This window comes from Echeneis naucrates, chromosome 21 (genome assembly GCF_900963305.1).
Source record: "Echeneis naucrates chromosome 21, fEcheNa1.1, whole genome shotgun sequence".
NCBI lineage: Eukaryota > Metazoa > Chordata > Actinopteri > Carangiformes > Echeneidae > Echeneis > Echeneis naucrates.
The window spans coordinates 12,174,279-12,286,061 of record NC_042531.1 but is presented as its reverse complement, the minus strand read 5'-3'; the positions used below and the strand labels follow the sequence as shown (position 1 = coordinate 12,286,061).

Below are 111,783 nucleotides of genomic sequence, written 5' to 3'. Positions count from 1 at the left end.
AGTCATAGCGCAGGAGTGCGGATATTATTCTGGGATGGGGAAAAAAAAAAGACTCATTCATCAAATTTCATTAAGCACGTTTCCTTAAGTCCAGTCTCTGCTGGTTGTGTGCGGTACCTCGTGTTGCTGTCTCTGCTATTCACCTTGATTAATAGACAGTAAACTGTTATCAAACGTATACTTAGCTAAGAATTCAACCTCTTTTCTCTTTCGCTAAACTGTTCAGACGATTCTGTTGCTCCACTAATATAACTAAACGATTAGCAATGCCCTCATCCTCCATATTCACTTCCTCCTCTGCCTCCTTTTAAGATAGTATTTCTTGTCATAGATGCAGGATGATGGCAGAAATGGAGGCGAGAATTAGAGAGCTGGAGTTGCGACTCTTTCCGTTGGAATGAATTCATAATCTACCGCCAGCCATCATAGAATGAGAATTTTTCAATGAGAGTTGGAGCGCCCTCCAACTGGCAAATGAAATAATCAGTTCAACTTCAGTGAACTACGGCCCAAATGGGTGCTCAATAGTTTAACAGCAAACTTATGTATTATATGCCAAGCGAACCAAACCATGATGTTTCTCAGTGTTTGAAAGTCGTGCTTTTTCAGTCATTACTCAAATGACAGCTACAGCGCCACACTGGTTCCAATGAATGAAATGAACTTCATTAATTTTACTGAACGAGATCAAAAGACTCGAATCAATAAAAAGATCCGAACTTTCCATCACTAGTCAACACCCAAATGTTAGAACTCCTGAACACAAGGATCAAAACACTGAACATCATTTGACACAGATTGACATATCAGTCATAACTTTCTTTATTTTTTTAAACATTACAGTATTGAAACAAAGATAAATATAAATATGGAGGGCAAAAAAATTTAATGTTAATGTTAATCTAATATTTTAAAGGTGAGTGATATACACTTTAATGGATTACTTGTTATATATAAGATAATAACAGCCTGCCCTTGACACAAATAAATACAAAATGAATGTATAAAATTTAAGTGATATGAAGAGAACAACAAATGATAAAAAAGCTAAATACTACTAAAAAGGTAGATCTAGTGATCGTGTCTGGTTTAGCTGCACTTTTAGAAGACAAACTTCTTACATTAATGCTGTAAATTTAATTCCATAGTCTACGTTTCATTGCGTTACTACATATTTGCATAGTAAATAAATATATAAATTAGCAACCAGAATTTTTTTTTTAGAATTGCTTTGAATAAATACTACCAGTAGATGTCTCTGTCTACAAAGTGAAAAGGCTTCCTCTGGCAGAGAGTATGTTATGTAAATGTCATCAAGGATTCAGAGAACAAATATAACAAAATTATTAAACAAATATTGCAATTATACAATGTTGTCTACTGCAAGCACAGATCCTTCCTTAGAGTGTGTTTTAGATCAATGCGGTAGTTTTCTGCAGGATTCCTCTTGTTATGGTCAAAGATGGCCCCATTCACTTCAGTATGAATATCAACAAGTTTAGCTTTCCTGTCGGAACACAAACAAGAGTTAGAATAGCAGTGACAGTTTCACACAAAGGTAGAATTTGCTGTTGAGTATTTCCTGGTACCTCCTCTGGCCTTTGAGTAAGGCATCTGTCAGAACCTTCAGGTAAAGAGAACGATGATGTCCTTGCTCCAGTTGATGTTCATCTGTGGAGCAGTGGCTCCAGAACACGTCTGCATCTGTAGGGATGCAACCAAACTTGGACAGCTCATCACACCCATCCGTCTCCAAATCCTCATCCCGATGATGCATCCTGGCACTGGGTTGGTACTCAGGTACACTGTATCTCTGGATAAAGAACAATTTGGGCTTTCCAGCCATCATTGGGCATGTGTCAGCAGTGAAAAGACTTCTGACGTTGTCCAGATGTAGACGTGTGCTGTGTGAGTCTGTGCCCAGGAGATGGTTTGCAGTACCACGACTAATGATGCAACAAACAAAGGCATCGCCTTTGTGGTTCTCTCCCTGTTTGAATACATTTCTGAGAGTTGAAAGAGTGTCTTCCACACTCAGCCACTTGTAGATGGTCACACTGAAGTGAAGAGCCTTAAATGTTTGTTCCAGCATATCTGATGGAATAAAGAGAGATTAAACCAGGTTTTATATTTCACTTGTTAAACAAGTAATTAAGGTAGTTGCAGTGCAATTTTTCTGCTGAGCAACAAGTACTTAAACTAGTAACGAAAGTTAAAGCATCCACTGAAATAAAAACAAATTTTCAGTGGTAGATGCAACTAAATACATTTACTCAACCATTTATTTGATAGCTATAGTTTCAGTTATGGTATATTGATTACAGTCCAGAATAAGAACTGTCATAAAATGTTTGACAAATGTATTAAATACATTACATGATTTAAGACAACTTGTTCCTTGAGGTAAGTCCTTTTCCACATTTCAGATATGAGCTCTTAGCATTTTATGATATTAACAATGAAGAATGTCACTTTTCAGACAATTTTTACTACAGGCACTTTTGGTAGTGATTCTTTTTTAATTTATTTTATTTCTTTCTCATACTTTTTGAGGTATGTTTGCACAGTGTGCACAAATATCTTTACAATTTGGTATTAACAATTTTACTTTTGTAAGTGATCTGTATTTCTTCTATCACTAGACTGTAGTTACAGTGTACAAAGTGTATCTCACCTCCATCGTTACCCACACAGTCTATGATAACACAAACTCCTCTGGGATTACTGTTAAATTTGTAACGGTCAAGTGCACTCTGAAATGTAAAAGAGCAAGCAAAACTGTTTCATAAATGTACTTCTTTAAATTTAACACAAGCTCCGACCATAAGCACAAGGCTTACCTGACAGCTCTGTTGTATGTGCGGTCTGGTTTCTGTGGCTGTGGACAGAGAGTAATGGGGTTTTACGAATATCAAAGTGAAATTCAGTTATGACCTGGGACTTCCCAAATGGGTTAATAGTACACTCAGGTGAGTTCCAATCAAAAGGTCTATCTTATTGTAGAAGGATACTTTGACTAACTATCTCTGGGGAATATATATGTTTGAATTTGTTGTAATTTGTTAATATGTAGCTCATCTTACCCATATGGATGGACTGTCCCTGTGTTTTTTGCAGAAATAAATGGGAACCAATCCAAGCGGCACTGTATGTACACTGTAGAGAAGGTAGTTTTTTTTTGTTGTCTAGTCTTATCAGAAAGGAAAATTATAGTAAATGTAATTTTTTGTGAACTGTCATACTCACAGGAGCTCTTCGCTTTTGCTGTTGAGACGAATGATGTGCAGTTGTTACAACTGTAAAAGGTATGCATGACAGGAATTCAAGTAAATGCAGGTAATGAAGATGATAACAACAAATTTTCAGCTCTTTTTACATTACACATGTACAGTTACTTGGCCAGTATCTGAACTTGTGGTTTCTTTGCAAAGTGACATTTCAATCCAAATTCCATATCCACCAAATGTATAGACCTTGGTTTCTCAGCATACAGTAAACTTTATCGAGGCTGTTTCTGCCTTTCACTGGTCAAAACTGTTTAAAGCTTAAGAGAATATAAACAGGTACCACAGAGTATTTTTGGGCTGAAGTAAATCAGGCTGTATAAGGGGACAGGTATAAACAATAGCAGACTGTTCAAGACATTCCTGAGGTGGGAAATAAATGGCTCTTGGATATTATATTGGTATAAATGAAGTAAGATTTCGTCAATTACGTGAATTAAATTGAAAAAAGAATGTAAATCCAATTTTTTTATCTTAGCAATGGATATTTTCTTTGGTCGGTAGCATTTCTTTGAGTTTCTCTTCTGTCTGTAGGTTTACTTGGAACTTGAAAGTTAAGCCTTATTACATGTGGTGCTCTTACGTAAGTTTCTAAAGAGGATGTGGGGGAAAAAATTATTAATTCACTTCTCATCTTAACCATTCTATGAAGAATGTGTTAGACCTTCAAACTTTATAGGCACTGTGTACACTTCCGCACACTTGAGAAACTTCCAGTCACATTTTGTTTAAGTGTTTTTTCTTATAAATAGGATCTATACAAATTTGAGTTAGTCAGTATTATAAAGTATAGGTAGAATACCATCTCACCTGGCATTTTGTAAGATGACACTTTTTTGGCAAGGTCATTCCTGCCAATGTTATTAAAACAGTCCTCAATAAAATCCACTCTTTCAGGTGACACTAAGTCCAGCTTCTCAAGTTCAATGATTACATCAAGGAAATTCTGTCAGGAAACAGAAATAGTGAGTTATTGGTTTGACATACCAAAGGAAATTCATAACATTTTCTAACTCTAATTTCAGTACCAAAACTCCCCTCCCACACACGTTGCAGCAATTCAGTGAGTGAAAGCAAAACCAGACATCAGTCACTACCCTTACCTTTGAATTTTCCATTTTTTCACGTGGTATTGTGCTGCTTAACAGGAATTTCAGACTGCTTAGATTTTCATGTGTCATTTCTTCACTTACATTAGCCATCAACACCCTGCAGTAAAAGAAACCAATATCACTTGAAGGACCAGAGCGTGTGAGTTTATATTTTTGGAATATTTATGATCCAAAAACCATATCTAACCTGAATCTTGGCAGAATCTGCTGGCATTGAAGGGTCCTGTCCATCTCATCTCTGCTGATTTTATACACCTTCCTCAGGATATCAAATCGTCTCAGTCGCACTAAAAGCTCTGCCAGGAGCTGGCGCCCTCCTTCCTGGCCCACCACTTTAGATTCCAGCATGTCTTTCACAGAAGCCACACTGTAGTCGGCGTCAATTTTTCCAAACAGATAGAGGATGATCCTTCGTTCAGAGCTGCTCAGATCCTCAGCTACCTGTTGAATGGCCTGGAGCTCCTGTTGATCTACAGGGGCCATGGACTCGGGCAAGCGACGGCGTAGCTGGTGTCCTACAGCAGTAAAGGCGACCACTTAATCGACGGAGGAAACTGTGCCCTCCAGCACTGCATACAGTAGCAAAGTATCGTCAACGTTTAACAAAGAATAGCAACGGTATTAAACTATACGGACAGCTTACCGGGCAGGATATGATGAGACGGAGAGCAAGTCAAAGCGGAATGAAAACCATAACAGGTGACGTGTTAAATAGAACCCGTGGGGAAGCATGGAAAGTTATGAAAAAGATGAACTATCTCCTCCTCTCACAGAATCGCCCACGCATTGAACAAGAGTTTTCGTTTAGACGAAATGACCCCAACCCATTTTCCAATGCGGACGCTTTTAAGGTCATAATAGCAGTCTTTCAAAGCTAAATGAAAGTGAAAGCGCATCCTGCTCTCATGACGAATTTCACGAAGACAAGTTAAGGGCAGCATGTTATTTGTTTTTTGTTTTGTTTTGGTTTTTTTTTTTTCATCTTTTCGGCCAATTATTTAACATTTAAAGCCACAGACTTTGTGATATTTAACTACGTCATGTGTTACAGATGACCAAATGATCAAACGACCAACTGATTAATCAATAATGAAAATCGTTGAATATAGAACTACACACATAATAAGTAGTTTATAAGATGTATTTAACATATAAATACATTATAAATTATTCATATGAACATGTTTGAGTGTATTTACTGTGTGCATAGGAGGGAGCATATAAACGACTAACTGTGCCAATATTCTATCGTCATAAATATTGAGTTTTGTTTTCAGTCTTCCTTATTTTCAAAAACAAAACAACACATAAAAAATACAAAAATAGTCAAAATTTTGCAATAAACAGTGTTGACTTGCATTTGTTTTTCATGTAATCCGCCTTTAGCTCATGCCCAGTTGACGAATCCGCTCCGGAGATGAAGGCAGACGTGAGTTCACACTGGGATGGGGAGTTTTCCGACAGCCTTGAAGGCGTCGCGGCCGCTCGCTGTTTGTCAAACTGCGCTGAGTTCCGCTCAGTCTGGCCAATCGTGATGCGCCGAGCCTCAGCAGCCTCACTGCGGTGAGGGGGACCGGGCGGAGGTGCTGCCTGCTCAGAGAGGGGACGTTCGGAGGAAAGATACTCGACCTGGGTGACCGCCCTGGGGGGGGAAACCGCTACTCTCCTTCCCCCGAAACCGTGTCCGGGTGACATTGCCACCGCCAGCTTCAGTCCGGGTGAGAGCTTCACTACTCGGGCTCCCAAAAACATCCCGGGGTTTTTCAAGGTAGTAGCGGGGGTACGGGGCTGCTGGTGAGCCGGATCACCGTCAGCGCTGCGCCGTTCATGTGGATGGAAACCGGGAGCGGGCTGCTCACGCTTTAGGTGTCTCCGCGGCAGATGCTCGGGTTTCGGTAAAGCCAGGCAGAGCCAAGACGTTTCGGCCTAGTCACGACTGGATGAGGATGTCCAGCAGCAGACAGGCTAACGGCGTGCAGGCTCAGCTAGCCAGCTAACGTTGACGTCGAAGTTCAGCCTTCGTGGCAGTTTCAGTCACGGCCGTTAGCTAACGGCTCACTGCGGACACACCGGCTGGGGTCAGGTTAGCTGCTCTCTCTGTTGGAGATAAAGCTGCACTTTTCGATGTCACTCATTGTTATTCTGTCCCCAGAACCTATGCAATAACTCTGCTGTGACGCTGGATAGTGGCAACTCCACAAAACGCCTGCAGCATGTTTTCCTAAAATAGTTTTATTTTGAAAGTTGAGAAAACGGAAGTTTACATTTTGCACCCTTGCAGGCGTGAGTAACTTTCCAGGGTTGGCTCTAATTCAGTTTAGGTCACATTAGTTTTGGGATGTGTTTGATTAGGTCTCTGGCCAGTCAGTGCTTGTTTATTATTTGATTTTTATTTTCTGATGTCTTCACACCATCATGTCTTTTTTTTTTTTTTTTAATACCCACCACATTGAATGTGCCTATTGCGTATGTTCATACATCAGTGGCCAAGTAATCTTAGGTGACAACAAGTAATTCGTTGTTCATCCAACGTCTGCAGTGGTAAACATTCACCATGGCAGTGATACAACACTATCTGACTAAAGTCGGGTCGGGTTCTTACTTTGAGCTTGGACAGGAGTGAGTTACTTTAAAGTCCTCAAAGACATTCAGATTGCATAAGTTGAAGGGAAATGTGCACAACTGGGAACTGGGAATCAGAAACCAAAAAATCAATTTATTTATTGATTTTCTTTTGGCTGATGAATAAATTGATGGACTAATTGTTGCAGTTCTACTCTTGACAAGTTGTTCAGTGTTCAAAGTGGGCAAGCTGCATCATGCCTTGCAAAGGCAACATCTCTAATTCATTTCTCTCCATTCTGCCAAACCAATTTACCTTTGCCAAGTTGATCTGTCAACGTTGGCATGCTCCTGTGTATAACGCTGACATCAGTAAATGAAATGGATTTTGCTGGTAATGGTGTTGGTCATGATAAGTAAACCACCCCTAAAATAATGGCGTCACAGGCAAAGATGTAGAGCTGAAGATCCAGATAATTCCATGCCATCTGCTGCTCATCCTCAATCGTCATTCCTCTTCTCTCCTCCTCCCTTGCTCTCCCTCTGCCACTGTGTGTTTTGGGACTAAGCTATCATCAGAGCTGTGGTCTATTTTAGACAGAAACTCCATTTACCCACTTAATCTGTGTCTCTGACTCCAGGAGTTGAGTTTCTATTATCAGTGTAACAAATTATATCTTATGCAGCCAATGCTTTTTTATGAACAGGAGGACTAATATCTATCGGATCATATTGTGAGTTGCTGAAATAATTTATCGAGCAGTGTACACTGTATTTAAGGGTCTATGTGTTGTGAAAACACTATAGTTTATCTGATGGTTTCACTAAAAACAGAGGTCAACTCTGGCAAACTGTGTACCAATATTTGAGCTAATCTACAAAACTGTAATTTGTAGCTCAGACATCTACAGCAGCTGTGAGCTTATGAAGATAAACCAAACCAAAACAAACCTAACCATAACTGTATATGGGGCTACAGAGTGTGTAGCCTTCCTCCCACCTATGGTGATGCACACGCCTAGGGGATCAAAGCTGTAATTAGCCTGCCATGGATTAGCAGTGGGAACTATTTTCCACTGTACTTGCCCCCACAGAGTCAGAGGATCATACAGGCAGCCCCCTGCCGTTTCACTTCTTTCAACAGAGAAAAATCTGAATTGCCGTGTTTTTTGTTGGCCCATAGAGTCTGATTGAATGAGAAGCCACACAATTCTACATTTTCACTTTGAACATACAGTATCTCTGAAACTGATTATGGTGTTTGCTTTCGGTCACCATTCAGCAGGCAAACTGATTTCTAAGTGTCCTTAAAGGTTGCCAGTGGAGTCAATGTAGTTATGTTGTGTGCATACAAAACCAGCTTGATATTTGGTTGTCATCTAGAGAGAGCTGTGGTGCTACTAACTCATTGCTTTGCCAGGTATGAGGCCTGCTTGTGTGTTGGCTGTCTCTGTGATGTACGTTAGGGCCCCCACCCCCCCTACACAGTGAGTGCCTCTCTCTGTGAGCCAAACAAGAGTTTACACTGTTCCTGTGGGGGCTCTGGAGGTGGAGCAGCATGATGCTTGTACTCCCCTGGTTTGTAAATGAATCAATGCTTTCAAAACTGATTGCAAAAAGGCCTGGCAATCGCGGATATAGTGCCCAAGTTAAGGATGGAATTACCATAAAGGCAATTCTGCAAACTGCTATTTGAGGCGTGAGAGCAACTGCTGTTTCATAAGGATGGTCTTGTTTTGTTTGGAAACTGATATTTTCATTATTATTTAATCTGCAAAATAAATTTTCTCAAAAAAACTTCATCATCAAAACCTTATTGTACTACTTTCTGGCATTTAATTAAAACACAGTTTTATAGCATGTTGTAAATGTGTCACTGAATGCCTAGGTTTAGCCTTTAAAACACATACATCATTATTCAAATACAACAGATCTGTAAATCAGCAAAAATAATGCAATGCTTGAAGGCAATGTGTCCAGTTATCTACCAGATTTGTATGTCACACTTGCTTTTTGACAGTAGTTGGCAGACAATTACATGTGCTTGCATTGTAAGCTTTTATCATCATATTTGTATTTAGAAAGTGGCTCTTGCTGCAAAACTTCGATGTAATCATCACTGTTGGTTTGCTGCATGTGTGTGAATGTTTTGATTAGGTTAGATTGACTGTATTAACCCGACAGCAAAATGGGCTTATTCCCATGGAAGTGGTGAAAGGCTTTGACTTTGTACAGCTCTGTAGTTTATTTCAGCGTGCCTTAAACTCCTTCAGTTCAGTGTCCACTATTGATATGTGTCCATGCTGTCTTATGAAGTGGTTACCTTTAACCCACTCTTCTGTACTGGATGGAGTGGGTGAAAGAACTAGGTATTTAAGTTGAACTGAACACATCATGATCCACACACTATTTCATATGATCACTACAATCATTAGATGGCTTGAGCAAGTTTTAGCAGAATAATAATCACTGTCAGAAAACTTTGCTTGCTTATTCATCTACTGCTGTTTTTGTTTCTTGACTAGAAATTACCCTCAGGCCAAAACAGACAGAACAAAGTACAATGTGCACACTTTTCAGTATTAATCTGTGGCTTCACCTCTTACAACCAGATAGCACTTTGTCAACAAACTAAAATCAGGAGCTCAGATGATGCAAATGTTGAAAGCAGTCAGACTGTCATGGCACAAGAGAGTTAATGTTGCAATGTTGCATATCAGCAACAGTAACTTGATGAAAAGTAAGTTATAACAATTATATTCTTGTTTGTCCTGCTCAATTTCCAATAAATACTCAAGGTATTTAATTTAAAGCAGAAAATCTCCCCTTAAATAGCTTGCACCTGAAAAGGACATTTTTGTTTAATCGATAACCAACTGCACCACGCTGTAATGGCCAAAACGTTATCATGACAAGTATAGTAGAACATCAAACAGGTTTGACACAGTTGATCTGAACCAAATGGAAGACTATAGGGAAAAGACAGGGTTAAGTACTTTTTGAAACAACAATTTCTAGTAAGAAGTGATTGTCATCTTTCTGCTGGCACCATATAAAGTAGGCTGAAATGCTGAAATAGCCACACTTGAACAGATGGAAATGACACATCCTGCTGTTGACCTCTACATGGTGTGCATGAGACTGAAAGGCACCTGTCCTTTAAGCCTGTTGTGTTGTGGGTGTGAGTCGGTTGTGTTTTTGTGGTTCTGCAGACAATCTCTATGTCATTAAGATGGCAGAATGGTCAATGTGTTAATACAAAATAATTAGTCAGCCTTTTACAGCAACTCTCTGCTTGGCTTCACCTTCCTTCCAGTCTGCTCACTGCTCTCCTGCTCAGCTTGCTGGTCACGACTCAGCGCCTGTCTGAAGTTGAACAGATGCCAAACTCCGGTGGATTCCAGGAGCCTTTGAATTATTGCCAGTTATTTGTTGTTGTGATGTGGTTGAAAAGACGTGGAAGGAAAGTGGAGGCTTTTGCCGAAGCAAGCTGTGAGAGATGTTCACTTTAAAGTGAGGCACCTGTTAACAAATGTGTTCCCTACACTTATTGAGGCCTAGTTGCTGTTGCTGCCAGTTTTCTCACAACTGTCCGGGAACAGGGATTTTTCTTTTTAAGTCTTAAACATAGTTGATCAAATATAGACAGTTAAAAGCTTGTGAAAAACCTGAAAGGAACAGTTTGCATGCATAATAATTTTTTTTTAGATGTCTAAAAATACTTGGCATGACTGCGAATTTCTTTGGCAAAAGAAAGTCTGGCCAAGGAGCTATGTCTAATGCTTATTAACTTGGCTCCCATAGTGATCAGAACTCTGTCACTGTCAAGCTATTGTCATATCTTTGCATCCGTTCCAGTGCAACAGATGGATGTAGCCCCTATTATTGTTATTTTCAGCATTGCTGGAAAATATTTAATGTATTATTCCTTATATGTCTGCAGGGTGGGAGGAAGTTGAGAAGCCAGGGCCTCTGGCTTGATTGTTAAGTGGTTTTGCTGGCCCATCAGTAATTCAGGTGGCTATGTGTTCATGCAACCCCCCTCCTCTGGTTTTGTTGTTTTGTTTAGTTTTTTCGCCCCTTTGCTGATCTCATGGTCTCAGCCTTCGAGCATTTCACAAAAGCCCAAGGTGGCCCATTGCTAGAATACTGCAGATCATCTTATATTGCAGCTCAATATTTTCCTCTTATTCACCAGAGTCAAGTTAAAAACCGAAGCACTGCCCATCACCAACACCACCATATGTACACCATGTAGCTGCAGTAAATGAAGTAGTAGGTTTTCATAAAAACAAGCCATCTATTGGTGTTTGTTTCACAATACACTTTTATAACATTAGCAGCTATGGACACTCAGGGAATCAAGACTTCTCAGAGACTATGTCTACTAGCGCCTTTTCATTTTAAAATGCCATTTAAAAAAATAAATAAATAAATAAATCAATGTCTGTCCAGATGACTGTTATAGCTCTGCATCAGATAGCTGTCACCTGAAAATGCACCTCATGCTGTAAACTGGGGATGCGCTTGCTGCTACTTGTTATAGAAAACACCAGCAAAATGCTGAATTTAACCTTACAACAGCATAGCCTAACCTGGAGAAATTAAAACAGAGACATCAGTATTTCTGATAGTCTCAAAACCCAGAGTAGTATTGATAGCAAGTGTAAACACACTTGTAAGATTTAAGATGTCCAAAGGGATATTTGCACTCCTGTCTGCAAAATTACTGTATTTTTGGTATTTCTTTAATGTGTTGTACACAGAAAATGAAAGGCACCATGTGACTTACTATTTTGGAAATGACACTCACATTTCTATTTGTAAGGAAAGTGCCAATTTGTCAAGATGCTCTGGATCTGTACAAGTGCCAACATAATATAATACTTTTTGGGAAAGTATAGGGCATTGCAGACAAGATTTCAATCTAAGTCACTGAGGATAAGATTGTATGGTAAATGTTTGAAATGCTGTTAGCATTTACAAATTGAGTTGTTCTTTTAAATCCCAATTCTGATGCGGGCCTTTTTGCAGCATGTGTGCTCATCCTGTATATGGATTTGTATACACACAATATTTGCATTAAAAGCATTTGCATGCCTCAGTGTGAGGAGTAGGGAGGCCGGCAGGATACTGTTGGCCCTCACCTGTGTTGCTGTGTGTTGTGGGTCACACTGTGTAATTTGTGAAACTGTGTGTGCGTGTGTGCCTGTGCTTGTTTAGTTGCGAAAAAAGGCCCATCCCAACACGTCTGGTCTTGCAGCTGCAGCAGAGCTAATTTTAGCCCAGGATGTGTGTATGCCTCAGTTCCCTTAGCTTGGCCTGTGAGAGATGAGGAGAGGAAGAGGGAGAGAGTCTAGGAAATTTTTCAATGTCTCATTCTTGTCTGCATTTGGACGAATCTCTGTCTGACGCTCATTTTAATTTTTTTATACCTTTTTTTTTTTTTTTCTCCATACAGCCTTTCCTTTCTGTCCTATGGACTAGATTCACAACATTTTGACTTCATTCATTCCCTGTTTTTGACCTCTACCCATCAAATTCCTTGGTGTCACACACAGTGGCATTTTCCAGTTTTATATCTGCTATTCCTGAATAGACCGACTACTTCCCTGATGAGTGGCTGTTTCTTGTTCTGTCTGAGAGGCCCAGGGATGGAGATTACAGCACACTGGTTCACTGTGGTCAGGTATTAGAGTTAATCCCCCTACATAGGTAAAGTATTTGGATTTAGTGTGGGTGTGTATAATATGATTGTGTGCATGTTCCACAAACAGTGACCATTCAAATTCACTCACTTTTACAGAATTACTTTGGCATCCAGGAAGCAATTTTAGCAGGCACGTGTTTTGTTAAATTATGCTTTTGACCAGCAGGCTGGAAAAAAAAAGAAAAAAAGAACTGGCCTAGATTTTTATTAAACTTGACTGGAAAGGCCTCCAAACTCATCTTTGCTCAATCATACATTCTTCACTTAACTCTTTAAAACAAATTTAGAAGGTAGAACATATTAACATAACATGAATAAAGCACCAATTGTGTTTATTCAGTAAGAAAACTAAAAATATTTTCCCGATCACAATATGACACTGCGCTCTGGCTTTCTTGTTAAAAGAAAGGGAAATTTTCCAACAGGGACCACTAAACTGTCATCTATCAATCTAAGTTAGGTGTTAATTTTTAAACTTGAAACAGGAAGGACAGTGTCGGAAGTGCAGCAAACCAAACAGGGACCAAACTTGCTCAAGATGAATAATTAATGGCTGACTGAGCTAAGATGACCTTAAATCCACAGTGTTGGACAGTTGAAACCTGGTACTGCTCATTTAGGGCAGAGATGGCTGGACACAAACACATGCAACTTTCATTCATTCACCTTCTACCGCTTATCCATTTTTGGGTCGTGGGTGCTGGAGCCAGTCCCAACTCACACTGGGCGAGGGGCAGGGTACACCCTGGACAGGTCACCGGTCCATCACACGGCCAACACACAGAGACAGACAGACAGACAAACAGCGACTCACACTCAAACCTACGGACAGTTTAGAGTCACCAGTTAACCCAAACATGCATGTCTTTGGACGGTGGGAGGAAACTGGTGTACCTGAAGAAAAACCACACAAAACCCACACAAGCATGAGAACATATGAACTCCAGGCCTGGCAACCGAACTCGCAAACTTCTTGTTGTGGGGCAACAAGGGGTTTCCACTTAAGATTTTAAATGGAAGAGTTTAACTATTTAAATCTTCAGTTAGACCATTCCTCCCGTGCTCTGGCTGTGTCCTAGATTGATTATCCAAACTGCTACCCTGGGTGCAGCAGTCTGGTTTAAAGTAGGTCTCTATATGCTCTCGGGCTGTAATGTTGTGTTTGTTCGGATTAATTAGTCACTTAGTAACAGATAGTGAGCATTGCTCTGTGCTTGAGAGAGACCACCACACAGTTCACAGTATAAGAAAGACTTGATTTGACTAGATTTGAGGCTTAAGTTCTTTGGTTTTATGTTGAGTATTGTTGCTAACTTTGTACCATCTGTTGGAAAATTCAGTAGTAAAAGTAGAGGTTAATTTACATTCACAAAGGTCAACGCGCTTACAGTACAGCAGAGTGTGATTTGCACAGAATAGGGATGCACAATGTTGTCAGCACAGTATCGTTTTGCTTTAAAATGCACTTTCTGCCACGTGATGATGTCATGGGTATTTCCCTGCAGCAGCAGAGAGGAAACCAAAATGTCACTATAGATGGCAATCTAGAATATTTTTTGTTAATTTTGAATTTAATCAGCAGTCTGTTAAACATGTTGCCTATTAATTGAGGTGTATTTATTGCCAGAGTACACTGCAGTTTCATTCATGTTGAATTTGGATATAGTTGTACATTTCCCTTTTACGTGTTATTGCCAACAGGTTATGGTTACTCTTTCACTTGTAGTGTTTGTTTAAAGAGTTAAGCAGCATATCAATTAGCGTTCTGCAGCTGCTGTTAGCATTGCATGTCCTGGTGTCTGTTGACAATGGAAAGGAGCCCTGCTGGTCAGACCATTAGTGGGTGTGAAGACGTGGCACAGCCATACACACACACACACACACACACACACACACACACACACACACCAGTCTTTCCCCAACTCTCAACATGTCAAGCTCTTGTTGTTCTGGATTTTACCTCTCACCTGACACCTGCATACAACTTGATCATTTACTTAGATTTTTAACCTGTCCATTCAAGTTCCCAATTATAATTATGACGTATTAAAACACAAGAAAATTGCCCCTGTCAATATTGAGCTTGACGTGAGCATTTTACAAGTCATAATTATGTGTACCATGACAGAGGCGTTGATTGATTAGTTTGTCAGTTTGTCCACTAGTGTTGACATGTTTGGGGGGAAAAAAAGCTCAACTATTGAAGTAAAGCCTGGCTGAGCCAGAAGAGTGTGTGTGCAAATTCAATGACAATACTGCCATGTTTTTTGTACATAAAAATGTTCTTTATATTTGGTCAACCCAGCTGAAACAGTGTTAAGCAGTCCTGCACTTTATTTTACATTCAGAAGTTTATAGTGTGACTAGATCATTCTGATGTAAGAATGAGATGATATTGTGTTAAATTTTTGTACCATTAAGTCCAATATTTTTATTAATTTATTGTTTTCAGGGATGCTTTAACATTGTTTCCTCTGTCTTGAAACTCAATGCAATAAACAAAATACTATTGCTGGCCTTGTTTCAGTTTAGTTCACAGCATGTTTCACAATGTCATTGTAATTTGGGGTCTGAAGTGCGGTAAACAGGATGGGTTGGCACTCTCCTATTCCCTTTGTGAGGCCCAGCACAGGACAAGGAGGAGGTCCTGCACAGAGGAAGAGTAGCCCTTGAAGGAAAGTTTGGTTTCTGTTATTTCCCTGGCCTTACTAGGTGTATGACATATTTAACCAACAGTGACAACTGGCTAGAGAGAGCTGTTATTTAAAGCATGCACAGATATTGGAATGATATAAGCAGAGAATGGGAAGTACTCCCGCTCTCGTTTGTCATTAAAGGGCCAGGTGCATTGCTATAACCGTAGCAGGGTTTTATTTTACAGACTCAATTTTACTCTTGTCAACCAGCCATGGATATAAGTTAGACAGTTAGAGATTACATTATTTTTATGCTTGTACTTTGGGTTGTTTTTGTTTTTTTGTTTTTTTTTTTTGATCTGAATCACAGATCACCTAAATGAGGAAAAATACTTTGTATATATTGTGTATTAGTAGTCCAATATACTTTTGACCATGCTGTTTGGTCAATTGACTGAAAAATTTTTATTCATGACTTAGGCTACTGTGCTTTACAAAATATGCTTTGTTGAAAATCTAACTTGCTTGAGAAAATCACCCCGTAATATTGTTTGTGGTAGTGTCAGCATGTGGCGTTAATCCTCCATCCACATTGCAGTGTAATAGATTTTCTGAGAAGTATTCTTTAATTGAGGAATTGTAATTGTTGAATTGTGGATTATTAGTGATTAAAAAAAAAAAAAAACTATTTGAATGCCACTTTTCAAGAAATTCAACAATACTTCATAACACTGATGCAGAAGTCAAATCAAAATCTAATATGCCACCAGACAGCCAAGTTTATTGGCTTGCACATTTTGCCGAAAGATGGCTTATTATAACGAGAGATATTAAAGAGACAGGTACTTTGGCTTAACAACATGGAACAATATCCCCTTTAATGTTGTCCCACTGAGTGAGATTGATTATATATGATACAAAGATGTGAATTTTTACGTGCTATGATTCTGTCATCTGGTATGCAATCTATGCAGATTTGGTTGTGTTGTATTATTTATTCATAGAACCTCCCTTTGCTGTCTTCACTCAACCTGGAGCCAGTTACCCTATTTTTTTTTTTTTAGTCATACAACCAGAAGGCTTTATTTGGCAAAAGAAAATAAATTGCATCTTTCAAAGCATAGAAAAAGCACACACACACAATCTTGGACAGATGGGGCTTTGCGGGGTAGTTTCCATCACACTTTGTGATGAATTGCTAATGTAAGGGTTGTTCAGGTAAACGCAGGGTTGCGGTGGAAATACTTAACATCACATGCAGTCCTCAGTGATGCGGCACGGTCTGCCTTTCAGGGACACGTAACAGTGCTTGGTGGGCTCTATACAGCATCTTTTTGTATGTCACTGAAGCCCTGATTCATTCTGCCAAATACAGTAAATAATCTGGGTGTGGATCCTCAAGATGCATTTTTAGCAGCCGTGGACAACAAGTTGGCCAGCTGACTGTTGCTATGCAACAAGAGGGAACTTGAAAAAGTACTCCTTGTGCCATGACTGAAAATAACCTTTAAAATAAAGAGTAAAAATGTGGGGTTTTTATGAAACACAAACTGCATGTTATTTGTTCGGATATTGAATGCCTTCTCTACATAATAGCAATGCTTTTAATGGTAAAACTTTGTATCTTTAATTGAGGGTCATGCCAACATAGCAACCATCTGTTGGCTACTGAGCCACCATTGTCTTGACTGATTATCTGTAGCATTGATTTCTCACATACCATAATCATTTTATCTCTTAACGGTGTAAGACTGATTCAAGACCTTAGTTTGACAAGCTTTAAAATGCATCTGTAATTTTTTTCTTTAGAAATGCAACAGTCACTAGATCAATTGGCAAATCAATAGAAAATTACCCTACAACTGCTAATTGAGTGACTGTTTGAAGGAACTATTTGTAGGTTTTGTTGGCAACTTAAGCATTTCCAGCTGTTCCAGCTGACTTATCTCAAGTGGTGGAAAGCAACATCAGTGTTGACTCTCGAATTACATCTTTTCTTTTACTGGATTTAACATGCCAACCAGCCAGCCCAGCCCTGCCTGGTCTAGTTTCTCCATCATAATCAATCACCGCCATTTATAGAAAGAAACTACATTCAAGTGCCAAAATATTTTTGTTGCTTTAAATGCAAAAATATGAGAATTTAGTTTTTCTCTGTCTAGATTTATAGTAAATTATAAGAATAAGAATTTGAATAGTTATATTTGGACAAAGCAAAGCACCTAATAATGTCTTGTTGTGTTGCCACCTAATATGATATAATTTAAGGAAAAGCAAAAAGAAAAATAATTTCTTTTCTGTTCTTGCAGATGATCCACAGTGAGTGGCAGATGTGTGACACTGTGGAGAACCATTTGCCTCTCCTTGTGGAGATCTGAATTCTGGGATACTGAGGTAAGTTCACAGGAATTAATAATGTACTTGTAATGATATCCTAATGTAATGGACAGCTGGCTCAAATTGTGTAGTTTATTGATGCTTGCAGCTGAATTATAAACTATGAATTATTAATTAGTCAATGCATAGAGGTAGCACATTGCATACACATTATTCTTCCTACTGTAGTTTCTTAAATAGTTTACATCAGTTTCAGAGAGCTCCCAGGTAAGGCTGTTTAGAGATGGACCTTTTTTCACATTTCATCTGTTCACCTAGTCAATGTTAAGTTTAGAATCTTCCCCATTTTTATAACTATGATTTTCATCTTTATGAAGTCTTTAGTACATTTTTTTCCTCTGCACTGAGAGCAGTGCATGCTGCCATTGTCCCAAAACAGGAATTCTTTTTTTTTTTCTATTACACATTCAATATAGGCTAACAATCCATCTCATCCATTCATTGTCTTCACCATTTATCTGTGTGTTCTTCTAAAAACCAACAAAGCAAATCACAATGAGCTTTCACCTAAAGGATTTGGCCTTTGGACGTCTAGAGGACACTTGCATCTATTCTGAGAGCAAAATAATTTTAATAGTTTTAACAAAACATGTTGGTGATGATTTGCTGGAAGTCATTTCACAACAGTTTCCATGGCAACCGTTAAGCCTACCCTGCTAATGAAGAATTTTACTTCAGTAAGATTTTGACAGTTTGAAAAGCCAAAGAAAATGAATGAGTCAGCCTTTCGTGAAGAGCTCAACAAGCTTACTAAATGGAGCTTTTCAATTTGTACAGATTGAAACTATGTGCTCACATAAAAAGATTTCACCCATTCAGATCGAAATCTGCTCTGAGCACTGAACATGAGCACTGTGTCCTCTTGCCCAACAACAAATCTGATATATTGCTCCTCTAAGCCTGTTTTATAACATTTTCAGGCTTATCTGTACCATCCAGGGAATTCTGTATCATTTTATTTAGTTATTTATTTGCAGGTTTTTATAGATATAAATAAAGGTGAGGATGGGTGATCAACAAACAGTTAAGTATTAAGTATGTATGTTGTTTCAGGTGTCAATGCACGGAACAACAGTACACCATAGCAGTGCAGACATGACAAGCAGGGTTCTGAATAAAATAAAAAGGAAGATTAGATTAATTACATTTTCTAATGAACCTTTTATTCTTAAAGTATATGGGAAATTTCTGTTGCAGTTTTCAGTATGACCTATTTATATGATATGTAGAATTTGCTACCAGTCATCCTTTTACATTTTGCAGCTGTGTTTTCTGTAAATTGCAGGACGCATTAAAAACCAGATGTGTAAATCCAGGAAGGTCTTTGAGTTTGTGCTAATTTCCTGGCCTGTAATGATTTTGGTGTGCCAAATAAGATTTACAAGGGTGTGTCAACATCACTGCAGGAGAAAGCATTCAGATTGTGCACATACACACAGTTTGGCAATGTTTGGACTTGTAAAATTGAAAAGTGTGAGAATTTATCAGCAGTGGATGCTGAAACTGTCTGTATTTGTGCACATTTCCAATTTAGCATACTTTGGATTTTTAACAGCTTCATAGCACTTCACCTCTTCACTCTTCAGATAGCTGCTGCATTATCTGTTTGGTCTGAGTTCAGTTCTGTTAACTTGCATGTGTCAGAAAGTAAACCAATGACGCTGACCTAGATACATCTGCAATCGGTTTATTTACTACACTGTCACATATCGCAGGGTGGAGAAGCATTTTTTTTTTTTATCCAAGAAGAGGATGGAAAGAAACACAAGGTTTTATCAGACCTAGGATTGTGACATAGATCTGATCGGTGATGTAGCCCTGGGTACCTTTGTGCTATGCTTGCCTAAATTACATTTTCCAAACATTGGTGGTCTATACTACTATATTTTATACAGACATATATAATGGCAGTATAATTGCAGTGTGCTGGTGTCATGTTGCTGCCTCCACTTTACAGTCAGCCAGCAGAGGTTGGAATGTTAAGTGGGCTCTACCCACTTTGAAATTATTGAGTTAGTCCTAATCCATAATCCCATCAAATCAAACCCAAACAAGCTTATAGGGCACATTTTTCTCCCAGCAAAAAAAGCTCAAGTGCTGTTGCATTTAGATATAGGTGACTTGAGTTGTAAGAAACCAGCTTGTGTCTGACAAATCCACTTTCAAAGAGCCTTTTAAGTGACACAATGTCCTTGGAGTGAGAGTCATTAACAATTATGTTAATTGCTGATTCTTGCTCAGTTGTGACCATGACTAAGACTTTGTTGTTGAGGTTTCAGTTTGGGATTTTATTCATCTGAAAGGATTTATTTTATAGGACAGTTGTGTGAATCACGCTGCTGTTCAAGAACTCAGTGGCAGGTTTTATGTTGTAAATTCTGTTTTAGGGTTGGTTTCATTACCATGACAAATATCTTTTCATGTTTACTTTATTGCATTTAATTTATTTATTTATAGTGACGTTTTTATTGAGTCAGAGTGCATCTTTACAGATTTTTCTCAGCGCCATGGCTGGCATAAAACAGCTTTTTGCTTTCATTCCCTGCTTTCTTAAAGATTAGTGACAATAAAGAGTCCAAGTGTCAAATAATGAAAGGATGGTCTGCTATGGTATGCGAAGACAGATCTACCATTACATAAGACTGGTTTGTTTCTACAACCAGGACCTACAGCCTGTATCCCAACTGGAGTCAATATCAGATATTAGATATCAAAAATTTAAATATTTTCTCACTAATTTCCCTATTTCCTAGTCCAACTCTTGTATATTTTTCTTATTGTAGATTCTACCCTGGTATCCAACCGAAGAAACAGTTAACAGCTTCTTAATGGCAGCATCACTTACACCAGCAACATAAGAGTATAATGTTAAATTGGACAGTATCGGGATTTTGGATATCGCTTGAGCATAACCCTTGACTGCCCCTGGTCCATCAAACACAACACACCCACACACTCTTGCTCTCTTATGCTGAGACTCATGTCTCTTTCATAGCAAAGCTTCTCATGGCATTAATTAACAACATACTGTATATAACAATATATTTTCCATTGTATGAGAAGATGTGTTATCTTGGTCAGTTTGCAGAAGTTAATTTTAGCAGCTAGACACAAAGAACAGAAGCAGGGATGGCAATATGCCTGCAACTTGAGATCATATTTTTTTATATGTATGATTTATGTATGTATTTATATAAACACATTTTATATGCATATGTGTACATATATCTATACACATGCATATATGTACACACTGTATTATTCTTATATTATTAGGCTTTTTTCCAGGCTCTGTTAATACGATGAACACATGGTTTACTGCCTTGTGGAGACTTGTGTCTGATCTGTTGATCTATTCAAATGTGACTAGGAACAAAAGTAGACTTTTTTGTCCAGTGAAAGCTCAAGTGACCTTGATGGTTCATTTTTATGTCTTCACATCCATAGTGACAGGTGGGGTAACTTGGGTGACCGTTTGTGCAGTGGTGTGCCCATCATCATAACTTTCACAGTCCACTAAATTCTAACAGTTATGTCCAGTTAATATTCTTGCATATCTTAGTGGATGTTTTTTATTTGTAGTTTTCAGGCAGCATTGATTTTCATATACTTACATACTCAGAACTAAGATTGGCAGTCTGACCCTGTTAAAATTTAATAAATGTTATTTGTTGTCAAATTTATGCCCCATTTCAATTAAATGCTTTTTGAATCATTTCCTGGGGTTTCCTGGTGAGCAGTTCTATAAAAAAAGACTAAGGGTCAGTTTTCATTAGTATATAACAAAATTAGGCCCAAACATGGAAAACCCTGGCATTGCCATTCATCATGTTTTTTCAAGGACATGTTGGTCCAAGGGCTCACTGTTCTCATGGCTCCTATGTCTCCTTCTCTTTCACTACATATCATTCTCCCTCCATCTTCTGTCTTTCTGTGTTCACCAGGTAGCCAAGGGGGGGGGGGGGTCTCTGAGGAAGATGCTGGGTTCAGAGCGAGGTGTTGTTGAAGAATGGCTCTCAGAATTCAAGGTAAAGTTTCCCTTCAGTTCTCTGTTATGGCTAATGTCCCATGACGTCATTCCTCTTTCGTCTTTATAGAAACCACATTTGTATTAACTACAATGAGGAGTATGCAGGCATATCTATGTCACCCCTTTGGTCGCTCAGTCCTAACAAGTAGACACAATGTGATCCAGTGAATAAAGCACATCTTGCAATAATCTTTACTAAATGCTGTCTAATCATTGTTGAGTAAATTCAATTTCAATTCAAAGTCGGATTTAGGACCAAATTCATAAAACTTATTTTTGAATACTAATAAATTATTGGTAAACTCACACAAATGAAATATTTGCTGTTATATTCCTGATATAGTTTTTCCTTTTTATGTCATTTTTCCTTCATAAACAGTAAAAAAAGAATGCAGGAGTAGCAATACTAGTATAATCTTTTTGGTAGTTACTTGACTTAAGAAGAGTAGTAGAACTGCAGTAAAAGTAACATATATGTTAGTTTATTAATCATAGGTCACAAGTCATATATTGTCATGGACAAAACTGTGTATAGCATGCTTGTAGTGACTGTCAGCTAAACAAAAGATATTGCTATTTGAAGAGAAAACACTTCAGGTCAAGTAAGACTGGCGACAGCTGACTTCAGCCATAATCTGAGTCCTGAAATGGCTCCTTCACATGCAGTATTTAATATTATCTGTGGGTGATGAAGGAGTGAAAAGAGAAGACAAGCCAAAGAGATGAAATAAGTGAGTGATGCACTAGGATTGGTGGCAGAGGAAAGCACAAAATTGTAAAAGAGTGAGAGGAGGGAGTATGATGAAGAGCGAGGGAAATGGATTGGTATGACTCATGGTGTGAGCAGTGCAGACTAGGAACTTTGTGTTCTGCTCTCAAAGTGACCATACCGAGGCTGTGCTACAAGCATTTCTCCATTTCACCACAGTCTTGACTTTTTAAAGAATCAGTTTAATGTCATCATTCTGTGACTTTCACTACCTTGAAAAAAAGTTTCTTGCTCCTCTTTTAAGGAGTCTTTTAAAGTTTACTAAACTTGCCTTATTAAACTTACCAATCAGATTTCTTAACATTTATCAGAATGGTTTTCATTCAGCAAAGAGATGGGGCTTCTTAATAGTATTATAGTGTATCATTTATGCATTCAGTTTTTACTACTGTCACCTGCTAAGGATGGCTGAATTTCTTATACTTGCTTTAGTTCACTGTCCTGGCTTACTGGGCCTAATATATATAACAGAGCCGTTGTTTCTGTTACTGGAAACTCCTGTGATGTTTTTGCAATGGCAAATCACAATGTCTTTTTATGGAAAACACCTATTTTCTGTTTTCACAAACATAAGTTTTCTGTTACGCAATGTTAACAGAATGTTCCTTGCACACATGTATAAGGACACAGGTATATTAAACCTTATAACCTTAATATAAAATATAAACAGTATAATATAAATATAAACAGTACAACTTGAAGTGATGTAAAGAAAATTTTTGGATAGACCACATCAGGTATTTTTCACAGCAAACATGTATTTCTCTTTCTCCAGTCTTTACCAGAAACCCACATCCCCAGCTACGCCGGCAGCCTGCATCTAAAGAAGTCCCTGGTGCCGGCACTCTACAGAGTCATCCAGGACCCTGACAATGAGGTGAAACCCAGGGCACACACTCTCACATTGACGCCCAAACACGGCTATTTTTAGCTCAAAGAAACATTTTGCTTGTGACTCACACAATTTTGTTTCGGTTGGCAGTAAGCATGAAACTGACACACAGCTGTGTCTGCATATGAAAGCTGCAAGGTACATGGGCACATGAAAACACAGGCACGCTCTGCTCTGGGACAATATGATGGATAGATACAGTGCCAATGCTAGCCACATTACCTGTGAGGCACACAAAGCACTCTGGATAACTTGAACATCTGCTACCCACACTGGTAAAGTGTATAGATTCAAATACAAATACCAAACTATACTTGATCACAACCTCAGGTTTTCATTCGACTTCCTGCAACACAGGAGTATAATACCAGCAGGGCTAAACCAGTATATTCTCTTTATAGGGCCTAATGACGTAATTTTAAAGCAAAGGCCTTAGGCACTCAGTGAGACAGAACTAATTTCACTCTAATGATACAGTTGGTGCCTCCAATTCTCTTTCCTCTGTCTTTCATGGTTGAATTTGGGTGTCAAGCAACCAGGGATCTGAATCCCATTACAATTCTCAATCTGGCTGCAAAAAGCCAGTAATGACTGGGTAAGAGAGCATCAAGAGCGGTTGTGTGTTTTTGCTCATGGCATTGGGGTCAAATACCTCACCAAAATCATGAGCTAGGTACAGTTGATTTTAGGGTGAGCCACAGTACAGAACATACACAAGAGTAGTGCTGTGTGGCCACTCACTTCACTGACCCCTTGACAGCCTTCAGTGCCAACGTGTTACTATTGGCTCAGATGGCTCCCCTGAGACTTCATCTGACATCTTTTATCGTAGTGATTTATTCCCTTTGCTCCTTTGCACTTCCCACTACTGAGAACCGGCAAAACTTCCAACTGTCCATCTCCCCCTTTTATAGTCAGGATGAGATCCTTTCCTGTTTTGATAAAGGAAGGAGCAAAGCAGAGATACTGTCTTAATGTCCTCCTGATGAAAAAGTAGCTTCTGCGAGATTGGAAGAGAAAACTTTTTTTGGGGCGGGGGTGGGTTATCACTTTAGCCAGGTATTCAGAGATGAAGAAATGTACTTTATTTGATAAGCTTTATAGAACAGTCTAATAACCATAGTTCAGAGTCTACTAACATGTCTGGCCTATACTAATTAGTGTTTTAACATGTCTTTCACTAATCCAGCTGCTGGAGCCTGTGTGCCACCAGTTGTTCGAGCTTTACCGGAGCTCTGAAGACCGCCTGCGACGTTTCACCCTGCAGTTCCTGCCTGAGTTGGTGTGGGTATATCTGCGTGTCACAGCCAGCAGGGATCGCCAGAGCAATGGCTGCATTGAGGCCCTACTCTTGGGCATCTATAACCTGGTGGGTGTCAGCCCTAATGGTGGTGGTTGTGAGACAGGCAAATGCATGACCTTTTAGAGGTTTGGTGTGCTGAATTTTAAATATGCTAGCAATGAGACATTTTGGGTGTCTGTTCACATTAATATTTAATGGTATCCATGTGGTAACCGAGAAGGAGGCATCACACAGCAAGTGCAGATTGGGAGCTGGAATGGAACTGGGAAATAGCACAGTCAAAATCATCAGTGAATCGTAACTATATGAGTATTGTCCCCGTCTCCTAATGGCTTTTTTTTTTTCTGCAGAGAGACATAGATTAGAAATATCATTCAGATGCTGTCCTTAAGAGAAGCTCATGAATTTACAGCTTGAGCAATGCTCCTGTTGGTAGCACTGGCAGCTGGTGATTAAATTTGTTGGGGAGGGTCACAGTTGCATGTGACATGTCAAATAGCACCTCATCATCAGAACACAACACAACACACAAACTGTAAAAACCAGTTAAACTAGACCATTGTCAAAGTACAGCATCTAAAATGAAGAGATTTAGGGCAGAATAGATTCAAAAAGTAAACCTTTTTATCATAGCTAGCTGATGGACGTATTTCATTCAATGAATTGTGCAATCACGTTAAGATTAAAAATATGGAAAACAATGCCATTGGTCTGAGCACACAGAGGTGCGAACTAGAATAAAATTTTCATGTGCCAATGAAACACTGCCTCTGCTTGTAAGGGAGCAAAAATTTTGCTTGCTCTCACAGACTTCAGTGTTACTGGTGCCCTTGAACTGGAGGAGGGCTTTATATCGAATGACAAATAGCAAGTCTAGCCTAAAATTCGGATGCAAAATGGTTGCTAGCAGTTGCTGTCACACAATCACACGAGGAAAAACGCAATGTATTTTTGTTGATTTATTTTGTATTTGTTATGGTTGAATGATTCATGGTTCAAACTTGGTACATGCATAAGCGTCAATGTTTCATGGATGGGTAGCTCCTTAACGCCCTCTATTGACCCACTGCCACTGGTTGGTAGTACTATCATACTTATCATAAATAGCAGAGATGGCCACAGTGTTCAAGGTTCTGGAGCTAAACTGAACTCTTTCAACATATTATGTAAATATTGGCTAACTGGGATGGTGTGGCTGAGTATTTATTCTATCAGTTGACCAAAGGGTTCCCAACTCATTCTACTATTCATCAGGTGAATTGCTGTCATAGCTTAAAAGAATTGCAGTGTATAAAATGATAAATAAAAATGCACTATAGTTAAGGCATAGCCATTTGTCACTTGTCAGTATGGGCAAATATCTGGAGATATTATATAGGTGATACATGTTTTGATTCAGATACAAAGTAGTGCTTCGCAGTAAGTGTCTCTAGCAGTTTTTAAATTGTTAATGTGGAAAAGAGCAGTATGTTGGTAGGAAACCATGTTTTGTATCTGCAGAATTAACAGAGGTGGAGCATCAGTGAGGCTGTTTGTGTGTTGGCAAGAAGGTCAATCCTCAGAGAAAAGCCCTGTTAATAGATAGACCCAGGACAGATTACATCACCAGGAAACACCCTTGGGGAAATGGGCTCAGCGCTAAAGATATCAATAGAAAGAGCTTCATGTCAGCTGGCACAGCGAAAGGTATACCGATGCATAATTTATTACCCTGTATCTATACTACTCCACATACAGACAGTACTTGCTCATATCCCTCTTTTGCCTGTGGTCACTGCCAAATGAACTCTGATAAACGGCTTTGCTCTCAACGATGTCATCAGATATTCAAAAATATAAAGCCAGTGAAGGGCAGGACAAGCCTTAAACCAACAGTATACTGAATGTCAGGGAGGATGGAAGATAAAATGAATGCATTTTCCTGCAATAAATACTGAAAGTAAAGCTGAAGAATGTGGTACACAGAGAAAACGGGCACGTGCACTGATTGAGATAGAGGAATGCGTGTGCCATCCTCATATGTAGTAATTACGATTACATTGATGACTTTTACACACCACTTGAAAATCCTCCTCAGCTGTCCATAGTTGGTTTAGAGAGCAAAGACTAGTAACACATGCTTTATGCCAAATAAATGCTCAGCTGTGTCATCTCTGTGAATGCACTTCATTACTGTTTTGACTGGGTAAATATTTAGGCATTGCTTTTATAGTTGGCATCATTCACAGGGATGTGTCCATCTTTGTGTTACACATCATAGTGTAAAATTGGAAGCGAGTTGAGTGTGCTGGCTGCAACTTTTAATCTGTCAGGGTCAATAACATGTAACAGCAGTGGAAGGGAGAGTGGATAGTACAGCAGTTGTTCACTGTATGCTGCTAAATGTTTTCATGTAGTCCACAGAAAAGTGCTAAACTGGGTTAGGGAAGAAATTTTTCAATGCAGAGGAATCATTTACTGGCTTGATCAAATGAGCATTTAGCCACCTGGCTGTTTTCCATTCAGTCAGTGACCCAACTTTTGTAACTTCTCTTCCCTTTGGTACTTTTGCAGGAGATTGTGGATAAAGATGGCAACAGCAAGATCCTGTCCTTCACAATCCCATCTCTCTCCAAACCATCAGTATATCATGAGGTAGGAAACCTGGCTATCTCAACATTCAGTGAGTTAAGGTGTGGTTATGCTACCAACATCTGAACTGGGGTGGGCATCTCGCTGCTGACCTGACGTTTTCAGATTGTCTCTTAGTGCAGATGGATGTCTTTTGTCCCTGTGAAGGGGATATCTGAGTAACACTTTGAGATAATTTTATAAGATTTTACAGGAACTGACTCAGCGATGAACTGATTAAGATTCTTTTGACGAATTATGTATGTAACTATGCTTAGAAATTGTTAAAAAATACTTTTCTTAAATTGTCGATCGCATACATCTAATTTGAAAACATTTGAAAGAAAAGTTTACACTGACTAAAATAGAAAAACACTGAGAATAAATCCTTCACTGTTACATAGAGCTTTTTTTGTTTGTGTGTGTTTTTTTGTTTTTGTTTTTGTTTTGCCCTCAACTTTGGTGTTCCTTTTCATTTTATTCTGTTTGGGTCCCTCTCTGTGATTGGTTTGTGCAACCCCCATCAACTTCTGACTTGAGAGCTAAAATGAGTATTGACTATTGTTAGGAGCTGAAATTCATTAGTAAGGTACTTAACAGGACATGCTGACCTAGGACCATTTAGTGTCTTTTGACACTTTTTTTTTAATCCTGCAACCAAAATAGCAAGGAGTGTGTGTCCAATATTTTCATACAGAGCGATGGCCCGTAGAAGGTTCGTGTGTGTGTGTGTGTGTGTGTACATGTGCGTGTGTTGATGAGACTACAGCACGTGCTGTAGGCGATTTATCGCAGTAATTACAAGCCTGAGAGGCTCTATCCTCCATGCTCAGAGAATGAAGCCAGCATAGAAGTAGGAGAAGTAGACGTATTTGTGTGTGTGGGGTGTGTGTGGGGGGTGACGACAAAGTTCCTAGACCATAGTATAGCTCTGCACATCACATGACCTTATCCCCAGAGCTCCTGCATTAGTATACAGTCAGTCTCTTTTTGAATTAATCCATCCTCGCCTCCTTCTCTGCTCCGTTGCCCAAGTTACTTAGGACAGAATATCAATTGAATTTAGGGGAGATTTTAGCTCTGTAAAGCATCATAATGAAGTGGCCTTGTGACATATTCTCATGTTGGTATAAATTTAGATTCCATTCAGTCGTTACTAGTTTTTCTTCCTCTGTAGAAACAGATTTATACAGCTGTGTATGTCGTTTAAAGTAAGGAGAAACCAAATAGCATAAGTTTAACTAGATAAAATTAGAGATAGTTTGTAGGTGTATAGAGTACAAAGGACTAAAATATGGAATTATATCTTACTAGGGTAAGAGTCATGTGCCAAGCACTTCATTATGTTCATTAAGTCATTCAACTAATTGAACAGCCATAAATGTTACCTTGACTTTTGGCAGGGAAGACTGTTTTAGTTCATAAAAGTATACAGTACATACAATAGCTTTTTATAATGGTAGTGGAGGCAATCTTTATGTAGTACTGCATGACACCCTGAGCTGTCAGTATAGATGTGGAAGCCTATTAGGAAAGAGGAGAGGCTCAAATTGAAACACGGATTAAGTTGTTGTAAAACGACTAGTGCATAAATTCTGGTCTTAATGCTGGATGAAAGAATTTGGACAAGACCCAGGGAAAATTGAAACACATAGATTTTAGTGCAGGAGTTCAACAATAAGCAATTATACCAAATACCACATTTAGAAACAGATAAATGAGCCTAACAGAAAGAAGACCTGCCAGGCAGAGAGATCCAGTCAAAGGTGAGAGTTTTGGCATTGGTCAAGCTGTTATTTCATGCCACTGTAATGAAACAAGTACTAGTCACATCTGAGCAAAGCAGAGGTCCTGGTATTTCAGTTAACATTTGAAGCACACATCATTTGCTAGTATCTTTCACCTCATTTCCAGTTAGCTGGCAAGTTGTAAAAAGTCGAAGTGGGGAGCAAATGTTTCATAATCTTTTTTTCTTTGGTATGTTGTATGTAGCCTTCCAGTCTTGGGTCCATAGCACTGACAGAAAGCGCTCTCTGTCAACATGACCTGATCAGAGTGGTGTACAGTGGCCTCCACCCTCAGAGAGAGACCTTCACAGCTCAGAACAGGTATGATTGACTCAAGCAGCTGCTCACAGGGAGGGAGGAATTAGAGGCATAGCACAAACTTCACTTGCTAATGCTGGCATAGCAGAGAATGAAATATTGCTTGGTTTTTGGACACAAAAGTGGAGGTTCTGTTGACCATTCATCGGTAAACAGATTGAATACAACTTTTAATCTAATCATTATTTTTGTTTTGTGACAAAACTGTTTCTTCTACCTTACATGCAATTTGTCGATGTAAGATGAAAAATACCTTTTAAGATGATCAAAGCATAACCCTCGGCTGTCATTCTGTCCCTTATGCCCGCATTAAACAAGCCTGAAAGCTTTTTTGGCTCTCACACTTTCCCTACTGCTGTGGATGAATAATAATCTTATCAAAGTAAAAAATAAAAAAAAAAGCATGCTGGAATTCTACCAAAAAATATTTTTTCCGCTGTGTTGAAATGAGCAGAGATGAACTTGTACATTGGTTTATTTGTAGTGATATGTGCAGAGACAAGATAAACCACATCTAAACCACCTTAGCTAATAATGCAAGGGCAGAACAGATAACGCTGGTCATCCTCTTTGTTGTCTGGAGCAGCAAGGCCCCTTGGCTATGATAAGCATAGAGCATCATAAATATACTAAAAGATTTGAGTAGAGCAAGGCCTCCTAGCTTATCTGGAAATCCATTTGTGTGGTTGAGCCTGAGAAGAAAGCCCAAAGCTCTTGAGAGGTGCCAGCTCTCTCCAACAGATAATATGCAACCAGGCCAGATCTTTTTGTGCACAGAGTCAATATGGTCTCTACAGAGGGTTCCTCCCCCCTGTTGTTCCTCTGCAATAGGCTGATTCTCCAGCACTGACAGTGTGCTGAGGGTACTCATTTTATTAGGCTATGCATCCATGTAGATTTAATTAGCTGACAATGAAAGAAGGTGTCCATGTAAGCACTTATTAGACTATTTAACCGTTCATGGAGTTGATAAATTGCATGATCAGCTCTACATAATTGTGTTCAGTAAAGGTTTGGCTATGATATTTTGTTGAATTGGTTTCAATTTATACTTAACCTTCACTACCCTAATAAGAGTCTGTATTGCTTTGACTGTATTTGACTGTCTTTTGTGGTTGCAGGTTTGAAGTTCTGTGTTTTCTCATGCTCTGCTACAATTCTGCTGTGGTCTACATGCCCCTTTCTTCCTATCAGTCAGTCTGCAGAATGAGTTCAAGGTGAGAGAAAAGTGAAAACCATGCGTTTTGTCCTTTTGGTACCCATTTAGTGACCTTCCTCTCCCCTCATCTACCTTCATTGCTTGAAATGAGGAATTAATCTCCTCCCCCCACTATGTAGCTATATACTAACCCATTACTGACTGTCCCCTCTGTAGAAAGATTTGATGTTGTGTGTTATTGGCCAAATGAAAGCATTGTTGCTGGATACCCGTCCATCTTGTGCTGGGGATAGAAGAACGAATCAATGCGGAATTCACAACATGAGGCAGAGGGATCTGCTACCCAGCAATCTCACAGTAGCGTGCAGACAGCTCAGGATATGAAGACTTCCCTACTGCGAGTGAACAGACAATGCCAGAAGCGAGCTTCGTCTAGACAGAGGGCAAACTGTGACTGTGAAGATTTCAGAGCATAAGAACAATGCACTCTCTTTGAGTTCATGCTCACAATTTAGTGCCTAAACCCCCTGTCTGCCTTTTACCAGTGTAAAGTATTTGCAATCTGACTCCCTTTGCCTAGTTTTTGACGTGTTTCCTGTTTAAGGTTTACTCAGTTAGCCACTGAGCTTCCTGTGAATTGTTTCTCCAATCTCGACTATTTGGGTTAAAGAAGTCTGAGGGACAATTCAAAGAGCAAAGCATTCCTAAACATTTGTTGTCCTTTTCCCCTTAAACCACTTCCACTGTGTCTTTGATTGAGGATGACTTTACTCATATTATCTATTCCTTGTGTGTGTTTTCCCTCCTCAGGTTGTGTGTATGTGGTTTCCCCCGGCAGCAGCAGAAGCTTTGGAGGGAGCAGTCCAACCGTGTGCTGCTGGACCCTGAGTTCATGGTGCAGATGCTGACTGCTGTTTATCACGCCATGTAAGTATCTTTAAAGCTGACGCCGTTGGCATATCATTGCAGTGTTTCCTCTACGTACATTTTCTTTCTTTATTGTTACAAATACACCACTGCAGCATCTCTCCACCTTCCCAGCATAGCCTGGTGATGAGCACGGTGAGGGGGGGTCCTATTTGTTGTCCTATGATGATGTTAATTACTCGCGAGAGCACGGCCTTGAAGGTGACCTCACATCAGGGACCCAGGCCCCAGGTCAGAGATTCAGAGGAGTGTTAAATAGACGTTTGCAAAGTATTGATGGCCAGCTAACGTTAGATAACATACCTAACATATCTACACAACATGATGTATTAACTGTTGACTGCATTTTCAGATGAGCTTGTTCAAATATCTCTCTAAGAAGAGAAAGACAACTGATTAAGTTGATGCTAGTCATCTATCATTAGCCTTTTACTGACTGCAGATTGCATTTTAATATTCACTTTTGTGATGTGAGTATAAATTATCTAACATTACTCAAATTTTTTATGTATTAGACAATTAACTGACATTGTATGTGGCTGAGATGTAAAGGTTGTAGTGGTTGTAAGGGAAAAAGCCATTTTCAACTGGCCAGCCAATTAGTAGGTTGTGAAAGTTAAATATGCAGTCTAGTGTCATTTGTTTATGCCACCACGGCCCCGCAGAGAGCCTGCCCCCGCTGCTGAAAAAAATCCTAGAGGAAACAATGTATTGTGATATTAAAGAGAAATATTAGCATTACTTTGAAGGTGTAAGTCTGGCAGCTGAGCAAAAGTCTATTCACTGTGTTTGAGCTTTTAGCCCAGGTTTTTAACTTTGTTTTTAACCAGGTCCTAAGGATAATATCTTTTTCACAAATTGGACTCAAGGTAGCTAAATATGCAACAACTTCCTCAGCAAGAGATTTTATCTGCCAAGCTTGGTGCTGGGCAGTAGGGAGTTTTTAGAGCCCATTCACTGAAAAGAGCTGCCTGAAAACTGAAAACAACAGTATAAGAATACTAAGTATGAGCTGAAATTTTCTATATAACCATATAGCAAAGGTAGAGGGGCCTTTTTCATCACTGGCAGCATCACTTTTGTGACTTTACACCTGTACTAAATGCACATAGCCACTTTAAGTGACTTTAATCCATATCATATCACATCACGTGTTACTAGGGGAAGATGATCTCACATTTGATCGTGTCCTTAGCGTATATAATGACATTATTATATCCTTTAATTGTTTTTATGAGGTAGCTATCACAGTGTCTCTTGTTTTGGTTTTTTGCCTCTGCAGGACATGTCTAATGAGAGCAGTCTTGATTCTAGTTCTTTGTGATTTACTGTGAAAAGCATATGCTAGCTCTCTACCAAGGGCAGAATTTCCCTACCGCACAGACCGATTACATGGGCATTGCATTGTGGGAGCAGGTGATTTCATCCCCTAAGAGGACAGCCGTTGCAAAGCTGATTACGGCTCCTTGATGACAGCTCGTCCTCACAGATGTATCCCCTGATACAGTAGTGACTGGAAACACCGCTGTTAAAAATATTGTAGCAAGGAGGGTGGGAGAGATTGAGAGAACGTGTTCTACCTCATCACCCCCATGAGACTACACAGCGGCAATCAGGATATTGGAGCAGTCAGCGCTGCTGGGGGAAAAAAACCAGACTGTGTGACTGTGCGTGAGAGTGAGAGAATAATAGTCTTTTTAGTAATCTCTACCATAGGTCACTTCACTGCCAGCTGGAGCTCTCATATTCACCCTTGGCCCAAGCAGACGCACATGAAGGACAGATAAACCAATAAAAATGAATCTGAAGCTCCACACATGCAGAGGGACCTTGGCACTTGTAGATGATGACACTCAGAGATTTAGGTTAATATGCTCGCTAACACTACAGCACAGTAGTGCCAAATTAATATGGAGAGGGAGAGACAAATACTGTTGAGGGACCGATGCCTCTTTCTTTTTCTTTTTTTTGCATATCTTTCAGGTTTTTCCATAGCTACACAACATCAGAGAATCTGTTTTTACCTGCCTATTCATCCCATCCTTTTCATCTTGAGTCTAAAAAGAACCCCAGGCATTTGTCCTTGGCTGTGTGATTGTTCAATGCATAGGACTGGATCAAAGAGAGTTCAGCTGTGCTGCTGTTTTTGTTTTGTTTATTTGTTGTTGTTGTTTTTTGTTTTATGTAATTTGCTTATTTATTGTTGCTGCTCTTCTCATCTATCATCACTGAATGAGGAGATGTGATCATTATCTTGTATAATTCAAGGAACATTCGCACACTTAAGCAAAGCAAATTATTATTTGTATGTCAGAACTTTATTAGTCGTGGTTATTGCACTTCCTTCTTTCCCCTCCTTTTGTACATCATTAAATGCACTTAAAAGCTTTTTACAAACTAGAAGTCTTTAGAGTTCAATTATTGCCAAAAACTTTATAAAATATATAACAGAAAAACACAGCTGTTTTTATGAAAGCACTCTAAATTTGGTGTACACACACACACCCAGGAATTCAATTGATATCTATCCTTAAAAACTTCTGTCTTGTAGGCTCAAGAAATAAATGCTGAAAGTGTAATCCCTCTGACTGAATATGTGCCCGACTCCTCTTTCCTTCAATGTAGCCAATGGGCATTTTTAAAAACTAATAACACTTCAGGGGGATGTGACTCAGGCATCAACGCATTGGGTGAGATACTCAAAGTGAACTCTCAACATGACACTTGTTATACATTTGTGTGTATGTTTTGTGTTTAGATACAATGGAGAGTGGGAGATGGGGCGGGAAGCTCTGGAGGACATTCTGTACAGAGCTCAGCTGGAGCTTTACTCCCAGCCTCTCCTGGTAAGGTCAACGGCTTTGTGTGCATGAGTTCATAACACACAACACAATAATTGTGAAGCCAGTCAAATAAAAATACTTCAGAAAAAGAACACAACTGTAGATATTGTATTATAGTGATTATTGTTTACCTTGCTGTGTGTGTCACTTTCAGCTTGCAAACGCCATGAAGAACTCGCTGCCAGAAAGTGCTCCTGATGAACCACGGGGGCGCAAGGTGCTTCAGGTCGAGGTGACACCCACCATTAGCCGGATCTCCATCTCAGCAATCACAACCGCCTCCATACGGCGCCACCGCTGGAAAAGAGAGGGTAAGAGTGAAGTGAAGGCCCAGAAGCTGCAGGGAAATCTCCCATCTTGGATACAGCACAAAAAAGTGAACCAGACCTCAGTCCAATAGAGATCTTAATAGATTAAACATAATACTTTATTTATTTATTTTTTGTTATCCACACAAATGTTGTACCTGTACAGGTTCAGTTAATCTTACAAGTTGTTACTTTTCGTTTGTTTGTTTGTTTTTTATTTTATCTTTGAAAGGCCACAAGAAGGATCTATTTGGTGAGGAAATGAGTCTTATGATGTTTTCCCCTGCAATGAGAAGGAAAACAGTTCCTTGTATAACCCAGTCACATCATTAGTATCATCCAGTGTCTTGCATCAGTTATTGTGGTAAAATAGTCTCAGTGTTACAGAACTTTTGCCACTCACTGCTCTGTATAGCTCCTTTTTTCTTTTGCTTGTTTTGTCTATTAAGTGTGTGTTGTGCTTTTGTATCATCAGTTAAAATGAAGGCTTGTGGTTTAAGAGAAACTCAGAACAAAATGGTGCCTGGAGATTCTACTGACTCCATTTTAACAAGTAAATGGACGATTAACAGGACAGTTTTTTGTTTTTTTTTTATATGTATCATGGCAATCTTTTTTTCCCCCCTATATTGCCTGCACGTTAATCTACACACCACTGTCAGGCCTGCTGTGTCCATGATGAGATCCAAATTGGTTGGGGCTTTCTGCCACTAAAGAAACACGTTTCCCCGTCTGTGTTGTTGACTCCCAGATTGTTTTGACTACTCAACCGATGCAGAGTTGAGCCTCACCGTCAATCCTCCTAGCCTCGTCCAGCAGCACCACCATACACCCTGGGACGCAGCAGCCAATGAGGAAAGAGGAGGGAGGGCTCAAAGCCACCACAGCAGCAGCAGCAGCATCATTCCCCCCATCACACTTGAGGGTAGGGGAAAGGGGCAGACACCCAGAGCATAGAGGTCTCAGGAGGAGGTTCCCCCTCGATGTGTATCCTCCCAACCTTTCTCCTACACGTCCTCTTCCTCTTGCCTTTCCTCAACTTGAGGGGGATTTCTCTGACGTTCCCATTTTGGCCACTTCTGCACTTCCCCAGAGTATACTAACTCATCCAGTCTTTGAGACACTCAGCCACCTACCCTTCTACTACCAGACGAATGCTATTTTTCATCTCACCGGAAAGTGGAAGAGTCGCCTATTCTGGGTTTGAAGGAAGTGTGGCTAGTGGCCATTTTGCATGGGCCTGTCATCATGCCATATCCTCTTAATCCTCATCATGCCTTCTCCAGTGTGTTTCACACTGCTGCACTTGTCACTCACTGAGCATGTTCAGTGCCGGGCCTCCTGCAGCTTGTCCTATTACTCTGGGCTTTCTCAACCCTCCGTCTCTGAAAGTTTGTTTCATGGATTTATATTTTCTGTAGTTTTAACAGGGAAAAATATATCCACTTAACAAAACTGGCACAGGGTACCTGACATCTTGTTCCATTACATTCCCTTATATCACCATAAGGTTCTGGTCACTCAGACCAGCAGTGCCCATCTGCTGCCACCATTCAGCAAGAAGAGGCCTTCCATTTTGTTTTTTATTCTAGCCGATTCATTGTTTGCTAAGTTTGCGTTTTGCCATATCACGTTTCTTTTTCCTCAGCTCAGTGAGTGGGAAGGAGCCCTTCATCATGCATGCGCACGTTACAGCAAGCTTTGGAAAATTTCTGCTAGAACCCAAACCCTGAGATATTTCAAATGACAAGGCCAAATGAAGCTACTGAATGTTGTCAAATTAAAAAGCAATCAAACAAACAATACTTCAGAAGAGGTTATGTCACGACCTATCTTATGGCCCATTTTGTCTTGTTGAATGTATGTCCATTTCCATCTATGGTCTTGAAACATCATGCAAATCCTGTGAAATGACTGAAGATTGGCTTTCTCCTGGCTGATGGTCAGTGTTTGAATGCTGTCATCCCATCCTGCAACAGTCTGTAACTGCAGACTGTTTCCTGATAGATTTTCCTACAAATATTGAAATGAGCTTTTCTCAAGCTGTCCTTGAATGCACCATTAAGGAAGAGTATTTATAATGGTCTCAGCATGACATCGATGTTACTGCACAGCAACAAAATAGATTATAACACTAAGGCAAATAAATTCCTCTTGAGTAGATTTACTTCCATGGAAAAATAGCAGGCCTACAAAGACAATATGTCAGCAAAGGGTAGGTATTTTATGTACAGGTGCTTTTGAACATTCAGGCTTAGGACTGGTGTAGCTTGTAATGGTTTGCACACTGGTTGCCAATCATATGACCGTTGGCTCCTTGTTGCAGGAAAAAAAACGAGGGATGTTGCAGGAGAGCATGCATCTTCTCCTCGTGTTATGTTGCATGTCAGTCCAGACCTTTTCTTCTCAATTACTTCATTTCTTTTCTGGTGCTGCCTGTATTTCCCTGTCGTCCACTTCTGCTTGTCCCAGCGATGCATGACAGAGACAGATGATTCTCTGTCTGTTACCAGGCTTTACCCTGCATTATATGTCAATAACATGCTTTTTTCCCCTAACTTAATTTATCATCTTTTTCCCTTGCAGTTTTCAAACAACAAAGGCATACATTCACTTTGAGTGTTTTATGTTTTAGATTTAGTCATGTAAATGTTCTACAAAATTATCACCAGATTTTTAAATTGGTAGTTACTGTTAGTTTAATATGGCATCTTCAGATAACACACACACACACACACACACACACACAGCTTTCTTATTAGGCACATTATGGAACACACACCTAAAACAAATTGATTTTATTCAATCTGTATTACACCAATCACAATTCAAGGTCATTGTGCATTGTGGTGAATTGTTCCACTCTCTGGTGAATAATGAGTAAACCAATGACGCAGCAATTGTGTTAGCGTTGGCTACAAATGTAACCAGAGAAGTACTAGCTTAGTCAGGTCAAGTCAGCTTATGTTATTTCTATTCTTAGGTAGATTTGCGTTGCAGCAACAACGAGGGGCGTCATTCATGCTAAACAAAGCAGCCTCCTTTTCTGCATTATTCACAAGCAAAAATTGTATTATTATTTTTGTCGTTCAGATTAGAATTTCTTGCACATCTATTGTTAACAAGTATCTGCAGAAAAGCTTTCACTTTTTCTCTGGATTGCGCTGAAATGTTGTCATGATTCTGAATGTCCGTATTTTACTACTATTAGCTGTCAGCTACTTTACGTGGTAAAAATTTATACACACCACAGAATGCAGCACTAATTTTTCATCATAGTTAGATTACCCTCAAATTTGCCATCATGACCTTAATAATTGTCAGCCTTGCTCACTTATCTCTCTGTCTACCATGCTTTCTTCTTCTGTGCGTTCACACGTTCATGTGTAGATGCTGATGGTATGAGTGGTGGGGAGGATTCATTCAACGTCAATGACCCAGACGAGGGTTTCTCCTCCGGTGCGTCCAACAGTAGTCAGCCCAGCGGCACCAAGACGGGTGGCAGCAGTGGGCAGCGAGGCAGCAGCCTGAACAGCAGCAGCAGCAGCATCAAGAAAGCCATCACGGCCCGGCTGTCTCGGGACAGGGAGAAAGAGAGGGAGCGAGAGAGGGCAGCAGAAAAGCAGGCAGAATTGTCTGCAGATCAACAGGCAGCTGTGAGGAGGCATCACCAGAGGCAGCAGTCGCCTCCAGCCAGCATCACCTTGGATGCCATCCAGCTCAGTCCCATAAAAAAGCATCTGAGCTTCCCTGTAGGGCCCATGCTGGTGCGGACTGGCAGCACTTCCTCCAGCAAATCATTTGACTGCATGAATTTCAACTTAAACGGAGGTGAGGACAAACGAGAGGAGGCATTGGGAGGCTCTGACAAGGAAGGCGGGCTTCCAGCAGGTGGCTCCCACCGCCACTCCACCATAAGCTTGCAGGAGGAGCACCTCATCAGGCCAGAGGATGCCCAGGACCTCTTGTCTCCTGGAGCTCCTCTCACCAAGCAGTCCCGCTCCCCCAGCTTCAACATGCAGATCATATCACAGGTCTAACATGCAGTCCAGACATGGTAGACACACACACACACACACACACACAAACCCTCCCTCACATCACACATCCTCATTCAGATTTTCTCTCACTCTTTAACTTCAACTTCTGTCTACCCAGCTGTGTTTGTGCGTGTGTGTGGGTATGCATACATGTCTGATTGTGCAGGAATCCACAGTCAGAGTCTTGTTTCCTCCCTTTTGACATCCATTTACTTACATTTATTTACTGAGAATGCAACGAGAGGAAAGCAGTGCAGCAAGTCATGACTGCCTGTCTATGTCAATAGACGTAGTCCAGTATGCCATCCTCTTGTCTAACTAAGCTGTGTGTTCCACACAAAACTCTCCTCAGAAGACACTGAAAATGCTGAGAGAACAGCTGAAAAGGATGCCTTGCTGGCTGCAGGGGATATGACATTTCCGATCTTTTGATTTCCGACTGAATCAGTCAACATGAATCAGCAATAACACTTAGCATCACTCATGTGGAGAAGAGCGGGGGTTATTGCTCCTTCTCTTGATTCCTTCCCTTTCATTCCCGGGCTCACGTGCAATCGTTCTTGCTGATTATCTTCTGTTATCTATCTGTTTTTAATTAGACAAAAATTATTTTATGAAAAGAAAAAAAAAAAAAATCACAATCCAAAGAAGGTAGCATGTATTTTGTTTTTCTGTATTTTGTTTGACAATGATTTGGTAGTAATTGAACTAGAGACCTAAATGATTCTTGTTTGAAACCCATGAACTTCATTTTATTCTTTAATCATTAATTCTTGTATAATTTGATCTTTAAAATCAAACTTTTAAGATTGTTGTAGATCCAAATTGGAATTTGGTTAGCGTTTCTTTTGCCTCAGGCTTTACACCTGATATACGAGAAGAAACAATTCTTCTTGTGACTTGATTTAAAATCTGAAGCTGAATCTGAATCATGTGGAAAAACTGGAGCTAAACTTTGTCGGTTTGAGTTTGAAGCTAAAGGCAACGACTGTGTTTTATACTGGATTATGATTCTGGTTTAAACCATTTGATGGGTCCTCCAACCTGAAAGCACTTGTTAGTGTTTGTCAGTTAACGCTGAGACTTGCGTGTGGTGTGATTTCTGAGCCAATGACTTCCTGTTGGAGGCTTGTACTGTGTGTCAGCGCTCACCATTACACCATGTGTTCTCCCTGCTGATCGGATGCTCATGAAACATTTAGTTCTACCTCATTGTATGTTCACCTGCCACTCAGACACCTGTCTCCCAATCCAATGCAGGATTTAAAGACCTTGTTTGGTTTGAGACAGCGGAGGACCAACATGGTTTCACGCTGCAACAGTGATGACACTTTAAAATCTTTGTGTTCATGTGAGGAGTTGTGACTGAATATCTGGGCCTTTCATTTCAGTTCATTCATGTCATGCACAAAATCTAGCTGCAAAACAAGAACATAGCTGTCTTCAGGTGTTCAGATTTTCTGTCATATGTCAGATTTCTGTCAACAACCACACTGGGATTGACATGATTAATTTACTTCTCTAGAAATGTCCTGCTTGTTTTTTTTTGTTTTGTTTTGTTTTGTTTTTTTTGTTAGTTTTTCGGGGCGGTTGGTTTTTTTTTTTTTTGTTTTTTTTTGTTTGTTTGTTTGTTTGTTTGTTTCTGTTGTTGTTGTCATTTATGAATTTGGAAGTGCAATTCTTTGTCCTCATGTGCATGGAGTTGGATCTACTCTGTTGTTAAATGCCTGCCTCTGCACACAGTGCTAGCTAGCCTTCTGTAGTGCTCCCTGCCCAGACTGACTCATGGCGTGCTTGTTCGCATGTTTAGTGCCCCTGCATAGCACTGCTGTTTCAGATGTGCGGAACAGCCAACGAGCCCAACCCAAGTCTCATCTTTGTCAGATGTGCCAATACACATCCTCTCCTTAAGGAAATTATTTGTTTTGCTTGGGTGTCTTAAGTTAAATGCCTCTTATTCTTTTATTTTTATTTTTTGTTGTTTACTAGTCTTATTTTAATGGTAAGGCACATTAAAACTGATGTTTGGACATGTGGCTCTGCATGCCCTTAGATGCAGCTTCACCTTTTTTGCCATGAATTTTCTTTTCCTCATCACAGGTGTGTGACACACTGTACTTTCACAATCATTACTAAGCTTTGCTGTTCGCATATAAACGCAGTATATTATGCGTCCGTGTACTGTAGATGTCAGCTGTTGTATTGCATTTACCACGTCTTGCTTATGTGCTTGTTGAAAATGAGGATTGAATGATTAATGTATATAAAAGTCAGTTCATTCTGCAGTGAAAAACTCACACACTCTCGCTCCTGCTGTGCTAGAAACCTTCACGGCTGCTGCTCCTGGTCCCGAATGAGTCCTGTGTGTGCTTTAGCCTTAAACATTTCAGGCCAAAGAGCCTTGATGGCAGGCTCTTTGGCCTCACAATGCTCCTCCTTCTCTTTCTCCTCTTGCTGGACTGGACTGTTGAGGAGGAAGAAGAAGAGCAGTGAAGCTACAGTCCACACCCTTCACCTCTGTCTGCTGTTATTCCTGTGCTGTGTGGCTTTCGATGAGCCGAATTCCCATTCTGCTGTATTTTGCTGTGAGTTGAGTGGCACCTTTTTGCTGTTTTTAAAACTAGTGATGTGTTCATGTCATTAAAATGAGTGCCCCCTGACCAAGATTACCAGCAGCCATGTTGGTACTGTATGTTGACTTCGAATAATCCCTCAGTGTCTGGTGTTATTTGCATGTGGTCAGGGCAGGAAATGAACACCAGTCAGCAAACATCAAGAAAACATTGGCTGCAGTTGATTATTTTATCTTCTGTTCATTTTTTGCAGAATTAAGGTTAAACAAGGTAAAAATCCCTCTAAAATAAACTTTTTAAATGGTGAAAAATGCCTCATTTTATACATGGTCAGTCACTGCTGCTGGTGACCAAGTTCATTTCCTGTCCTGCATGTGATAACTGTGGGCTTTGTTTTCAGACAGTAAAATGCACTTTAATCCATCCACCTCTCTCCTCAAGATAGTTATTGAAATAATATATATAGATGTGCAAATGTGTATACACTCAATGCAGGGTTTTAGTCTCTTTAAAGTAGTACTTCTATGTGATGTCACATCCAACACAATGATATTTTTGTTAGTCTAAGGGTACAGCTATTTATTTTCTTTCAAAACCAAAAAAAAAAAAAAAAAAAAAAAAAAAAAAAAAGGTCACGGGGTCTTGAAAGTCTCAGGAGATTGTCAAAATGCCACATTTCAAAAATGGCTGCACCAAAATTTCTGTTCTTGAGGTCAGAATTGATTCTATGCAACATTTTCCCTCCTTTTCTCCCCTTTATTATTATCATTATTATTATTATTATTATTTTTGGTATACAGGCTTTCATTGATCCTTGTCGGGTGGGATGGGTAGACGCATTTGAGATGATCTTTTAAAAGAGCAAGTCCTCAACAGTCCCAATTCAATGATTCTGTTTATACACCCTGCTGTGGTGCTACAGAGCAAGGGACCTCTCTCATGTGGGTCATCCATTTGTCATCTGACTGCCCCCACATAGAGAAAGCCACAACTGGACTCTCAGTGCATGTTGAGCCCTTCAGTTTGCTGCTCTGTGGCTCAAAGACATCAGCCAGTGTATGAAATGAAAACGACAATATCAGTGAATCTAATATAGATGCTTCGAGGGAAGCTGCTGTAAGATGTGATAACACTGTACTATTGATGGTGTATAAATGGAGAGAAAAAATTATTTTAAATCTTGTAAATAACAAATGTACAAAAGTGAGAGCAGGTTATAAAGTTATAAAGAACTGAAAATCGGTCTGATGTGTAGAGAGAAATTAATCTGTATATTGTTGAATAAATATTGTGCCGTAAGGGATCTGAGTGTGAGTGTGTTTATGTTTATGTTTATGTATATTTATTGTTTATGGGGGGACCCTGACTATAGTCATGATAATAACATAAATGTTGAGCTGTGTATTCACATTTTTGTAAGCTACAATATTGAGAGAAATTGTTCATGCTGTGCCAATTACACTCTAGTTCCTTATGTATGACATTTTTTGATAAATAATATAGGTTGATAGGAATATTGGGTATTACAAGATGATTTCTAAATGATTTCACGATATTGATCACTTATCTACTCAGATTTGTGCAACATTTAATTACCCTATCACTCATTCTTTCATATCAGACATTTGTTGTTTAGTAAAACTAAAAATGACACCCCAATAAAATAATAATAATAATAATAATAAAAAAAAAGAAATACTTCTTTGCAGAGAAATCCGTGTAACTGTTTCAAGTGTTGGTCAGAGTACCTACCTGTGATCAGTGGTGGTGTACTGACATCTGGTGGTGGGATATCAGTACAGTAACACATAAAGTAGCTCATTGAAGAAATCTAATCGCTAACAGTTCCACCACAATTCAGTTGCAACCTGTTTTAATTATTTTCTTCTAAAGGTTTCTGGATCACTGTGATGTGACGATGACGATGTGAACTGGAGTTCCTGCCATTGTTGGTCACTGAAATGTTCATATGGTAGAATAAAAAAAAATCATCTATAATGATAGAAAAGTTTCAAATCTCAGTAACTTTAGCTGCTAAATTGGCTGTTGATTCAGCAATGCAGAGAAAAACCTGATTTCTTTTTCAGCTCAGGTTACATCCACTCCTGGTTTGTTGGCTAATTATTTTAATGCAGTGGTGGATTGAACTGATCTCAGAGTGTAGCCATGTGTGGAGCCTCTGTAACACTGTGGGCCCAGTGCTTTACAGAGAGGGGAACCCAGCTGCCTGTACTGCCGAAACACCACTGGCACAATGGTAAGAGTTTTAAAGGGATGCTGCTGAAGTGGAGGAACCAGCTGGGGGTCAAAATAATAAAACCATATAGATTTAACAGGATAAGAGAAAATCCTAAAACTCTCTGGACTGAGCTTGTACTGATGTCCAATGTCCACAGGTGAAGAGCCGCCTGGTGACTGAGCCGGATGTCACGTCATCATCATCATCAGCTGTGAATTCATGCCAACCTGCCACCATAGGAACGGTGGAAAGCCGACAGCCGAGGTGCGTTTGGGGACATTAACAAATAGCTGGTCATTGACTCTCTGTTTTTATAGGACAGGAGGAGAACCTCAAAGCTTCCTGAAAAAGAAAGCTACTTTCAGTGTCGATGAAAACTACAACTCCCATGAGTCCACCTTATTTCATGACGTCATCTCCTGCTGTCTTGTTCTTGTTGTGATTGAGACACTCCTAGTGGCAGAAGTTTCATACTGAACTATAGCTGCCCTATATATATTTATATATACATATATATACAATTAATGATCCGTTTTTGCCTGATAATAGTTAATTATGTGGTGAAACAAAAAATGTCGCAAAAATTTCTGAGAAAAAGGCCACCTCACTGAAAACACTCCTCACTATTGGCTGTATATAGTTCCTTCTTTCCAACAATAAATTATCTTTTAACTACACTAACATCACACTGTGCAACTTTAGGATATATTCTGAAATATTTCTTGAGCACTTCTGTTTGTTTAATGTAAAGGGTGCTGAGTTGTATTTATGACCTACATCAACTGTCACATTGAGAAAGCGTTGATCAAAGAAATAATGAGAGTTTTAATGACGAACAATTTATGTACATAACCCGAAGAAAGTCAGTTTCAGCCAGTATATTCAGTAACTAGATCCCTGCAGTTAAATACTCTGGAGATGTCACCTGGCAACATGTGCTTGTAACGCCTGGAAAACAACACGAAACACTGCACTTCCACAGTCCTTAAAGTGTGTGTTCTTCAAAGCAGGCACCAGAACATCATGGTGCTGCTGGCGTGTGAAAAGAAGCTCTGAAGACAGGTAAAAGGATAATGTTATCTACAACAATCATATTTTCAGTGTACATTATTTAAGACAAGTTTTTGTTAAATTTGAGCCTCCACCTGTAATCTGAAAAAAACTGAATGTTACATCAAGTCACCTTTCTGAAGGCTAAGTGTACATTTTGAAACATAGAAATCTGCTTGTTTTGATGGTAATGTAAAGTTTGACAACATGGTAGAGATTTGGTCTGGTAGAGTTTCACTGTTTTTGTTTAGAGAGAGCAATTTGCTGCCAATATAGAACATGAAGACTAAAATAGTGTCAGTGCGGACATTCAGTTTTAGGTCCTTACTTAAAAATCCATAAAAGAGTTGTGATTTCCTTTTTCTTTTTCTTTTTTTTTAAAGCCCTTTATGGGAGGATGCATATTGCCCAGCAAGACATGTGTCATCAAGATAAAAGCGTATGTCAGAATACTTAAGGTCCATCACTGGCAAGTTGCACACTCTTCCTTCCATCCTTCACAAGGCATAAACACAGAGTACAGCCTTTCAGCCAGTATTAGAGTTTATTTTTGCTTTGCTTCTTCAGACATGCTACCTAAATCTGAGAACAAGATCCAGCCACAGGAAATAATTGAACAGCTGCAGCAGAACAACCTCAGACCAAATAAAACATTTTCTCGTTTGACAAAGGTGAGTGTTTGCCTGTTAGAATTATTATTACATGTGCTCAGTGACCATTATTCAACAATAACTAATGTGAGGATTAATAAAAATATTCTAACATATTTTATGAACTGGTCTAATGTTTTTTATGTAAATCATTTAGGTGCAAAATACCAAACTACAGATGTTAAATAAATGTGGTGGCATAAAATCTAATAAATGTGGTGTAGTACAGTTCTTGAATGAATGTACTTGTTGTTTGTATCCCCTCAGCACTTGAAAAACTACTGCTTTGTATCCTGTATCCTGGTTTTTCAAAAAATGTTGGATTTTACATGCTGCTGGTTTGTTATTGATCCATTCTGAATACTGCAGCAATATACTGAACTAGTGCTGGTTTACTTTCAGTCGGATATGAATGAGGTTTAGTCAGGTTCCCTGCAGCTGTATCTAGACTCTGACATCACTGATGCAGTGCTGAATCTGAGCCAGCTCCCACAGCACCAGCTGCAGAGTCTCCTTCTCTCCTGTTAGGCTGTCGGCTCTCAGCCTGGGCCGGATCTCTACAGTCTAATCCAGGATGGGGGAATCTGAGGTGGAGCCCCAGCTGATTCACACTCTGGCAATCAGCGCAGCAAGACCCTCTAAGCATCTTTCTGTCTCCCCTTCTTTCCAGCGCTGTGCATTCAGCTCATGGATCAGGGAGAACATCCGCAAGAGGGAATGTTGCTTTTTTGAAAAGAATTTCAGGTAGGCTGAGCTGCTCTGTGCTGTGTTTGTTAAACGATAAGTCTCTGAAGCAGACCCCCAGCGGCTGCCGCTGCTGTACAATACCACACATACGCTGTGTTGATGCCAGAGGAGATCTTGTCCTGATTTGCTGTGAGGACAGTGACTTGACATTGGAATATGCTAGTTGTTTCCAGTAGATGCTACTTTATTAAAGCTGTCTGCATAAAAAAGGGTGACATGTACAATCCTCCGTTCCTCCGCCAGAGAGGATGTGTGTCAATGTGGTTACCCAAAAACTGCCCATGTGGATGAAGCCATCAAGCCAGAGGACTTCACAGGGGAGACATGGGACAAACACAGACATGTCCGTGAAGTGCCGACAGATGCCTTTGGAGACATCAGCTTTGATGGTTTGGGACAAAAGATGGGCAAGGTGAAAAATCTTCCTTCTAGACCGTAATATAAGATGAGCGTATGTTAATGTGTGTTTCTGCGCCTTGACTCTTACGTTTTGTGTCTGCTTTTGCACGTGTCCATCCTCAGTATGTGCGAGTGTCAACAGACACCAGCCCTGAAGTCCTCTACCATCTACTGACTGAACAATGGAAACTTTCTTGTCCAAACCTGCTGATCTCAGTGACAGGAGGAGCCAAGAACTTCTATCTGAAGTCTCATCTAAAGAGCACGTTCCACAGAGGACTCATCAAAGTGGCCCAGACAACAGGTGAGACAGCCAGAGAGAGAGACATGTGAGATGTCACAGAGGCACCAATGCTTAGCCAGGCTGTGAGTTATGACTGAGTGTGGATGTGTGACATCTCTCAACTCCCCTGTATGCTCCAGCTATGTTCAGATTCATGCAACGAAAGGTTTTTTTTAAGGCCTGTGGTTGAATACACTGTCGACTGATGCCGTAGACGTCTATTACGCCTGTCTGAGCTTGTGCAGTGTTTCCTCTTTTCCTGCAAACTGATCTCACTGAAAGTCTTATGCTGCATGTACTGCATATTCTGATTTATCTGAGTCTAACTTCACTTGTGATGCCAGTCATTAGCTCTTACACCTCAGAAATACCAGAAGGAAAATGTAGATGGTTAGGCAGTGCCAGAAAGAGTTACCAAACACATTAAGTATTAAGACATTGGAATAACATTTCAGTTTCTTTGACTAGCTTTTTGTTCCCCCCCCAGAATGTACCACACCCTCACGGGGTACACCCTGTACAGATCACCAGTCCACCGCAGGGCCACCAGACAGAGCCAAGCAAACACTCACACTCACACTCAGACCTACGGACAGTTTAGTCACCAAACATGCATGTCTTTGGAGCAACAGCGCTAACCACCATGCTGCTGTGCTGCACCCCAACAATTCAAATGAAATCAAATGAAATCTTCAATGGGAAGACAGTTTCCAATCATCCACCAAAGTCTGTGATTGTTATGCCAGCCGGCTTGGTTTGGATGAACCCTTACCTCAGCCCCATGTAATTCCCACATGAACAGGAAGGTTTTCAGCCACTGCAGTTAGCTAACAAGACTGATTATAAAGCTACAGAAATGGCTGGTTGAAGACAACCTCACTCTACAATGACCAGAGACCTCATAAGACCTGAAAATTTAAAGTCCATAGTGTTGGAATGAGGTGTTCACCTGTTTCATATGCGTGGTCACCTATCATTGGTCATGTTGTTGTGCACAAAGGTGCGTGGATCATCACTGGTGGTACCCACACAGGAGTGATGAAGCATGTAGGACAGGCTGTCAGGGACTACGCCCTAAGCAGCAGCTCCATGCAGGGCCAGATTGTTGCTATCGGAGTGGCAACATGGGGAGTCATTCACAACAGGGATGCTTTGGTGTCTTCTGAGGTAAATTAAACAAATTTGAAAGCTGGTTTGTGGCAAGGTGAATTTATTTGGATAATACGGAATCTAATTGTGATGTCCTGTTGTTCCCATTCCACCACATTCTCTCTGCAGGGTTGTTTCCCAGCCCATTATCTAATGGATGTCAATGGCCAGGGTCGGCTGTCCTGCCTTGATAACAACCACACCCACTTCCTGCTGGTAGATGATGGGACTCATGGACGCTATGGCGTGGAGATTGAATTGCGTAGCCGTCTAGAGAAATGCATTTCCAGAAAGCTTCTTGGAAACAAAGGTTAAATATAGCTGCTGCAGTGGCCATTAAAGCAGTAACTCACTCTGGATAATGTCTCAAATCTCTCCCTTTTCATCTTCCTTCCTTTAATGATTTTTTGATCTTCCAACATCCAGCAAGTGGTGTAACCATCCCTGTGGTGTGTGTGGTTTTGGATGGAGGACCAGGCACTCTGAATGTGAGTCATCTTTTTCCAGTCTGTTCCTCTGCCTTTGTTTTGTCCTGTCTGACTCTTTATGTTTCTTCCAGACTATATATAATGCCATGCTGAATGGGACGCCCTGTGTGATCCTGGAGGGATCCGGGAGAATAGCGGATGTTATTGCCCAGGTCGCAGGACTGCCAGTGACCCGGGTCACTATTGGCCTCATCCACCAGCTGCTGAAGAAGTTCTTTGGCCAAGAGTATGAACGCTTTGCTGACCTCATGATCATAAAATGGACCAAGATGGTATGTGAACAGATGGATGAACAACCTCCAAACAATTTATTTCCAGGGTGAAATGGTCCAAGAACCAGTAGAAGGTTGCAGACCGCTTCATCCTCTACATTTCAATTAAATATATTAACGTTCAATTTCATTAAAGATTAGATTAAGGCATATGTACCAATAACACAGATTGACAGACCTGCTGCACTCATGATAAAAACATTAAGGGGCACAGGAGGCAACAAGGTCCTTGTTGGCAATGCCAGAGCAGTTCCAGTTATATCTAATGCAGGCCAAAAAAATCAATCTTTATGAAAAAGAGAGAGATTAAGGGCTGAATATCCAACAACTTCCTGCAATTCAAAATATGAGCCTACAGATAGAATCAAGTTAAAAGCTCTTCCTTATTTCCAGTCTTTTCTTCTAAGATAACCGGCTGCCGGCTCCTTATTTAATGTAGAGTCATCAGTGACGTCAATTATCTTGTCTAACTCACCTTTAGAATGTCAATGAATGTGTTCTGCCCTGAGCTAAACTTTTATTTCAAGCCAGACGGTACTTTCTGCGCTGTACTTAGGAATTTCAGATCTTAATCAATTCAAAGAGGCTTAATGGAGATTGAGTTCAAAGATAAATCAGGTTTAGCCGAATACCACATTTCTATAAGCTCACCTTGTATGAACAGTTTCCTGTCCAGGTTAGTAGGTAGAGGTGATAGATCCTGTTTTACATTCTTTGTTGGAGTAACAACTGAATCACCTATTAAGACATCTGTTTTTAATTTTAAAATGCTGCACTAACCAAACGTAGAATTGTCTCCATTCAACTGGTAATACTGTTTGTTTTTCTGTCACAGATTCAGGACATCATCAGGATGCCACACCTGCTGACAGTATTCAGAGTAAATGAGGAGAGTCATGGGGATGTGGATTTGGCTATGCTTCAAGCACTTCTCAAAGGTATGCGTATATTTAGTCCCTGACTGGACTGTAATTTCAGAACACAGCACATGATATGAGCACAGGAGCACTTACAGCCAAACCAGCTCTTAGCAAGTACAATGCTGCCTCTCATATAACAGTATGACCGGACTGTGATGTCGAGTGTACCAAGATCAAAAACTTACATAGATATTAATCTTCACATTAGCAATTGCTTATCTTTGCAGAGAGACAATGATAGCCAAACGTGATCCATTTAGGAATATGCAGTCCTTAAATCAAAACTTATTCGTCCTCCCGACGATCATGAATAGGCTTTATGAAAGTGAACCAAGCGTTCTGTGGTGGAGAGTGGGAACCAAAGTGCACAAAAGTAAAATTAATCCATCAGTATGGACCTTCACTTAATGTTTCGATTGATCATCATGATTCTCATCTTGTTTCTCTCTGAGCTCCACTGGAGTAATTAAAATACATTTCCAGGCAGCAGTCATCTTCTGCTTTTCTTCAGCAAAACTTGTGTCAATATTAATTTCCCACTCAGCTTCAAGAACCAGCGAGTCACAAGGGGTGGAGAGCTGGAAGAGGCAGCTGGAGTTGGCTATAGCCTGGAACAGAGTGGATATTGCTGAGACTGAGATTTTCACGGAGGAGAGTCAGTGGAAGGTACAACAACACCAGCAGATGTGACGTGGGAACGTTCTCGAAGCTTGATCCGGGGGTGCAATCCTGTTCATCACTATTAAGATAAATTAGATATAACGCAGATATTCATTCATTCATCCATCTTCAACCTATTTCCAGGTTGCGGGCAGTTAGCAGATATAATGGACAGAGGTCAGTCATTTCAGATATGTCCTCATTCTAAAATCACCCTTTCTTCACACAGAGCTTCCTGGTTACACCTTAGGTAATGATGTCATCATTGGAGAATATGCTCACGCACAATGAACGCTTTTTATTTTATAATAAATTCATAAAAAAATCTAATAGCATGCTAATAAAGAACTAGTTAATGGTGAACATAGCTCCGTTAGACTGAAGATTGAGGGACATTTTCTAATCACCAGCTGCAGCATATCACCATAGGCTTTTAAACAAAAATACCTCATGGCCTAAAGGTTTTATGATGCAAGAGGCAAAGAGCAAAGCATCATATTAGGACAGACTATATCATAAAAGGTCAATTATTCCTTCTCCTCATACTATGTTTATGAACCTGTATGATGTAAATGAATCTGACTCTTGGGGTGCTGATTGTGTTTTGCTTTCCTGCTTTGTCATTGTGCTCCAGTCCAGTGATCTCCACTGGGCCATGTTCTCAGCCCTTGTTGGAAACAAGCCTCAGTTTGTGAGTCTGCTGCTGGAGAACGGTGTGAATCTGAGGGAGTTTCTGGAGGACGAGGAAACCCTATGTGAGCTCTACAGACAGCTTCCTGGTGGCTTCTTTCTCCGCAAGCTGGCCAAGCGGGTCCAGAGCTCTCGCAGCAGGCGGCAGGCTTTTGGCATCAGGGCAAGAGCTCACTCAGGCCAAGGTGAAATGATATCTATGACTCATGTATGTGATGAGGTGCGCCACTTTCTTGGCAACTTCACCAAGCCCTTATACCCTCCTTCAACCATGACGTTCCACTTCAACATGACTCTGGAGGATGCATCTTTATCAGTGAGTTTGTTTACCCGTCGTCTCCCAAGGTTTGCTTAAAACGGTGAAACTGGCCACAAATCTGTAGGCAAAAACATCAAGTACACAAGCTTTGAATGAAAACCATTTGACAATCAAAACTAATAAATAAAAGGTTAATTATTATGGGATTCAGTATTGTCCTACCATACCTGATATTTCATTCACAGTGTTGAGAAACAGTTAGAAATAAAATTCAGGATGTATAACTAAGATATAACTAAATAACTAAATTAGCGTAAAAAATGTTATTAAATTGGATAATTGGGATAATTTAGATGAGTGCATCAGCATTTCTGATATCCTGGCTACAGCCATCCTCCATAAGGTTAATGGAACACATTTCCTCACTTCTCCTCTAGCTGTCTAAAAGTCAAACGGACTCTCAAGTTCCACTCAGGAGTGACGGGACTGAAGCTCAGAGGGACCCGGGCAGGAGAGACCCAGGCAAAGACCTTTTCCTTTGGGCTGTCATCCAGAATAACAAGGCGCTCGCTGAAATTGCCTGGGAGCAGGTGATGTAAACAGTGAACTTGTTGATGTTGAGGGTAAACATGTTCTGTACCACTGCACCTACATCTGAGCTTGCATCTGTACAGTGTAGAGACTGCATGGCTGCTGCTCTGGCTGCCAGTAAGATCCTGAAGAAAATGGCAGAGGAAGGAAGTGATGCCGACGAGGCCGCAGACATGCAAGAACTCGCCAATCACTATGAAAAACATGCCATTGGTATGATACCACTGACGTTATGAGTGGCTTTCCTCATGCAAACCACAGTAAATTTACAGGGCTGTAATTAGTCTTGTGTGCCGCAGGTGTTTTCAGCAAGTGCTACAACAGTGATGAAGAGCGCGCGAAGAAGCTGCTGGTTCGTGCATCACCATCTTGGGGAAGGACAACGTGTCTGAGACTGGCACTGGAAGCTGATGATAAAAACTTCGTAGCTCAGTCAGGTGTTCAGGTGGAAATGCCTCAAGTAGTTTCTTAAGATTCATAAAATGTATATACTGTACCACTTATTTGTCAATTAAACTTGGTAAATTAGTGTACATTTCTTTTTAATTCTCATACGTCTACATTATTTCAGCAGTGACTACCAGAGACATGGTGAGACACAGGCTGCTAAAATATCTCTCTTCCAGGCTCTTCTGACTCAAATCTGGTGTGGTGAAATTTCTGTGGACAACCCAGTGTGGAGGGTGATGATCTGCATGATTTTCTTCCCTCTTATCTACACTGGCTTTCTGGTTTTCAGGTGAGACTTACTGGTTGTGATAAAATAAATCAACTTTAGTAATCACACTTAGAAATAGAGTGAAATGGAAATGGAGTTACTGCCGCTGGGCCACCACATAATTTATACTAATCATAACTGAATCATGGTGCATTTATCAAAGCCTGGAGTGAATGGTTTGAATTGTATGTAAATTAAAACCCTGTATAAATCTGATAAAATAATAATGTATTTTCTGCTTGTCTCTATTGCACCCCCGTCACATTCTCCCCAGGTGTGATGAGATCATCCAGAGAGAAACGGAGAGGAACGAGGAGATCAAGACAGTGGAGTCTGTGACAGGAAGTATACTGAGGACAAATATTCAGGACAAGTAAGCAGACACTTTGTGACCCATGCCATTAAAAACCTGGAGTCTTTCACCAGCAGGTCAGTTTGGGAAACGCTAAAGATGTCAAACAGCTGCTCATGCCCTCAGTGACCTGTCTGTCCACAGTGACTCCTGCAGCCGCCTGAAGCCTCTGAGCAACTGGTCCAGACTAGTCTGCCTGTACGGCTCTCCGCAGGTCAAGTTTTACTGGAGCATTGTGTCGTACTTCGCCTTCCTCTTCCTTTTTGCTGTGGTGCTGATGATCGACTTCCAGACAATGCCCTCTGTATGGGAGATGCTGCTCTACATCTGGCTCTTCTCTCTGGTGTGTGAAGAGATCAGACAGGTGAGAGAGACGGCAACGGACGCATACACATGAAGAAACACGAAAAAATGAATAAACATCTTTACAAAGAAAACTTACGGCCGTCTGGGTGAATACAAGATACTCTTAAAGTGATACATAAAAAACTTGCTGTTATATTTGGGCATATCAGAGTAATTCATGCTACAGAAGTATCCTAAAAAAGAGAAAGTCACAGCTGGTTTCACTGTTCTCCCTTTATTGTATTTATTTATTTATTCTCAATCAACCACTGAGGTTATTGCTTTGTTCTGTATGCATCTATAAGCTATTAGTTTTTCAAATAATTATCTACACCGCTAACATCCAAGTCTTTCATACAGTAATTCATCTTCTCTCTCATCTCAGCTGTTTCATGATCCTGATGGCTTCGGGTTTCGAAAGAAAGCCAGGATGTACATCAACGACCTGTGGAATATTTTAGACGTTCTCTCCATCCTCCTGTTTCTTATTGGCCTTGCATTAAGGTGTGTTTCTTTCCTCCCAGACAAACATTTCAGGCACTTCATCCATGTTATCTGTTAGCATGTTTTTCCTTTTCAGGCTGACGTCTGGGTTGTTCTATGTGGGTAAAATCATCCTCTGCATCGATTTCGTGGTTTTCTGTCTCCGTCTCATGGCCATCTTCACTATCAGTCGAACTCTGGGACCCAAAATCATCATAGTCAGGAGAATGGTGAGAGTGTTACATTCAAATGTAATGACAAAATGCTAAGCTGCAAAACCTCTGATCAATACATTCATTCAAGCATATGTGCTTCTGCAGACCGTTTGAATATTATGTCTGCACTGAAACTTGCCAGTTTAAATATACAGTCTCTTAAAGAACCGTTTGCTTTGACATTTCTATGCAGACAACATTCTGAAGTTTTAAATGAAAAGTGAAGCTTTAGGCAATAAATGCATTAATGTACTTCACATGTCACTGGTTACATTATTCACTTTTTGCTCTGATTTTTCTCCAGATGATGGATATGTTCTTCTTCATGTTCCTGCTGAGTATCTGGGTGGTGGCTTATGGCGTAGCCAAACAGGGCATTCTCATCCACAATGAAGATCGGCTGGACTGGATCATCCGTGGGGCAGTTTATGAGCCTTACCTCATCATATTTGGGAATTTTCCCACTAATATTGACAGTGAGTGAAGGTGGACAGCAGCACCACTTTCTCTGGAGTGTTTAAACTATTGTGTGCAACAACAAAAAAAAGTTTTACAGATAAAACTATTTTACTTTTACTATGTCAAGGACAAATTATTCACTCTTTTGACGCCTAAGATATTTGTTTCTTTTTGATATGGCTGCTAGGAAAACAATCTCTTTTTCTTTTGCAGACACTGAGTTTGACATCGACTCCTGCAGCATGAATGGCACCGACCCTCTGAAGCCCAAGTGTCCTGTCCTGAATAGAAACCAAACACCAGCCTTCCCCGAGTGGCTCACCATCATTATGCTTTGTGTTTACTTGCTATTTGCCAACATACTGTTGCTCAACCTCCTCATAGCGATCTTCAAGTGAATTCCACTCAGCATTCTCTTTTTATTCACCCATCATTTTATCAGCCAGAGCTTTCTACTGCAACACGATGTGACACACGCTGACATTTGGTTGTTGTCGCTACTTTATCCATGGCATCTGTTTGCTTTCCTCCACAGCTTTACATTCCAGGAAGTGCAGGACAACACAGACAGAATATGGAAGTTTCAAAGATATGAGCTAATTAAAGAGTACCACAGCCGCCCAGCTGCTCCTCCACCTTTCATCATCCTCAGCCATCTTTACATCTTCATTAGGAGCGTGGTGCTGTGCAGGCCTCCTATTATCTGCAAGAATTTCAGTAAGTATTGAATTGTTTATTCCCGCCTTCTCTGAAGTTAACTCCATGATGAGATGCTGCAGACTGCCGCTTTTGCTGCCGCTATGTTGCCGTGTCAAAAACTTTTCTTTTCATACAGTCATTCTTATTCTTTCTGGACGACGATGAAGCATTCATGAGTGAAAATTATTGTTTTTGTACCCTAGAAGAAAAGTTGGTGTATTCCCAGGTCTGCTTTGGCAAAATCAGCCTGTTTTTCATTTCATCTAAACCATCTCAATGGCAACAGAGCTGCATCTGTAGCAATAGCATATTGGATCTATGTGGCATTCAGGAATTAGGTTCCTGTCCTGATCTTAAAATGTTTGTCTGATTTTAATGTTCACCCTAATGATTCTCCAGAAGTTCAGTGATGCCTGGTTGATGACTCTTTTGCTTTATCCCCACCCTGAAAAAAAAAAAAAACTACTTAGCTAGCTAGCTACCTAATTATATTACTTAAAGAGAGTTTTTAGTGTTCCCATACAATATTATTTTCAGGGTGTATCAGCTGATAATTTAGCATATCAGTTGAAGGCCGTTTTTTTTTTTTTTTAATAAGAGTTTTACTTCGGAGTATATTGTATATATCTACAGTAATAAGGAAGGCAGTGACATGTTGCCTATGGCACTTTTTTTTTTTTTTTTCCAGAAAATGAGCTTCCTCAGATAGAGGAAGAGGAGTTGCTGTCATGGGAGGCCTTGATGAAAGATAGATACCTGCTGTCTACCCAGCAGGAGCAGATCCAGAGCACAGAGCGACGGATCCTGGACACAGCCCAAAAGTAAATGAAATGTGTTGAAGCTACGGCATTACAATCCTCTCACAATGGTTCTCGACCTTTTCCAACTCACAGCGCAGATGAAACTCTCAAAAATGTTGGCAGCACACATCAAAACCATACATCGGTCACATAACACGTTCTCAGAACACCTTTTGCTTTATTATGATAATTATGAAGCATTCAGCAATGAACAGGATGGTGTTAATTCATCATCAGTCTTTTTTCCTCCTTTTCATTTATTTCTGTTGTTAGCCAGCTATTATTTTTTCCATGCTTTTGACCTTGAAAGATATACTTAAACCTTTAAAACTTGATTTTTATATAACGTTCTATAAAAGTAGCCAAAATTGTGATGCTGTGCGAATCAATTTGGACCAACTTGCAGCACCTTCACAGCCCACAGGGGGGCCGCAGTCCACAGCAGCTGCTTTTTCAGGAGCTGTAGACTTGGGGTGTCGGTTAATGCCCAAAATAAATGTGGTTTCCAGAACAGAAACTACAGCCTCTTCTCCTGTAAGACCATGCTACACTGACAGGGGGCTGATACGGTATATCAATGTCAGTGCAAACTGTCTCTTTTCACCTTGAGTTGGATTCTCTAGCTTGTAGGTGCAATTATATGGGCATAACGGTTGAAGAGGCGATTTATTTTATTTTGTCACTCTTTCTACAAAGATAAACAAAGCAAAATAATATAAGCAAAATAGGATCAGCAACAGTTGGCTGTAGTTCTCTATTTCATGGACAGTCTTGTTATTGGTGTTAAAGCTTTTATTTAACATTTGAATGCAGCAGCACGGTCTATATATAAACAACCAAACAAATGGCTGATTGTGCTTGTCTGTTTCCTGAGGGTTACCACCATAACCGAACGGCTGGAGAGGGAAGATGAGTACAGCTTTGATGCCGTGGTGAAAAGACTGGCTCGATTAGAGGAGCAGGTGGTGACCTGATTTTTTTGTATCTCTAATGTTGCACCTGTGTCTGTAGCATTTCACATTATTTTGTGGGAGTAAGGCTTGATGCTAAGAAGTGATGATCCAACCATGTGTGTTTGTTGAATTGTATTTCTGGATGCCTCCTGTGAAAATCCAATCATCCTCAGCGCTATAGAAACAGTCATCAAAAATATTTGACCCACTTTATTTGGTTTCATCAGGTCAGCCAGTCAACCAGAGCCCTGCAGTGGATTATGGATAATCTGAAACCTCAGGGACTTGAGCCAAAAGAAGCACCGTCACTGTGTTAGCAACCAAGTTCACTCACAATCATTGTTAATTTTCATTTGTCAAATATATTTTATGTCAAATCTTCATTTGTTTGTACTGTTGTTCCCTGCAGCATCAACAACAGCAGATGAGACCCCTGACACGATGAGAAATGTGTCAGAGAATGAGGATAGCTTCCATGTGAATGCTCGTCAGTTTCACTATCCGAACAGCAAGATCACACGCTTCCCCGTGCCTGAGGAGAAAGTGCCGTGGGAGGTATTTCATAGATATTTCCACCACAAAGTAACCAGCTGCCCTGAAAGGCGTACGCCTGTTTTGTTTTCATGTCTTTTCTTTTTTAGGTTAGCTTCAGCTCATACATGCCAGTTTATTATGCCGCTGAAGACAATGGGGACAATGCGGGCAGGTATGCACTCACTATGAAAGGTCAAACATGCTGGTTTGTTCCGGTTTAACTTTTAACTTTGCCCCTCTCTTTCATACCTTCTTTCTCACAACAGATCAGAATGTGAGGACTTGGATAAATACAGGTATGATACAAAATAAGATGTACAAGATATCAAATGGCACAAATGTAGCAACCCTACAAGCCAGTCTTAATGCCTGATATAAATCATCTGTCATTAGAAACCCAGAAGGGCGGACTGGCATCACAGGACAAGGTGCACTTGGTCAGCTGGGTCCAAACCTCAATATAGACCTTGTTGTTACACGGTACGTCCTCATGTCCTCAGAGTGCATTTGAGAGAGGATGTTTCACTGCCACATGTTGCATGGCATCATCTAAGATTTTGAAAATGGATTTTTAGGTGGCAAGACAGTGAGAGATCTGTCATGGAGTACCTGGCTATTTGGGACGAGAGCCAAGGAAAACTGGCTTTACCTGGGGTGAGTCTGGATAAATGAATGGTCAGCTTTAGCTATTACAAAAAAACTCAAGGTTACCATGGTTCATGTTTTTCTTTTAAACAGTATCAGTATTCACACTTTGTGCACGACAACCTCTCAGGTACAAGAACATGACGAACCCCAGTGTGATTACTGCATTCAAAGGGTGGTCTCCCCAATGTGGTGTTTCATAGAGGGAAGTGCACAGTTCAGTTCCAGGAATAACATCTCCCTCTTTAAAACACCTCAGGTAGCAATGCTCGAAGTGTGAAACTCTCTTAACGCAGTGTAAAGTAAGACGAAGCTGATTAGTTAAGAAGATCCTGCTGTCACCACGATTATATTTGACACAACACTTAATTCACTCTGCCAATGTGCCCATACACAAGTGTTATGACACATCTCAAGCATAAAATCCTTAAATATGCCAGGATTGTGGGAAAAGATTTTCTGTTTTTACTTTTTTCATAAATTTTCTCTTGTTATTTGATGGGTGTATTTTGGCAAGCAGTGTTGAGTGGTGTGATTTTGGTTTTATGCACGTGCAGGAAAAGTCCAATAAGATAATTTGAATTGAACCCTCAGGGGCCTGTCCAATCTGCTGATCAGCTGCCAGTGATGCTAAAGAGAACCATGGGAAAGACGCTGTATGAAAAGATCAATACAAAACTATCAGAGGGAACAAAGGTGGGTCAACATTTTAGTTCATTCACAGAAACTTGTTAAGGACAACAACAAAGTCTTGGTTGTCCTTTGGTTGTCCCTTTTGCACCAAGTGAAAAAAAATGTGCTCCAATAAAGCAGCTGTGCAATAAATACTTTCACCGATGCAGTAGTAGATCAGTTTTCGCTCCAATCATGGGACCCTTTTGGAAGGATTAGACCTGTAGTTCAGCATTGTCTATTTGGGTACTGTCTAAGACTTCAATGAACACCATGGATAATAATAGGTTAAAAATCATTGAAGAACTTGTCACTGTGTTTCAGGTGTTTGAGGGTTATGTGGATGACTCCAGAAACACAGATAATGCCTGGGTGCAAACCACTGTGGTCAACATTCACCTGGCCAGAACAAGCCAGGTGATAGTAGATATCAATAACATGGTGAGAAAAGTATGGTTGTATTGTCTTAAAAGTATTTGGAGATCTCTGCTTTTATGAGATGTCAAACAAAAGATGCGTTATCGCTCGCTGTTTTTGATCATCTTCTCCTCAGATGCTGAGCAGCCACGGTTCTCTCCAATGGCAGGAGGTGAGCAGCAAAACAAGACTGAGCCAAAACCAAAGAGACTCTCTGCGGCTGGTTGCTGAGCTGCACAACAGGAAGTTCTGATTTAGACATACATTGGTTTCCGCATAAATAGCTTTATTTCTTTTCATTAAGTGTGGCCTTTAAAAAAATGTCATCATTGAAATCAGTTGCACTAAAATCAGTGAAGATGTAAAGCACACGCTGCTGTGTATGATTTCACTACACTTTGCTCAAATCAGAACAGGAAATAAACTGAATGTTTAGTCTACACACTGTGTGGTTCACAAAGATATGTTTAAGAATTCTAATGCACATAATGAGAATTAATACTTACAGGACAATATTTAAATTGCTGCAATTGCATATTTCCACCTTATGCAACTCCTACATCTATTTTTATGTTTCAGAGGGAATATCGTACTAATCTTATCTGACAATACACTGTATAACATCAGTATCAGAATATCAATATACACGGTGAATTTAACCATCTTGCTTTCACTGTGTGCATTTATCACAAAACAAACCATAATGCAAACCATTATCTTATGTAAAACCACACAATGTTATACATAGAAAATGCCCAACGTGTGGGAGAGTAGTCTAAAAAGCTACAGCTAGAACAGCTAGACGTTAGAATCCTGCTCACAAGTGGACTTTTCACTGAGAAGACAATAAGACATACTGTATGTCTTAAAAGTACTATATGGCAAAAAAAAAAAGAAGTAGAAGAGGAACTTTTACTTTTAATATATACTTTGCTGCTGAAACTTCTATGCACTTTTACTGCAGTAAAACTGTGAATGCAGGACTTTCACTTGTCCAAGAGTATTTCAAGTTAGTGATATTACTGTTTATATTTAAGTAAAAGTTCTCACAATACTTTACCCGCTCACTTTTCCTCCAGGTCAAGTTATTGGTTTATGCTGCAGTTTATGTAACAATCACAATCTTTTTTGCATTTATGATTATTAAAATTATTATTAAAAGTTGAGTTGAGTATTGCTTTTCTTCTCCCATCTTTTTCTGCCAAGAAATGAAATACAACCTGGAAACCTTAAGGATTTCTCTCAGTCAAGTGAACTCAGTGACATGTGTGCTATTTGATGTTTTAATTAAATTAATTCTCAGTTGTTTATTATATAAACTAACGTGAAGCTCCAGCCTAGGGGAGACTTTCCTAGGTCTCAAGAACAACCTGCCTCAGCAGCAGTAGTCCAAAATGTGCTTTTAGTTACAATTATCATTTACAAGTGACAAGTAGCAAAGACAGGCACACTTTTGCACTTCCACCCCAAGATAGGCTACCTCACTTTACTTTTCCCCTTACTTTACATTATTTCCACTGGATTTTTTTCTTCTCAAGAGGCAGGATCATATTGTCAACTTTAACGAAATTACTGGCATAAATTCCTTTTGCTTCCTCTTTCTAACGGCCTGATTTCCTGAAATTCCTAATCAGTTACTTCCAGAGAATACTTCCAGCCATTTCTTATTTAATAATCAATAAAGGCGTCTTGCTCCAGTTAATTTAACCTTGTGTTATAGTTGTTGCCCCCCTCCCTCCCTTTGGCTCATATATGCACCTCACCACACTCACTGTTCAGTGAAATTTGCAGCAGTTCCTTTTTTATCAGCTTGTAAGAATACAATGCAAGCTCTAAATTGTATATATATGAAAACTGACTGCACATATTTTCAATAATGGGCATTAAAGGAGAATAGAAAATAGATGCTGACGAATTAATGTATGAGCAGTATTTTAATATTTTTGCAGAAAAGACTATCTTAACTTTGCATTTATCCAAAAGTGTCAACAAAACAAACCAATCTCCGTCTCAGCCTGGTTGAAGACCTGACTTACCTCTCAGTAAACCAGTGGTGTTTTCCCGGAGGAAAGTTGGGCCGTATTTGTGTTCCTCCTCGGCGTCATCTCGCTCGGAGACGATCTCTGAAGCCACTAGTGTTTACAGGTGAACGGGCCAGTGTGTCCGGAAGTGACGTATGACGCTCGCGAGTCCGATCCACTATAGCTGACGGACAGACGGACGGACTCACAGCTCGATGAGTCGACGGGCCAAGATCGGAGCCGGAGGACGGACCCAGCCCGAAGGTAAACATTTCTCCCCCCTCTGCGACGTTAATCGACAGACGCGGCCCATGTGGAGACTTTAAAACGTCCCCATGTCGGTGTTTTGAGGCGAAGACAGCGGGCTTGTCCCCGGAGCTGCTGTCAGTGAGCCGCTCCGGCGATAACACGACGATGCTACACCGACTGTGAGCGACTTCAGGCCGGCTTATCGACACCTGTTACCGGCCAGTGTCTGCACGGGACCCCCCTCCCTCCTCCAGCTCCAGGCAGCAGGTACCGGGGGGTGGTGGTGGTGGTGTTATTAAAAGCCTGGCTGTTTTAGTTTATAGCCCAGCAGACCGTCCTGCAGAGGTCCAGAGGAAAGACGGTCCCGTCCTGTAGGAGAAAATGACAGAGCAGATCTGAGCTGCTGCCGGAGGGGAGGCCAAATTACAGTGGGCTGCTCAAGTGTTTTCTGTTGGACACTCCGACTTTTTGTTTGGTTCGTGACTACGTGGCTTAAAAAATATATATAAATAAATAAAATTTAAAAAAAAGTTCAGTGATCCTGGTAGGGCATGATTTAATATCCTCTTGCTTCCCCTGTATTTATTGAAGATGTGTGGTGTGTTTATAGAGTGTAAAACACCTGTTCTGCCCAAATGAACACAGATGAAGGTGATGAGCTTCAGCTTTATTGTGGAGATGTGATGATTCAGCAAATGTGGCACATTTGTGTTGCGGTCAGGAGACGGATGGACTCCTCTCAGTGGAAGAAATGCTTGAAACTCTTTAGTATGCAATGTTGTTTAAGACAGACCAGCACATTTACACACAAGTGGTTGAAAGTCATAAGTCAAGTCTGATGTGGCTTCATGGCATACAGAGCTATAATTGGTTTTAGACTTGAATAATACCCAACATTTGTTTGATTCACCCACTTTGTGCTTTTCTTTGCTGCACCTGGTGTCTACTAGAACAGCTGGACTTTAGTTCAAAAAGAGTTTCTTTAAATGATGGCAGGCGTTTGCTGTCTCATTTGACATGATTTTGAATGTGACTGGTTAATTCTAAACACAGCCACATCTCCAGTTATAAGAGTGTCCACACTTGTGCAACTTTTTTTGGGGGGGCGGGAGGGGTGGTTGTTTATTTTTACCCCACCCCCCAAAAGAAGAAAAAAGATTTCAGTTGTTAAGGTTATAGGTCACATGAGAGGGGGCAACATTTCTGAAAACATTTATCTTGATCTAAATTTTTTACATCATTAAAAACCTGGCATTTTAACAGCATTTTGTAGACTTTATAGTACTGAAAGTGGCTTTATATTAATGATGCCTTGAGCTGCTACTATTGCACTCAAAAGTACCTGGAACCAACAGTGTTTATGTACCAGTTTATGGTAAAAAGCTAAAATCCAAACCTCTTACGTTTGCGGCCTCGAGAATTGCTGTAAAACTGAGTCAACACCTTTTTAAAACTATTTTCACCGCAGCTAAAAAATAAATGTTTACTGAAGAGCTCGTTGAATTTGATGTTTATGCTAGATGTGCCAAATGGTAAATGGCATTGCCGTGTATGGATTTTGGTCCAGGTTGAGCGGTGATGTGCTGTGGCGATTGGTCACAGAGTCCCCTGTTAGATGTGTGACAAGTAACGTTTCAGCCATCGTGTTTTCTGGGAGCAGTGCAGCAGAGGCCATCTGGCACGAATCAGATGTGATCATTCATCTGTCTTTCATGGAGACTTGGTGTCACAACTGTTTCATGGTTGGGCTCCATTTCACCCCTGTCCCACAGGAATGACACTCAGCCACTGTTGCAGAGTGTTTCGTGTGTGATTGGTGGACGCCGTTTGCTGTCACGACAACCACATTGCGTTCCACCGTCAGTGTGCTGAGTCCACATGTGGTAATAATGGCTTTTCCTCTCCTGTAAGCTCCTGCCTCTGTGTGGTGCACTTACAGGTCACTCTCAGGACAAATTAGCCAAATGCTGTCCCCACTGCTGAAGGTTACATCTCACAAGTGTTCTTTGTGTTCTTACAGCACAGAGACACCTAACACCAGGTCAACAGCAAACGTGAGCAATTACACATGCGGGCTAATTTAACCTCCTTCGCATATGTGTAGCATGAACACAGGGAGGACATTGGCATTGAACGTAGCACACTGAAACATAAGCAGATTGTTTTTTCTTTTCAATCAGATGCATTAGTGAAGCCGTGACGCTTCATTTAAGCTGATGCTATGACATCTGTTCCATTTCCGGAGACATAAAAAAGAGAGTGGACGTGATGGTATTTCCTCCCTTTCTGCATTCCTTTAACAGTTACTATAATATTTTGTTTTCATTTCATTTTCAACTGCTTCTCCATGCAGGTCATATGGGGTGTTGGAGCCAATCCCAGCTGTCTTATTTTATTATTCATTGCATTATCTTGGTTCATAGCATCAAACTATTACAGTTTAGCATATAAGACAGCTTATTCCTCTCAGGAACCAAAAGCTATCTGATTCACACCATAAAGCCACACTGTTGCACAATATGAAACTATCACAAAAATAGACACTGCTTATTTTAGCTCAGTCCTATGTACACAATCCTGGTGCCGAAAACATTCACTAGAGAACCAAATGTGTATTCCTCCATGGATGAAAATAGTCCCCAACTAATGCAGTCTTTTCACCAGCTGTTTTTTTAGGAAATTTCTGAGCCAACAGTAATAGTGAGAAACAGTCTCACCATGAAGTGAACTTAGATTTACAGTTTTGACATTTATATGTCAAAAATGGATACTCAAAAGAACCCCACATTGTTGGTTCTTCTCGCTTTGATCTTAATGATTTATTAACAATAAGAAAACAATTGAGTAACTGAGGCCACATCCTTTAAGTGGTTCAACCCTCAAATCCCATCCTCTTTATAAAGTGGGTCACACTGGCGATACTGTTGCATGCAACTTGCAACGTGCTTGTCAAGGTGTCAAGAGTCCCTGCAGAACTGAACTCTGGTGTCTCACATCAAGCAGAGTGTCAGCACCCAGCACAGGTGTAGGGAGCGGGTGGTGGTCCTAATGCAGGCGTAGGGACTGTGCCATACTTATGTAATGGCTGTGTAACTGCAGCATCAGTGCAGTCTTGCAGCTGGTTGGATGTCTCTAATCCCGGCCCTGGAGACTAGGCTTGTTTGTTTGTTTGTTTGTTTAGGTACACAATTATATAGCTGTGGCTTTAGTCGGTGTGATGTCCTGTCAGGCTTATTGAATAAGCTAGTTGCTGAGTTTCATAAGATACAACATGTACCGCCCTCATGTTTTTACCTGCTTCATCCTGCTTGTACCACTCTAACAAAATCTAACAAAATCATAAAATACATCAAAAGATAATTAATTAATCTCTCAGCTGCTTGATTGCTGGATTTTACATGATTGCCTTAGAGTTAACATCTAGAAATGGACACTATGCAGCTTCATGTACTGAATGTTGTGTACAGTGCAGCCATTGAAGGACAGTTGAGTGGACAAAGCCAAACAGAAAACATTGGGCTAAAAGAGGGATGTGAACATGAAAGCATTACCCCCTTCCCTCTTTCTCTCTCTCCCTCCCTGTCTGTATCCTCATTCTCCCTCCCTATACTCTCCTCCCATTTCCTCCCTGGGGCCTTCTCCTCCTTTCCTTTCTTCCGACTGACATTTCTGTAATGACACTGTCTGAGCTCCACAGGCCCTGCCTCCATCTCATCCTTAGCTTACTGTGCGCAGCACTCAGTGCCAGCTTGTCACACTGAGAGCCCGCCTGGCATGCCTCACATCTATATCAGACCACTAAATGCCAATAATGACAACTCAGCTTGATTAAGAAAGTGAGCGCCTTCTATCTTCCGGGCTTCTGTGTTCTTTTGGCTCTCCTGCAGATATAGTTATCGTCTGCCAAAGGGTTTACTGGGCACTCACAGACGCTCTGCTGGTCAGCCTGTTTGAGGATTGGGAATCTGTTGAAGTGGGTTAAGCCCCACATCTCTTTATATTTGGGCAGGGGTATTGGCGACTGTGAGGGGGTTGGATTAAGCCAGCATTGTTGAACCCGAAGTGTGCCTGGGCTTTGCTGCTAATATTGTACTTTACTTTTCAAGGCTTTGCCTGCTAAAATAGCAATGGGTGAATTGGCAGATCAGTCTGCATCTGGTTATTTTAAATCCATGGTTATATTAGACAGATGATAAATTTATCTGCACTATTAAAGTTACAAATTTTGCCACACACTATTAAAAACCTTCAAAGGGGACACTTTTACGTTAGAAATTCAAATTGAATGCATGCTTATTTTGAAAATAACTTAACAATTTTTCTAGTGTTTGTCCTTTAAGTGCATATATTCATCTGTTATATGCAATTGCACGTCTTTTAATGTACTTCGCTCATGTGATGCGTCTGTGAGCTGAGCTTCTATAATTACCACAGCCTGCAGCGCCTCATGGGGAGCATATTAACACACACGAGTGGAGGAGCAAGAACCAGAGCACATGCAAGTCATACAGACTGAGTTTGTGTGTGTGGCTGCTTTTGCTTTAGAGTGTTTGCATTATCTGTTGTTGTGTGCATCATAGTGTAATGACATATTTTTTTGCTGTATTCTTGAATGCTGGTTTCTGAAATAGTCTCCTTAAATCAGTAACAAGGTATGACTGTATGCAGCATGCACCACAACAAAACAAAAACAAATACCAAACTGGAACAGCAGTTAATTAAATAAGACTGTAAATAGCCTGACTGATACAGCTTTCTGAAATATTGTGTTGGTTTTAGGAACTTGTAACTCAATATAATCCACCCTCTCTCCCAAAATAAGTTTTTGTATACCAATGTACATGTCTGCCCAATGGAAAGAGGTAACATTATGACATTTTGTTCCTTCAAGGTGGATAAAGAAAGAAAAACAATTATTTAAATTATATAACAAATAACTAGCCACTTTAGCTTAAGGAATGTTCAATCAAAAACTTATGGCAGAGTAAAAAAAAAAAAACCCAAAAAACTAAAAAAAGTTCCAGAGAAGTGATATGGATGTCAAATACCCAGTAAAAATAAGATACGATGACACTATAAGGAAATATTAAATTTTTTTCTGGAAATCATGCAGTTTCATACCTAATGTATACTTAGTGCTTTTCCCTGTAGTCTGCTCTTGTCTTTGTACAGCTGTGACCTCACATATTTATCTGACCTCTGACCCCAGGAGGCTCAGCACCAAACACCTCAGCCACACAGCTCTAATCTCATACAGACCACCCATGACAGCCCCTTTCTCTTGTATATGAACATGACATCCCAGGATGTGTTCATTTTCCTCCCACTTCAGTAATTCATTCTCGTGAAATAATTAGAAGAAGGAAAGCTGGAGAGCCTTCCTAAAGTTGTATGTTATCTAAAACTGGCTTCCGTCTTCTGCACTGTAGCTCTGCATGCAATCCCATAAATCATGTTTGGGATTACCAGGTGAATACGGTTAAGAGGGAGGACAGCCCAGCCTGGCTTACTGTCTGCTACTCGTCATCTGTTTGCCCCTGCAGTTGACCCTGAACTCGTGATACCGATGAAACCAGAAAAGATGGATTGTTGTTGTTGGCAGAATTCTCCAGGAGCATTGAACAGTCATTGTTATGTAATTTCCTCTCAACACGGATTGGTCAGGCTGTGGGTTGTTGGTGGGCTCAGCATGGTAATCTCACAAGCATTATCTGTCCCTCAGAATCAGTGGCTGTTATATACAGGACTTGCTCATCCATGCCTGCCTTTGTAAAAACCAACCAATCAGCTGGGTCAGCCTGTTTCTGTCATCCATCTTAACCAGAGATTTGTCCACTTGCATGAAGCCAAGATAGTAGTCTTTTCTAATTAGTTTAGGTGTTCCTCTGAGTCATCTGACTTCCTTCATCCAATCACTCAATTTTATATCAGTTTGACTTATTGTGGGTTTTTAAAGCAGTCAGTATCCCCACCCCCCAAAAAAAATTACCATTTTCAAACGGTGCTAACAACACTGTTACAACATCACAAGAATTTCTGCATGGACTGGATTCACATCTTTAACTAAATACACTGACTCAAGTGTTGTCAGTGTGGTCATTTTAACAAAGGGCTTCCATTTTCTGTGTCTGGTGCACATTTAAAGCAGGAATATATTGCTTCTAATTTCACTAAAATAGTTTGAACATTGAAATGATTGTGAACATTCACATTGTCTCCACTAGGATAGTGGGGATAGCTCGGGCTGGTAATGGTTGGAAAGTTTTCAATTTGAATTTAATGTTTTGATGTCTTGAAGATGCCAACATAAAATTGTCTTAAACAGGAGATGTATGGCCAGATATTCAGTGCCAATTTTCTCCCTGAGCAGTTTTTGACTCTGGAAAGAGAAGTTAAGAAACGTTACTAAGCAAGTTGCTAAACTGCTGAAATACTAATACTATAATATGAAATGCTTCACATAACTACCTAGTACTGGTTTATATGCTTACATGAGTCTGAATGGACTGACTACCATATGATAGTTGAATAAACATAATGTAATCACACTTGGCAGTCTCTTCTTTACTGCTATAAATTGTGTATAGTCTACACAGGAAGTAATATTGTAAAAGTATTCAACTACAGATTTTTTGTAACAAAAAAGAACTGATTTACAGTCAGACAGTTTGCTGTCAGCAAAATGTCAGTAGTTGCAGTATGCAAGGTTTAATTTAAAAGCATTAGGACAGTTTACATATTTTCTCATGACTGAAAGTCAAATTAGATAATAAGAGAAACATCCTACGGCGTTCACACATTTCATCATGTTTTACAAAGGGTCTAACTCAGCTATGCTGTACAACAGCGATAGCAATCATATCGCATCCTGCACAGTAACTAATATACAGCTGTATCAGCAGATCAGTACTTGATATCAGATTCATAAGTTCAAGTTTCAGGAGGGAGTAAAAAAAGATGTCAACACGCTGGAGGACTGAGCATGTCTCCATGGCAGTCTTATTTCTTTGTCAGTAATCATAGACGAGTGTGTGGGCCGAGTGTCGGCGCGGCTGCTACATGTGCTGGCAGATTGGAAACATAAACCACAGTAAGCTTATGTGCGCAATGGTGCTTTTTCTCTTATTAATGTGGGGGACACAGGAGCTGTCAGTGCTGCTGTTCCACTGTTGGTGAAATAGTAATGAGTGTGTATAACGGAGCTGAACCAGTGTGGTTTACGGCTCTGATGCGCTTGGAGGTTAGGCCGGGGCATGTGGGGCACAGACAGGCTGTACATCTGGTCAGTGTGCCGGTGATGGAAGCAGAAACCGCTGCCTGACTAAAACCAATAGATATACTGAGGCTATTTTGTCTTTTCGTTGAGAAACCTTTCAAGAAGCAGTCTGAAAGTAACTGAACAACATAAATCACATAAACTTTCTGAAAACCGAGAGGACAAGAAGTGAAAGAGTTTATCAGAGCGACTAGTGACAGCCTATTGAAGGACTTAGAAAATATAAATCCAAAAAATGCTAATGTTTGAATTTAAAACATTGAAATTGTGACACTGACCTCAAACACACTGTATGGATTACTATTGAAATTTGATTTTCACTGTCAAATAATCAGAATATATTTCTTAGCTTTAAAGTAGTGTGTAAAAGTGACTGAATGCCAAGTAAACAGAACTGGAAAGAACAAAGTTGTTGTCAAACACAGCCTCTATTTAGGAGCACAAAATAAACATAGTACCACACACCTTTAGGAGTTGTATGATTTTTTTTTTTTTTTTTTCCTCTTTCTCCTCTCTATACTGGATGACTATCTATTACATGGCAACATATGATAAAGACAGTTATCACACTGATTATTTTATGTTTAAGGCTGGCAAATTGTGAATGGCTTAGATTTGGCTACATTTGCTCTGTAGCAATTTAGAAAAACACGAGTTAAAGCACAAAATCATCACAACCAGTTAGGCAGATGGCGTGTAATTCCAGAAAAAAGTAAATAATGCAGATGGTGATCACAGCGGAGGTGTTATGGGAGGGTTAATGTTAATCATAAAGTAATTATTTTGTCCTTTTTGCCTTTATGAACTTTGTTCATTTGTTACTTGTGCTGTGACAATGTTCTTTTATCCTACTGATTCAATATCAAGTGGAGGATGAACTCGGCAGACACACTATACTAGGAGGCAGTTTCTACCTGAGGAAGCTGTGATCAAAATAGAAACTAATGCGGTCCAATTTCAGCTGTCGTGTATCTCTCTCCAAAGTTATTTGAAACTTTTAATTAAAGCTGGATGAATGAAATCACTCTCATCAAAACTGGAGGATAACCTGAAAATTCCTGTTTTATCCAACTCACACTATGTAGGTTTTTTTTTTCTTTTTTCTTTTTCCTTATAGGAAAATCAGTTTTGTTTTTTTTTTTTAATTTTAATGCTAGTAATTACATACATATAGATGCAATCAGCTGCAAAATTGATGTTACATTAGACGTTTTACTTTGTATTGAAAAATTTAAATAATCAATACACAAAGATTAAATGCTGGAGAAAACATTTTAAAGTGAAAGCTGACTGTTTTCATACTATGCGTACAAATACAAAGCTTTCTTGTATTTATGAAAGAGTTTCGCAACACTATGTGGCTCAGCATGTTTTCATATGAGCACAGGCTTGTGAATTGCTGACCTTTGGATTTTGGGCCATAGAGCAGAACTCAATGTTCTCACTAAGCAAACAGGTCAGGAATCTGAATTCTCACACCTTACTATCTGATCTGTCTCTCTCTCGCTCTCTGTCGCTCACTCTTTCTTTTTTCCTCACCCTCCCTCCCTCCCTCTCCTTTTGTCAATATTTAACTGGAACTTTATTTTTGGGAATTCCCTGCCTGTGTTTCAGGGTGTGCGGTATAGTACTTTGCAGGAGTGTATCATCAAGAACATAGAACAAATAACAACTTTGTTTGCTACCCTAACTTGTTCTCTTCACGGCCAGAAGAATGTTTGACATTGTGTTAATTTGGGACTTTGCATCACAAAGGTGTAGTTTTAACAGATCCAACAATCAGCCAATACACTCACCAGTCCCTATTGTCACCCCCCATTAGAGCTACATCCCTGGCCATCTGCACCATGACTCATTTCACTGTCATTTCACGCCATTTATAAGCAGCGCTTGGACACCTCCTCCTCCGCCGCGCCCCAGGATACCAGGCCTGCTCCTCTGGCAGTGTCGCTTGCTGGGGTGCAGCTTGAGGATGGAGATTTGACAAAGCTGCTCTAATATCCCTACCCCCTCACTCTGCATTCATCATGACATTCCTACTATTCCTCCCTGCCCCCCATTAATCATCCTCCCCAGAGGTTTGGGCCTGAAACCAGAGGACAGGGTGGAGCATCTGTTCCTAAAGGCTTTCCGTTCATCCTTCCTCAGTCAGTCTCTTTTGATGCCATTCTGATAGCAGCCAGCTTCAACTTCTTCCAGTAATACACAAACTCACTTATACACACCATACACTATAGTCAGATTCACCATTGCCTCTTCCATCCATCTGTGTTCCACTTATTACCTTTCAGATCTCTTGATGACTAGTTTTTATTGTTACCTTGCAAATGTTGCAGATGGCAACACCATGGAGCTATTTTAAAACAGCTCTCACCTATATAAATTTCTTTCCCTGCTCTGTGTTTGTATATGCAGGTGAAAAGCAAGACAAAGCCAAACCCGTGCCCACATCGTTCTGAGATGCTCATAAACCACCTGACTCTGGCAGGTCAGTGCATGCATAAACTGGAATGAAACAGAAGCTAGTTGATTTTTTTTTTTAATATCTCACACTAAAATATCTACATTAAATGTTTAAAAATTATCTTTTGGTGACCGGAAAGAATAGTTTCTGTGGCTCAGAGCTTTTGATGTTTCTCTGATTAGCACAAAGCTTCAACCATGAATCTTAAACTTTCTTAATGCTCATCAGTCCAGTTTGCATACTTAGTTGGCATATAGAAGATGGTGAGCATGTAAGCTCAAATGTGGTTTTCATTCTCAGTAGAAACACTTGAGACTGAAATATGTTTGCTGGGAGAGCAAAACGTTTTCACGTACAAAGACACTGGCACTGCTGTGAACACTCTGTGGTGAAAATGTAGGTTAATCATAATAATTTCATGACTACACTCACATGTCCATTTTGCATTAAACTGCAGGAGGTGTGCTGAAGTGAATGTCTCTCTCTGCATGTGTGTATTGTTGCAAAGTTCGTAGTATGTGTATATTCAGCTGAATTTGACCTTCGTTAAGTCAACATTTTCAGTAGTTTGGAGGAAAAAAAATCAGTATTGGAGAGCAAGTTACAGGTAGGTCACCCCTGCTCCACCTCTGCTCTATATAGTGTGGAGCATTTGAATTGTGGGATAACAAGGTAGAGGAGAATACGAAACATTTAGCAGGAAGCATAACACTTGTTTTTTGAGATAGACGATAACCATGAAATTTTACTGCTCAAAAAGTTCGCACCTGTTAAGACACCGTTTGCAAAGGGATTAAATTTTACAATTTACAAACAGTAGCCATGAAGGAATAACCATTTTTAGCTGTCACAAGTATCATCTCAGACAATAATGAATGAAAGAACACAGCTGTGATACTTTTATGGCTTATAGGTTGTCTAGCAAGCATTCATAAATAATTTTTAACCATGAATAAAGCCATTAGTTCTAACTTATTAACAGTAACGGAGACAGTTTATGATTGTATATTCATGGTGCTACAAAGGATGCATATTTTGTTATCATTTTACAAGACTAAATATAACTCAGAATACACTGCACAGTTATATTATGTGCAATGCTGATACAGTTGGCAAGAAGACTGATCACTGATTTTGAACAAAGGGATTTTCTCTTCTGCAGAAACAGTCTGTCCTACTTACAGAGACGCCACCGCTGCCCAACCTGGTGTTCCCAGCTGGTTTTGCTTTGAAACGCCCCTTGAATCCCCCACCCTCTTCATCTCACTTTGATTTGCCTCTCTGAGTCTGTGCAGGGAGCTCCACCCCCCTCCCCACATCCCTTTCCTTCCTCTGCTCTTTGAGCCGTGTCCTCTCTGCGTCAGACGGCTCCATTCATGAAAAGTGTGACGTGAGCAGGTTTTCAGTGGCCCAGTGACGCTGCCACCCACCCACTCACATCCCAGGTGCAGCGGGAGTTAGAGGAATGTCTGCTAGTCTCCTGCTTCTGTCTCCCTCTCTCCCTGGTGCAGTTTTTTCTTGGATGCTGAACATCAGCTCAGTCTTTCTCCCCTGGCTTCCCCCTCCATCTCTGCCTAAGAGCTTAAGAGGACCATGAGTCTGAGCTCTGTTTGCTGTGAGTAATCTGCTGATGCTGCTGTTGAAGTACATGAGTGGAGCAGTGTGATTTGGAGGTACTTCTCCTTCCTCTGTTTGTTGTATGATTTCTCTCTGCTGTTTTCTTGTATTTTACTTGTGTATCCGTCTGTCAAGATAAGGTCTCATGTCTCTCTGTATGTGCGCTTTCAGTGTTTGCTCACTAGCAGTGCTGAAGGAGTGTCTTGAGCGGTCGTGCGTTGGTGTGTGCAGGAGCTATTTTAGGCTCAGCAGTGATGCTGCTGCCGCTTTTTGATGCAGCACTTCTCTGTGCCCCCTGAAGGACAGGTTGAGATGTAGGACAATGTGTAGTCCAGCAGGACCCACCCTCCTCTTGTTCATTTAACAACAAAATGAAACCTCAGCACTCCAATTTTCCGTCTGTCTGCCTCACCATGTTTTGCCTTTCTCCCCTACTTCACCTCCTCATCCATCCCTTTATTTATTCGGCTTGGTATCAGGAAAGCTCTGTGTGCCCACCTCTGTCCTCTGCTACTAAGCATGTTTATGTAACTGCACAGGATGAGTAGCCGGCAGCCGGGCCATGGAGGAGAGGAGAGGAGGGGGGAGAGCACAGAGCTCCATCCATCCATCCTTTTTCCAAAGAGTGTTGAAAATAATGGCTGCGCGTTCGTGTCCAAGTTTGCCATTTGGGTTTCCTCTTAAGTCCCTGACTTCATCTAAGATTTATTATTTAGGTGTGCATGGCATGCATGTTATGGTTATCCCATATGGATAGTATTAACCCAGCAGCTAATAGAAACACTAATGTATATTGATTTCCTGCCTTTGTGCAGTGGCACAGGCGGTCTTCAAGCAGAAGAAATAACATGTAGTGCAACACCCACTCCCTCTCATTTGCTCATTCACATTTTGTTTGCTCTGTAGATTTCATATTGCAAACATTAGAATGGTGTCAGTCACAGCCAGTCTCCTGCAATATGCATGTTTGTCTGTTGTGTCACTTCTTGTGTGTCTGTCTCTCTTCTCAGCCCTTGTTATTGGCAGACCAAGCAGGCCGTCCGTATTAAAAGAGCACAAGGGGGATTGTTGTGGCAGCAGCTGCTCTGGTGTGCAGTGTTGAGTGTGTGTGTGTGTCTGTGTGTGTACTGCTGTCCCCTGGCCGTGCAGGGCAGACAGGCCCAGTTCACATGGAGCCGGCTCCTCTTGTGTCCTTTGTTGTCGCTCTGGGAGTCTTTCCCAATGGAGCATGGTTGGTACAGTATCATTCCGTAAGCAGCCACAGTAGCAGCAGAATAGCAGCTTCTCTCCTTTTTGTTAGCTGTCTTTCATTAATTTTTCCCTGCTGCAAATTTTCCTCCATATCTCCCCTATTCACAGCCCTCCATATCCCTTTTCTCCCTAACATGCTTTTCATTTTCTACTTTTATCTGAACCATTCCTTCCCTCCACCATGTCCTTGGCCCCACTGTCCCTTTCTGTCTGTTTGAATTCATCGTCTATGTGAATGGATCTGGATATTATTAATCGATAAAGCTCTGTAAAGCTTTTTTGTTGAGCCTCATTGGGAACCAAAAGTGGTTGACTGAAGGCCAATATGAAAATCTTTTTGAGCTTTTCAGAGAAGAGGTATGCCTGATACTCTCCATGTTAGGAGGCTGTGTGTGCTGGTTCCAATGCTGGCTGCAGCCTCACTGAGTGTCTGGGAGACTGAAGCTGGAGGGAGAGTGTGTGACGTGTCGATGTCGCACACTCTTTTTTCAGTTATTTATTTTCTCCAATTCTGGCTGGTACCGGCTGAGGCTATTTGAGGCACAAATTATGTGTATGTGGTTGGAAAGCTAATGATTGTCAGCCATGTCAGCCCTGTTTCTGAATTTGAATGTGTATGAATTTTGTTTCGATGAACCTACAAACAACTTGGGAAACCACACACCCAGAGATTGCTGTGTTGGACTTCAGAAGAGCAAAAAACAAGGCTAGACTGCTTCTGCTTTTACGTACCCTTTCATCCTACCATCAGGCAGCTCTCTCTGGTAGTTCCATTCATCTTACAGACCGTCCTTCTCTTCCTGTCTGTGAAATTCACCTCTCACAACAAACCTTTCATATTCCACATGATCCCACCTGGCACTTTCCCTTCGGCCTCAGCAGCAGCTCTGACCTTGTACCTATTTGCCCAGCAACACCGGCAAACCCCCAAAAAGATATGTGGGAAGACAGAAATTAATGTTCTGTGACCTGCTTTCCCTCTACCAGGTACTTTTTATTCAGCCCAGGTGAGCCACCAGAGAGCAGAGTCATAATACGAAGAAAGATTTTAACATAAATGTCAGCCTTGTGATAACAAATGCCTGAAACCTGTGCTAGAATTTGTTTTGCCTTCCACTGCTGTGCCTGCACCAGCAGATTATTACGTTCACCCACCTACAGCAGGCTGTCCAATCCCCTTTGGCAGGACTCACAGCCATGGGTGCAAGGGAAAGCTGATTTAGACATCAGCCCACATCCCAGCAATCAAATCAGGACTGCGCGGATCTGTTGGCAGAGTCATATTTCCGAGGTCTCTGTGTTTGATGTTCATATTGCTAAATATGCCATAATTCTATCTGCTATGCCGACAAGACAAAAATATAGGACCAGTATGTTTCCAGATTTCTGTTTCATAAGAGTGTTTACACACACAGTGGACACCGGCCGTGAAAGTCCATAGTCTGCGATGACATGAGAAACAAGTATAGATATCAGAGTGCAACTGTTCAGCTGTGACCCAGAATAACAGACAGTCACATGTGTAGCTCAGACCGTAGAGACTCCTGAGCTGTGTTTATCCAGGCTATGTTGATTTCATACTTTAAGTTTCCTTTATTGCTTCAATGAGGCACTCAGTGGAGACAAGTACCAATCTTCTCTTTCACTTTTTGCTCTCTTTGTTTTGAGAAAGAAGGTCAGAAGGGATGGAAACAGTCTTGAAGAGGTATTTATCGTCTTACACAGCAATGACTTCTGCAAGATAAACTGAAAGAATAGGGTAGTTCACTTGGTCTAGGGAGTAGTTGTGAAAATGTTTGACTCTGTGCTCACTGTATTGCAGTCGTGTCTCTCTGTGCCTTCACTGTCTGATAATGAGACAGCCAGATTGTTTCCAACTAGCTGGACAGTTGTTGGGCAGCTCAGACATTTGTGTCTATGTGATATGCAGTTAAAAAGCTATCACATGTACTTCAGCGTTAAATATAAAATAATAAATATTTTCTGATAAATGGCAAAATAGTACTGTAGTTTGTTTACCTTCTGTCACTTAAAAATTTGTGAGCTGCTATGTTGCTGTTATTTAAAATATCACCCTCCTCGGCTTTCCCTGTGTGACAAGCTTGGTGGATACAACAGTAACCTCCAGGCTTTTGGCTTCTGCTATGTAAGAGTGAGTAGGACTGTTAGCAGAAGGTCAGGATGGATGCTGTGTTGACATGGTAACGTGTGAATTATGAGGTGGGGTAGGGGCTAATTTGGTTCTTTGTCGGTGGCGCAGCTGTCACCTAAAGGGAGGTTCCCCCCTATGGGGCCCAGCAGGGCTTCCCTTAATGAGGAGCAGAGTGATGGAGGCACAGATGCCACGAGTGGTGCTGTGTTGTGTAGTAAGTGTGAATTCACCGTGCATGTCTGTATATGTTCAAGATCTGTCTGCCTGCTACATTAATATGTTGTCGCTCCAACTGCCTTTGTGCAGGCGCAGTCGAAGCACTATCTAAACAACCACACTTGTGTTTGCCCAGTACCCAAAAAAGAAAAACAGCTTTCCCACTGGATTGCTGGGAGTTGTGGGATTATTGGATGCTGCCAGACACTCCCCAGGCGTGTGTGTGTGTGTGTGTGTGAGCATGTGTGTTATCTGAACCAGATCCTCCCTCTGCACCACCAGCTGCTGTTTACACACACACACACGCGCATGCACATACACACAGACACACACACAACACGATGGTACAGTGAGAATTCCAGTAAGGGCTATCTCTGTCAGTCTTGCCTCAAACTTGTAAATGTGTTTATATACAAGATATGTACATCCTAGAATGCACTGTGACATTAGCCATTTAAACAAGATTGCCAGCAGACTGGTGAGAGATGAAAGGCAGTGTGTAGAGGATATATGAAGGGGGAGGGCTGACTAGGGTCTGTGTTTGTACAAGCTTGTCTCCTGAGCCCTGTAGAAGGATTAAAGGATCAGCCCCTGATAATTTTTTCCGCTCTCCCTCCCTCTTTCTTCATTTTACTGATTTGTTACATATCTGCATTGTGTCCACTGATGCAATATAAACCTTCAGACTAACACCGTATTTTTAGACATCAGACGGTCAACGTGTCCTTCTGCCCAGTCATGGTCACTTTCGGAAAATCCTGTAAATAAATGACTGTGTAAATGAAACCATGGGTCCTTCTCAATTGGATGTAGACATTATTCATGGGATTCTATGCTCATAGACATCTTCCATTAGAGATTAATGGGAAAGGGTGAGAGGTGTTTCTCCTCTTCTTGGTATCTGATGTAGATGCACCAACTCAGTCCATCTGGTTTCCATCTGAAAAAGGACAGGAACAAGGTGGAGAGGGACAAATGGGTGAAAATTGTAATTATTATTTTTGTTCATGCTGTTCTCTGTGGTCCTTATTCGGGCAAGATAATCATGTTGTTTTAGTCAGTTTATAGTTAGTTTAAAGTTACAGTGCATGCAGGCTTAACGTGCGTGTTTCCATCCAGCCGACCACATCTACCCACTGCGACCCACGTCAGAGGCCCATTGCTGAGAATCGTCCGTGGGTGGAATTACAGCACGGGCCTCTGTTCGCACAGCTCGATTGTCTCTGCTGTGGAAGGGACGGATTTATTGGATACCTGAGAGAGCATTCTCTCCTTCCCCTGCACTCTCAGCAACCTGCTTAGAGACAGGCCTGCATTATAGATGAGCTCCTGGCAGCTACCATGCTCTCACAGCGCTCAGGTTACCCCCAGTAGATACATACAGTTACAGGACACGCATTCGCACAAACATGCAAGCAGCATTACTGTGGGCTGATGGACTAGGGCTACAGTTCAAGTCCCATCAGAAACATTTGATCTGTTTATCTCTCTGGCATCCCTGTTTTCTGTCTTTCTGTTCTTCAATTTTTGGTTAAGTACCAAAATAAAAGAAAAAACAAATACATGGTTTTAAAGTACATGTTGGGGTCTAACATCCTGGCTGAGTGTTATAGGTTTGTGGTATTTTAGCAGCAAACCTATCTGTATCCAAGGGATCAGAGCTTCATTGTACTTTGACCTGTGCCAAGTGGAGCTGTGTGTCTATGCCTGCCAGTGCTCTCCACAGTGGGTATTGTAGTGTAAAGTGTTTTGATTGGACTTCTTAACTGTCCTGTGCCTCAAAGTCAGGAAACTTCCACGTAACACAGAGCCAACTCACAGCTCTGCCTCTTTGTCTCCTCCCTCCTGGACTTTGATCTCCTGGTCTTGACTGCGCACACTGTACCATTTCCATTCTCCCTTTTACCCTTGTTTTGTACTACTCCTTCAAACTTGATTGGATCTCTGAAGCCATATTCTCATAGGTTTAAACTCTAAACTCTGCCATTTATGCAGTGATAATTTCTCTACTTTGTGCAGCTCGTCACCAAAGCTGGTAAAGGAGCACCTTCAGACTGTGGATAAACGGCCATCTGTCTGTCTGGAAACACAGTGTATGCTACACTCCACCCTCTGATAATTTACTTGAGTATTGTTTTTTTTCTTCTACAAACAAAAACTTCTGCCGTCAGAAAGATTTAATGTAAGCTGTTATAATAACACTGCACATGAGTTTGGTAAAATGACAGGAAAGGGGTTGCATACTTCAGCAGTTTTCCTCATTACGAATATAAAGCATTGTATTTTTAGATGACTTCTTCATTGTGAAGTGGCAGGTTTTGCATCTAAATGGAGAGGAAAGATTGTCCATGGCTACTGAAAGAGTTGGCCAGGGTTTAAGAGGCAAAGCATGTTGTCTGCTAATTAAGAGGTTGGTGGTTTGATCACCAGCTCCTCCATTCCACAGCCAGATTTACTCCATATTATTAGGGTCCATATCCATATTATTAATGTCAGGTTATTTTGACATTTTGAGCAATATTTAGATTCTAGTGAAAGTGAGGGGAATTAATGCCCCAAGACAATTCTTATTCTCTTGGGCCTGAAATATTAATGTGACCATGTGAGTAGCAGGACAAATTAGGTTTCGGATTTAGCTAAGCTCATACACTTGTGTCCATCTTCAGTAGATTTTTAAGAAAATGCACTGCATCAAAATATATACAGTACCAGTCAAAAGTTTGGACATGCTTTCCCGTTCAAATGAAGGAATTTCACAGTTGGGGTATGCATATGTTGAATGACCTCAGTTTCCTTCCACTAGGCAGTGATTGGTGTTGGTTGCCCCTCGTTAGTCCACAAGCATCTCTTAGTTTTTAAGGTTTTAGGATGGAGACGATTGCCTCTGCTCCAGCCCACAAAGTATTTAGTTGCTCTCCTGTAAACCTCTTCCTCATCTCCCTTGATTAGGCCAATAACTGTCATGTTGTCTTCTTTCTGAAGGAAGCAGTTGTCAGAATTATGGAGTCCGCTGTATGATGATACGATGGTAAACGGAAACAGGAGCATAAGAGTTCCTTTTGGGACAGTGTTCTTCAGTCGCACATGCTTTTTTTATCTTCTCCGCCAGCAGCCAAGGCTGGGCTGTATTAAAGGCTCTTGAAAAGTCAAAGAATGTGAGCCTCACAGATGCATTAGAAGTTCATTTATTTTAATATCACAATACCAATAGCCAGGGGCGCAGCTACCAGTGTCAGAGGGGGTATGCATCAACAATTTTGGCGATGTAGTTATAGTTAAGTTATGTATAATAGTTAAATAATAAACACTTACAAATTTACAAACATTAACATTGTCATTTTAACCAATGCAACATAATGTCTTAAAATGCAAAAGTAAGCCTACAAACATAGATCCTTTGGACCCTCTCTGTTAACAATAATAGTAGCTTATGTAATAATGTTGCTACCAAAGATTCTAAAGCGCTCTTTAGTTGCTATCAAATTGTAACATGGCGTGCCTTTGCACTTGCCCATTTACTGTATCTAGTATTGCATCAAATGGGGAAAAAATAGTAATAATAAATAAGTCTGCCCGATATCATCATGTATGGACTTTAAATAATAAGGGTCTCTCTCCTTTTCATTCTTTCTTTTTCCTTTTTTTAGCCCCCAACAGCTTTTTTCGCTTTATCCATCTTTTCCCATGGATGTCAACTCACTACTCACTACTAGTGCTTGCTCGCACAACACTCAGGGCGCCCCTGCTCCCTCTTCTATGATGGAATCTTATGAGATAAGGCACCCTTCAGCTAACCCTGGCATGTTAGGCCTCTAAAATGTTATATCACCTTAAGAAAATACAGACCCTATTTAGAAACACACCACAGCGGATTATTATTATATATTATTATTAATATTAATATTATATTATATATATATATTTTGGCACTTTTTGTGCCACTGCCAACAGCAGAATGTTCTGTGTAAGTCTCATCATATTTTCCCTTGACTTTTATGCTTAGTCTCAGAAACATGTCTCGTCCTTGACCCTGTCTCAGTGGTGACTTGTGTAACGCTAACAGATTAAGGTGGTTTAGATTTTCAGCTGGTGGTTGGATAAAATTATGTTTCCTGTGCAGCTGTTTATTGGTTTGTGGCAGCCATGTCCAGCCCTGCTGGTTAAACAGTGATGATGGGCTGTGTATGCCAGATGTTTTCCTATCACTAGCCCAAATACAGAACACGGATATATATATATATAATTAATGTCAACTCTCTCATATCAGATCAATGGGAATAAGTGAGGGGATTATGTTTGTCTTTGTGTAAAGAGCAGGGTCTCATAATAGTCGCTGTATCATCGATATCCACAATGATACCTGCAAATGGTGGTAACTCTGCTTTTTATTTTGAATTCAAAGCATTTTATGATTTCAATTATCAATCTTTTTCTTTCTCATTGTTTATCTCTCACCTGCAGGTGAATTTTTCTATCCAGACAAACCAGTGTGTTAGGACGTAGGACACTCATCATTACTTGGCAGCCCATGCACATGCATGACACCATGGGTAGCTCCCCGGAGGTGCTGTCATGGACTTCCTGCCCCAGTCTGTTGGTGGGCAAGCTGAAGGAGGAGCTCAAACTAACTGTTGTTGGGGACGCCATGAAGAAATCAAACTCGCCCAACTCCCAACCCCCGCCTCCGCAAGCCCCTCCCTCTAATTTACCTCCTCAGATTATCACTGACCTGGCCCCACCCACACACCTACCTGTTCCTCTCCAGACGCTGCAGATCCCTGGCCAGGACGAGGACTCCGTATTGGGAGGTATAAGCCCCCCAAACACGGCCTTGAGCGTGGACTCAACACGGAGCGAGGACGGGCACTTTGACAACAGTGTGCTCCAGCTGCAGGAGCAGGATCATGAGGAAGCTGGGTCGCCGGCTTCCTGCGAGCATGGTGGGTGTGGCAGTGGGTTGGAAGAACAGACTGGAGAAGGGGACTGTCCCGTGGAACATAGTGGAGAGGGGAGACAGACCCATCCACACCATCCTGATGACATTAAACTGCACTTCCAGAGAGCAGGGCCTGGGTCAGGGGGCTTTCTAGAAGGGCTTTTCGGCTGTCTTCGGCCAGTCTGGAACATCATAGGGAAAACGTACTCGACTGAATACAAGCTACAACAGCAAGGTGAGCTTTTAAGTCTTGTCTTTCTGCTTTGCATCAGTTAAAGAAATTAAATGTTCTGTGTTTCATTCATATATGTATATGAAAATCCTCAAAAATTTCTCATTTCTTCTGATGCGAAAACTGAAGTTTCCTTCCTGTTTTTTCCTAATTAATCTGACACGCTAATTCTTTGGCCGCTACTAGCTTCACTATCTTATTGTGAAGGTGAAGCTGTACTGTTGTCTGAGGCCATGCAAAGGTAATGGACAGTCTGAACTGGGCAAGGCCCTGTGGTGGGTCAGCTAACATTCAGATGGCTAGAAATTTTAGTAGCACAGATTCTCCTCTGCCCTGTTTCCAAAACCACATAACAAGGATGGAGCAGTGTATGACTCACTATCTAAGTTAATAGCATTTTGCACAGGCTTTTAAGTTTACTCTTGCTCAGGATGACTAAGTTGTGTAATAACTAGTGCACTCCTATAATTGTGCTTTGTGGTTGTGCCACATAATGTATCTGGACCTGTGGTGGACTGCACCCCTATGTTACTGTTAGAATGAAAAAAGGAGACGGGAGACCTGAACTACGTGGTATTTATTATGAACATTTTGACATATTATTTGTTGTAACAGCTTAATTCTTTAAGTAAAATTTTCACATCTTAAAGGGATAGTTTGATATCTTCTATACTTTTTTACTTTTTCACATTCACTTCACGGGGGACTTCTTCATATTTTGAGTCTTTTGTGGTTCAATTAAACCAACAAATAAGGTCTAACCTGCTAATGAATGCCCTTTAAAAGTAGATGAGATAAGGAGTAGGTGCATTGTGTTCACAGTTTCCCTTTTTTTTTTCAGTCTTTAGGCCAAACGTAAATTAACGACTGCTGACTATAGTTTCATATATTTAGCCTCGACTATTAATATATATACTTAAGAGCAATATTTCCATTTCCAGACATGTGGGAGGTTCCCTTTGAAGAGATTTCGGAGCTGCAGTGGCTGGGCAGCGGTGCGCAGGGGGCTGTCTTTTTGGGAAAATTTCGCTCTGAGGAGGTGGCCATCAAGAAAGTGCGTGAGCAGAAGGAGACCGACATTAAACACCTGCGAAAACTGAAGCACCCCAACATCATCAGCTTTAAGTAAGTCCACAGCCACTTGATCGTGTTTGTCTCCTGATGTTGTGTTGTTGTTTTCATGTGTGCGTTGTTGACAGACACTGGGTTTGTCCGATCATCTATACATGAGTTTCCTGTGGTTTATGCAACATAGGGGAGTGTGCACTCAGGCACCGTGCTACTGTATCATCATGGAGTACTGTGCCCAGGGTCAGCTGTATGAGGTGCTGAGGGCGGGCAGGAAAGTTACCCCCAGGCTGCTGGTAGACTGGGCATCAGGCATCGCCAGTGGCATGAACTACCTACACCTTCACAAGATCATCCACAGAGATCTTAAGTCTCCCAAGTGAGTCTCTTATTTTGCTGGCGTTGCCAGATTAGGATATAGGTAATGTCTTCTCTGTTTTCTACTTCTTTGAAAAACGATCAATGATTCACCATTAATACAGGAGCCTTATTTACGTATGTGTGGAGTTGCAATAAGATTACAGTTAAATTAGGAGAAAATGCTTTTGTATGTAAAGCAGAAATGTATTTTCTTCCTGATCTAAAGGAAAGTACAATGTTTTTTTTAGTTCTTTACTGTCATGCAGCAGCTTGTGGCCTGCAGTCATGATCTTAAAACTGATCTGTAATGCTCAGGGAAACAGATCAGTTGCCTTGTTTAGGATTTTTTGCTCAAAGCAGCAACAGCATCTCAGCATTTCAGCCCCAAGTAGTCTGACATTAGCTCAAATAATAAAATAAAGCCTGCTTGCCATGGAACCTTGACTCAGCTTGTTCTTCTTCTCCTGTCTTCTGCTCAGAGCAGTTTGTCTAATCAATATCATCATGTTGCTGCAGTGCCAAACACGCTATTAGTCAGCAGAATGATAGTAAGCTGAATGTGCAGGAAAGGTCGGCCTCATTTAGCGAAATTGGGTGATTTGGATGTACAACGTGCTTCTGTAACTGTAAGGTCTTTCAGGATGGAAGATTGATTTTAAATACAGCAAGAAGAAACACATTTCTTAAAAAAGAAAACAGTTTAAACTTCAGGTTTTAGTGTGTGGATAAGCTTAATGTGAGGTTTTCTGAAAGCTTGTATTAAACTGGTCTCTTAGACTGATGTTTTTGGTGTGTGTATTTCTGTATTTTAGTGTTTTGGTCACGCACAACGACACTGTGAAAATCTCTGACTTTGGAACATCTAAAGAGCTCAGTGACAAAAGTACAAAGATGTCTTTTGCGGGCACAGTAGCCTGGATGGCACCAGAAGTGATAAGAAATGAACCTGTTTCTGAAAAAGTTGACATCTGGTAGGTACTTAAAGTTTTAAATATATATATATACACACACACAGTCTGATACAAAGACTTAGAGTTATGCATGCTCATTGAGTTTGAGAGAAATTCAGTTATTCCACTGTTATTTGGTATTGATAAAATTCCTTATTTGTCAGTATTGTGTGCTGTGGTGAGACTCATCTGGATCTACTTGTGTGTTGCAGGTCATTTGGAGTTGTGTTGTGGGAACTGCTAACTGGAGAGATTCCCTACAAAGATGTAGATTCCTCAGCCATCATCTGGGGTGTTGGCAGCAACAGTCTCCACCTTCCTGTGCCCTCCACCTGTCCAGATGGCTTCAAAATCCTCATGAAACAAACATGGTGTGTATGGGCTCTAAATCAAGTGTAATAACAAGAGTCAAGGGCTGTATTTACATTTTAGTGGTAAGCTACACAGAATTCTCAATGTTGTTTTTTTCCAGGCAAGGCAAGCCCAGGAATAGGCCGTCATTTCGCCAGATTCTCCTGCACCTTGACATTGCCTCTGCCGACGTTCTCGGAGCTCCTCAGGAGACCTACTTCAAATCTCAGGTCTGCAAAACACCTGAAACACACGCAAGGACCTTCACTTGGTGATGGTCATCGGGAAAACACTATAGGAGACCTAGATATTTAAATAGCTCAGTATAATTTCGTCTATACCATGGAGTTGAGTGTAATGTGAACTGACAGTATTTTATCTAGTTCTTCTCCTTTTACAGGCAGAATGGAGGGAGGAGGTGAAGAAACATTTTGAGAAGATTAAAAGTGAAGGCACCTGCATCCACAGGCTGGATGAAGAGCTGATCCGACGCAGAAGGGATGAACTCAGGTGTGTGTCAAATGACCAGATTCAGGGATGAACACAACAATGATAAACATGTCAGCCATCAGTGACAAAGAATCTGGCTATTAGTAACAAGTCCACAAGTGCAGTAGCGCCTCCTTTTGGTTGGTCTCTACAGATGTGTAGTCTCTTGAAAAGGCATCCAAAATACTTAGCATAGTAGATCAACAGTCAGACAACAGATCATCCTTTGTAGTAGTTAATAATTGGTGTGAATGGTGTAGCCTTCAGGCTAAAGCACACGTTGTTGGAAATCCATATATTGCATTTCCTGTACTCCCTCAGGCACGCACTGGACATTCGGGAACACTATGAGAGGAAACTTGAGAGAGCCAACAATCTTTACATGGAGCTCAGTGCTATCATGCTGCAGCTGGAGGTCCGGGAGAAGGAATTAATGAAGTATGTAAAAGTATACAATAGTATTCATCAGTTCAGATCTTTCCTAATCACTGGGTCTTAATGGTTTTTAGTGTATCTTTTCTTCCTTGACAAGAAAACTGAAAATATATTCAGCTATTTAGAAGAGCAGAACCAAGAAGAGCCTTCTAGTTTAGAGTAACAACTTCAACTCTGAAGTGAATGTTGATGCTGTTTATACAAACACAACTCCAAAGTTAATTCTGCCATCCCTGCAGGAGAGAGCAGGCAGTGGAAAAGAAATATCCGGGGACATACAAGCGCCACTTGGTCCGACCCATTGTCAGGTCGAATGCGGTAGAGAAGCTCATTAAGAAAAAAGGAAGCATTTCCCATAAGCCTGGGATGTCCACAACAAAGAGGTAAGAACCTTAGCTAATTAAATATGAATTATCAAATAAAAGAAAACAGTGGTCTGTTTCAGCTGCTGTTATTGAAGTATTTATCCATGAAATACTCAGCAGTGCTCAGTAAAATAAGATGTATTGAAATATGTTCTGGCAATGGACATAATATTATCAAATTTACTGAATTACATTATGTTTATGCTGCCGAATGTATTTCTTTCAGGCCAGACTTGCTTCGTTCTGATGGCATCCCTAGTGTTGACCCTCTCCCTTCCCCCTCACCACTGTCTGCCAGCCCAAAGGTCTCCACTCCTCCCGGTAAAGCACGCTACCGAAGCAAGCCTCGTCACCGCCGCGCCAACAGCAAAGGAAGCCACAGTGAGTTCAGTGGCGTGCTGAAGCCTGTAGTTGGAGCTCCAGAAGAAACCCATTCTCTGCAGGAGCAGCTGCTTCACCACCACCACCATCACCACCACCACCCACCAAATGAAGGGCCCTTCCTCCCCTTGAAGGGCCGTGAGGAGGCCGTTGTCAACTGTGCCAACAACCTGCGCTATTTCGGCCCTGCAGCTGCCCTCCGTAGCCCTCAGACAGACCACCTGCAGCGCCACGTTTCTGGCTCCAGCCCTGACCTCATTTCTACTGCTGTGGGTGCAGACACACGACGGCGGACTTCATCCACCAGTTCCAATCCTGTCCCGGGTGCTGCAGCTGGTTCTTTGTGCCCCTGCTGTCAGGCACACCCCTTCCCTGGCTGCCTACACTGTCAGGAGACCCTGCCTGTGTCCAGCCATCCAGAGCTACCCCACTACTCACTGCTCAATACCCAAGAAGGGACTCAGTCTTCTTTAGCAATGCCAGGCAAAGATCCAGCCTCAGATGGGGAGACCACAAAGAAGAATGAGGCCCAGGAACAGGAGGCATCCCAAAACACACACCCCCACACCACCACACTGCCACACACTATTAGGCCACTCAGGAAGGTAAGTACCCCTTCTAGCCTTTAACGATTCTGTGATGTGTGTTTGTGTCACTAAAACGATTAAAAATTGTGTTTTATTGTTTCTCATATAGGGTGGAGATGAGTCATCTGAGGAGGAAGAAGGCGAGGTGGATAGTGAAGTGGAGTTTCCAAGGAGACAGAGGTAAAATACATAATTTGAACTTGTGTTGGAACACTCCAAATCAAATACGCCATTACAAAAACAGCATAAATGATTTCTTCTGCTTCCTTACAGGCCTCATCGCTGTATGAGCAGCTTCCAGTCATACTCCACATTCAGCTCAGAGAACCTGTCCGTGTCTGATGGAGAGGAGGGAAACACCAGTGATCACTCTCACAGTGGACCTCTGGAGAGGCTGAGCGCCAGTCAGGAGGAGCATCTGGATGAGCTTCTGTCGCACACACCAGACATCCCCATTGACATCTCCACCCAGTCAGATGGCCTCTCTGATAAGGAGTGTGCTGTGCGCAGGGTCAAGACCCAGATCTCCTTGGGAAAACTGTGCTCTGATGAACACAGCTATGAGGTCAGTCGCATGGATATGAGGGGAGTTTCTAAAGAATAAAAGCAAAATTTTGAAAATCACCGTCTGATAATGTTTCCTTGTCTCACTTTTGTCTCAGAATCCGCTACAGTTCGGAGACTCGGACTGTGATTCATCAGAAGCAGAGTGCTCCGACGCCACTATTAGAAACAACAAAGTCGGTGCTCCTTCCTCATGGTGAAACCAGGCGTAGGGGTTTTTGCCTAGAGGTCATTGTGTCCCACTCTGCCCTGCAGAAAACACAGCAATAAGAGGATGACATTTAAAAGATAGTTCCCTATAGCAAAGCCCCATGCAATCTCTCCCAGAGCCTCCCCTGAACCTCCCCCTCTTGATACGCCTCATCTCTAGCACAGCATCCAGACAGCCCATGGCAGGGATTCCTTTTTGAATGATAAACTTAATGTACAGTAGATCGTGTAACATTCATAATTTATTTTTGTCTGAGTTTTGAAGGAAAATTCAGGACCTGTATGTACTCTGATCAGAACAGAGAAAAAAATGACAATTTGAAACTGAGCTTGGGCCAACTGTATGCCAGGGAGAGACCGAGACTGGATGAAGATACAGATGGTGATAATGACGAGAAGGATTACTTATCAAAGTGCTGATCTATTTGAAGCTGCCAGCCGTGTGACACTACATCATACCAGTTTTTGGTCTCACAGTTGACTGACACAGAGTGTCACTACAAGCCTTTTTGATCTGGCTGCAGTGGCCCGCAACTTCTCACTGTTTTAGAACCAAAACCCCAACAAGCCCTCTCTTAGTACAGTTTGACCAACCTGCTTAATCATGAGTTTACAGTGCGGAGCCCCAGCACCCCACTTTTTCCTCTTCCATCCCAACAGGACACAAGGAGCTCATGGGAACAGTGTGAACACCAGCATGAAACTACCTGCCTCGCAGCCAGACTTTCCTCCTTCCTTAAATCAACCATACATATTTATTCATCAGATCCCCTCCCCCACTGACCTGTCTGAGCATGTCTGTGCAGATCGCAACAATGCAAAAGCTGCCAGAAAACTGCATGAAGTGGACAAGCTCAGAGCAACAGAGATGAAGAAAAAAATGAATAAAACAGAGGCTCATCCTTCTCTCAAAGATATAAACCAACGTCATCATCATTGGGTGACATCATCAATCAGATGTCATGGCCAGAGTTATGGAGGGAGTAGTGAGGTGTGTGTGTGTGTGTGTGTGTGTGTGTGTATGTGTTAGAGGACACAAAGCCCTTTCTTCTTCATTAGACATTACAGTTTCAAGTCTCATCTCAGGACTGTTCAAGGACTGTGAGTAACTGGACTGGACCAATTATTGTATGTAGGAATGTTCTTTGAGCGGCACATATTATGGACCATGCAGGAATATTAAAAAGGTCTTACAGATAGCCTTGATGTTCAACCCTTTATTGCTGGACATAAATATTATATAGAGATCTAGAGTGTTTAAGTTGCAGTCCAGGTGCAGTATCCCATTTCTTGAAATCACTAGGTGCAGCATCTCCCATGTACAAATTTTCTAGCAGGGAAATTTATACTAACTGATACATAATGTCCGAAAATAGTTTTCTGTGCTGTAGTGAATAAAAACTGCAATAACATACAATGACACTCAGATGAGAAAGAAATTGCTTGCTCAGGATCCGGGGTGTCTAGCTGGCTAGACACAGCACAGTCACTGTTGGCTGGGGGGGGGGGGTTAGCAAGTGTCAAACACCTTGTTATAGATGCTATATTTTTTAACTGTCCCATTTCTGTGAAACCGCCTTGTCAAGGTCTTTGTGCTCAGGTTTTATGTTTGCGATTGAGAGCAGGTGAGATGTTCCAATAGCCACTTACACTGACTTACCTTGACACCTTGTTTAGTTAAATTCCATTTTCTAGCCAGGGTAATTTATCCCATGTTTCCCATCATCCAAATCCCAAAATGCCAGCAATTGTACTTTTTTTTTTTTATCAGGTTAACATTGAAAAGGGATACTGCATCTGCTAGAGCTTTATTTTTATTCCTTTTTGATTGTTTGTCAGTCACCTTAATGATTTTGTGGTTGAAAAATAGCCAGCCAGGGTTGAATTTAATGATAATGATGTCACGATGTCAGCTCAAGTGTATGCAGATGGCTGAAGTTCTACATAAGGAATATAAGCCAGAGACAAGGCCACAGAGCAATTAAGCTGCTCTTGGTTTTTAGCAACCTCATCTCAGTGTTAGTTACTCCTGTATATAAACATCTGAAAATGTAATGTGACCTTTTTTTTGTCCCCTAACGTATCGCACAGCTCTGACAAAGTCTCGAGCTTCTGTCACTGATGACCAGCCAACTGGTTAAAATTGAGCAGGAAATCTTTTCATCTGTATCACATCAGTATTGAACACCGCAGGGGGGAATGGGTCATACGAATCCAGTAGCACAAGGTGGATTTAAAACTGTACCGATGGATATATTACCCTTTTTTTCTCTTTAAGGCTTTTTGAAAGGCTATCATCTGCTACTGAAAACAGTTGCTGCCTTTCCTTGAGTCTTCTTCAACCTTCTTCGCTCTGTTTACGTTTGTGTGACATAACCTAGTGTATTGTAATGACTGGGTAATCTGATCAAGCTTTCAATAACATTGTCTTTCTGATCCTGTGAAGTATGATTGTTGTAAAGATTTAATTTAATTGTGATTTTTAGTTGTTTTTTTTTTTGGTTTTGTTTTGGGTTTTGTTTTTTTTTTTTTTTTTGTAGCTGGCCTACATGATTATTGAATTAATTTATTTTGAATCACTGGTAAGATGCAGTGTTTTGTTTTTGTATTTTTTTGTTTTCCAGGCAGCTTTAGAAATGTTGTGACCTATGATTTCTCCTGAAAAGTATTAGTTAAAGGAAGCACAATAAATTGGTTTGGGAAGAGAATAGTATTTATATGTGAGAACAAAAGCATTGTCATATCATTGGCTCTGCAGTGGACCATCTATCATTTAGAGCATTTGCATCAGTTATTACCAATATGAAGTGTTCCTAAATCTTTTAAATATATGTCAACACAGGCTATAAGGAATCAGTTCTGTTTCCAACCAAAAGCCACTCCATTGATTGTCACAGCAGGGTAAATGAAACTTAAAGCTTGGAGGCATGAGTGATGTCGATTGCTGCAATGATCCCTTCCTCTCACTTTTAATCAAAATACCAATTACTTACATTTGAATTTTGGTGAAGTTGTCTCTAACTGTGGACACCATGTCGCCTCATCCCATGTATCAGACGTTTGTTTCTTTGTTACTGTCAACTCCCTTTCCTGTTGAATGGCATTACGATCAACCAATCCTGTCAGTTTCCTGTATTATCCTGTGTACAGTGCAGTGGGTATCTGGGAGAATAAAATCAGAGCAAACAACTGCATGGAATAAATGCTGATGTACTGTACCCAAAACACAGGTCTCTGTCTTCTGTGACTGAGATTGTTGCCATTCTTTTTGTTTTCAGCAGGGTATCTTACGACTACAGTGATACTAGTCTTTTATAGAATATATTACCAGTAAAATCACATGTCCATGATTTTACTTCAATTACAGAAATGCTGGCAACAGAATATATTCAAAATAATAAACATTAACAATGCATATTGTGCAACCTTTGGGCAGAACCAGGCTCGGGGGGGAGGGGGCAGGAGCACAGGAGCAGAGGGTAGAGATGATTCATCACCTGCAGGATGAGGGCAGGGAGAGACGGAGACTTTAGGAAACGGTTATTCCATACAGAACACATGCTTAAAACTGGGAGAAAGAGGGATTTAGGAGAAGCACGGTTGTTGGAATGTCAGTGCATGCGGGGGGGTGTTCAGTCCTTCCCCCAGCAGCCTAGGCCTATAGCAGCATAGCTAAAGAGTAGAGGACTTTAAAAAACAAAAGCAAACTTTGACTGATTCTTTGACCCGTGAATACAAGTAGTTCAAAACTGAGTGAATGACCTTAGTGGTATGTGAGGTATATTGAAATCAGGGGTACTTGACTGGCAGCAGTCGTCATGGTAATCATGATTATGTGTGGTTCTGCTCATGTCATAGAAAATTTAAATGAGCTTTGTTGCATCACAGTTCTATAGAATGTTTCACACAATGAGAGATCAAAGTTTCAGCTCATTTCACCTGCAGCCATCACAGAGAAAACACAGAAAGACACAAATATCCTCACAGACCTCAACTGGAAACGTCAACAAGCCCAGGAAACGGTGAACTGACCAAAGCATCAGTGAACGCAACAAGTATGAACTGAAATAGATTTTTTAAAAGCTGTGCTTTAAAAAATTTTTTTTTTTAAATGTTTGCTCTCATAACTTAGATCAACTCCAAACTCTTCTGTGAGATATTAGTTTTACTTTTTAACTTAACTAGAGATGTTGTTGACTAAGTGAAGAAACTCAGTTTATTGTTTTATTGGCTGATGACATGATTACATTAATATTTATCAACATGTTTGCTGAAGTGAAAAGAATAATTATATATTGTTGAATAGTTTTGTCTTTTCTAAATGAGCTACATACAAACTTATTTTGAAAAGTAAATACAAAGTTGAGCTGTGAGGTGAATGTAGCAAAGAAACATGTACGGTTTTTCATAGTCGATGTCTCACAAACAGCTTTCTCTTTGTGTCCAAAGCTCAGCAAAGATGGACATCAGAGAACATCTGGATCATCCCAGCACAGGAATTAAATGGAGTGAGATCTTCCAAACATTACCAGACATGGTAGATGAACTCATCTCTCCACTTCTGCCTCCATCACCTCCTCCCTCCCCTCCTATTCCTGCTTCCACCCCTCCTCCTGCTCCCCCTGTCCTCTCTCCTCCTTCTCCCATCTTTCCCCCTGACCTTGAGGACTTCATCAATGACCTCTTGGGTGACACCAGCAGTGGAAACAGTACCACAGAACCAGCTCCACAAAGCTTTGAGCAGCCATCAGAGTCCATCTTTGCTCCCCTTCCACCTGACCTTGAGGACTTCATCAGTGACCTCTTGGGTGACACCAGCAGTGGAGACATTACCACAGATTCAGCTCCACAAAGCTTTGAGCAGCCATCAGTATCTGCTCCTGTATTCTATGACGAGACACAGGTAAGACACTAAAAATAGCTGATCAGTGGAGTCGTGCGAATTTTATCAACCTCTGAGTCAAAACTGAGTTTTTTTAGTTTTAACACAGGAAATCTGATTTATTATTTAGATATGTAAATGAGAGCAAAGGTAAGCTAAGAACATTACTAAACAAACTTCAGTCTTTATTAGACTGACTCATACATCCACTACTGTATTGTGTTGGTTTAAAATGAAAAGTCCTGAGTTCACACATGTAGATTACATATATAGATAATTAACCTCTGCTCCCCTCCTCACAGTACCTGCCCTACCAGTGGCCTGGACCCCAGATCCTGGGAACAGTAGATGCCCTCACTCCTCCTCCACAGGTAAGGCCCAGGTTTAACACACTCTGAAGAAACCTCACTGACCTGGTGGACAGCAGCTTCAGGAGCATCAGCTTAGAATCAGTGATGGACTTCAAAACAAAAAACACACAAAAAAAATCTTTTTATCATGTGACTGGACTTGAAACAGGTTTCACACTTCCCACTGACACTGATCAGAAACCAGGTTTAATGAGATGAATAAAGACGTATACATTTCTTGAACCTAAGTCTGTTCAAGGTAAACATTTAAATCATATTTGAGTCATTAAAGGTGGTATTACAAGATCCCCAGCCCCTCCCCTCCTCCTCCCACACATTCACCATTCAATAAAGAACTGACTTCAGCTTGGAGTGAGGAGAGGTGAGAAGACATGGCTCCCCTGTATTTGGATAAAACACTTGGAAAGAACTTCCTTCGCTGGTGGACACTTTTAATCACAGTCATGCTTGTCTTGTGTTTGTGTTTATTTGTGTGACATTCATTATGGCTGTTGAATAAGTCTAAATGTTCCTGAAGGAAATTTTTATATATGTACAAATAAAGTTTCAAAACACGGGCTTCATGAAAGAATTAAAGCATTTTCCAATGTGTGATGTGTGCATCAACATATGTGATGCACACATTACAGGTTTGTGTAAGATGATATTTATGCCCTGTATAGATAATCCTGACTCCTGCAACCCCCTTCAGGAGCATCCACCTCTGTGGTATTATGGTGATTTATTGTGATTGTTTGCCAGGTGACACAGACGATGAAGATGGAGCAGCTTGTCTAATCACTTGTTATGTGCGTTATTTGTGTTTTGTGTCTCCAGTATTACAACGTGCCTGTTTTAAGCTCTCCAAACAGCGTGCAGGAAAACCTGGTTCCTGTCAGTGTGTTGTAAGTAACAAGCACACACACCTGGAGGCCTCAGTCTGTATTTTGAATGATTTTTTTCTGTAATCTAATTTATCTGTCTGATGTTATTCACGCAGGAACGGTGAGGTGTTGTACACATTTGCAGCCGTCCAACCCGTCGTCTCTGTTCCTTCTGTTCCCACCACATCACAGTAAGTCATCCTGACTGGTTCACAGGAGCATGTCACATCCAGAATCTGCATTTCATTCCAGTTTGGCTCATTGATGATAATCTGTTTTACAACAGTAAGAGAAAACGTGAGCAACAACAGGACGATGAACGGGAATATGTGAAGAAGCCACTCAACGCCTTCATGCTCTTTAAGAAGGAGCAAAGGAACATCGCTGCTGCAGAACTCAACACCAATAATAGTGCAGTAATAAACACTCTGCTTGGACAAAAGGTATTTTAATAGAGAGATTGATTGATTAATCATTTCCTGAACCAGAATTTCCACTGTTGTAGGACTGTGGGGCCTGTAACTGTTAATGTTTCCAATGGTATGCATTGCAGTGTACTTTGAAAATGTGCTGTTGTTTGCAGTGGAAATCCCTTCCAAAGGAAGAGCAGGCCAAATATTATGAGCAGGCAGCGAGGGAACAGCAGCTCCATGCCCACATGTTTCCAAACTGGTCCTGCAGTGACAATTACGTATGTACATGATGCAAAGTGTTTATATCATTATATTAGATAAGGCTACACAGTCAGTGCACAAAGGTGATGTCACGCAGAAAGTCTAATGTGTTGGTGATTTTGTAGGGCAAAAAAAGAAAGCGAGTGAGGAGAAAGGCCACAACTACAGCTGAGGGTACAATAGTATTTCTACTTAAGTGATGAAAACCGTGATGAATGCCAACCTTTATTTTCTGCTGTAAACTGAATAAGAAACTACTGAGAATTGTGAAGGGTTTTTTTGACAGTGGTGGTGAAAAAGTGTTAGAAAGTCTCAGTTGACTGATCGGTGTGCGTTTGATTGTGTGTTTGGCAGCCATCTGAAGCATAAGCTCCGGACTGTCTGGACTGTCAGCCCAGTCCAGACAGCAGCTATGGAGCCCTCTTCTCGAATCACCATGATAGAGGCCAACTCCTTTTCAACCTGCATGAAGCCTCACAAACTCATCCACCCGAGACCCCAGCACCCTCCTTCACCCAACGAACATCCCCACCTATCCCTCTAAGGCCCCCAGAACTCAACACCCTACTCCTCACCCATGGTGGGAATGTTAGGCTTCTGTAAATAAAAGTCTGGACTCTGGTCAAGGCACAAATAAAATTGATGAGTGAGTGTTGCCATTGATGAAAAGTTGCAAGATCAACTTGAAATCAGCAACTTGTACTACAAAAAAAACTTGATCAGACTCAGTGACTAACTCCCTAAACCTAACAACCTTGCGACCTGCCCTACATGCCCTAAAGATCAGCGATAACTAACGTCTTTGGGGTCATCAAGTGGGAACCTCCTTTCACCAGCGTTTCGTCTAGTTGGTCCCATGACACCCCCAGTCACCCCCCTAATCCCAATGTCCATGTTTGGTGGGATTCTTCTGTCAAGGTGTGGGGGTGCGGACTCAGATGCAGGAGACCGAGAACCAGGTTGAGGTGAGAAAAAGTAATTACTTCAATAAAACAAACAAACAAAAAAAAAAAAACAGAAGCTGAAAAGAGGCTGTGGACATGGAACAAGGCAGAGATGACGACGTCAACATCAACAGAACAACAAGAATCCGGCCAAGACTAGAAAGAAAACAAGACTTGAAAACACAGTGACTAGAGAAGACAGGTGAACTACATGAAGGCAGAGAAGGCAATCAACAGGAGGGAAACAGAACAAGAACGAGACTTTCAAAATAAAACAGGACGTGAGCACAAACCGATACTTTCTCTCCAGGCCTAACCAGAGCAAAATATTGATCACAAATTTATATGCATAAATATTCATCAGGTTCTTTGCATTGACCATTTATTGTTGAAAGTGGGCATGTAGATGTCAGAGAATGAGGTGGCTCCGTGTGTGAACACTTGACATATAAAGGGAAAATTGTGTGCAAGTGTGCGTATGCATTGTTTTATAAATCTAAATCAAATCAAATTAATTTATTTATATAGCGCCAAATCATAACAAGGTTGCATAAAGACACTTATCATAAGTGTCATTTCATTGTTGCAGCTCATGTTCACAGCAACTACATCTATATTACCGTATTTTCCTGCACGATAAGGCGCACTTAAAATCCATACATTTTCTCAAAAATCAGCAGCGCGCCTTATGTATGAATTCTTGGTGTTTACTGACCTCGAACCAGTTTTATGTGGCACACTGCGCTCCGCTTGACGGAGCATTCAGCTGACACCGGGACGTTGTGTTAACGTTGGTCCCAACGTTAGATAACTAATTGTGTAGTGCGGGGAACCAACCACCATCCAACATTTAGTCAGTGTTACCGTACTATAATCACACGTCAAGCCAACGTTACGTTTTTAACGTAAACCCAATTTTCAAATCCAGATCATAATACAATTTTAAGCAAATGTTGTTCCAACGTCACACTAACTTCAGGCGTTTTGCAGTCGCTGGCAATGATGAACCAATCAGAGAACAGAACCCAGTGAGCGTAGCTCCGCCTCTTTTTGTAGCACCGGTCCGTTGCGCCTGCGTTTTATCGTGCACCTCATGTATAAAGATAGACCCGTTCTTTGATATTGCGCCTTATGCTCCGCAAAATACGGTATATACGACTCTATTTGTTTCCTATCCGTACATGTTTACAAATGCCTTCTGAAGGTTATAATGTTATTTCAGTAAAAAGATCTATATTTCCCACTTGATTGAAGTGAAGTAGATGTCAAAGTCCGAAACAATCGAAAGCTTAGTTATTGCCAACAGTTTATGTCTAAATCCCAGGGGGCGGGGCTTTTTCCTGTCAAACAGTACCTGTTGCGGTGGCTCCTCCCCCTGATCTTCTCCTCAGTGTGTGTCGGGTGGGCGGAGTTTGAGCCAGCACTCCACTGTTGGACGGGAAGTGCGGGGATGAAAAACAAACTGCAGCTGGGCGGGGTCAAACGGTCTCTGAGCGGAAACGACATCTGGAGCCACAGCGGATTTATCTGACCAGCTTGACGGACGTTTCTACTGAGTTTATAAGAAATCAAAATGTCTTCCATGGACCTGGAGAAGCTGAGGATGGCGGGAGCCGGACGGGCGATAGCAGTGCTGACCAGCGGTGGAGATGCCCAAGGTGGGTGACACGCTGGTGCTATGACGTACTTTAAGACTTTTACTGGACGTGTAAAAACTATAAGTATTGTTCAATCAGTGCCGTAGTTAGTTTACTGAGAGCTGAACAGCTAGGCTTCCTGCAGACTGTTTGTCCAGGGGTCAAGGGTCAGGGTGCGAGTACACTCTGTACAGTATGGACTGTTTGTCATTCAGCTACTAAACTGATACTGTACTCACGTTACTACTGTTCACAATGATAATGTGAAACATAGTCAATAAGTATAACTGCCATCTTTATCTGCTGCAGCAATAAAATGTCCAAATGAATGTACCAGCAGTTCTAATTGAGTTCAATCGTCTGCATCAGCTCTACTTTTACTACTGCTTCAACTATAATTGGCTACGACCTGCTTTCAGATTGTGGTATTGCTATATTTAGTCTCCACTGAGTGAGCAACATCTTTGCCCAATAACTGATAATGCTGTCACTCCCCCGCGGTGGCAGACTTCCTCACACATGGCCATGGTGCAACAGTCTGCCCGTAGTGGCCCGAGAAGCAGAGTTGGATTTTAATATTTTTGTGCAACTGTCCTTGAACCAGGAATGAATGCTGCTGTCCGTGCTGTGACCCGCATGGGCATTTATGTTGGAGCCAAGGTTTATCTCATTCATGAGGTAACTCAAAGAGCTTTCATCTTGTTTGTGACTCCATTAAAGGCACACACTGACTTAGAGCTCTGTATGTCCTGGACTGGGATCAGACTCATACCTTTTACTTTTCAGGGATACCAGGGCCTAGTGGATGGGGGAGACAACATCAAACTGGCACACTGGCACAGTGTGACCAACATTATCCAACTGGTAGGTTAAGATGACCTTTGGTCACTTTTGACAGCGACAGTGGTAAAGGCCTTTTTCACAGCTTTGATAAACTGCCAAACACAGCTGATGATGGCTCTGTTAAATTCAGCTGTCACAATCACACAAAGCAGAGCCATCGTTAATTTTATTTACACATCATCTTTTCCTACTGTTACACTTCAAAACCTCTGGAAATTGTATTATTACTATATATATATATGTGTGTTGTTGTTTCCATCTTTATATTGATTCTTTTTTAATCTCTCTTTATTTCTCTTTTTATAATTTCAATAGGAATTTTATTATTTCATCCACTTTCTCTCATCTCTTCCTGCCTGTCTAATAAAGCCAATAAGCTGGTAAGGGGTTTTGCTGCATGCTCTCTAAGCCTCATCAGCTGCAGCAATGTGTTAAGAGCATGTGCCACCAATGTCTAAAGCCAGTCCAGTGGGTGTGTTAGTATTGTTCATCTCACATCATCCTAATTCAATTGCAATATGCTGTTAAAACATATGAGCCTGCATCCAGATTAACTTTATATCCATCTTGCTGAGTGTGACTGCAGTTCAAGTTTTTTACATCAGACTGCATTGCAAAAATATGCCAACTGGTAATTGAAATATTACCAGAAAGAAATGTTTCAGTCATATAGCATGCCTTTTGTCAATGATGGATTTTTGTGACTTGTTACATGACATCTCTTCTGCAGGGTGGGACAGTGATTGGCAGTGCCCGATGCAAGGCCTTCACAACTCGTGAGGGCAGACTTGCCGCCGCATTCAACCTGGTGAAAAAGGGCATCACCAACCTGTGTGTGTGTGGGGGAGATGGAAGCCTCACCGGAGCCAACATCTTCCGCAAGGAGTGGAGCGGCTTGCTGGCGGAGCTCGTAGAGAAAGGTAACAATGCTCTTTAGACACTGTTGGTGTCAAAAGGGCAAATAATATTTTATATTACAGCAATATGGGAATCATTTCTCATTCATGTCAGCGCTGTGTAGAGCTGTATCATCCACCAAGCCTCCATTCATGTTCAGTAATAATAATTCTTCATCTTATTCTACAGTATTTTTTTATTAGTTTTGTGTTAATGTAAAGAATAGTTTCCAACATTGTGTATGTTGTGCGTGCTACCTCAGGACGGATCACAGACACACTGGCTGCGAAGCATGATAACCTAAACATCGTGGGGCTTGTCGGCTCCATAGACAATGACTTTTGTGGCACTGACATGACCATTGGAGCAGATTCTGCCCTGCATCGCATCATGGACATAATTGATGCCATCATGACCACTGCGCAGAGGTCAGACACTGAGCAATAAGCAGCAGTTGTCTCACCAGAATGAATACCCTTTGGTCAGGGCTGAAAGAAATACTGAAACTAGAAGAGAATCAAAGATTCCTATAACTCTGATGCCAGCTTCTTAGATGTAACTGCTAATTGTTTTTGTCACAGTATGATAGTAAATCACTTATTTTAATTGTGTTTTGGATTGTTGAAAGAAATTGTGCAGTATGAAAATGTCACATTGGAGAGTGACAAGTGATCATGGAAATATTTCAGTTTTATCAACACATTTAGTTGCAGCTTTGTATGAGACTCATCAGGCACAAACCTGCGTGATGCAGTCATTTACTGTAAATGGAATGCCATCTATCATCTGAGTCAAGATTTGTTAAAACCAAACTCCTCCATTCATGTGTATTAGATATCATTTCATTGAGCTTGCCCAGACTTGCTGCCACTGGTTTTCAGTATGCTGCTGCAATCTCAAAATTCTGTTTGCATGCTCACATGCTTCCTGGAAAAGATTATTTTCCTGTTGTAGTAAAACTGCGATGTATCTCCCACAGCCACCAACGCACCTTTGTTTTGGAAGTCATGGGGCGACACTGTGGGTGAGTAACACTTTGATCCATTTCGTACAAACCTACACACTGCCACTGCCTAAAACATGACATATTGTGCTACTGCTCTGTTGTAGGTATCTGGCTTTGGTTTCAGCACTTGCATCTGGGGCCGATTGGCTCTTTATTCCGGAGGATCCTCCTCATGACGGCTGGGAGGACCGTATGTGTGCTCGTCTGGAAGGGGTAAGTCAAAAATGTTTGTAAAAGGATACAGATCTGCAAGCAATTTAGGAACACGGACAAAATGCAGTACTGGACTGTGCTCACTGACTTCATGGCTAATTCATAGATGTGACTCTTTACCTCCAGAGTCGCATAACAGGGTCAAGACTGAATATTATAATCGTCGCAGAAGGAGCCAGAGACAGAGATGGCAAGCACATCTCTTCAACTTACATAAAAGATGTAAGGACCACACTTTACTGTATATAATAGACTTAGTTTCAATTGTAATTCAGATGTTGAATAGCTAATAATTATTTAACAAAAAAGAAATAAATAAAATCACTTCAGTGTTAAAATGTCTGCAGTAAATAAATGACACAATTCTACTTAATATCAGCCGAGGCGGTAGTTTAATATTTATGATGAAATAACGCCATATTGTTCTTTGCTTTGTCTTGTATTTGCCATATCCCTGCAAGGTGAATCGTATGTCTGAAACTCTCATTTCTTCTGTGTTTGCTGAGGACCTTTCTCTAACAGCCTCTCTGGTGTGTTTGACAGGCGAATGACTAACACAATACACTTGTTTTTTTTTTTTTTTTAAGCTGGTGGTAAAGCGGCTTGGTTATGACACCAGAGTGACAGTTCTTGGTCATGTGCAGCGAGGAGGAACTCCCTCAGCTTTTGACAGAATACTGGTGAGTTTGACAGCACGGTATATATTGTGAAATAAATGACACCTCAGCCAATTGCTGAGCTGGTGTTAATGTTTTTTTAATGCAGTAGGTTTAACATATAGCTGCATTCATAGTATTTATATTTATTAATATTTTATTGCCAGGAAAATATTTCATTCTAGCGGGCTACCATGTGCCCATTCACACTCACTCTTACAGCACAAGACATTAAGATCTAGTCAACACTTTCAACAAATGTCTAAATAAATATTCCAGATTAACTGCTGGTTATCATTGCAACACTCCCTCTGCTTGTTTGTTGTTTATTAAGGATTCCCATTAGTTAGTACCATAGTAACCAACTAGTCTTCCTGGGGTCCACAGAAAACAAGGAAAAAATACAAAACAATCAATCACATCATATATTATACCTTTACAAATACAACTATAGTATACTTGATGTTAACAATTAAAACAAACATTTAATAATTTTCATAAATCTAAAAATTCATTCATTTTCTCAACATACAGTCAAGTCCACAATTACAATCTAAAATGAGATTTAAGTTTCTTTTTAAATACCCGTTTACTTTCAGTACAACAGAGATAGTGAGGCAGACTATTCCACAGAGTTATTGCTCTATAGATAAAAGATCGTGACAAGGCATTTGTTCTTGGATAAGGCACCTCCAGCTGACCTTTGCTGGATCCTCTATTGCTATGGTTGTGCACAGTACTTCGGAAAATAATTTGATTGAATAAAAAAATCAGGTGTGTTTTACTGATTAAGACTGATTTAAACATTAGAGCTGTGTTTAAAGCCAACCTATTTTCCACCGTCAGCTATGAGAGAATCATGCATTCAGTAAATATTTGAGTAGAAGTAGAACAACCCAATACCAACCATGCAGCCTTATTTTGAGCAGTCTGCAGCTTTCTGAGCTCACCTTTACCGGACCACAGAACAATATTCGAGGTGACATAATACTAAACTCTGCACAATCTGACACAGAAGGGGTCGAGCAACAAATGAAGCACATTTCCTAGAGATTCTAACAGCTCTTCCCATCTTTGAGATAATTTGATTAATATTACAAAAGGAAAGTCTGGAATCCAACATTACACAACATAAGAAGTTTTATACTGTCCACTTGTTCAACAGTCACATTATTTAACTTTAAATCCAGTTTTGGGCTACAAGATAACTACAAGATAAGAAATAATAAGAACTCACTTGTTACAGGAAATCCAATCATGCATGCATGAACTTGCAATTCATTACTCAGGACAATATTTAATTCGCTGCATGAAGGCTGCTTATTACTCAAATCGAACTCTGACTGAACCAAGTTAACACACTACAAGAAAATCCACAATAGTTTGTATGCAGTTTATTCTTCTGATGTTCATTAAGTGGCCTGTTCTCTGGTGATTCAGTACACAAGATATTGTCCTGATATTGAATATTACACCATCAGTGGATAAATTTGCCTTTGTAGTGGTAATTTAAAAACCTATAAATCCAATCTTTGGCTAAAACATATATATAATACATGATTTCAGTAATAGGTCTCAAAATCAAATATCTTACATTTTAATTTGCAAGTAAATTTGTATTTATTTAGAGTTGTTTTTCACACAACATATACAAACATTACTAGTAAGTAGGAGGTCACAGTTTCCCCCCATTTTCAGCTCATATATTTCAAAGATCGTATCAATATACACTGTGAATGCACACTGTACCGTCTGCACACACTTGGGTTTTCAGAGCACTAAGTTGGGTGTGGAGGCAGTGATTGCCCTCTTGGACGCCTCTCCTGACACTGCAGCCTGTGTGATTGGCCTGTCAGGTAACCATGCTGTTCGCCTTCCTCTAATGGAGTGTGTGGAGATGGTGAGTCACTCTCTCATCTCTTATTCATTTGATGCAGTGGGCGGCCTACTGTATATTTCAACTTTAACCCCTGTTTGCAGACTAAGTTGGTGCAGCAGGCCATGAATGAGAAGAAGTTCGATGAGGCTGTCAAACTGCGCGGAGGGTGAGTTATTCATCTATATTGTGCTATTCTACTGTTCATATGAAATTATGCAAAAATGCCTTGGTGCATTTCAATTGAGATTCAATGTATCATGCAAACAATTATTTTTTTCTTTGTCTGTGCAGATAAGACTAAAACTGCTCTTTTTCCTCTCAGGAGTTTTGAAAACAACTGGAACATCTACAAGCTCCTTTCCTTTCAGAAGCGTGCCCAGTCTGAGGTAAGTCCCCCACATTAACAGACATGAACACACGCAACACCCACCATTCAGCAAAAGTTGTGAAAATCTAAACTTGAGCAAACGTTTTAGGAACACTGTGAAGGTTACTTATTTGCCTGTAGCACACCTGGAGGAATGAGGAATAAATTGGGGGATGCCAGACTAAATGTTTCTGACTCATGTTTCTGCAGAGCAAATTCTCTTTGGCTATTCTGAATGTGGGAGCTCCGGCTCCAGGGATGAACGCAGCTGTGAGGTCAGCTGTGAGATTAGCTTTGGCTCATGGGCATAAAGTCTATGCTGTTCAGAATGGATATCAAGGTCTTGCCGACGGAGCAGTAAGTCCCTCTGTCTCTACATCTTGACCCACCTGCAGTGAAGAGGACACTGTGACTAACATCTGTCTGTTGGCAGGTTTTTGAGATGGAATGGCACAAAGTAGCAGGATGGACAGGCCAGGGGGGGTCACTGCTGGGGACAAAACGGTGAGCAAATGTTTAGGGAATGGGGTGGGGGGAGAGAGAGAGAATAGGGATTGACATGCAGCTAATAACACCAGCTTGAACTGAACTTGAACCAACATTGCTGACAAGGACATTGTAGAACAGATTTAACTATTCTAAGTACTCCAACTATGAAGCACCTTCCACAAAGATGAAAAAAAGTAAAAACAAAAATTATGAAATGAAAATGCTTTAGAGCTTGAAGTGAGGCAATATGATGACATCAACCAAGGAATTTAATTTGTTCACAAAAACATTAACGTACTTTTTTAATTTACTCAAAATATATGCTAATATTTTAATAAACAGCTCTATTAATTCAACTATAACAGGATCTTTTCATTTAATTGAACAGACTTTGCAATGCGTATTGTAATTTCTACTCTCCTTTCCTTCATGCCATTTCACAAAGTCCCATACCATCACATCTTTCAGATTCAATATGCCTAGTTTGCATTGTAGATGTTAAAAGTGTCCTTTTAAGTGATTTTTTTTTTTTTTTTTATAAATATAAAGTTTTGCTATGTCCTCTTCCAGGACTCTTCCAGACAAAAACATGGAGGGTATTGCACAAACCATTACGAAGTTCAACCTCTCAGCTCTGCTTGTAATTGGAGGGTTTGAGGTAAGAGTTTTCTTTTGTGTGTGTGTGTTAATTCATAGTGTCAGTGTTACATCAGAGTGACTTACAGTGTACCTCTTGACGATGTTCAAAGGCGTACCATGGTGTGCTGCAGCTGTTTGAAGCCCGGGCTCAATATGATGAGTTCTGCATCCCCATGTGTGTAATCCCTGCCACCATCAGCAACAACGTTCCCGGAACTGACTTCAGCCTGGGAGCAGACACTGCTGTCAATGCTGCCATGGAGGTAACACTGAGCAGATGGCACATTAACAGTGTGACTTTGATGTTTCGGGCTGAAGATGAATGGGAACTGAACCACGCCACAAAACATCACATCAAAAAGCCTGAGTATTACTTAGATAGACTTTGAACTCCTCGTACATAAAACAATTTTAAAACTGGAAGCATTAAGAGATTTTGTTTTTAGGTTTAAAATTTGACAAAGGTATTGAGACAGGCAGTCCTCTGGGCAATCCCTTTGAATTTATATGAAGCAGAACTCCAGATAAAAGTTCATTAATAAGTCACTGGCAATGCTTTTCTCGAAAAAGATATTTCCCAAGTAGAGCAGTTTACATCTTTCATAGCTCCTCCTTTGTGGTTTGTCTTTTGCTTTATCTAGAAGCTGTCAAGTGAGCTCCAAGACTGACAAACAGCAGAAGTGAGGGCTGATTAGTTAAAGCTCACTGTTCCTTGACTTCTGCATCCATTCATCAAGTCTGTCTTCAGATGTCCCTTTTTAACACTGCTATATTAATGTCCTCGTCAGGGGTGTGACAAGATCAAGCAGTCTGCCACTGGGACCAAGAGAAGAGTGTTTGTGGTTGAGACAATGGGTGGATACTGTGGCTATTTGGCAACCTCCACTGGTATAGCTGTGGGTGCAGACGCAGCCTACATCTTTGAAGACCCCTTCAACATCCACGACTTAAAGGTAAATGCAAATTAAAGACCTGTGTGGCTTCCTGTGTCTGTATTGTTCACAGTCTCCCTGTCTCTCTAATGGTATGGTCTTTTGACAGACAAATGTGGACCATTTAGCGGAGAAGATGAAGAAGGACATCCAGCGGGGCCTTGTGCTAAGGTACACAATACTGATCCAGTTGTGCAGATTCACCAGTTGGTGAAGCTAATGAAAAAAAGTGACAGCTGCACAGCTTTTAATCCATTTTCTGTGATCTGTTTCTGCTGTGGGCATGTTCAAAGCATCAAAAAATGGAGCTATTTAAGTTTGAGTCAAAGTGGCTGGACATCTGTGGTGCTATGGAATAAAAATATTTTACATCATATTCTGTATGGCTAGATTTTCCTTCATTGACCTTATTCTGTTTTAACAGGAATGAAAAATGCCACGAACACTACAGTACAGATTTCATCTATAGGCTGTATTCATCAGAAGGGAAGGGCATCTTCGACTGCAGAGTCAATGTCTTGGGACACCTTCAGCAGGTGTGGAGACACTGTATCAGTTTTGCAACTCACAAATGATCTATTGTACCAACAATATAAGAGTCTTGAAACGTATTCAGAATCATTTTGTTTGCACGTGCTTTAGGGAGGGGCGCCTTCTCCCTTTGATAGAAATTTTGGCACAAAGTTGGGTGTGAGGGCAATCCAGTGGCTGACAGAGAAACTGAGAGAAAACTACAGACAAGGTAGTGTAAAGCAGCAGCTTGTGTAAATTAAATGCTCAGAGGTCAAAGTCATAAAGATGTAATTACTTCACCACTTTGCCCACCAGGCCGAGTGTTTGCCAACGCTCCAAATACAGCATGTGTGCTCGGCCTCAAAAGGAAGGTCCTGTCATTCATCCCCACGACTGAACTGAAGGATGACACTGATTTTGAGTGAGGAAATTCAGCATTTTGTCAAATATAAAATGTTCAGCCTTAATTAGTTGTAATAACTTTGAATAACTCTGCCACTGTTTTTCAGGCTCCGGATGCCCAAGGTCCAGTGGTGGTTTAATCTGCAGCAGATCCTAAAAATGTTGGCCAAATATCAAACCAGCTTCTGTGAATATGTCCCCGGAGAGATTGAACACGTGACCCGACGCTCCATCAGCATCGATTCTGGTTTCTAGATTCTGAAACTACAGAATGCTTTCTGCACTTTTCAACCTTCATCTGTCCATCCTTCATTTCTACAGATTACATATTTTAACAATGATTTTCAGTCATCTGAGGGTTTACATGACTTAACACATATGAAGCCAGCATTGTTTTGAATCCATTGTCAGTGTCCTAGTAGCCTTTGTAAATGTAAATAATGTAAAAGTGTACTTCACTATTCCTTTATGGACCATAGGGTTTACTACTGAAGACATGTTGTTATTCTTTGTATCAATCAGGTGTTTCACATCAATAATGGGACCAGTGATGTGCTGATTCCATGTCATTTATGCACTATATTTAAACACTGCCTGTCACTCAATACAAAATGCAAAGCAAATTACAGATTAGTGAGCATTTATTTAATTTTAAAGAAATATAGACTTTTGATTTTGATACTGATGCTGTAGGTAATAAGTGAATCTCAAGATAAATAAATTATGGCAGGCGGATTTGGGAAATTTCACTGAACTCATTGAGTCCTAAATTGTATAATGCTGTTAAATCATAAAATCTAGCCCTCAGTATTATTCATTACTCACTGAACAAGAACATTACAGAAGATAACAAGCCACGAACTGGATGTTTTTCTTATAAATCTCAAAAGTTAAAGGAAAATGGAAATTCCTCTTTGGCCTTATCTATGTTAGTCGCTTGGGGACTTTTGGAGGTGAAGGCAAACGGAAAGACATCACTTTCCTCTGATTGGTTGAACATAAACTCCACACCTGCAAAATAATATATACAGTTGTAGTTCAAAACAGATGGCACAAATCCTAAAAATAGAATTGATTTAATACTTACAGTCAGAAGACTTCGATCCTGTTTTCTGAAAACAAATTTCAGTTTTAAAAGTTGGTATTTTTAAGAGTACCACGTGAAATAATGAGATAGGAGACTGCAGTACCTTCTGACTGAAAAAGGGACTGGTGAAAGCAAAAGCTGTCCCCTGCAAAGGAACCTGGAGGTAATTCTTCAACTAAAAAATATTGATTTCTGTCAAATTGTGTATCCCTTTCGCCTGTAGCTCACCTCATCCTGTGATTTTCCCATTTCAAATCCAAATCCAGACATGCCTGAGGTGCTAAGATCAGAGAAGAGGAAAGCTGGAGATGGGTCTTCAGATGTTCCTTGATGTTGGGATCTTGTAGGGCTAAAGCTGAAGTGAACACATTCATCATATCTCTCAGTAACTATCTTTACACTGCTTTAACATGTTGGTAAGCTTAGCCAAAACCTTACTTGAATGAGAATACTGGTGTTGACAGTGGAGTAGTCATTTTTGCTGGAGGTGACGGAGAAAATGCAATGAGCTCCTTTGTTTCCTCTTCACGAGTTGTCTGCTCTTCATTTGGTCCAGCTCTTTCCTCCACCTTATCCTCAACTGCCTCCTCCAACTCTGACACAGTGAATACCTCGTCCTATGCAGTGAGTGCCAAAGCATTTCCAACAGCAAGAGTGGAATTCTTTAAAATGGTAGTTGTACTATAGCCAATAATACAGCTGTGCCAGTATATGATACAAAGTGACAAAACATATTTTAGCTACATAATTTATACACTTAACACTTTAACATAAATTACTTTTTCTAAAATTAATGTAATTGTTTACTTATAACACTTGTCTTAGCATGGCTGTGGTTTATCAGAAATAACTTCAGATTCGTTATGGAAAGAATTGCTGAGTTTTTCATAAATAGCATACCAATGTTGTGAAGGAAATGACAGATAAGTGATTTAGTAGTTCAATAATAAGTATGAATCAAAACACTGTCGTATAGCTCCGTCAATGGAATTTGATTAAGTTTTTCATTCGAATCTAACTGCCTGGTGAATAGAACCACCAAAAACAAAAAACAAAATAAATAAATAAATAAAATAAAATAAAATAAACTGGTTGAGTAATAGTCATTTCCCTGCTCTATTCTGGGATGGTAACAATACAGAAGTGGGAGTACCTGAAAGGATTTTAGGATCCTACACTAACACGAACTTTTTTCGGTAAGGTGGGGAAAAGTGACTATTTTTAAGGTCACGCTCTGTAAAATCAACAAATTTTACCAAAGCTTGCTCCTGGAGTTCACCTTCCTTTTCCTGGTCATCTGTGCATACACCATCTGGCCAACTTTGTTCTGGAGACATATATACTGTTTATAAATGCTTATGCAACTTAATTACCAAAACATAAAGAGAATTGGGTATAGAGGGATGGCATTCACTGAAATACATTACCAAACTTATCATCTGAGTGCAGCTCACTGCTTTCTTCCTCCGGGTCAGGACAGCAGGCTGTAGGATCCTGGACCTTGTGTTTCTCAGGAATATTGCCATCATTTTCCTCCACAGAAACTTTATGACCATTCTGCATCATCTGTTCACATTTGACAAAACTCTTTAATAATGAACAGCTTTGACTACGTTTTCACTTTGTCTCCACTGTTTTTTCACAGATTTCAGAATTCACACAGCTGAGTACCATTGGCTGGTTAAGCTGAAGAGAGGTGACAGTACAATCACTGTTCTCCTCTGTCTGGGGATCGAATTGTTTCCCTGGTTCTTTCATGGGCTGCTGACCAGAAACACTAAAGAGAAAAAACATTGTCAATCAGAGAAAAGCAATGTTTTGTTGGGCATGTGTCGTTATTTTTGGTATTTACATGACAGACAGAAAAATACCTATCTGGTAGTATCTCACTAGATGAAGAATTCACTGCTCGATCTGATCAAACAGACAAGAAATCAACTGCATAAAGAGTTGAACATTGCAGGACCAGTTGTGATGTATGAAAAGTCTATTACCAGTGAGATGGTCCAGCTCTGTCTGTTTCAGTATAATTTCATTATCACAGGCCCTGATCCTCCCCTCAATCTCCTCTTTTTCAGCCTGCAGTCGGAGGAGCTTCTGAGCTAGGGGATTTTGGCAATAATAATTTTTGTGTGACTGGAATAGCTTTCTGTAGCTTGTAATCCTTTCTTCATAGACTTGCCTTGTTGGGTTTGAAAAAATAATAATTATTCTATTTTGTTTACTAAGGCACACAATGTATCAAACGTTGTTACACACTACCGACAACAGAACCCACATGTCATGGCTGTGGCCGGCTTTTCTCCTCTCAAGTTCATCTCTCAGTGTCTGCTCATACTGAAGGAGCAAGCTGTTGGTGGACCTCATGCTAAAGTTACACAGATGACAAATGGCAATGTGTGAATATTCATCATACACAGAACTGTATGCAAACAATAATTTATCCAATTATTATATTAAGCCCATCATGGCTTGGCCTAGTCATCACACCTTTTGACATTTGCTTTACTGTTTGCGACACTGCTCTGCTTCAACTTGATTTCTTCCTCCAGTTTCTTGACATTTCTGTGGAGTGATTCAATCTGAGACCTTTTCTCAGCAATGTCAGCTCTGCAAGCTGTTGACACACCAAGGAAACATTTAACACAACCAAAAGCTGCAACACTGAGGAAGATAGCAGAAAAAAAACAGCTAACTTACACGATCTGCGCCTTGAAGCTTCAAGCAGCTTCCATGTTTATCGTATAAAAAGTCTAGTTTTGTACTGGCATACCTTTAATTTGCTGGTTGATTTCATTCTTTTGTTGGGAAAGTTCTCGAGTCTGAAGAGCTGGAAAATACAACCAGATGTTCAGATTCCTCATCTGAATTAGCTCGGGGTGTCAGCTAACATGTTTTCGGCGCGAACACAGAGTGATGACAAACAAACATTACAGCACAAGTTCAGCTATTAATTTACAATAAACCCGAAAACCAACCTACCTAACTGAAAAAGCAGGCTGTCGATATTATTTAGTGAGTATTTGTCCGTCATTTTTACACAAATGTTAGCGACATCAGCTGCTGCCACCAACGTTTCGGCCGGTGTGTCAACCGATTTGGTTCCCCCTTACGCTGATTTACTGCTGAGTCTGCGTAGTTGCTAAGTTACCGTGTGTACTTAAAGAAGAGACGTGGTGATACACACCAGGTAATAATACTACAAAGATATATGATGTAGAATGACCCGATTGTTATGGAGAAATGATCCAGGTAGGGTGAGGATTATACATCGTGGCCATATTCAACCTGTGGTAGAAACACAGCTGGGTGTGCGGAAAGCGAAATAGAAAAAGCCAGTGTGTAGGTTACTGGTATGGTATTTATTAGATAACAAAATAAATTGAGAATGCATTTGTTTGGCCATTCTTTGTCAATCTCTGTGTAAATGGATGCCAGCTAGCATAGCTGTGCGAGTGTAGCCTCCGTTCAGTAAACCTCACTGCTGGATCTCTTACACTACGACCGCTAGCTAACTGGTTAGCATGCTCGACTGACGAATTGATGACATTATTTTTTGACGTATAACGTTACTATAGTTTACCATTTGGAAACGGGCGGAGCGCCTGCGAATGACATATTTCTGCTCGTTTCCGGTGTTTCCGTATGTTCCGAGTCCGTATGTTTCACAATTCACGAACTCGTTGAACACAAGTTTGTCCATTTTACCATTAAGAACATACACTCACATGACAAACGCTCATCCTGGCCACCCGAATATATCAACTTTGGGAAACTGGGTTAGTTCCAAGTGCATGATTTATACGTAAGTCAATGATCCATTCACTGAACACTTCAAATATTTTTTCCCCGAAGGCCTACACATCATCTGTTATCTCTTGCACGACATGCCCATAAAATAGGCTATAGGTCTACATAATTATCATTGATCGATCAACCAGTTAAACTGTAGCATATACACAACATAAATTCAGCAACAAAGCATGGTATTTATTTACTCATAAAAATTATCAACAAATCAACAGGCGCGGACTCAGCGCTAATTAGAACAGGTCACGTGGGGTGCTGGAGCCAATCCCAGCTCACTTTGGGTTCACGTCATCACGGTTAGGTCAGGTGACGTAAATGTGAAATGGTGAAGTAGCTCAAATGTATGCTCGCAATTCGAGCAGCGCTGTGGCGCAGCGGTAACGCTGCCGCCCCTCACCTAGGTGGGAGGGGTTCGATTCCTGGCTAGGGTAGTTGGTGTAATGTATGTTGTAATGTAATGTATGTGATGTAACCCCGGGGTTAAGTGTTAATATGTATAGCTGTAATGATTGTGTGATTTACTGTAATCTATGTAATAATGTGATATGTATGTAATAATGTGATATGATAATGTATGATATGTAATGTAATGTATGATATGTAAAGGTCCATTCCCGGTGTGGGCACCTGAACGTGTCTACGGAGTTAAGTGGTTGCGAGTGATGGACTGGGCTAATGCAGATACGGCGCCCCCCCCAGGACCTAGGCCGAACCAGACCAGACGGGTGACGGCACCCCTCCAGGAACGGACCGAGACCAGACCGGAGACAGGACGTCCACAGACTAGACCAGTAAAAGAGCGAAAGCGATGATTAGGAAGGAGGAAACAAAACTATTTTAGTATATATTATATTTGAGTTACAAAAGTTTCTTCCTAATTGTAACCCCCCCAACAAATGTTTTGGCCACCGATCCTTCGCTAAGCCCCGCCCCCCTTGGTTACTGTTGCTATGCTAGCATGTTGCCTGTTGTCTGAAGTTCGGTAGGAAAATGTCCAGTCAGCATCAGTCCGGTGATCAGAAAGGAAAAGAAAGAAGGATACGAAAAATAAAGTGTTGAGAAATTTTCTATACAAATGTTTTTTAAAAGGTGGTGACGGCGAATTTGGAACGAGAAACGTAGAGCAAGGTAAGAAAAAGGGCCGTTAGCTTGTAACGTAAGCTAACTGGACAGCTCTAATGCTAACGTCCATTAGCCTAGCTTGTATTGAAGAACGACAGCTGAGTTTGTGAGCTCCATCAGAAAGGAAGAGTCGGAGAGGGTTCCTGCTGCAGTCAGGTAACAGAGAAAGTGACATGGGGGGCAGAGGAATGTATTTAACTCGTTGGCTTTATTTCTGCACAAAGATATTGACCGCAAATGTAGCAGAAGTACTCCACCGCTTCAGACACAACAACACACACAAGGACCAGGACATTACTCGTTGTTAATGTTTTGTGTGTGTGTGTGTGCAAGCAGACAGACCTGTATTCTGTGATGAGGAGTTGGACCGTGTTGTTGTAAGTGATGTCCACAGAAGACATCCAAACTCTGGCTACAAGCTAATGAGTGTTCAG

At 40.7% G+C, this 111,783-nt stretch overlaps 5 protein-coding genes across 15 annotated transcripts; 4 read left to right on the top strand and 1 right to left on the bottom strand.

The window, feature by feature from the left end:
- Window positions 1–822: 822 nt before the first annotated feature.
- LOC115061677 (CASP8 and FADD-like apoptosis regulator) lies at window positions 823–5,842 on the bottom strand. 2 transcript variants are annotated; one of them, XM_029530126.1, is made up of 10 exons: window positions 5,755–5,842; window positions 4,584–4,911; window positions 4,388–4,493; window positions 4,095–4,230; window positions 3,247–3,296; window positions 3,084–3,156; window positions 2,841–2,878; window positions 2,675–2,753; window positions 1,590–2,094; window positions 823–1,507 (listed from the first exon to the last, which is right to left on the bottom strand). In XM_029530126.1, exons 2-10 carry the CDS (start codon window positions 4,877–4,879, stop codon window positions 1,378–1,380), a joined length of 1,413 nt encoding a protein of 470 aa, XP_029385986.1. In that variant the 5' UTR covers window positions 4,880–4,911; window positions 5,755–5,842; the 3' UTR covers window positions 823–1,377. The 2 variants fall into 2 exon arrangements, with proteins under 2 accessions (XP_029385986.1, XP_029385985.1); XM_029530125.1 differs by lacking the exon at window positions 5,755–5,842 and adding an exon at window positions 5,040–5,744.
- Window positions 5,843–5,852: 10 nt separating this feature from the next.
- hycc2 (hyccin PI4KA lipid kinase complex subunit 2) lies at window positions 5,853–41,890 on the top strand. 3 transcript variants are annotated; one of them, XM_029530123.1, is made up of 13 exons: window positions 5,853–6,114; window positions 17,614–17,698; window positions 21,646–21,729; window positions 23,286–23,377; window positions 24,582–24,761; window positions 27,249–27,329; window positions 29,298–29,413; window positions 30,532–30,627; window positions 31,380–31,496; window positions 34,255–34,342; window positions 34,494–34,650; window positions 35,399–35,572; window positions 38,038–41,890. In XM_029530123.1, exons 3-13 carry the CDS (start codon window positions 21,711–21,713, stop codon window positions 38,685–38,687), a joined length of 1,770 nt encoding a protein of 589 aa, XP_029385983.1. In that variant the 5' UTR covers window positions 5,853–6,114; window positions 17,614–17,698; window positions 21,646–21,710; the 3' UTR covers window positions 38,688–41,890. The 3 variants fall into 3 exon arrangements, with proteins under 3 accessions (XP_029385983.1, XP_029385982.1, XP_029385984.1); XM_029530122.1 differs by having other exon boundaries at window positions 23,276–23,377; XM_029530124.1 differs by lacking the exon at window positions 35,399–35,572 and having other exon boundaries at window positions 23,276–23,377.
- Window positions 41,891–45,773: 3,883 nt separating this feature from the next.
- On the top strand, window positions 45,774–60,017 carry trpm2 (transient receptor potential cation channel, subfamily M, member 2). Its single transcript, XM_029530030.1, has 32 exons — window positions 45,774–45,943; window positions 46,190–46,358; window positions 46,469–46,649; window positions 47,629–47,795; window positions 47,907–48,087; window positions 48,204–48,265; window positions 48,337–48,537; window positions 49,373–49,475; window positions 50,002–50,123; window positions 50,752–51,142; window positions 51,532–51,656; window positions 51,741–51,870; window positions 51,957–52,102; window positions 52,284–52,396; window positions 52,650–52,748; window positions 52,872–53,091; window positions 53,458–53,576; window positions 53,653–53,785; window positions 54,075–54,246; window positions 54,443–54,623; window positions 54,765–54,946; window positions 55,617–55,749; window positions 56,603–56,690; window positions 56,909–56,993; window positions 57,091–57,236; window positions 57,323–57,387; window positions 57,482–57,511; window positions 57,609–57,695; window positions 57,791–57,869; window positions 58,455–58,556; window positions 58,857–58,973; window positions 59,086–60,017. Exons 1-32 carry the CDS (start codon window positions 45,774–45,776, stop codon window positions 59,200–59,202), a joined length of 4,416 nt encoding a protein of 1,471 aa, XP_029385890.1. The 3' UTR covers window positions 59,203–60,017.
- Window positions 60,018–61,146: 1,129 nt separating this feature from the next.
- map3k13 (mitogen-activated protein kinase kinase kinase 13) lies at window positions 61,147–89,596 on the top strand. Of its 3 annotated transcripts, XM_029530227.1 has the most exons (15): window positions 61,147–61,234; window positions 70,911–70,983; window positions 80,657–81,366; window positions 82,305–82,488; window positions 82,619–82,810; window positions 83,604–83,762; window positions 83,954–84,112; window positions 84,214–84,322; window positions 84,493–84,602; window positions 84,903–85,019; window positions 85,256–85,399; window positions 85,608–86,367; window positions 86,459–86,529; window positions 86,623–86,914; window positions 87,012–89,596. In XM_029530227.1, the coding sequence occupies exons 3-15, from the start codon at window positions 80,724–80,726 to the stop codon at window positions 87,111–87,113; spliced, it is 3,042 nt and encodes a 1,013-aa protein (XP_029386087.1). In that variant the 5' UTR covers window positions 61,147–61,234; window positions 70,911–70,983; window positions 80,657–80,723; the 3' UTR covers window positions 87,114–89,596. The 3 variants fall into 3 exon arrangements, with proteins under 3 accessions (XP_029386087.1, XP_029386088.1, XP_029386089.1); XM_029530228.1 differs by lacking the exon at window positions 70,911–70,983 and having other exon boundaries at window positions 61,169–61,234; XM_029530229.1 differs by lacking the exons at window positions 61,147–61,234; window positions 70,911–70,983 and adding an exon at window positions 61,379–61,486.
- A 6,743-nt stretch (window positions 89,597–96,339) lies between these two features.
- pfkla (phosphofructokinase, liver a) lies at window positions 96,340–107,862 on the top strand. Of its 6 annotated transcripts, XM_029530006.1 has the most exons (23): window positions 96,340–96,515; window positions 97,099–97,172; window positions 97,281–97,358; window positions 98,068–98,257; window positions 98,497–98,662; window positions 99,214–99,258; window positions 99,345–99,453; window positions 99,580–99,675; window positions 100,041–100,133; window positions 101,884–102,009; window positions 102,090–102,154; window positions 102,311–102,378; window positions 102,453–102,457; window positions 102,566–102,712; window positions 102,789–102,859; window positions 103,415–103,502; window positions 103,594–103,746; window positions 104,272–104,436; window positions 104,525–104,586; window positions 104,840–104,951; window positions 105,058–105,157; window positions 105,244–105,349; window positions 105,438–107,861. In XM_029530006.1, exons 1-23 carry the CDS (start codon window positions 96,431–96,433, stop codon window positions 105,583–105,585), a joined length of 2,352 nt encoding a protein of 783 aa, XP_029385866.1. In that variant the 5' UTR covers window positions 96,340–96,430; the 3' UTR covers window positions 105,586–107,861. The 6 variants fall into 6 exon arrangements, with proteins under 6 accessions (XP_029385866.1, XP_029385865.1, XP_029385864.1 ...); XM_029530005.1 differs by lacking the exon at window positions 102,453–102,457 and having other exon boundaries at window positions 102,311–102,374; window positions 102,566–102,724; window positions 102,798–102,859; window positions 105,438–107,862; XM_029530004.1 differs by lacking the exon at window positions 102,453–102,457 and having other exon boundaries at window positions 102,311–102,374; window positions 105,438–107,858.
- The last annotated feature ends 3,921 nt before the right edge of the window (window positions 107,863–111,783 follow it).

Bases quoted from the DNA above. Each gene is read 5' to 3' on its own strand.
- pfkla (XM_029530006.1), top strand. From the start codon at position 96,431: ATGTCTTCCATGGACCTGGAGAAGCTGAGGATGGCGGGAGCCGGACGG. The intron at 98,258-98,496 runs GTAACAATGCTC...GTGCTACCTCAG, and splicing joins GGCGGAGCTCGTAGAGAAAG to GACGGATCACAGACACACTG. The intron at 98,663-99,213 runs GTCAGACACTGA...TATCTCCCACAG, and splicing joins ATCATGACCACTGCGCAGAG to CCACCAACGCACCTTTGTTT.
- hycc2 (XM_029530122.1), top strand. From the start codon at position 21,679: ATGCTGGGTTCAGAGCGAGGTGTTGTTGAAGAATGGCTCTCAGAATTC. The intron at 24,762-27,248 runs GTGGGTGTCAGC...GTACTTTTGCAG, and splicing joins TCTTGGGCATCTATAACCTG to GAGATTGTGGATAAAGATGG. The intron at 29,414-30,531 runs GTATGATTGACT...TTGTGGTTGCAG, and splicing joins ACCTTCACAGCTCAGAACAG to GTTTGAAGTTCTGTGTTTTC.
- trpm2 (XM_029530030.1), top strand. From the start codon at position 45,774: ATGGGGGAATCTGAGGTGGAGCCCCAGCTGATTCACACTCTGGCAATC. The intron at 47,796-47,906 runs GTAAATTAAACA...TTCTCTCTGCAG, and splicing joins ATGCTTTGGTGTCTTCTGAG to GGTTGTTTCCCAGCCCATTA. The intron at 51,143-51,531 runs GTCTCCCAAGGT...CGGACTCTCAAG, and splicing joins AGTGAGTTTGTTTACCCGTC to TTCCACTCAGGAGTGACGGG.
- LOC115061677 (XM_029530126.1), bottom strand. From the start codon at position 4,879: ATGGCCCCTGTAGATCAACAGGAGCTCCAGGCCATTCAACAGGTAGCT. The intron at 4,494-4,583 runs GTTAGATATGGT...CTTTTACTGCAG, and splicing joins CAGATTCTGCCAAGATTCAG to GGTGTTGATGGCTAATGTAA. The intron at 2,095-2,674 runs GTGAGATACACT...TTATTCCATCAG, and splicing joins CTGTGTGGGTAACGATGGAG to ATATGCTGGAACAAACATTT.
- map3k13 (XM_029530227.1), top strand. From the start codon at position 80,724: ATGCACATGCATGACACCATGGGTAGCTCCCCGGAGGTGCTGTCATGG. The intron at 82,489-82,618 runs GTAAGTCCACAG...TATGCAACATAG, and splicing joins CCCAACATCATCAGCTTTAA to GGGAGTGTGCACTCAGGCAC. The intron at 83,763-83,953 runs GTAGGTACTTAA...TGTGTGTTGCAG, and splicing joins TCTGAAAAAGTTGACATCTG to GTCATTTGGAGTTGTGTTGT.